Source organism: Scyliorhinus canicula, chromosome 9 (genome assembly GCF_902713615.1).
Source record: "Scyliorhinus canicula chromosome 9, sScyCan1.1, whole genome shotgun sequence".
NCBI lineage: Eukaryota > Metazoa > Chordata > Chondrichthyes > Carcharhiniformes > Scyliorhinidae > Scyliorhinus > Scyliorhinus canicula.
Genome location: NC_052154.1, coordinates 9,970,155 through 10,114,333, shown reverse-complemented (window position 1 = coordinate 10,114,333; position 144,179 = coordinate 9,970,155).

Sequence of the window (144,179 nt, the reverse complement as noted above, 5' to 3'; positions counted from 1 at the left end):
CCGGAATGTGGCGACTAGGGGCTTTTCACAGTAACTTCATTGAAGCCTACTCATGACAATAAGCGATCTTAATTTAATTTTAATCTAATGATGTTTCTGTGAAATCCATGACCCTTTCTTCGCACCTCATCTCTTCCTTTGAACTTTTAACACCTTATTCAAATCCTTTCATTTTCTATTCCCCATTGTAATTCACTTGCTTTTGATAAACATCTGTTTACAGTGTTGCCAAACTCATCAACATCTCAAAGGCACTAGTCCCATTAACATAGCCATGTGATGCCTGCCTTAAGCAACTTAGAGTTTTCCACAGTTTAAAACCAGCAGAATATATTCCAATTTCTTGGATTTTCATGATATTTTCGTATCACCGCTATGTTCCTGACAAGCACTGTTAATTTCTGATCATCAAGCATCTGTCCAACTCGATTTGAAAATGATTCATGGAATCAGCTTTCACCACTTTTTCAGGATCCCAACATCTCTGAGAGGAAACATATCTTCCCATTTCTCCTGGGATATTTCAACAATGATTTTGAATCTATGACCTCTGGTTATTTGGCCCATTCACTGGAGAGGATCTTTTGTTTCCTCTATTTATTCTGTCAAAACATGTTCATCATCTCAAAACTTTTATTGAGCTTCTCTGTTTCAAGGAGAATTGTTCTAATTTTTTGTTCTAATCTCCTCCTAACCATAGTCACGGCTAATATCCTGGTAAACCTCATCTATGCCCTTTTGAGAGCCTTTGAGTCTTTCCTGAAGTGTGGTGCCCAGAAATGTCCACAATACTGCAGTTGAGGCTCAAGAATTGGTTTCTAAAGTTCCAATATAATCTATTTTGCATTTATATTCTCTTTCTCTATTTATAAATCCAAGGATCACAAATGCATTGAATCATCTTATCAAGCGGCCCTGCCACCTTACAGGATTTGTGTACATGCTCATCTACACTTTTCAAAATCCACATATATGCTATTTATAACATATTGTTTTTCCGTATTGGATTTCCCAAAGTTCATCACCTCATACTTTCTTGCATTGAACTCCAGCTAGCATGCTTCTTCTCAACCCACCATCCTCCATGTTGTTTTCATGGACTGCAGAAAGGCATTCAACAAAGTGCCATATAAGAGGCTTCGAAAAAGATGAAACTCTATGGAATTAAGGTTGAAGTGGCAGTATGGATAAAAAATTGATCTAGCGAAACTGTTCTCATTGGCAGAAGGAACAAGAACCTTGCCGGTTTAAGATGAATGGCAAAAGAACAAAAGCAGGGCTGAGGCAATAAGATTTATTTTTTAAATGCAGTGAGCGCTTAGGATCAGGAATGCACTAACTGAGAGTATGGTGGAGGCAGGGACAATTGTGGCTTTCAAAAAGCAATGAGAATCAGGAAAGAAAAATAAGTGCAGGATGACTGCAAAAGGGTGGTGGGCAAGGACTAGCTGAGAGCTGGCACAGAGATGATGGGCCAAATGGTCCCATTCTTTGCTTTAAGTATTCTATTATTCCGTGGTTCATTGACCACACCAATTAGCTGCTGCCTGTACTCTGCCAGCAACTTTCATTACTTTCGCGAGTTAGGCAAGCTCGCACAAATCATTCTAATATTACAGTTGTGATGATTATGGGAAATCAGTCACCAGGTACAGTCAGGGCATAGTCATGAAGAATCACCATATCAGTGAGTTGTTGCAGAATGAGCGAGAGAGTTGGCATCAAGACTGTCAAGAGGACAGGGGCGAGGACAATGCTGTTGGAGGGGGGGGGGGGGGGGGGGGGGGGTTAAGGGACAGGTGATGTGGAAAAGAACATATTTCACTCTTCAGCCTGGAGCTCTACATTTCTCACCTGGACTTCCGACCCAGATCTGAAGAGAAATGTGGAATGTAGTCTCCCCTGGGAGGCACTAATAACATTCCAAAAATACTAAATAATCAAGGGGCAGAAGGGGAAGGGGAAGAAATAAATGCAATAACTATCACTGGAAAAAAAAGCGAAGGAAAATAACGTGGTTCAGTGCCAATTAGTCCCCAGGACCTGATGGATTGCATCCCAGGATATTAAAGGAAGTAGCTACAGAGATAGTGGGTGCATTGGTAGTAATCTTGCTTGATCCTTCAATTCTAGAGAGGTCCCAGTGGATTGGAAAACTACTAATGTTTTTGTTCCATTTATTTGTTCCTTTGCTTTTTCTTCTGTTTTTGATCCATGGATGTTCCTCCGGAGATCTGCCAGTATTCATCCAAATCGACTCATTCCATGTAATATCAAGAAACAGTTGAAGGCCAGGATACTGTAAAAACAATGAACCCTGATAATATTCCATCAATAGTACCAAAGGCTTGTGCTCCAGAACCTGCTGAGCACCCTAGCCAAGCTGCTTCAGTTCATCAGCAATACTGGCATCTACCCAGCAATGTACAAAATTGTCCAGATATGTCCTGTACACAAAAGTGAGGACAAATCCAACTTGGCCAATTAGCCCCCGAACAGTCTATTCTCAATCATCAGTAAAGTGACGTAAAGGGCCATTAACAGTGCTATCAAGCGGCACATGCTTAATAATAAACTGTCCACTGATGCTCAATTCTGTCATGGTCAGTTAGGTCCCGATCTCTTTACAATCTTGGTTCAAACATGGACAAAAGAGCAGGTCACCAGAGGTGAGGTGAGAGTCACTGCCCTTGACATCAAGACTGTGTTTGATTGAGTATGGCATCAAGGAGCCCTAGCCAAAATGGGAATCAAGGAAAAAAACTCCTCACTGGGTGGAGTCATACCTAACATGGTTGTTGGAGGTCAATCATCTCAGCTCCAGGACATCACAGCATGAGTTCCTCAGCGTACTGTCCTCGGCCTAACCATGTTAAGCGGCTTCGTCAATGACCTTCCCTCCATCATAAAGTCAGAAGTGGGGATGTTCGCTGATGATTGCACACTGTTGAACACCATTTGCAACTCCTCAGATACTGAAACAATCCATGTCCAAATGCAGCAAGATCTGGACAATATTCAAGCATGGGTTGACAAGTGCCAAGTGACATTTGTGCCACATAAGTGCCAGGCAATGACCATCTACAACAAGAGAGAATCGAAGTTTCACTTACTGACATTCAAAGACATCACCATCACTGAATCCCCCACTATCAATATTCTGGGGGTTACCATTGATCAGAAACTGAACTGGACTAGACATATAAATACTGTGGTCACAAGAGTAGGTCAGAGGCTGGGAATCCTGCGGTGAGTAATTCACCTCCTGACTCCGCAAATCCTGTTGAAAATCTACAAGTCCCAAGGCAGGAGTGTGATGGAATACTCGCCCTTTGTCTGGATGAATGAAGTTTGCCCATGGACATGCAAGACTATTTTAACCTTATGGGTAAGCTATGCACACCTGGGGAGTGATTTTTAAATTCAGGGATGTCATCATACCAGAATCTTTGCAAGATGATCGTCTTCAATATCTTCATCACTCACGCACGGGTATGGATCAGATGGGAAGGCTCGTAGGTGAGACAGACGATCGGCCCGTATGAACAATTTCATTAAAATCTTCATCAAGAGGTAAGAGGCACATCAAGTCAGCTCAAAGAAAGCAGCACGGCAGAGCATTGGTTAGCATTGCTGCCTCACGGCGCCGAGGTCTCAGCTTCGATCCCGGCTCTGGGTCACAGTCCATGAGGAGTTTGCACATTCTCCCTGTGTTTGCGTGGGTTTCGCCCCCACAACCCAAAGATGCGCAGGGGAGGTGGATTGGCCGCGCTAAATTGCCCCTTAATTGGAAAAAAATGAATTGGGTACTCTAAATTTATAATTTAAAAAAGTCAGCACAAAGAACCACTGAGTTCACACTAAATTCCTACCCATTATTGGTCCAAAATCACAACTGGCCTCTTTCAAGTCCATGGCACTGATTTCATTGTTATCGTCAACTACTTTGCCAAGAACTCCATTGTTCGACAATTGCACAATACATCAAGCACAACTGTTGCACACACTGTAAGTGCTATTTTTAGTCTATTTGGTGTGCCAAGATGGGTAATTGTGGATACTTGTCTGCAATTTATTGGTAAGCCGCTTCAGGATATGTGTGAGAGGTGGGATACTTGATTCTATTACTCCTTCTCCTCATTAAAATAGATCTAATGGATCTAATGTAGACAAATTGAGTAAGGTCAACACAGTGCAATGTATATCCAGGAGCAACGCCTTTAAATACAACTCCAATCACCGGCAGAGCTCGTGATCAGCAGATCAGTGCGTGCTAATTCACCTACTCTTACCTATTCTACTCTCCCAGAAAAGAGCAACTTTTAGAACTGTAAGAGATACTGACTGCTGTACATGCGAAGGCCAGAATTGCCAGTTTGGAATCGAGAGAACAAGTTAACATCCAGGATTCCAAAGAAGGTGGAATTTGGCCGCCAGCCAAGGTGACAGGGATTTGTTCGGGATCAAGGAACTATGAAATCATTGCACACTTAGACACAATGCTGAGGCATAATCGAAAACAAATCCGATTCATTCCAGCTCTTCAAACCCCATCCGGTCCAATTGCATCACGGAAATGATCCCAAATGCAACCAACAACACTATCCAGGAATGACAATCGCTGTGGCATTGTGAGAAATTTAAAGTAACCTCCAGGTCCCATTATCATTACAAGAACAGGTCATAGCAGCAAATTACTTTTACTCTTCAGAGACTTAGATTCTTCAATCCGATACAATGACATAATGGTAACTAAATATTAACATGCATTGTAAATCGTTATACTTCATTGGAAGGGGGCTGAATAATCTTTAAAAAGAAAGGGAGATGTTGTATTATGCCTTTAAGGGATATCAGCCTGACAGCATGAGAATGTAAGTGTATCATGTGATTCAGTCTCAGTTTCACTTTTGCTTTTAAGTAGAACACACACAGACACACGCAGAGCTCTGCTGTTGGTGACTTCCAGGTTTCTATCTCTGTATAATTCTCATGTGCCTAATGTAACTAAATTAAACCACAACGTGTTTACAAAATCCTTTATGTGTGACTGTTGTTTATATTAAAATGACAGCGGCAGTGAAGGTGTTAGGTTTTGAATCGGATTCCAGTCAAGTAGCTGCTTTGTCCTGCATGTTGTTAAGCTTTTGATTGAACCTTTTGAGGAGGTGACAAAAATGATTGACGAGGGAAGGGCTGTGGACGTTGTCCACATGGACTTTAGTAAAGCATTTGATAAGGTCCCTCATGGCAGGCTAATGCAAAAGATTACATCACATGGGGTCAGGGGTGAACTAAGGAATGGATCATGAATTGGCTTGGCCATAGAAGACAGAGGGTCGCTGTGGAAGAGTGTTTTTTCCCCGAATGGAGGTCTGTAATTAGTGGTGTTCTGCAGGGCTCAATACTTGGACCTCTGCTCTTTGTAATATATATAAATGACTTGGAAGAAAACGTAGCGGGTATGATTAGCACGTTTGCAGATGATACTAAGATTGCAGGAGTTGCAAGATTGTCAGGGAATACATAGGCTGCGAAATTGGGCAGAGAAATGGCAGATGGAATTTAACCCGTCAAATGTGAGGTGATGCATTTTGGTCGATCCAATTCAGCTGGGAGCTATAAAATAAATGGCAGAACCATCAGGAGCATAGAGATGCAGAGAGATCTGGGCATGCAGGTCCACAGATCCTTAAAAGTAGCAGCACGGGTGGAAATGGTGGTAAAGGAAGCTTATGGCATGCTTGCCTTCATAGGACGGGATATCGAGTATAAAAGCTCAAAAATTATATTACAATTATAGAGAACATTTGGAATCCTGGGCTGGATTCTCCGACCTCCCGCCGGGCCGCGATGGGCCGAAGTCCCACTGCTGTTATGCCGGTCCCGCCAGTGTGAATTAAACAGGGTATTTACTAGCGGGAACAGGCGGTGCGGGCAGGCTCCGGGGTCCTGGGGGGGGGCGCGGGGCTATCTGGCCCCGGGGGGATCCCCCAGGGTGGCCTGGCCCATGATAGGGGCCCACCAATCCGCAGGCGGGCCTGTGCCGTGGGGGGCACTCTTTTCCTTCTGCGTCGGGCAACAGCCTCCACGATGGCCGTGCGGAGGTGACTTCCCCCGCACTACGCACGTGCGGGGATGATGTCAGCAGCCGCTGGCGCTCCCGCTCATGCGCGGACTTCTGCCGGCAGGCCGAGTCCCTTCGGCCCCAGTTGGTGTGGCGCCAAAGGCCTTTTTCGCCGGCCGAAGGTGCACCAACCACTCCGGTGCGGGCCTAGCCCCCTAAGGTGAGGGCTTGGCCCCTAAAGGTGCGGAGACTTCCGCACCTTTGGGGCGGCCCATCGCCGGAGTGGTTCACACCACTCCATCCCTCCGGGACCCCCCATCCCGCCGGGTAGGGGAGAATCCAACCCACTGAGTCCAATTCTGGTCATCGCACTACCGGCGTGGAGGCTTTGGAGAGAGTACAGAAAAGGTTTACAAGGATGTTACCTGATATGGAGGAGGGTATGAGCAACAAGGAGAGATTAAATGAACTGGGATTATTCTCCCTAGAGAGACGGCGGCTGAGGGCGACCAGATAGAAGTTTATAAAATTATTAGGGGTATAGATAGGGTAAACAGTAGGAGGCTTTTTCCCAGGGCGGAAATGACGATTACAAGGGGGCACAAGTTCAAGGTGAGGGGGGAAAAGTTCAGTGGAGATGTGCGGGATAATTGTTTTACAGAGGGTGGTGGTGGCCTGAAATGCACTACCAAGTAAGGTGTTTGAGGCAAATTAATTTGCGACCTTTAAGACTTATCTGAATGGGCACATGAACAGATGGGGTATAAAAGGATACAGATGGTTGGTCTAGTTAGGACACATAATCGGCGCAAGCTGGGAGGGCCGATGGGCCTGTTCCTGTGCTGTAATCTTCTTTGATACCCAGTCACTGACCTTGTAGCCACAGTATTTATATAACCAGTCCAGTTATGTTTCTGGTCACCACTCACCCCCAGGATGGGGGATTCAGCGAAGCAATGTTGTTCAATGTCAAGGCGAGGTGGTTAAATTCTGTATTTTTGGAGATGGTCATTGCCTGGCACTTAAACCTCCTACTGTGTAGCTGGGAAATACATTCATCCAGAATTCAGCACTGGATTTATGAGTGACTATTGTATACTTAGGGCCACCAGTTTTGGTCTTACCCCCATCTCACCTATCAATCTCTTTTATAATCTTAAACACCTCTAACAGGTCCTGTCACAGTTTCTCTTCTGCGGAGAATACAGCCCCAGCCTGTTCAACCTTTCTGGCATCATCCTTAAGGAAACAGAATCAAGAGATCACTGCGCCACAACTTACAAAGTGCAAAAAGCAACAATTCATTCCCATCAAGTAATCTCAGTCGGTTCCTTACACAGTCCTCGCCAAATGAAACATGAACAGTGTGACAAATGGAAGTGTCAAATCGTTGCAGCAGGTGTTGTTTTTTTTCTGGGAGTGCTGTTGTGAGGCAATTTACTTCAGACCTTTATCTACATCTAATCCACACTGCAGCTGACCCGGGAGAGTTGAGAAAAAAAATGCCTCGCGTCTCCAATGTTGATGGGCTCATCGTGACGAGCACAAAATGAAGCACAATTCAATGGAAGGAATAGAGGATAAGCAGGAGAATGGAAAATGAAAAATTTGAAAAAATTCTCGGATCTCAGTTGTTATGGGAGCGGCGTTTGCAGAACCCCAAAATGTACCATGGAGTTCAACCAACCTCTCCCTTTAATGTATTGTTGCTTTTGAAGCACACGGCTTGGTCTCCAGGTGTGGTATTACAATTATGGACACGTGGGTTTTTAAACACAAAACAATGTTTATTCCATGAATTCAACTTAAAACTTTTTAAATAAACATTGGATCCCTTAACACCCCTCATTTCAAAGATAACCCCGACAATAATACAACACTAAATAATCCCTCAAAATGTTCCTTCAAACCTCCAAAAGACTTAACACCTTTAAGCCGAAACACATCAGGTTAAAGATGTGATGAGTTTAAATCACCCAAATGATTCAGAGAAATTCTTTCATGGCAGAGATCACAACAGATCCAGCTCACTGCAAACACAGACACACCCAAGCTCTTTTCTCAAAACTGGCTTTCTCCTTTCAAAACAGCTCACAGCAAACCAGCCAGGCACTTTTCAGATGCTTTCTCAAACTGAAACCAAACCACAGCAAAATGGCTGAGCTAAAAACCCAGCTCCACCCACACTCTGACATCACTTCAGTAATATGAGCTGCTCCATTTCTTAAAGGTACATTTCTTAAACATCCATTTCTTAAAGGTACTCTCACATGACACAGTGAATTAAAGAGAGACGATGAATGTTCAGCATCTGTGTCCATGTCCTGGCCAACATTCACTCTCTCAAAATAGGCGGTTGCTTTCCCAGAGTTCTTCATTTCATCCCACAGGAGGAATAGGGTTGATTGCAGTGTTGCAAGAGATTAAGAGATTAATATTGAATGAATTGAATGATTTTTTTCTATCCGACGTTGAAGCATCTCAATTTCCAATATTATTGCACCACAAATTATCATGAAATTTGATGTAATATTCTCTGGTCCCTTTTAAAGAAGGAAGTGCTGATGTATGTTTAAAGTTGCATCGTGCATTGCTGATCAACAACAGCAACAGCCTGTGGCTGGAATGTCCTTCTCACCTCAGAAAGATATTATGGAGAGCTTTGCAGATCGAAGAATAGAATGGAAATAAAAGAGTGGAGTGGGAAGCAAGAGGTCCACCGCCAAAACATCATCACCATGACAATCCCGCCAGAAAGCAGGACAAAGCTATGCTCAGAACTGGGAAGGGGCATAAGGCAGGAATGCACTGCTATCTGCTGTGTTTTCAGCAATGCTAGATGGACCAGCAACCTGAAATCCTCCCAGCTTCTTGCTAAAGTCAGGTACATGACATGAAGAGGCTGGTTTAACACAGTGGGCTAAACAGCTGGCTTGTAATGCAGAACAAGGCAGCAGCGCAGGTTCAATTCCCGTACCGGCCTCCCTGAACAGGTTCCAGAATGTGGCGACCAGGGGATTTTCACAGTAACGTCATTGAAGCCTACTTGTGACAATAAGTGATTATTATTATTATTATTAATACATGAGCTGGGAGCACGATCTTGTTGTGCTATCCACCTGCAATAGAACTGGCACAGGCAGACCGTGAATCACAACCCGGCCACAAAGAAATTCAGGCAAATTAACTTCCAGCCCTTGCTACCTCCTCGAAGAACACCTTCCACTAGGTGGACCTGGAGGGCACACATTGGGCGAAATTCTCCGCCCCCCACGACGGGTGGGAGAATAGCGGGAGGGCCTTCCCGACATTTTTCCCGCCCTCCCGCTATTCTCCCACCCCCCCGCCGAAGTCCCGACCCGAATCGCTGCTGCCGTTTTTTTACGGCCGGCAGCGATTCACAGCTGATAGATGGCCCGAAGTCCCAGCCCTTTCCGCCGTTTTCACGAACGGCAAACACCTGGTCTTGCCGTTCGTAAAAACGGCGTCACCAACTCGCTTTTTATAACCATGGCACCGATTGGCACGGCAGTACCACGGCCGTGCCAAGGGTGCCATGGGCCCGCGATCGGTGCCCACCGATCGCGGGCAGCGGGCCCGATGCCCGCGCACTACTTGTCCTTCCGCCGCCCCGCAGTATCCATTCGCGGGGCGGCTGAGGGGCAACCCGGCCCGCGCATGCGCGGGTTTCGCGCAAAAACGCGATGACGTCACCCGCGCATGCGCGGGTTGGAGTCTTCCAAACTGCGCATGCGCGGCTGACGTCATATGACGCGTCAGCCGGCGCTAACTCCGGTAAGCGGGCTTAACGATTTTCGTTAAGCCCGTCTTGCCGGAGCCTACGGCGTCGGGCTGCTAGCCCCGACCGGGGACCAGAATCGGTCCCCCGTCGGGAAGGGGCGCGCTGCCGTAAAACCCGCCCGGGTTTTACGGCAGCTTTACGATTTCTCCCGTTTTGGGAGAATCTCGCCCATTATCTGTGACCGCCAGGGTGACCACAGCTGTAACGTTCTTCACCTTTGTCTGCTTCCAAAGATTTCAGGAGGTATTTGTCGAATCTCACCATCTGCTGCTCACAAGTGAATCTTGCGGCCTAACGAATGCCATGTTTGCCAAGGCCACCAGCTCGGTCCTCTTCACAATTCATGGGACCAAATCGGTCTTGGAGGATTCTTGTGTTTGTTGATCTGGTTCGTGGCCCACAGATACAGGGTCCACAGGTACAGAATGTACAAAAAATGTTCATCAAGATTCCTCCCGAATCAACTAGCTGTACTTATGAACCAAAAGGGTTTTCACTTGTGTATTCACCTTGCCTCCAACCCCTGCCTGTGAAAGGTGTGGCGAATGTAACTTAGTAATTCACACTGTATTTACCAATACCATTGAAGCGCAGTAGCGTTACCCGGCCACTAGGCGGAGTAGCTCTGGGAATGCTCAGGAGTTTGTACAGGGCTCCACCCTTGGCTCCGCCCATGACTCCTCCCCCTGGACTTGCTGTATAAATACCCTTGTCCAGAGTCAGCCTGCAGTTCATCGAAAGTTCAACGGGTAACAGGCTGGCTCTGTAGTAAGTAGATTAAAACCACTGTTCATATCTTAAAGCACGTGTCTAGTGAATTGATGGGTCCATCAAAAGGTACCCAGGAATTTGCCATAATGCCTTCATTGGACTCTTGTCAAGTCTCCAGCAGATTCACTGCAGCAACTCACGAAGGCTCCCTTGAAAGCACCTTGCAAACCCGTGACCTCCCCAAGCTATAAGGACAAGGGTAGCAGCTGCATGGGAACATCACCACTCTGTGTGACTCCTGAGGCTCAGTGTCTATGCTAGATTGAGCAGAGCTTGGAGGGTCCTCTGCGCTCCAACAAGGACTCTCCACTGCTGTCTACGTTTCCAACACCTGCTGCCACTCCCCTTGAGACACTTACCTCATCAAGTGACAACCCGACTACCTTTCTCGGAGTCCCCACAAAGATGTGTGCATCTTAACTAGCTTTCATAGAAAATCATAGAATTTACAGTGCAGAAAGAGGCTATTCGGCCCATCGAGTCTGCACCGGCCCTTGGAAAGAGCACCCTACCCAAGCCCACATGATCACTTTACCCCCGTAACCCAGTAACCCCACCCAACCTTTTTTGGACACTAAGGACAATTTAGCATGGAAAATCCACCTAACCTGCACATCTTTGGACTGTGGGAGGAAACCGGAGCGCCCGGAGGAAACCCACGCAGACACGGGGAGAATGTGAAGACTCCGAACAGACAGTGACCCAAGCCAGGAATCGAACCTGGGACCCTGGCTGTGAAGCAACTGTTCTAACCACTATGCTACTGTGCTGCCCACATGTGTCTTGTGACGGTTCATCCTCTGATTGCACAACTTCCTCTGGGGGTCTCCATCATCCTCCGGCACCAGCACCTGCTTAGGATCATTTGTGGAATAATTTTATTTCTCGTTCTGTCTTGGGATTTAGACATTACTGACAAGACCATCATCTATTGCCCATTCCTAATTGCTCTACTGACTAACTTGCTGGGCTTTTTCAGAGGGCAGTTAAGAGTCTAGCACATTGTGTGGTCTAGAATCACAGGTAGGCCAGACTGGGTAAAGGTGGCTGATTTCCTTCACTAACAGACATTACTGAACCCAGTGGGTTTTGAATGACAATTGATGATAGTTTCATGAGACGAGCTTTCAATTCTAGGTTTAGTAATGGAATTCAAATTTCACCAGCTGCCATGGGATTTGAACCCACATCCCTACAGCATTAAACTGGGCCTCTGGATTATTAATCTCACAACATTATCACTGTGCCACCATCTCCTCATAAATCTGTGGGCGATGAAAGGCATGAATTCGAACCGACAAGGTAACGAGGATTCAGATTCGATTGAAGATCTTCATATTTCAGCAGCTGCTTATTTCACACCTGCAGGAGTGAGTGTTGCTGCCATGAGGCTGCATGATGTTTAATTCTGTCACCAGACAGAATGGAGATCCCCATCTCCATCTTCAACGATCATGCATGCCAAGATCCAACTTATTTCCAGTGCCTCCTCCTTTGTCGCTGTCAACAAGGAGGCAGGACCATTACCAGTTATCTGCCTCTCCCTCGTGTTCTGCACACTCTTCAAAGAAGTATGCAAAGATGAGACCTTGGAATACAAGAAATGCAATGTGTCGGAAGGACAGAAGGACTTGTGGAGGGTGACTGTGAGGGACAGGTGTGACATTGGAGTAAGTTAAGAGCAACATGTCAGTGGCTGTTCAGGTGGGGATGTGAGGAGGCGTCTTGAGGAAGAGAGAGGTTGCTCTGAGGGGTGGTGTGCAGGACAGGGAAGGAAGAGTGGAGGAGCGTGGAATTCCTCTCCCCTTTCCTCCTCGGTCAGATCATTGAGTCTTTTGTGGCACTGTACCCACGAGCAAGGCACCACCCTCACGCTGCTGACCTCCTCTTCCACATCCAGCAATGCTTGCTTGTTGTCTTCCACCCGTCCATGAGGAAATATTCCTGTTGATCTTTGTAGCTTGGAGCATAATGTCTAGGGTCACGTCCGACAACCTGGGTGCAGCATTTGCACATTGAACTCTCTCCCCCAAACCCTCACACACACACACACACACCTCACCCGACCCCTCACACATCTATTCAGTTGTTGGCTCAGTTCTGGCATCTCTGAAATGCCACCAGTATGTCCCGCACAGAGCCCCTGTGAATCATAGAGCTGAAATAGACTGTAGCAACTCACCATTGTGCCGGCTTGTTCCACCGGGTCACAAACCGCAGGGTCAGATATGAAGGCCACTGCTGAGTAAAACTTAGAACCTCCTGACAAAAGCACTGCTTAAACTTCCAGGGTCCCAACATACTGCTGGCTTCCTGTGCTGAGACGGGTCTGTCAGTTAAAATCCAGTCCATGTTACAGGGCAGAAAGAGTTAATGTGTGTACGGAGTAGGACACTTCTAATACAGGCAATGTGGTGAAGGAATCATGAGTGTTGTCCAGACTCCACATCATCGACTGGGATCATGTGATCTTTAATCATAGAATCCCTACAGTGCAGAAGGAGGCCATTCAGCCCATCAAGTCTGCTACCCTCTGAAAGAGCACCCTTACCAGGGATAGAGTGAGGGTTACAGAATTTACAGTGCAGAAGGAGGCCATTCGACCCATCGAGTCTGCACCGGCCCCTGAAAGAGCACCCTGCCTCAGCCCACATTTCCACCCTATCCCCTGAGCGCACCGAGGGGCGTGAAAGCTACAATAAGAACTTTGATGTCAACTCGCAGTAGGAGAGGCCGATTGAACAGGTTAAACGCTGCATTAGAATAACACAGACAGGGATTTAAATCGAGCGTGCTAACTAGACTGTTGAAGATAGGAAATTAAATTTTGGGAGGTGTGTTTGAACAGAGGGCAACCCCCGGGAGTTTCCGCTCCTCTTTTGGGTTCATGTTGCGTTTGCAGAAACCTAGGGCGCGATTCTCTGCAAATGCGGAGAGCCGTAAAGGCTGCCGTGAAACTGGCCGTGTTTCACGGCAGCCTCCGCGCCCCCTCCCGGGACCCGATTCTCCCCACCGGGCGGGGCTAGCAGCGCGGCCCCGTGAAGCACGGCATCGCGGGCTTAGTGACCATCGCTAAGCCCGCGCGCCAAGCATCACGGCGGCTGACGCGCACGATGACGTCAGCCGCGCATCCGTGGCGCGGCCGTGCCAATCGGTGCCATGGTTGTCCGGAACGGCACTTTGCGGCCGTTTTCATGATCGGTGAGAGCAGGTGTGTTTGCGTTCGTGAAAACGGCCGTAAAGGCTTGGGAACTCGGCCCATCGGCCAGGGGAGAATCGCTGTTCGTCGTAAAAAACGGCGAGCAGCGATTCGTGTCGTGGGGCGGCTGTGGGGGGGTGGGGGGGGGGGGGGGTGGGAGAGTAGCGGGAGGTTGGGAAAAATGTCGGGAATGCCCTCCCGCTATTCTCAGACCCGTCGTGGGCAGCGGAGAATCGCGCCCCTAGCATCCGATCCAAAGTCAAATTTTACTCTGGGCCACGTATTGCCAGTCTGTACAAAACTGATCTTAATCTCACCACGAACGACAACAGCACAAAAGGAAAATCGTCCTTTTAAACAAAAGTGAAAGACAAGGAAATCATTTTAACCTCTTTTCCCAAGGCTCCACTCACATTACACTGATGTCTCATTGAATATTTTTGACGTTTGTCATGCCCTAAGGAGTAATTGTTTCAAAGATTAAGCACCATTCAATATTGAAGTAAAATGCTTCTTTTATGCAGAATACAAGGTCATTTACACCCAGTAGCAAGCACACCGTGATTATTATGCCAAAAACATTTATCACAAAACATAGTTTTCATTATTCCACCTCACTTCATTAGTTTGATCTTTTTGCTTAAACCTCAACATCTCCCATGGGTTGTTGAAAGTACATTTATATGCACTTCAGATGATCATAGTTGACCTTTCCATAACCTTTAAGATATCACTGATAGATCCCATTTGGTTGCAGGTTAGTGAGCAGACATTCCCAAAAGACATAAACCCATTAATCGTACTAGTCAGGCATTTAAAAAAAAAAACTTTTTGGGGGTCAGGCTCATTCAAAATGCCTGAGTTTCAGGTCTCAGTTTGGGAAATAAAAAAAGAAAATGGCGGAAATGCTCAGCAGAGCTGACAGCATCTGTGGAGCGAGATAGAGAGTTATCGTTTCAGGTTCCATCAGAACGCACTGACCAAAAAAAGCTTTGAATTATTTAACCACCACAGGGAAGACGCAAAGTCCTTGACAGGCAATTAAGCGTGCTGTTTTAACATGGCACCCAATTTACATCAAAGTGCCAATGGTTAGATAATCCCCTTTTATTTATTGATGTTGCTTGTCAGATCAATATTGGTGACGATACCGGGGGTAACTTATCTGCTCTTCTTTGAAATAGCGCTGTGGGATCCACCTGAAAAAGCAGGCAGTGCCTCAGGTTAATGTTAAATAGCACCTGTGGCAGTGCTGCACATCCTCAGAACTGTACTGAGAGAATTCGCCGACTTGTTCATAATGTTCCAGAGGTGGAGATGGACAATAATTTGGATCTTACGAATAACAAGCTCTAAGTCATAAAATTACTTCAACTGAGAGATGACAAACTTTATTTGTTCCATCAGATTTGAGCTGATCCTATACTCTTTTGAGTAAAACAATTAAACTAAATTAAGAAACTGAGGGGCAAATTAAGAGTGTAGCTCCTTAAAGGGACATTGCGACAAACAAAAACAATTCACAAGGGAAAATGCGCCGGAGTGTGGCGACGAGGGTTCACAGTAACTTCATTGCAATGTTGATGTCAGCCGACTTGCAACAGTAATAAAGATTATTATTACATGTGAAAAAGGGGGTCACTGAAACACCTCAGTCCCTGTCGTCCCCACTGGGCATGGATGGCCTCGACCATTCTGGTGGACACTGCCTGCTCTCTGTCCAGGAACACCCGGCCGTGAATATAGCTATGGCGGAATGAGAGTCAGTCTGACCGGACATCTCCCTCGATTGCTAGCCGTCTGAACCTGCTAATGACCAACTCGGCAAGGCCCAGGGGCAGTTTCACACAGAGGTCCTCTTCCCTCCCTGCTCCCCTCCATACCAGGTGCCCGAAGGTCAGGAGCATGGGGCTGAAGTGCAAATGCAACTGAAGGAAGTGAGCCCATTCTACAGTTGTGTAGTTTGCCTCGCCACAATTCAATAACTAATGAAAGATTTGAAGATGATGATGAGAGTCAGCAAATTCCTGTATTGTGTTCTATCTGTAAGATGCAGCAGTGTGCCAGAGCTCTGTGCCAGCATCTTCCAAACCCGTGGGCTCAGGCACCTAGAAGGACAAGGGCTGCAGGTGCATGGGAACGCCTCCGCCTGTAAATTCTCCTCCAAGCCGCGCACCATCCTGACTTGGAAATATATCTCCATTCCTTCTGTTGGATCAAAATCCCAAAATGCGTTTCCTAAAATCTTGGAGTCTACCTACACCACATGGACTGCGGCTGTTCAAGAAGGCACCTCACCACCACCTTCTCAAGGGCAATTAGGGATGAGAATAAATGGTGGCCCTGTCAGCGGAATTCACATCTCACAAATGTATTTTTTATAAATCGTCCAGCCCGCGCCAGAGTAAATATGAGGGAATGAGCTGGAACAATGAAAGGCTGAAATAACTTTAGTAACATAGAGAAGTGGGCCATTCAACACCAAGAATGTGTTCTGACATTCAATTACATCATGGCTGATCTTTACCTTAGTAACCTTGTCCAACACAAAAAAAAAATGAATTTCACCTTCAACATGTTCCTTTAACTGCCGTCTACCCAGTATGATCAGTATTTTTCTATGTCGAGTTTCACACTGTCCACACTAATTGTATGAAAAATGCTTCTGATCTCAAAGTTTTTTTAGAATCATAGAATCCATGCAGTGCACAAAGAGTCCATTCAGCCCATTGGGTCTGCACCGATCTTCCGAAAGAGCACCGGACTTAGCCCCACTCCCCCACAACTCAGTAACTCCACATAACCTTTAGGCACTAAGGGGAAATTTAGCATAGCCAATTTACCTAACCTGCACACCTTTGGACTATGGGTGGAAACCCGCGTAGGCACAGGGAGAACAGACAAACTTCATACAGTCATCCAAGGACGGAATTGAACCTGGATACCCGGAACTGTGAGGCTGCAGTGCTAACCACTGTGCCATCACTCTTCTACCTTTGAGGGAATCATCACTTAAATTCTCATAATTTAATCTTCTTTTTGAGAGAATGAAAATTCATCACGAATGTCCTTTAGAGAAGGAAGTCTGTCAGCCTTGTCTAGTCTGGTCTACATGTGAGGGCAGACCCACAGCAATGCGGTTGAGTTTTAACTGCCCTCAGTTCACGGATATTCAGGGATGAGCAACAAAAGTTGGGTTTGCAAGCAATGCCCATGCCCCATGAAAGAAAACAAGAAAACCTGGTGACTCTACTCTGTATGCCTGCTGTGCCTGAAACTGAGCACCACACTCTGGAAGACCAGCGGTTGTAGGAGCAGGAAGAGGCCAGTCGGTCCATCGAGTGTGCTTTGCCATTTAATGAGATCATGACTGATCTGATGTGATAATCCTCAACTCCACTTTCCCACATCCCTATAACCCTCGATTCCCTGACTGATTAAAAACCTGCCTATCTCAGCCTGGAGCATACTTAACCACCCAGCCTCTACAGCTATCTGCGGTAAAGAATTCCTCAGATTCTCTACCCTCTGAGAGAAGAAATTCTTCCTCATCTCTGTCTTAGATGGGTGACGCCTCACTCTGAGATTATGCCCTCTGGTCCTGGACTCTCCCACAAGGAGAAAAAACCTCCCAGCATCTGCCCTGCCAAGTCCCTTGAGAATCCTATATGTCTCAATAAGGTCGCTTCTCATTCTTCAAAGCCCAACCTTCTCAACCTCTCCTCATAGGAAAATGCCTCTATACCTGGGATCAACCTGGTGAATCTTCTCGGACTGCGTCCAATGCCAGTGCATCTTTCCTTAGATAAAGGGACCATAGACCAAGGGTGGTCTATTTCGTGCCTTGTATAGTTTTAGCAAGAATTCCCTATTTATATACTCCATCCCCTTTGAAATAAAGGTCCAACCAAAGCTCTGTACAGCTGCAACATAAACTATCCCCCCCCCCCCCAACTTCACATTCCAACTTCATCACCCAAAATATGGCAGAGACATGGAATAATTCATGTGGAGATGTTATTGGACTGGGAAGTTTAAATGAGTTCAGGAAATAGTCAGATGTCGTTCTCAGAAGAGAACAGATTGGGGATATAAATTATGGCTAGGTGGGGTGAGATCTCTGTAAAATGGATCAGCTTGTTAGATACACTGGCCTTCCTTGTGCCGTTTATTTCCTGAGCAGAAAAATTTAAGTAAATCACTTCTCCAGCAGATGGTACGAAAGGATACATATTTTGGACGTTGCAAAATCTCATTAGGCACTCAAAGGATTAAGGAGTGATTGGTGTAATGTAACAGTGAGGATCACACATCTGCACCAACAAAGGGTGGAAGGAACTGAAAGGTAGGCTCCATTTCTTGGCAGTAGCCCCAGCTAACACTCAGCTGAGGGGAGCAAACTGTATCACATGTCATTCGTAAAGTGGGCATTTGAAAACATTTAACCTCAACTGCTTTTAATAGGAACAACCTGTACTTCTGGCAGATCAATAGGACATAACCCAGCAGTGGGTAAATAGCTAGCTGAGAGCCATTTCGCCTTCATCCCGCTTCTAAACAAGCTGGTTAATTATCACACGTTTCTCTCAACAACACGACGATGTGTATAAAAGGAGCTCACAGCCGACATGAGTATCATCCATGTATGAAGGTATAAATCTTCTCAATGCATGCTCTTGATAGGCAGCCAAACCTCAAGGGGGAATGAATTGGTGCCGTACAGTCATCACTATGCTAGGTAAAATACTGATCTCTGAGCACTGCGTAAAAATCCCAGCCAAGTCAATACAATTTATTTAAGCAATTTAATTAATCAATTGGCATTGTTGCTTCACAGTTCCAGGGTCTCAGGTTCGATCCCCGGTTTGGGTCACTGTCTGTGCGGAGTCTGCACGTTCTCCCCGTGTCTGCGTGGGTTTCCTCCGGGGGCTCCGTTTTCCTTCTACAATCCTGAAAGACGTGGTGTTAGGTAATTTGGACATTCTGAATTCTCCCTCCGTGTACCCGAACAGGTGCCGGAATGTGACGACTAGGGGCTTTTCACAGTAACTTCATTGCAGTGTTAATGTAAGCCTACTTGTGACAATAATAAACATTATTACTATTATTATGCCTCACTCGACCTGAACAACTATGTTGTGAGCTTTCCACTTCAGAAGGCAGTTAAACACCAACCATAAATAGAGATGGAAAATGCAAGAAATACTCAGCCAGTCAGACAGCGGCCAGAAAGAGACATAGAACAGTACAGCACAGAACAGGCCCTTCGGCCCTCAATGTTGTGCCGAGCCATGATAAACCCTACTAAAACCCACGTATCCACCCTATACCCGTAACCCAACAACCCCCCCTTAACCTTACTTTTTGTAGGACACTACGGGCAATTTAGCATAGCCAATCCACCTAACCCGCACATCTTTGGACTGTGGGAGGAAACCGGAGCACCCGGAGGAAACCCACGCACACAGGGGGAGGACGTGCAGACTCCACACAGACAGTGACCCAGCCGGGAATCGAACCTGGGACCCTGGAGCTGTGAAGCATTTATGCTAACCACCATGCTACCCTGCTGCCCTGCAGAGAAACAGAAAATAAATACCAGTATTTATGTGGCATATTCAACAACCACTGGACGTCTCCAAGTACTTTGCTGTCAATTAAGTACGTTTTTTGAAGTGTAGTCACTTACCCTGTTTCCTATATTGCATTGCTGTAATGTAGGAAAGACAACCATCAATTTGTTTGCGGTAAATTACACAAACAGCAAAGTGACAATGAAAAGATAATTAGTTTTAATGATGTTGGTCAGGACACAGCCTAATCTTCTTGGAATAGTGCCCTAGGATCTTGTATATCCATCTAAAAGGGTAGACACGTCTCACCTGAAAGACGGCATCCCTGACGGACTGGTAATCCCTCAGACTTGATGAAATTGAAAACACTGAAAATCGCTTATTGTCACAAGTAGGCTTCAAATGAAGTTACTGTGAAAAGCCCCTAGTCACCTGGTACGGGAATTGAACCATGCTGCTGGCCTGCCTTGGTCTGCTTTAAAAGCCAGCGATTTAGCCCTGTGCTAAACCAGCCCCTAATCTTGTGGAGTGGGGCTTAAAGCCAAAGTTTTCTCAGACAGAGTCATGAGTGCTCCCAACTCAGCCACAACTAACACCAAAAGTCAACATTTCGGGTCAATGTCCGACCATGAGAAATTACAGTCACCCACGCAGCACTGGAACTGGAGTCACAAATAGGACAGAACAGGTAAAGATGCTCGGCTTCTTTCTCTATGGGACATCAGTGAACTAGTTGGGTTTTTCAATGATGCAATCACTTAATGGTCACTTTTACTGAAACGCACATTGTATTTCCAGATTCTTAAAATATATTTAAACTCTAAAAGTACACTGGTGAGATTTGAGCTGAGGAACATTTCATTACTAGTCCAGTAACATAACCATTGGACCACATCCAAAAATATGTGGAGTGTCATGATGATGTGACTCATGCATGTTTAATATCAATCTTTAATTTCATCCGCTGGTCAGTTATATATAAAATTCCTTTACAGCATAGACACCAACTTAAGGTGGCTGCCACATGTCACCTGACACATATACAAATTGGTCAAGTCTGGAGGTTTCCTAAACTTTGGACATTCCAAGGCAAACCTCTAATGGAATTGCTCCTAATAAGAATGTCTTCAAAGATGAGCTGAAGCTGTTAACTGGCTTTCCTCATTTGCATTTCTGTAAAGATACCCTTCAAGCAGAGACAAAAAGTCTACCTGGGACAATGGCTATACAGGTGTTCTTCCAAGCTCATCACAGGAACTAATGGTCCATTTAGAAGCGATGGCCATAACCCAATAGCCAAAGTCTGTGCAGACATGAGCTAATCAATTAACTTCTGTGGAATAATCAAATCATGGAGAGGTCAGCTGGCCAGAGGGATTTTTTTGAATTGTCTTTCATTTCAACATATTGGTTGCTTTAGACATTCTGAAGAATTTTGCAAATTGACATTAACAGCATCTCGAACAGAAACAATGTGCGGGGGTATGGGGAAACTCCAGGGGATGGCGGGGGGGGGGGGGGGGGGTGGGGGGGGGTGGGGGGGGGGGGGTGGCGGGGGTTACGATGCTTGTTTAGAGAGCTGGTGCAGACATGATGGACCAAATGGCCTCCTTTTACACGATAATAATTCTGTGATCTCTCTCCCTTCAGTCTCATGTTTGTAGCCCTATCTCTGTTACAGCTTGGAATACATCACAGAGATCATTAAATTGCAATCAAAATGCACGCTGTGAACTTGAATCATACTGAGCTCAAGAGACAGGAAATCTCCGGAGGACATGCCAAAATTCCAAAGCACCATATCCAGGGAGCAACCAGGACCGCTGTTAAACCAAAATTGCCTCAGCCAAGAGTAACAGGAAAGGACTCATCAACAGTGAACTCTCTATTTTTCCCTTTTATAAATGAATCTTAATTTAGCCAGAAGTTAACCTCCTCAACTGCATAGCTTGTAATTTTGCATGCTTTTGGATTTATGTGTGTATGTGTGTGTGTGTGTTGCGAAGATCAGGACGTGGATATACCTTTGTAACCACCTTCATATCTTTGCCTGGACTGACACGTAACACAATAAAAACTAACCCCATTTGGGGTTAAACTCAGAAAAGCCTGCCAGACAAAGTTGCAGTTTCAATCTCTTATCTACCACTTTCGCCATCTCTAAACTGAAATCGTTTTTTATAAAAAAAATTTAGAGGACCCAATTAATTTTTTCCAATTCAGGGGCAATTTAGTGTGGCCAATCCAACTAGCCTGCACATCTTTGGGTTGTGGGGACGAAACCCACGCAAACACGGGGAGAATGCGCAAACCCCACACGGACAGTGACCCAGAGCCGGGATCGAACCTGGGACCTCGGCGCCGTGAGGCAGCAGTGCTAATCCACTGCACCACCGTGCTGCCCTTCAACTGAAATCTTAAGTCAAGATTCTGACTGTCCATGCACATTGATACGAAAGATCAAATTGCACCATTTGAGGATGGGCAGGTAAATAATTACAACAAAAGTAATGAACTGGTGATTCATCTACTTGTTTGAGTTTGTTTTTTTCCGTCCATGGGATGTGGTCACGGCTGGCTGGGCCAACATTTATTGCCCATCCCTGAGGGTATTTAAGAGTTAACCACATTGCTGTGGGCCTGGAGTCACATGTACGCCAGACCAGGTAAGTGTGACTGTGCCCGTCAACATGTTATTGAAAGTAATTAATTTAATGTGAAATGATTAAAGGTGCTCTAAGGGCATAATAAGGTTTTATATAAATGCAAGCTTTTTATCCTTGTCCATGGGAGTCTTGCATTGGACAAGTATGATTTCTGCAGCAATCAGTTTTAACTCTGGTGCATTAGAAATGTGTTAATTCTCAAGGAATCCTGCCATTCTTTCCCTTCATAAACCTTTTTGTTCTTCTGGGGTGAACATAGAGGCTAAAACAAAAACAGAAAATACTTGACAATCTCCACAGGCCTGCCAGCATCTGTGGAGAGAGAAGGGAGCTGATGTTCCGAATCTGGACGATTCTTTCTCACAAGGTTGTTCATTCACAACGTGGGAGGACTGGAACTGACACTGAGAGACAACTGACCAGAAATGAGACTTAAATGTACCGCCTGCACAGATTGATTATGTCCCAGGTTTAGTTCCTGACCTGTGCTCATTAAGGTGATCCAAGCTAGCCATAGCACAGGGCTAAATCGCTGGCTTTGAAAGCACACCAAGGCAGGCCAGCAGCACGGTTCAATTCCCGTACCAGTCTCCCTGAACAGGCGCAGAAATGTGGCGACTAGGGGCTTTTCACAGTAACTTCATTTGAAGCCTACTTCTGACAATAAGCGATTTACATTTTCATGTGCCTTCTTACCATGTGATGGGCACTGGACTCAATCTTATGTTATACCTTTAAGTACCGTGTCCTTCATTTACTTTTCTCCAGTGCCACGTCCCAGTTGCAATGCAGTTTTCCCCCATCGAGAGGCACCACGGATTGCAGAGCACATTCAATAAAAGTGCAAGTAACAGTGTACAGCTGGACGTGGCTTTTTCTGAGCTCCTGAAAGTCTTTGGGCAGGATTTTCCAGCCCCCACCCCCGCCATGGCAAATCTTCTAGGAGGGGCCATTGGCTGCTGACGGGATCTTTCAGTCCTGCTAATGTCCCAGGGACTTTGCGTGCCTCGTCCATCGCGCCTCCAGGGAACCTGCCACCAGAGATCACCTTTGGCAGCAGCGGAAGATCCCACTGGCGGTGAGGACCTGAAAACTCTGGCCTTCGACCGTTAGCCATGATGGGTTACGGCGAATCCTCCTCAAAATTGACTGCCCTCAGAAATTTGGCACCATCTACACTCACTCCATAATGGCATGCAAGCCTTGACCCTCTCCAATGAAACCACCACAAACCCTATCTCAGCGAAGACTGGGGTCGAACAAGGCTTTGTCATTGCACCAACTCTCTTCTCCAATTTCCCCGCTGCAATATTTCACCTCATCTGTAGAAAACTCCCCGCAGGCATAGAGATAATCTACAGAGCAAACTGGAAACTGTTCAGCCTACACCGCCTTCAAACCAAAATCAAAATAACTCCAATCTCCATCACAGAGCTTCAGCATGGAAATTTAACCTGTGTGTGCTCTGACTCAACAACTGAGCTCCAGGTCACTGCCGACTTCTTCTCCGAAGCATATGAGAAAATGGGCCTTCCACTATACACCTAGAAACCTAAGGTCCTCTTCCAACTCACTCACGCAGCACAACCATTCCCTCCCCATTCCCATCAATTATGATCAATGGCAAAATCCAGAGGAACATGGACAATTTTCCTTTTTTTGGGAGTCTCCTCTTGGCAAAAGCAGACATAGACGATGACATTCATCATCACCTCCAATGTGCCATCTCAGCTTTTGACTGACTCGGGAAAGATGTATTTGAGGACTAGGATCTCAAACCCAAGGGTAAGGTCATGGTTTACCATTCAGCAGTGATACGATGCTCCAAAATGCTGGGGATACTTGGAAAACCTATAGCAGGCACCTCAAAGCATTGGAGAAGAACAACCAATGGAGTCTGCGCAAGATCCTCCAAATCCTGTGGGATGGAAGACCAACGTTCCCTCCCAAGCTAAGCTGCTTAGTACTGAGGGACTAATAACTGAAAACCAGCTCTGCAAGACGGGACATGTACGCCAGATGCGTACTCCAAAGCCCTACTCTAAAATAACAACCGAGAATGCTGGAAAAACTCAGCTGGTCTGGCAGCATCTGTGAGGAATCAGAGTTAACATTTGCAGTCCGTATGCCTCTTCAGTGCGGATGGACCCTGCAGATTTGCAGCACACACAGTATTTTGCTTTCACATTATTGCTCTAGTCCAAATTCATTCTTGGAAGAAGACTCCCAGGAGGATGATGCAACTACTTTCATAATGTCGAATAGCACCTCTCAAGTTAACAACCTCTCTGCTGACTCAAGGAGGTTCCTGGCTTGTGGCTGACCAAAACGGAGAACGCTCATCGTGGAAGTCAGTGAAGGCATTGAGAGAACATAGAGAGGCAAGGTCAATGTGTTGCAAACCTCCAAACTACCTATCTACCCAACGCTTCAAACACTATCTGCCCCACATGTGGCCAGGCCTGCAGATCGGGGTTTGGATGCACAAGTCATTTCAAGGCTCATCGAACTGGAATGGAAGCAAGTTATCCTTTATCCTGAGGGACTGCATGAGAAAGAGACACTTTTCGTTTTCAGCATCCTGGGCTGGGAGGCAGGCACCAGGACATAAAAAACATTGCTCCAAAATGATCACTGCGTAAAACTATAGGCATGTACGTAATAAAAACAAATTACTGCAGATGCTGGAGTCTGAAACCAAAGAGAAAATGCTGGAAGATCTCAGCAGGTCTGGCAGCATCTGTAGGGAGAGAAAAGAGCTAACGTTTCGAGTCCAGATTTTCCTTTGTCAAAGCTTTAGCTCTTTTCTCTCCCTAGAGATGCTGCCAGACCTGCAGAGATCTTCCAGCATTTTCTCTTTGATGTAGGCATGGAAGGTTGTTAGGTGAGGACAGAATTTAATATGATGGCCTATGTGGTTAATTAACTTCAAAGCTCTCCCTGTATAAGCACATGCTCGAAGAATGGGAGGTTGGAGGAGTGTGTGGCCAGTAATGCCCTGGGAGCTGCTTTAACTTTTCCAGAATTCCTGTGTGTCTGTTCCGGTGGTCAAGGGGAAACAGCTCCAAGGAATTCCTGGTCCATTTTGAGAGCAAGGAGAGCCATTTGTGTATTTTTTTTAACAAAATAGCAGAAATCATAGCACAAAAAGGAGGCCATTTGGCCCATTGTGGCCGTGCTAAGGCTAATGCTTCAGCGAGAGCTTTTTTCACCAAAAAAAAGAGTAGCACAGTGGTTAGCACCGTTGCTTCACGGCTCCAGGGTCCCAGGTTCGATTCCCGGCTTGGGTCACTGTCTGTGCGGAGTCTGCATGTTCTCCCTGTGTCTGCGTGGGTTTCCTCCGGGTGCTCCTGTTTCCTCCCACAAGTTCCGAAAGGACGAGCTGTTAGGTGAATTGGACATTCTGAATTCTCCCTCCCTGTGCCCGAACAGGAATCGACTAGGGGATTTTCACAGTAACTTCATCGCAGTGTTAATGTAAGCCTACTTGTGACAATAAAGATTATTACTATTATAAAGCACCTTTCACAACAACCTCAGGATGTGCTTTACAGCTATTGAATTAATTTTGAAATTAAGCATTTGCTGTAATCTCAGAAACTCAGCAACCGATTGTGCATGGAAAGCTCCCACATATAATTATGAAATAAATAAACAGGTCACCTGTTTTCAGCTCTTGTTTACCATTGGCCAGGAAACAAGGAGAACATCCGAAGAATACAGTAGGATCCTTAACGAATACCTTACAGATCAATAGTTACCGCAATTGGCACGTTATAACCTTCAAGGCTATGGGCCAAGTGCTAGTAAATGGCAACAGGTCGATAGGTCAGGTGTTTATCACATATTGGTGCAGACTTGATAGGCCGAAGGGCCTCTGCTTCACTGTGGCTCTGTGAATTGAAACTCATTCTTTGCATCTGGGATGCTTCGAACTGAATTGATAAGGTGCTCCAGAAACACAGGCGCTGATTTTCAAAGCTATTTCATATCATTCAGCTTACAGTGGAACATTTCAAAACTGTTTTCTGCAGATAGTTTCACACAGTTTGGTTCGAATAATTTTACGCTCACTAACGCATCTGGTCCAAGAATAGCTGGGAACAATCTTGTGACTTTCAATATAATCTGGTCTACATGGGATTGGTGGCAGAAGGACAACATCACTGTGCCAAGGGTAATGTCCCACGCTGGGAATTTGAAACACGATCGTTTTATTGACGCTGGTTTACTCACTCACAACAAATTAATGCAATTGTTTGAAATAATTGGATCCATTTCAAAACTGCCTTTGATCATCCTTCAGACTGTCCCTGTGAGTAATGAGTTTGAAAGCGATTAATTAAAAACACTTTTGAAATGCACATAATGATTTTCTTTTAATTAATTTAATCCGAGTTGAAATGCAGTCATTGAGATGATCCGCCTTCAACGCACCCCAGTGAAGTTGAGCTAATGTCTTGGAAGGAAGGAGAACTGATGAATCTTAAGGAGTTTTCTCATGGGTGACAGGAACAGCCTCAGTTATGCTCGAAGAAACGGGAGGCTGCCTGATTCTATTCCCTCTCAGCCCAAATTCCCCGGACAACAGAAAACTAATTATGGGCGGGACTCACCGACCAACCCGCCATGTGTTTTTCAGCGGCGGAGGCGGCTCGCCAGCGGGATTTACCGGCACCGCCATTGTCAACGGGATTTCCAGATGACTGCTCCCGTATGCAGGCGTGGAATCGGAATATCCCGCCGGCGTGAAAAGCCGGTCGATCGCGCCCTTTATTCCTGATTTCAATTCAGGCAAGCTGAGGGGGGACTGCTGTGGGGTTCAGGGTACCACCGGAGATCAATGGGTTCCAGCCGGTCTTGTGAGGAAAATGGACGGACTTCGAGATAAGTGTTGTGCAGGGGTGGGGTGGTTTGTGGGTGGAAGCTGTGGATCCATCATCCTGTTCATGTTGGACTAAAACAAAAAGTTAGAAAAGTGGCCAGGCAGATGCCTGATGACATGATTTGTTGGTGGATCCGAAGATCTTGAATCCACTTTCTCACCACATCGTCAAAATGGTGTGCACGCTCCGGTGATTTCATCAGGATTCAAATTCACCATTTAAGTTAGGCCTTTGGGGCCTTTTCTGGGGTGGTGGCCTATGGTCGCCTGATATTTAGGTAATGTGACAAGAGCGTAACATAAACTCTCCATTTTCCCTCTCTGTCTGCAGTTCTCCCTCTGGAAAAATGGCATTAAGACACACATTGCACTGAATCTCCAAGTTCATCAACGAACAAACAAAGAACAAAGAAAAGTACAGCACAGGAACAGGCCCTCCGGCCCTCCAAGCCCGTGCTGACCATGCTGCCCGTCTAAACTAAAATCTTCTACACTTCCTGGGTCCGTATCCCTCTATTCCCATCCTATTCATGTATTTGTCAAGACGCCCCTTAAATGTCACTAGCATCCCTGCTTCCACCACCTCCTCCGGCAGCGAGTTCCAGGCACCCACTGCCTCGTACATCTACTCTAAACCTTGTCCCTCACACCTTAAACCTATGCCCCCTAGTAATTGACCCACCCTGGGAAAAAGCCTCTGACTATCCACTCTGTCTATGCCCCTCATAATTTTGTAGACCTCCTTCAGGTTGCCCCTCAATCTCCTTTGTTCCAGTGAGGACAAACCAAGTTTATTTAACCACTCCTCATAGCTCATGCCCTCCATACCAGGCAACATCCTGGTAAATCTCTTGTGCACCCTCTCTAAAGCCTCCACATCCTTCTGGTAGTGCGGCGACCAGAATTGAACACTATACTCCAAGTGTGGCCCTAACTAAGGTTCTATACAGCTGCAACATGACTTGCCAATTCTTATACTCAATGCCCCGGCCAATGAAGGCAAGCATGCCGTATGCCTTCTTGGCTACCTTCTCCACCTGTATTGCCCATTTCAGTGATGTGTGGACCTGTACACCTAGATCTCTCTGACTGTCAATACTCTTGGGGGTTCTGCCATTCACTGTATATTCCCTACCTGCATTAGATCTTCCAAAATGCATTACCTCACATTTGTCCAGATTAAACTCCATCTGCCATCTCTCTGCCCAAGTCTCCAAACGATCTAAATCCTGCTGTATCCTCTGACAGTCCTCATCGCTATCCGCAATTCCACCAACCTTTGTGTTGTCTGCAAACTTACAAATCAGACCAGTTACATTTTCCTCCAAATCATTTATATATACTATGAACAGCAAAGGTCCCAGCACTGATCTCTGTGGAACACCACTAGTCACAGCCCTCCAATTAAAAAAGCACCCTTCTATTGCTACTCTCTGCCTTCTATGACCTAGCCAGTTCTGTATCCATCTTGCCAGCTCACCCCGATCCCGTATGACTTCACCTTTTGTACCAGTCTACCATGAGGGACCTTGTCAAAGGCCTTACTGAAGTTCATATAGACAACATCCACTGCTCTACCTACATCAATCACCTTTGTGACCTCTTCGAAACACTCTATCAAGTTAGTGAGACACGACCTCCCCTTCACAAAAGCATGCTGCCTCTCGCTAATATGTCCATTTGCTTACAAATGGGAGTAGATCCTGTCTTGAAGAATTCTCTCCAGTAATTTCCCTACCACTGACGTAAGGCTCACCGGCCTGTCGTTCCCAAATAGACCAACACAGTATCTGAGAGTAATCTTTGATTAATAGTTACTTCCTCCATGTTCTGAATGAATTTGTTTCTTGATTCTTGGGAAAGATAATTAACAATCTGTTGACATCAGTTCTTATCAGGAAATAAAGATTGGCATTTATGTAAACCCTTTCATGACCACAGGGCATCCCAAGGTGATTTAGAGCCAATGAAATGCATTTGAAGTGCAATCACTATTGTAAAGTAGAATGTCAAGCAACCAATTGTAACCTTAAATAACAATGAGGTAATGACCAGAGAGATAATGGGCTGGATTCTCCATTGCCCAACGCCGATATTGTATTTTGCGATTGGGTGGAGAATCGACTCCGATGCCCAAGTTGGGGCCGGCACGGGTTTGACACCGGTCAGCTATGCTCCGCCCCCTCGGAAATGGTGTCATCATATCGGAGCCGCGATCCATTGCAACGGTGCTGGTGCATCACCGGCCAACCCGGTGGGCAGAGTTCCCGACGGCGTGGGACACATGTGGTCTCAACCGTGCGGGAACCCAATGTGGCGGCTGCGGACTATGTCCTGCCCCCCCCCCCCCCGATCTGTGCTGCTGGCCGGGAGCTTTCCGCAAGGACTGGGGGGGACTGGTGGAGGTGGCCAGGGGGTGGGCTGTGGGGTTGCGGATGACGGGCCGGGTCCGCGCACGGCCGACGCCATGTTCTACAGCAAGACCGCTGCAGATCGTCAGCCATGCGCATGCGCGGCCAGGGGACCCGGCTATTCTCCAGCTGCTTTCAGCTTGGGAGCCGGGAGTTTCACCCGGCGGCGCTGCTAATCCCTCACCGGTCCCGGAATCAGTGAGGGCTTCACGCAGAAACTTTGGTCGTAAAAGGTTAATCATGCTCCATTGGCACCAACATTTAAGTCGCTGAAACAGAGAATCCAGCCCAATATGTTGTTTATGATGTTGGTTGAGGGATAAAATATTGGCCAGGACACCAGTGAGAACTCTCCTGTCCTTCTTCAAAATAGTGCCTTGAGATCTTTTAGGTCCACCTATTTAGCAATCTACACAGCCTTTCTCCGACAATGCAACAACGTTAGCCTTGACGTGCTTCATGAAGGATTCAGAGGACAAAACAGGTTCCTTAAAACCCCTATATCTGTGCTTCCGAAAAGAAAAAGCACAGGGGGCGCATTGGAACACCATGTCCATGTCAAAGTTGCTCATTCACCTGAGGAAGGAGCTGCGCTCCGAAAGCTCGTGTTTGAAACAAACCTGTTGGACTTTATGGTGTTGTAAGACTTCTTAAGTTGCTCAGAGCACAGACAATTCCGACTTGGAAGCATATCGATGTTCCTTCATCGCCTTTCGGTAAAAATCCTGGAATTTTGTAGCTAACAACACTGTTGTTTTCCCTTCAACACATGCACACACACACACACACACACTGCCATGATTCAAGATGGCTGCTCCACCTCCATGTTAGGGTTGCCAACCTTCTAAAATTACCCTAGAGTCTCCCAAAATGAAAGATTAATCTCCAGACGAATACTCAGGGGAAAAATCATGCCAGTATTTCAAAGACAACATTTTTACACTTTATTCATCATGAAATATTGAACATGTGGAAAATAAGGTTGTTCGACTGAGATCCAAAGATACGGAGCAGTCCGGACTGGCCATGGGGCGGGGTGGGAAACCACAAAGATGGGCGCTTTCGGCAACCCAATGATGTAAGACTGAGCGAGGGGGGAATGAATCCCCAGGAATATGTCCAATAGGGGCTGGCAACTCAGTACCACGTTCACAAGAGCAATCAGGAATGGGCAACAAATGCTCGGCTTGCCAGTGACGCTCACACCTGACAGTGAACAAAAATAAATATCCCGTTACCTGTGCTTTTTAAGCAAAGCGTGTTTGTGTAATGCTTCACTCAAAAAGCCAGATTACTGCATTATGTATGATACAACTAACCCACAAATCCCATTAGGTTATTTATTCTGCAGCTTGTAAGGTACCAGGGGAAGCACAGTGGACATCTGTGACAGTGCAGGAATATTAAGTGAGAACTTAGGAAGAATTTTTTGCTGGGGACAAGAATTCATTTCTGAAAGGTTGGTGTTTGAATTGTTGAATGCTTACCTTTATAGCAATAGTGCAGTTCATCACTACCCTCCAAAATGTAGCAGTCATCTCACTGTATCACTTTTATGGCATGCCAGTACTACTAATATAGTTCAACATGCATTGTTTATACCTCCCTCAAGCAAGCAACAGATAAAACAGTCACTCTATAAGCTACCATTACTATCTTTCGCAGTGCTCAATATCCCAGAAATAAGTCGCTAGAAATTGGTTGATTAAACCACAGTGATTTAGATCTTTGATGCAACCTTTAGCTTTGAGGAGCTGCATCAACTGAAGAACACTAACGTTTTGCATGATGGCACAGTGTTGCGATATGTGTACCGATTACTTAGGACAGAGATTAGGAGAAATGCCTTCCCCACAAAGAGTGGGCACGAAAGTGGCGTTGAACATAGAACATTACAGCCCAGTACAGGCCCTTCGGCCCTCGATGTTGTGCCGTCCTGTGAAACCCTTCTAAAGTCCCTCTACACTATTCCCTTATTGTCCATATGCCTATCCAATGACCATTTGAATGCGTTTAGTGTTGGCGAGTCCACTACTGTTGCAGGCAGGGCATTCCATGCCCTTGCTACTTCCTGAGTAAAGAACCTACCTCTGACATCTGTCCTATATCTATCTCCCCTCAATTTAAAGCTATGTCCCCTCGTGCTGGACATCACCATCAGAGGAAAAAGGCTCTCAATGTCCACCCTATCTAATCCTCTGATCATCTTGTATGCCTCAATTAAGTCACCTCTTAACCTTCTTCTCTCTAATGAAAACAGCCAAGAGTCCCTCAGCCTTTCCTCATAAGATCTTCCCTCCATACCAGGCAACATCCTTGTAAATCTCCTCTGCACCCTTTCCAATGCTTCCACATCCTTCCTATAATGCGGCGACCAGAACTGCATGCAATACTCCAAATGCGGCCGCACCAGAGTTTTGTACAACTGCAACATGACCTCATGGCTCTGAAACTCAATTCCTCTACCAATGAAACCTAATACATCGTACGCCTTCTTAACAACCCTCTCAACCTGGGTGGCAACTTTCAGGGATCTATGTACATGGACACCGAGATCTCTCTGCTCGTCCACACTACAGAGAATCTTACCATTAGCCCAGTACTCTGTCTTCCTGTTATTCCTTCCAAAATGAATCACCTCACACTTTTCTGCATTAAACTCCATTTGCCACCTGTCAGCCCAGCTCTGCAGCCTATCTATGTCCCTCTGTAACTTGCAACATCCATCTGCACTGTCCACAACTCCACCGACTTTAGTGTCATCTGCAAATTTACTCACCCATCCTTCTACGCCCTCCTCCAGGTCATTTATAAAAATGACAAACAGCAGCGGCCCCAAAACAGATCCTTGTGGCACACCGCTAGTAACTGGACACCAGTCAGAACATTTCCCATCAACCACCACCCTTTGTCTTCTTCCAGCTAGCCAATTTCTGATCCAATCTGCTAAATCACCCTGAATCCCATGCCTCTGTATTTTCTGCAATAGCCTACCATGGGGAACCTTATCAAACGCGAGGTGAATGAACAACCACAAACATGCTGAATTATGAAGAAGGCTGAAATGGAGAGATGATCTTCCATATTTTATAATGCTGAAGATTGGCCTGAAAATTGAATTTGAAACTGCTGGGCAGTAGATATAGTTTTAAGCAATTGATATTTGCCATTGTGGGTGTTAAGAATAAGCTATAGATTTAAGTTTAATTTGTATTTCTGTAGGTGTTTATTAAGCACTTCAGTTTTGTATTCACTTTTTAAAAGATTGACTGTAGGTCTGTAGGTTTATTTGGATGCTGGCATTTTGATGAGATTTTTATGACTTTACAGCAAATGCGTGGTATAAAAAAGCTGGATTGTTGCTCAGCAAGCAGGAGCCCACAGAGTTAAAAAAAAAAGAGTTAAGTTGAAAGAATGCAAGCTTGAAGTGTGGAACTTTTCACAGAATCTGCTGGAATAGGGACATTTTGAGAGACTGCAGAGAACATATCCCAAACGAAGAACAAAGAACGGTCCTGAAATTAGTGGGGGCCATAAGCAAGTTCCGAATAGAGCTTGTAGCCAAAGGATCAAAGAACAGGAAAAAATATTCTATTCAGTGAAGTCAAGAGTGAGAAGCAGAGAGAGTTATTCAAAAAGGACAAAATTATAAAAAGCAGATGTTAAAATGAAATTGGCTTGTAGAAGCCATTGATCCAATAAGACCATAAGGTTGGTGACTCTTTACTACTAGTACCAGTGTTCTGTTCGCAGCTGGGTATCTGAAAAATTTGCGTGAAAGGTGAAGCTTAAATGCACGTGGCGGTCCAGGAGAGGAACATTCAAAGGAGAGGTTGAATTCCTGGAGGTGGATCCTTGGTGAAGACATCCATAGAAAGTGTTATTTGGGATAAGATTCTAAGGCTTGTTTCTTGAGAGTGGAGATTATAACCCCTCGTGTGGAAGACAGTGTTGCCGTGAGCCCAGTGTGACAAACATTTGGAGGGAATTAATGAGTAGACCATACAAGTCATTTTGGGTGGCATCTGTCATTTGGGCTGCCCAAACACAGTTTGCCTATTGGTTTGTCTGGACTGTGTGCTGACTGAGAACTTTAGAGAGTAAGATAGATTTTGTAACTTGTATTATCCCTCCAAATCTGTGTAAACCTGGAAAGGTATGATGGGGTGAAGAAATAATGTACTATAGTTCATCTCTTCTTGCTTATTAAATGGTTTATTATTTTGCTATACACTCTTCAGCTGACTCGAGTGACTCTGTTCAGTAGCCACCTACCACATCGTATAGAAGTGCAGTAGTCACTGTAAAACCGAATGGCCCGTAACCTCCCCGGAGAGGCAGTGAGCGATGCCACTCTGGAGCGACTTACCTGCGCTTGAATTATAAAGCGCCTGTCTGGCTTGACTTTCCTGACTTAGGCCAGGTGAGACTGAAGATGTGAAGCCATTCCCCGGCTCCAACAACAAAACGCATAAGATGCAGAGAAAAGAAGGACATCCCCACCCCCACCCCCCGCTTTTACAGCACTAACCACGTCTAAGTACCATTTGACTATTAGGGTCCAGGGTCTCTGGATTACTACTTCAGTGACATTACCATTATCCCATTAGGGGTGGGGGTCTGGAAATTGAGGGTGGGGTGGTTATCCAGGCATTGCCGGGGGTTGCGGGAAGGAGCCTGGGGTGGGGGGGTGGTTTGGTGAGAGAGCCTGGTTGAGGGTGGGGGTCAGGTCATGTTGGGGGGTTCGGGCTGGGGGAGTGACTTGTCGGTGAAGCTGATGGGGCGGGGGCATCATTCAAGACAGGGTGTTAGGGTTTGTGCCGGGGCTGATTTCGGGTGCAGGCCACAATGCGGGTTGTTACATTGGCGGATGTGGCGGGTCAGGGTGTGCCATATAGGTCATGGGGGATTGGGTGAGGGGGGGGGGAGTGGGGATTTTCAGAAGGCTTTCAGATTAACGTGTAAAATTAAACCACGTGGGCTAGTGGGTAGGGTGTTGAGGTGGGTAGAAACAGGAAATGAAGAGCAGGAAGAAACTGGTCTTTTTCCATGCGGCAGGTAGTTACTAGTTGGGTACCGCAGGGATCTGTGCTGGGACTGCAGCTATTCACAGTGAGCGCGATTCAGTGGACAAAAGTTTAAGTCCACTTTTGGGAGCCTTTGGCAGGGTGTTCCTCAGTGTTATTCAAAGGCCCTCTGCTGTTTGTTTTGGCCTCGTGTATTTCTCCCCACCAAGGTCACACTTGGAGAGATCGGCTGTTCGCAGATTGGGCGCCAGTCTCGATCTTTCCCACCCCTTTTCAGGCCCCCCTCCCTCACCTCCTGGCCCCCCTCTCTCCTCCCAACCTTGCTGAGGCCCCTGGGAACTCCCCTTCATCCCCCTCCAATTGGTAAGCAGCCCCCCTCCCTGGAACTGACTCCTGGCAGTATCAAACTGGTACCCTGGGTACGCTGGCATTGCCAGCCTGGCTCAAAGTGCAAAAAGCATCCAAATCTAGCGATCTGTAGCGCTACGTCTGTCACTTTCATGTATTCAAATAGCTAGACAGTGGGTCAGTGGAAATGCCACTGAAGTAGTAATCCAGAGCCCCAGGCTAATACTCAAGTGGGATATAAATTTAATTATTCAAATCTACAATACAAAGGCAGTCTCAGTAATAATGAAGCATGAAGCTTTCATTGATTGTTGCAAACCTCATCTGGTTCACTGATGTACTTCAGAGAAGGAAATCTGCCATCCTTACCTGGTCTGGCCGATATGTAACTGATGATCCACAGCCAAGGGATCAACGGAGACTGCCCTCTGAAATGGCCCAGCAAGCTACTCAGTTCTAGGTCAAGGAAGAAGGAGCAGCGAAGGCTGGCCTTACCAGCGACAACCCCATCCCATAATTACATTTTTAAAATACAGCCACAAGTGACTCGGAGGAAGTTATTTAAAGGCAGGCATTGGGTGGAAATGGTTTCCATCTGAAATTCCTCATGAAAGAGTTCCCTAATCCATTTATGTGAGTGAGGAAATTCCTTGTTCCCTGCGCTAGTGCGCTGTCAATTCCATCCACACGTACCCCGGAATCACAACACAGGTGAATTAACCAATAATTCTAATAAAAAATGCTCAAAGTCCCCGGCCCTTAACTGCCCAATAATTACAGTCACTAGCTTTATAAGTTTAAACACAATTACTGTTTATTTATGCCAAGTACTGTCATGAAATATGCGGTAAATATTGGATATTGACAGGCTAATACCCACCACTCACTATAATTGTCCCACCCTCTACCCACACACACACAACGCAGACTAACATAGAGCGGGGGGAGGTGAAACAATTAATAAGGTTGAAAGCCAAAAGTTAATCGTCTTTGCTTCCAATTGTGGATCTTTTAGTATACTTTCTTCACAACAAGCTTGCGGATTACAGTCTTTGGTTTGCTGCATGTAAGGGTCTTCTTTGTAGAATTGTTCATTCACGTTCGCTGGTGTTGGAAAATTCAGTACTCACAAGCAACAGGCTTCCTGGAGAGATACCTTTTTATCATCGAATTGGGTCTTCAGCTCAAGGTCCTCATTCAGACCTCTATTTTTCTGGAGCGATACTTTATTCCACATCAAGCTTTGCTTTCAGATTATGGTTTGACTTCAGGCCTCTGCAGCACCCAGAGGCTTGCTGGAGAGAGAGAGAGAGAGAGAGAGAGAGAGAGAGAGAGAGAGTTGGCCCTCACAGTGGCCTTTTAAAGAGATTTGGCAGGATCTTTTTGGAGAGAGTTATTTAGGTCCCTTCTCCGGGCTTCCAGAGTCAGAACTGAAACCAAAACTCCAGTTGAATAATATCCAATCATCTCCTGTTACTGGGCAGAGCATAGCCTTTTGGCTCAATTCATTGGCCAGCAGCCAATCAATCAAACCGAGTTCTCACTGATACCGGCCAGTCTGCAATCACCAGTTTGAAAGAGCATTGGCTTCCGAATTCTTCTGTTTGAATTAAAAGGTCCAGGCTGCTTGCCTTAAAGTGAGATGTCCATCTGTCATCTCTCGATCAAAAGTGGAACAGCAAAATAAAAGAAAGGTCAAACAAGGCAATAAACAGGAAGGATCCTTACATCCCTTTGACAACCAATCTTTCTTTCACTTCATCTTTCTTTCTGTGTTATTCTTTCTTCATACTTTTGCTCCTTTGTTCATCTCTTCCTTTGTTGGTAGACAATGGCAGTGTTGAGTGATGCCAAGCATATGGCACTGTGGAATCTCGTCCTCAATTTATTTTCAATGTGGCTGAGGGCATGGACTACGGAACAGTTCTACAAGGGGATTATACCGTACTAATTTGTGGTGAATGGCACCTAAGGGTAAACTGAGTGATACTGAACAATTACAAATTTGGTGATATGTGCATGTAAGTTATTGCCTTGTGTTAGGTCCTTCTCAATGTCACCAATGTCATCTTCCTACACCATAGATAGAAGGATGTATTGTTTGTGGAATTTTCCCCCAGTGAATTGTCTAATTGTCTAACTTATGTGACAATGACTATCTCATGTAGGTTTATTTATTTTTTGTGATGGAGGAAGGAATATTCTGGTTCAACCAGGGTACTGCTGTAGTTTGACATTTTCTTCAGCAGTAATGCCAATGTGGAACAATCCCAGGCCAGGGAGGGCATAGTCCCTTCAGAATTGTCCTTTAATATCATCTACCTCACCTTTCAGAATTTAATTTAGCCAATGTGACCTTCTATTTATTGCATCAACATATTTTCAGTGTGCTTTGTTTTCACTACAACTAGTCAGTCTCAACCAGGAGTAGCATTCGGGTGAAGAGAATCAAAAGACAGGAAATAATTGAAAAATGTTTCAATCAGCATCCAGTTTTCCAGGAGTGGCAAGGGTGGTTTAATGGCCTGGAGGCTGTCATCCAGTGCCAGGGAAGGAGGCAGCGCAGCAGGCAGGAAGAGAGAGGCTCTCCCAGCATATCTGGGTGTGAGAGTAGCCAAAGGCTACTACAGGGTTCTCCTCATGTCCCATTTAACCCCTCCTCCCCTCCCCCCAGTACCCACCTACCACCACCACATCCCCCTGAAGTGGTGGTTTTAAGTATCCGAAAAGTTGCTGAGTGGGTGCCTTTAAGTTGAAGCATCTTTTTGTGTGACTTACCTGCCATCAAAGCCTACTGTTCCTCTCAAGCTAGTAGTCCCGGTTGGCCCCCAGGCCTAGCGAGGCCGTCTATTGCCCTTAATTGGACAGCAAACACATATCCATGCTAATTAAGGAGTCATCTCAGGAAAATCCAAATGAGTAGCTCTCTCCCAACTCGGGGCAGGATCATGACCAAAAAACAGCTTTCCCAGAAGCTGCTACTTTTGACGGGAATGGCCTCTAGAAATGTCACTGTCAGGCTGACATTTAATAAAGGCAGTGGGAAACGAATGTGGGAGCAGAGGCACATTCATCAAATCCTCGCTGCCATTTGCACCTTCAGCAGTGCATGGGCATAGTAGCATAGTGATTAGCACTGTTGCTTCACAGTGCCAGGGTCCCAGGTTCGATTCCCGCCTTGGATCACTGTCTGTTAAATTATTTGTTAGATTATTCACTGTACGATCTGGTTGGAAGCATCGTTCCTAGTGGGTTTTCTTCTCGTACCTCAGCAGTATCGTGTTATTCTCAAACACATGTATTTATTGGGAATAATTCCCTTGCAATGGTTGCGTGAATGGCAACAACAAAATAGAGAGTTGGAAGGAAGGGGGGAAATCAAGGGATGTGACTAAAGAAATGCAGACAGACCCCAGTGATGAAGACATTTCCATCCTCATATATTATTGGTTGTTTCAAAAGTATGAGTATATTAACTTTACTGTGATGTTTGTTGTTTGCAAAACGTTCTGCATCCCGACTACAGTTCATGAGATACATTCGGGACTTAATTTTGTGCACTCACCTTTTATTCATGAAGGCTCTGAAATTACATATTATATAATCTTTATTGTCACAAGTCAGCTTACATTAACACTGCAATGAGATTACTGTGAAAATCCCCTAGTCGCCACATTCCGGCGCCTGTTCGGGTACACGGAGAGAGAATTCAGAATGTCCAATTCACCTAACAGCACGTCTTTCAGGACTTGTGGGAGGAAACCGGAGCACCCGGAGGAAACCCGGGTTTCCTGACACGGGGAGAACATGCAGACTCCGCACAGACAGTGATCCAAGCCGGGAATCGAACCTGGGACCCTGGCACTATGAAGCAACAGTGCTAATCACTATGCTACCATGCCCATGCACTGCTGAAGGTGCAAACGGCAGCGAGGATTTGATGAATGTACCTCTGCTCCCACATTCGTTTCCCACTGTCTTTGCTAAATGTCAGCCTGACAGTGACGTTTCTTGAGGCCATGCCCGTCAAAAGTAGCAGCTTCTGGGAAATCCCCAGTGCCAGTTAAGGGGTGAATGTGGCACTGGCATGGGGCAGCGGAGTACAACATCATTGGAGGTGGAAGCAGCCACCCTTGGCCAGGGTGAATGTCTGGGAATGGAAGCACAGCTCAATGTCGAATATGTAGATTTGCCTGAGAGAGTGGCTAGGTAAGCAAATCACTGGTGAGAGAGTAAGTCATGGTGGATAATTTTTTATCATTGAATGTTTTTTATTCGCCCTTGAGGAAAGCCAAGGGTAACCACATTGCTGCGAAACATAGAAAATGGGAGCAGGAGTAGGCCATTCGGCCCTTCAAGCCTGCTCCGCCATTCATTTTGGTCATGTCTAACTCCATGGAGCCACATGCTGGCCAGACCAGGATGGCAGGTTTCCTACCCTAAAGATCATTAGTGAACCAGATGGGTTGTCCAGAATATCAAGGGCAGTTTCATGGTCACCATTGCGACAATTAGCTTTTAACTCTAGACTTTCTTTTCAATTAATTGAATTTAAATACCAACAGATGTTATGGTGTGATTTGAACTGGTGTCCTCAGAGCATCAGCCTGGGCCTCTGGACTGCCAGCCCATTGTCACTATACCACCGTCTTCCTTGAAGACAATAGATTGAGACTTCCCTGTATTCCAGGGCAATTAGGTTCTTGCCTACATTGAGCAAGGACCTCACAGATAGCAGCACAGTGGGTAGCAATGTTGCATCACAGCGCCAAGGTCCCAGGTTTCATTCCCGGCTTGGGTCACTGTGCGGAGTCTGCACGTTCTCCACGTGTCTGGATTGGATTTGTTTATTGTCCCATGTACCGAGGTACAGTGAAAAGTATTTTTCTGCAAACAGCTCAACAGATCATTAAGTACATGATAAGAAAAGGAAAGAAAATACATAACAGGGCAACACAAGGTACACAATGTAACTACATAACACCAGCATCGGGTGAAGCATACAGGGGTGTAGTGTTAATGATGTCAGTCAATAAGAGGGTTGTTTAGGAGTCTGGTAACAGCGGGGAAGAAGCTGTTTTTGAGTCTGTTCATGCGTGTTCACAGACTTTTGTATCTTCTGCCCGATGGAAGAAGTTGGAAGAGTGAGGAAGCCGGGTGGGAGGGGTCTTTGATGATGCTGCCTGCTTTCCCAAAGGCAGCGGGAGGTGTTGATGGAGTCAATGGATGAGAGGCAGGTTCATGTGATGGTCTGGGCTGCGTTCATGACTCTCTGAAGTTTCTTGCGGTCCTGGGCCGAGCAGTTGCCATACCAGGCTGTGATGCAGCCAGATAGAATGCTTTCTACGGTGCATCTGTAAAAGTTGGTAAGAGTTAATGTGGACATGCCGAATTTCCTTAGTTTCCTGAGGAAGTACAGGCACTGCTGTGCTTTCTTGGTGGTAGCGTCTACGGGGGTGGACCAGGGCAGATTTTTGGAGATGTGTACCGCTAGGAATTTTAAACTGCTAACAATCTCCACCTCAGCCCCATTGCTGCTGACAGGGGTGTGTACAGTACTTTGCTTTCTGAAGTCAATGACCAGCTCTTTAGTTTTGTTGGCATTGAGGGATAGATTGTTGTCGCTTCGCTGCGCCATTGTGTGGGTTTCCTCCGGGTGCTCCACTTTCCTCCCACAAGTCCCGAAAGGACGTGCTTGTTAGGTGAATTGGACATTCTGAATTCTCCCTCTGTGAACCCGAACAAGCGCCGAAATGTGGCGACTAGGGGCTTTTCACAATAACTTCATTGCAGTGTTAATGTAAGCCGACTTGTGACAATAAAGATTATTATTATTAAATATACTTGTTAAAAATGGGTGAGATGTCAGTGAGTTGTGCACAGTCACTATTTTAACCTCCCGTGCTCCATTCTAACCTGGTGTTTTATAAATAAAATGGGGGTTAAGATGTTTCCAAATGTTTATGCGCTGAAGCATTTCAAGGGGGAGTAAGCCATACCATTTATCACTGACTGATGACTGATCCAGTGGCTGTAATTCTTGATCAAGAGATATGAGAATAAATGGGTAACAGCGAACAACAATAGAATCCATTGCGGTGTTATCTGGGGATGAAAATATCAGTGAAGTCAATGGCATGTTTTCTTACTATCACCCATTATCACCATGACCCAACGATATTTGGGATAGATGAACAGACACAGAAATTGATTCTCTATTTTGTGGGAAAGGCAAAAGAAGATTTATATTATATGGAGCCTTATCACATCTTCCAGAAATATCCTGGTGTCTCACAATGAATCACCGGGAAACACGATGACTGCCATTGTGTGGCCAAGTCGAGGAGCCCTTTTGAACAAAGTAAGATCTCTCAAGATCTACTCCTGGTTGCGAAAGAGGTTCAGCCATGTAAATTACTGTACGTTTTATCAGGTCGGGTCCCACAGTCTTAGTGTTTTACCTAAGCAGCCAGTTAGATTCCTGGTTAAAAAATAAATGCAATGTTTCCCTGTATTGAGGTTGAACATCAATGTCAACCAAGAGCTCCCACTGTGACTCGTATCTCACTTTTCCCTTGTAGAATAGTGGCAGGATTCTCAAAGCTAGCTGGCAGTCAGTGATATGCATGCTCCTTCAATGGCCAAACCATCTTTATACCCAGTTGACGGTGAGGCATTGGCTCTATATCATGGGAGAATTGTGTGGGTCTTCAGACAATGAAGGAGGGGCCACACACAACCTTCGGTTAGAAGCATCCCACTGCAGGTCAACACATAATTCTGAAGTGCACGAGCAGACTCTGCTCACCAGGGCTGTCTGAAATTGGTTCAAACCCTCATGAAAGCAAATTACAGTGGATGCTGGAATCTGAAACAAAAAGAGCAAATACTGGACAATCTCAGCAGGTCTGGCAGCATCTGTGAGAAGGGAGCTCACTTTTAGAGTCTCAATAAATCTTTTTCAAAGCTTCAGTCTTTAATTTTCTTCCAAGATTTATCCCTCCCCCCTCCTGCTTTGTATCTACATGCTGTCCCTTAACAATATCACCTGAATATACAGTGTCCGAATCCACATGTATGCTGACAATGTTCAGCACTATCTAATCGCCACTTCTTTATTGTTGCCTGTTCCAGCCCCACTCCAGACTTCACTCCCCCAACTCTGAATGTGATTGATCTGTACCTTAACTCTGCTACATGTTATGTTCTGTGTTGTGGTTGTGGTAAAAATCTACACAGAATATTGAGTTCTTTGACTAGTAAGATGGTTTATTAACAAGATGAACACGTGGAATGATGACTCACAAACTATAATACAAATGGTAACTAATAATTGAATTTAGTGAATTCTCCTGGAGCTACTTCCAGTGCGACTGTTCTCTAATGCGACTTACTACCACTGCCAAACCTCTCCAGTCAAATGATGGATTTCTATCGCCACCTTCTAGTCGGAGGGCGTACCGATAGTTATATACATTGATAGATAACTATATACATCGGTGTGCACATGTATATCACCACACTACGCACCCCAGTCTCTGTAACTCTTTGCACCCTTGCCTGACGGTGTCATGGTGGCACAGTAGTTAGCACTGCTACCACACAGCGGTAGGCACCCAGATTCGATTCCGGCCTTGGGTGACTGTGTGGAGTTTGTACATTTTCCTCGTGTCTGCATGGATTTCCTGCAGGTGTTCTGGTTTTCTCTCACAGTCCAAAGATGTGCGGATTACGGGATAGATGGGGGGGGGGGGGGGGGCTCGGGCTTCTGAGGATCAGTGCAGACTCAATAATCCTTCTCCACCTCTATAGTCCTAAAAAAAACATAAAACTCAGTTTTGACATTTTTTGGTGGGGATAGTTCAATCTTTCTGTAGGAGCGGTTTCAAGACCTGTGTATTGAGTCAGCTTCCATGTGAGGTTATTCCCCGTGGCTCAACTAAGTACAGAGAGGGAAAAAACACAATGACAACCTGGACAAGATGGCTAGTTAATCAAGCTTGTTCCGTGTACACGGAGAACAGACAGGATATCTGCCAAGATCTGTTCTGCCAAACAAAGCCAAGAACACATTACTTATACAACGTTCAAAAATCAATAGCCCACTCCAGTTGGATGCGATCCAATCCCTAAAGCTGCTACATTTAAACTTATCAAATAGAATTGCAAGCAGTGTTTAAACTTCGCCCAATAGAATTGTCAGCAGTGCATGATTGATCCTCATCCTGACAGCTATGCTTATTAGTAATTTGCTGTGCATTCATTGTCTGTGAAAAGCAGGACACCAAAACCAGCTTCCTGGATTGTTTCACAAAGACCATATCGGAAGTGATGTCCTTCCGGACAAGTTAGCTATCCTAAATCCCAAAGGATTACTTATTACTGCTATGTCTGAAAAATACATGTTTAATGGTTAATAATGATTACTCAGTCCTTGAATTCATCTCAATCCTTAATAAAGTAACTTTTGTAAAACTACTCTAGTGGCATGCTAACTATTCAGTTTTAAGAGGTATCATCGCTGAACCCTCCCTTCATTTTCCATGACCCTTTGCCCAAAGAAATGCTCCCTTACATCCCAGTGAAAGGCCGGACTCAAATTTTAAAGTTATAAGTTATTGTTCTCTCATCTCCATCCAGAGAAGATGTTTATTTCTGTCAAATCGTCTTATCTGCAGTGGACCCAAAAGGAGAAGTGGTTGAGGGAAGTGATGAGAAGCTGGGTAGCTGGTGTTGGAGACTAATCTGCCAAATCATTCTCCTAATAATTGCCTCATTAGGAAAAGCATTGAAAAAATTGTAAATTTAATAAACTCAGGCTGTAATAGCATTAGAACCTGGAGCCAGTTCTGAAATGACCTCAATGAAAAGCCTTAACTCTTTTATCCCTGTTACTATTCTACTGAATCTGCACTGTGTCCCTTTGAAAGCCAATATGCACCATGGAGTGGCATTCTCCCGTCTCCCAGGCGGGTGTATCTCAGAGGGGGGAGGCGGCGAGCTATTCGCTGATGGCGGGATGACCAGAGAATCCTGCTGGCGTGAATGGTTGAAGAATTCCAGCTCGCATCTTTCACATCACATTGTCTGTTTAACAACTCACCTGTTTTCAATAGGTTTTTCTCTTCACTGTGGTTTACGCCTCTTGTCACCTCCAGTCACTACTTCTGCTTACTCAGATACACTACTGCAATTGTGTAAAAACTGTGCAAAGAAATTAAAAGCTTACCGATTTGCTTCCTGGTACCATTTGTTCTCGAGTTGCATTTATACATGTTTAAGCGGAAAACGACAAATGTTGAGGATGGGGGCAGTGTAACATTCGGTGCTCAGAATGGCAATGAAGTTAAAATTTCACTGATTTGTTTGGCGTGTTTTGCTAAGATTGCCGTAATACTGTAATACTAGCCTAAGGCTGATAGCTGCATTGTGTGGTTGTTAAGACATAGGCTTTGGTCTAACAGCCCCGTTGATAGTAGGCGCAAACCTCGTGATGGCCACTAAATCTCGCAAGAGGCCTAAAACAGGATTTGCGCCGCCAATATTTCAGTTTCATATCGTCCTTGCTCTCCTCTCATAATGCAATTAGGTTCATCCCTAGGAAGAGCACAAGCCTGATTACCACATGTTACTAACAGATTTTCGGGCCTAACACAACTCCTTCCGCCCTCTCCGCATCGCCCCACCTGATGGCAAAATTCACTAATGGTTTTCAAAAATTAAAACCAGTCATGGTGATCATGCTGGGGACACTCAGGTTAATAGAACCCTTGGGTGGCGAGGGATATGGCCGGGCAGGGACCTGACACTACCCCCAGCACCCTTGCACTTTCAGGGGCAGGCCCTCCGGAGAACCCTACTGGGAGGATTATCCTCAATGTTGTGTGCGTCCTGATGCTTTTGAGTGGCTAGGACTGCTACCTGGCTTAATCATAGATCATAGAATTTACAGTGCAGAAGGAGGCCATTCGGCCCATCGAGTCTGCACCGGCTCTTGGAAAGAGCACCCTACCCAAGGTCAACACCTCCACCCTATCCCCATAACCCAGTAACCCCACCCAACACTAAGGGCAATTTTGGACACTAAGGGCAATTTATCATGGCCAATCCACCTAACCTGTGAGGGGAATGCTTCGATAACAGTGTGATGGAGTGCGTGACCCCAATGCTTGTGGGGGGGGGGGGGGGGGGGGGCCTCAGTGTCGTTCGGGTGCGGTGGGGGCAAGCTTACTTTTAGCAAGCAGAAGGGTGCCCTTAACAGGTGGCACCCCAATCTCTGTGCCTTGCCAGCTCCATCAGCCCCGACCCTCCAGAATGACGGTGCACACTACACCCCCAGTGCTGCGTGCACTGAGTGCCAGGAAATCTATGTGCAAACTCGGCTATGTATCTGGATAGACATCCGCTGGTCTTCAGTCAGAACCTGACACGGTGCCAGATTTTGGAAAAATTCAGTCCAGAGAGTTGGATTTTTGCCCTCAAGGCAGAAAGCTTGAGTTGGGAAATTTTCCAGCTTGGAAGACACTTTTTAAAATGATCCCCACCTGCCAGCTTCTCATTCCAGGGAGGCTGGGATAGGTTGGAGCCGGGCATGCCAAATCCGGAGGCAGTTCGAATGTTGCTATTATAGTATCAATAATACTTCACTTCAGACATCTTCATTTTGTCCAAAACAGACATGGAAAGAAAGATTTTAACTTGATTTGATTTATTATTGTCACATGTATTAGTGCACAGTGAAAAGTATTGTTTCTTGCATGCTGTACAAACAATGCATCCCGTACATAGGGAAGAAAGGAGAGACTGCAGAATATAATGTTACAGTTATAGCTAGGGTGTAGAGAAGAGTTCAAAGAAAGAATGATTTATAATCCTAGAAAGAGGTCAATTAGTCAAAACAAGCACTCCATTTCCACCTGCGAAAACAGACCCCCATGCTAAACTAATCCTTTAGAGCTCAGCCAAACATTCATAATAGGGTTACCTGGAGAAACAAGGGGGCCGGGTTAGCTCAGTTGGCTGGGCAGCTGGTTGAAGATGCAGAGCGAGGCCAGCATCTCGGGTTCAATTCCCGTACAGGCTGAGGTTATTCACGAAAGCCCCGCCTTCTAAACCTTGCCCTTTGTCTGAGGTGTGATCATCCTCAAGTTAAGTTGCCACCCGTCTTTGAGTGGGAAAGCAGCCTCTGGTCACCTGGGACTCTGGCGGCTTTACTTTACCTGGAAAAACAGATATCTGTCCATCTGTTTCCGTTGATACAGTTAACAGATAACCTCCATCAGAATGGGGTGAGTGGGGTATTGGTATGAGATGCCTACCCCCACAGTAGAACCAGCCAGGTTGGGAGTGTAAGGTGAGGGGCTCACCAACCGCATCCTTATCCTGTATCAGTAAAAGTTGGCATCATTGGGAATGAGGGCAGGAATCCCAGAAATCCAGCCCTGAAGAGTCATACAGTAGAGTACTGTTGACTGTAAATCAAGTACCAGCTGTCCAGCTGTTATTCAGTTGGCACCATTCTTGATTCTGAGTCGAATGGTTGTGAAATTAAATGAAATGAAAAGAAAATCGGTTATTGTCACAAGTAGGCTTCAAATTAAGTTACTGGAAAAAGTCCCTAGTCACCACATTCTGGCATCTGTTTGGGGAGGCCGGTACGGGAATTGAACCCCCGCTGCTGGCAGGCAATGGTCTGCTTTAAAAGCCAGCTATTTAGCCCTGTGCTAGTGGGTTAATTTCTTACTGCAAAGACACAAGCAGAGAATTCAGGCGGAAATTCCAATGTTGAACCGGGTGGGGGTGGAGTGCCACAATGTCAGAGATGCTGGGTTGGACTCTCCGGTACTGCCAGCATCATTAGCTGCCAGTGGGATTCTATCTCCCGCCCATTGGAGCCACCCCACTCCGCCGGGAAACCCGCTGGCGGGGGTGCACTCCAGCGGGAAAAGTGAATCCCAACGGCCAGAGAATTCCGACGGCTGTCTTTTCGATGTGACCTTAAACTGAGGTCCACTCAGATGAATGCGAATGATCACTGGGAAAATATTTCAAAGAATTCTCCACCGAACATTGGTTTATATTCAGCTCCCAATAACAACACTAAAGAATCCAGATTAGCTGATTCTTGCTGTTCGTGGAACTTGGCAGTGTGTAAATTGACTGATATGTTTGCTGCATTACAGTGGTGACATTTTAGGATATCTTAAGGTTGTGAAAGGTGTCGTATAAATGCAAGGTCTTTTTTCAACTTTAAAATGCAAAGCACTGTTGACAAAACATAAGTATAATGCTGCAGAAAATATATCTGGATTCTTGATGCTATCAGTTGAAAGAGTAACTTTGCAGGCAATCTCATTACATTGTGCGTTCTGCATATACAGCACCGCTGTCCTTTCAAATAAATCTGCTATCGGAAGATATGGGGATTTGTAATTCTAATTGATTTCAATGCTGGCCTGATAAACTTAGGTGACAAAGTGCTGGCAATTATCCCCTTAGCAATCACTTAACACTGTGCATAATGAAGAAAATTGTGAGGGTGTTCAACACATTAGCACTTTATAATGCATTTGGTCTAATACAGACTCATGAAATTAAATTAAAAAGGCTATTTACCTTAATGCGGCACTTAGTCAACTTGCATCTGTGGTTTATGGATTTCAGTTTGCCTCGTTTCTTTGCTTCATTTAGTTTCCACGCCTAGATGGACAAGGGTTGCAAAATTGTTTCAGAATTTTTTTGATTTTCCCTTTTGCAGGATGTATGAATTTGAACCAATGCTGAAAAATACTAAATTGAACAAAGTGACCATCAATGTAGGTGAAAATAAATCGGAAACTAATAGCCGAGCAGTTTCTAACTAAAGGCTAGATAAATGAACGAGATCGTATCAATCACATTTAAGACCATCAAACCCACATGAATTGGTTCAACTGCATTAAGTATGGAGCATCCAAGATAATGTTTGATGGGCCCTCAGATCTCGAAGAGCCAGTGAGGCTGTTCCCATTGCTGCCTCCTCTTGGTTCTCTTCCTCTCGAGTCTTGCACACACCAGGACTTACTGTCAGAATATCTGGTAGATTATTTGCTTCTTTAGCGAGTAATTGATACAGGAGTCAGATGAAAATATGTGGATTATTCATTATAACTTGAACTGAAACACGTCTACACCTGCAACTCCCTGGTCAAACGGGATCACTTCCTTCAGTGACTATCCACTGTCTCTTGAAGTGATCCCAAAACAGAATTGATTTTCTGCTGTTTCCCAGATTGTAAACAATTCCAGGGAGGATCTGAGATGGCTGATGGGGATGGGAACCCAGGCAGGGGAACCTGGAATTTTGCACTGCTGGCTGGTGCGCACATGCTCTTGAGTTTTTTTTAAGATGGCTGGGTTATGGACAGAACTGTGACCTGCGTGCAAGAGGTGGGCAGCCATTTGTGGTGCTCAAGAGGCCAATAACACCCGTTTCAGAGGCTGACTGAAATTTCCCAGTTGGCAGGTAAGCTGAGTCATGGTCAGTAAGAGGGGGTGGGAGATAGGTGTTGGGGTGAGGGATTCATCCCAGTAGAGCTCTCCCTCTCTCCCTTCTGGTCAAAGCTGCATTGTTGACTGCTGAGTGGGGGGAGTTTTCCCCTCCATGATCACAGGCAGGCAACTGCGGCCATTTTTAAATCAAATTATTTTACCTGGCTTCCAAACAACACCACCTTCATTTTAAGATCTCTCTCTCTCTATCATTGAGTCATTGCTGGAGGGCTTCCTACTTACGTTCCAGTCTCAGGTTCCACCGGCCTTCAATGATTGGCCAGCTCACCAAAACTCAGGCCAGATGGCTTCACCACAAAGCGTGACGTCAGAACCCACGTTTAATCCTGATATCGGGGTCCTGATGTCAAACATAAAATCCGCCTGACTCTCATGTCTCCCCCTGTTCTTCCTCCTATTACCTCCTGCATCAGTGATCCATCACACTGTGCAGCCTGTTCTTACCTCCATACAATAACCCACTGACAAGATAGATCCTACTGACCCGCCGTTACATGCTCACCCAACATAATGCCAGCAAAAAACTTAGGTACAGTCTATAACAAACACAGAAAATGTTGTCTCTCTTTTGAGAGAGAGACAAAGTAAATGTTTGAAGTCGAGGACATTTTATTAGAATTAGCATAGAACATAGAACAGTACAGCACAGAACAGGCCCTTCGGCCCTCGATGTTGTGCCGAGCAATGATCACCCTACTCAAACCCACGTATCCACCCTATACCCGTAACCCAACAACCCCCCCTTAACCTTACATTTTAGGACACTACGGGCAATTTAGCATGGCCAATCCACCTAACCCGCACATCTTTGGACTGTGGGAGGAAACCGGAGCACCGGGAGGAAACCCACGCACACACGGGGAGGACGTGCAGACTCCGCACAGACAGTGACCCAGCCGGGAATCGAACCTGGGACCCTGGAGCTGTGAAGCATTTATGCTAACCACCATGCTACCGTGCTGCCCCAACCACCACTCTCCTTCACCCATCGCTCAGCCAACTTTGTAACCGAGCCACTACTGACCCTTGTATTCCATGGGTTTCAACTTTGCTGGCAAGCCCGTTATGTGCATTTCATCCACCACCCCACACCCTGTATATAGGACACATATCAACTTTAAATATAACCCAGCCCATCTAATGCCTTCTCTTTGTCAATTTGAGTTCACTCAATATCTCAACTATATCATCCTTCACTGTAACTTTGGCAGCATATTCTTTCATTGAAAACAGTGCCCTAAAGTACTCATTTAGTACCTCGGCCATGCCCTCTGGCTCGATGCATCAATATCCTTTTTGCTACCCTCCACTTATTGCCCATTTACTATTTATATGCTTGCTGAAGAGGTTTGTATCCTATTTTCTGTTGGCTGACAATCTCTTCTCATACTTACTGTTGCCTATTTCACTTCCTTTTTCACTCCCCCTCTGAACTTTGTTGTCCATCTAACATCTGTCACACATACATCTTTTTCCTGCTTCATCTTATTTTCTAGCTCTTTTCTGGTCCAAGGCGATCTGGATTTCTTTACCCTGGGCGCGATTTTCCGCCCCCCACACTGGGTGGGAGAATAGCAGGAGGGCCTCCCGACATTTTTCACGCCCTCCTGCTATTCTCCCACCCCCCACGCCCGACCCACGCCACGAATTGGCGCTCGCCGATTTTTACGGCGAGCGACGATTCTCCGAGGCCGATGGGCCGAGCGGCCGGGCCTTCACGCCCGTTTCACCACGGCAGCAAACACACCTTCTCACTGCCATCGTGAAACGGGCGCCATATTCCCGTTTGGGGCATCTAGAGGTCCGTTTGGCACGGGAGCACCGCGACTGTGCTCGGGAGGGGACAGGCCCGCGATCGGTGCCCACCGATCGTCGGGCCAGCGTCCAAAACAGACGCACACTTTCCCCTCCGCCGCCCGGCAAGATCAAGGCGCCACGTCTTGCCGGGCGGCTGAGGAGAAAGACGGCAACTGCACATCCGCGGGTTGGCGTTGTCCAACCTGCGCATGCGTGGTTGACGTCATCGGCCGCGTCAGCCGCCGTGACGCTTGATGTGCGGCCTTGACAACCGTCGTCAAGGCCCTGCCGCCGTGACGCATGGGGCCGCGCTCCTAGCCCCGCCCGGGGGGTGGGGGGGGGGGGGGAGAATCAGCCTCGGAAGTGGCCGTGAAGGCTGCCGTGGAGCTTCGCGCCCCCTACCTTTCTCCCTTCTGAGAATGTACCTCGATTATGCATGAACCATCTCCTCTCTAAAAGCAGTCGACTGTTTGGTTTCAATCTAATTTATCCACGATAGATCCTTTTGCTGACCACTGAAATCAGCCTTCCTCCAATTAAGTATTTTTGGTTTACATTGCTCCTTCTGCTTTGCCACAGATTATTTAAACTTTGTGATATTATGATCACTCTTTCCCAAAGGTTCCACTCCTGAAACTTCATCTATTTGACCAACCCCATTCACCAAAACCACATCCAGCAATGCGTCCTTCCCCTGTGGTATGATTCCCTGTATTTCCAGCACCGTACTTAATTCAAGGTCGTTATTCTCTGAATTTTGTTTCAGAGATTAGTTTACCAAGGGTGAAAGGCGGATTATGTGTGGACTCACCAGTGGAATGCCAATAGTGTGTAATCTGTATATCATCCACCAGTTTTTAAATCTTTCCAATGAAATCATTAATTCTCCGGCCCTGGGGATTTGGCTGGGGCGGGAATCACGCCATGTCGGTCGGTGGCCATTGGCAGCAGCCCCCCTCGGTGATTCTCCAGTCTACAATCCCGCCGGCATAAATCGGAGTAGGTACTTACCGGCGGGACCTGGGAGGTGCCCCCATGGTGGCCTGGTCCGTGGTCGGGGCACACTGATCTGTGGGGGCACTCTATTCGGCGGGACATCCATGATGGCCGACGCCGAGATGAACCTCCTCCTGCTGCGCATGCACTGGGATGACGCCAGCACATGATGGTGCTCCCGTGCATGCGCCAACTTGCGCCGGCTGGCAGAGGCCCTTCGGCACCGGTTGGCGTGTCGCCAAGACCCTTCCCCGCCAGCCTGCACAGCGCAAACCACTCTGGCGCCGGCCTAGCCCCTGAAGGTGCGGAGTTCACGCCACTCCTTCGCGCCGGAGTTGCCCGCCCTGCCGATTCCCGCAGAATCCCGCCCTACAAGTTTCAATGAGATCCCCTCTCACTCTTCTAAACTCCAATGAATATAATCCAAACCAATTTAGTGGGCGCACCAGTATCTTGGACGAAAAGATGGGTGTTAAGGACTCTTAAAGGAGAAAACGAGTTGGAGAGGTAGTGAGGTGTCCAAGCAATGGTGTAGCAATTAAAATCAATGATGCTCAGGATGACAGGATTGGAGGAGCACAAATACATTGGAGGGTTGTGCGGCTGAAGGAGATGACAACGATATGGCATGGCTGTGGCAATGCAGGATTAGAAAACAAGGAGAAATTTAAAATGAAGACATTACGTGACCGGGGTGAGTGCAGCTCACTAAGCTCGGGGGTGATAAGTGAATGTGACTTACTGCGAATTGTCACAATGATGGAGAAAAATCATGAAATTACAAGCGGACATATTGAACTTTTAAATAAGACATGTGCTTTTAAAGCTGGACACACAAAGGTGGCTGAGAACATAATTTCATTCACTGTATGAATTGCTGCAATTGTGGGCAATACGAAGAGAGACTATGGGATGTTCACAGCCCCTCAGACAAACATTTGAAAGGAAGAAGTAAAAGTAATGCAAATGTGAACTGACGTCTCCTGTGGAGATAATGGAAGCTAATTATCATCTCAGCAGGAATGATATCCTGTAACTCATGTCCTCGAATGGTGTGTGGAATTTTTTTCCCCCCCCTTCCAGGAATATACAAGAGGCTGGGATAAAAAGCCAGCTGCAAAACCTGGTCAATGTGAAGTAGTGCTGAGTGTGTCAGAGCGTGTGAGTAGCACCCCCCCTCCCCTCCACCCCCCCCCCCCCCCCGGCTCTGGCAAGTAAAAATCCAGGTCTCACTACCTCCCTGATTTCGGAGACAGGCCAAGTCAGCAAAGCAACAGCTGAAGTGGAAGCTGGAAAATTTCTCAGCTAAGCTGCAGGACCCTGGAATCTTGAAACCAACTATTCATCTGCAGAATTCAATGCTACTGGAACCATGAATCACGGATGGCTGCGGCATTTCACCTTTTGCTCCTCAGGGCAAGTCATACATTATTCTTTAAATTATTTTCTGGACTCCTTTCTCATTTCTAATCTGTGTGAATGCATTTGCAGGTGTTTGGCTGTTTTCCTGCTGTTTCATAGCTGGAGTATAGTGTTCAATTCTGGTCGCCACACTACCAGAAGGATGTGGAGGCTTTAGAGAGGGCGCAGAAGAGATTTACCAAGCAGCTGCCTGGTATGGAGGGCATTAGCTATGAGGAGAGGTTGAATAAACTTGGTTTGTTCTGACTGGAACAAAGGAGATTGAGGGGCGACCTGATAGAGGCCTACAAAATTATGAGGGGCATAGACAGAGCGGATAGTCAAAGGCTTTTTTCCAGGGTAGAATGGTCAATTATGAGGGAGCATACTTCAAACCCTCCTACACCCTCCTTTAATGGGCATTGAGGGGCAAGGTTTAGAGGAGATGTACGAGGCAAGATTTTTACACAGAGGGTACTGGGTGCCTGGAACTCGCTGATGAGGAAGGTGGTGGAAACAGGGACGATAGTGACGTTTAAGGGGCATTTTGACAAATACATGAATAGGATGGGAATAGAGGGATACGGACCCCGGAAGTGTTGAAGATTTTAGTTTCGACTGGCCGCATGTCGGCACAGGCTTGGAGGGCCGAAGGGCCTGTTCCTGTGCTGTCCATTTCTTTGTTCTTTGTAATTAACTCAGGAAAGCCGGGTTAAATTGGATTGGATTGGATTTGTTTCTTGTCATGTTGTCTGTGGTACAGTGAGCAGCTCAAACAGATAATTTAGTACATAAAAATAAATGAAAATAAACAATAGGGCACACAAGGTACACAATTTAACGACATAACACCGGCATCGGGTGAAGCACACAGGGGTGTAGTGTTAATCAGGTCAGTCCATAAGAGGGTCATTTAGCAGTCTGGTAACAGCGGGGAAGAAGCTGTTTTTAAGTATGTTAATGCGTGTTCTCAGACTTTTGTACCTCCTGCCCGATGGAAGAAGTTGGAAGAGTGAGTAAGCCGGGTGGGAGGGGTCTCATTATGCTGCCCGCTTTCCCCAGGCAGTGGGAGATGTAAATGGAGTTAATGGATGGGAGGCAGGTTCGTGCGATGGACTGGGCTGTGCCCACGACTCTGATGTTTCTTGTGGTTTTGGGCCGAGCAGTTGCCATACCAGGCTGTGATGCAAAGTTGGGGCTTGTACCAAGATATCTCTCACAGAGGGGCCGGAGGGTAACAAACACGAGGACCTTGACCAGACCAGGCATAACAGAGTTAAGACATGGGCAGCAGAGTTTTAGATGACCTCAAGTCTATGATGGTTAAAATATGGGATACCAGGAAAACCGAGTTAAGAGGAATGCCAGAATCCCAAGTGGGATACCAGAAAAACCGGGGTGGCACGGTGGCACATGGGGCAGCACGGTGGCACAGTGCTTAGCACTGCTGCCTCACAGCATCTGGGACCCAGGTTCGATTCCGGTCTTGGGTGACTCTGTGTGGAGTTTACACTTTCTCCCTGGGTCTACATGGGTTTCCTCTGGGTGCTCCTGTCTCCTCCCTCAGTCCAAAGATCTGCAGGTTAGGTGGATTGGTCATGGTAGATTGCCCCGAGGTGGGATTATGGGGATAGTGTGGGGAATTGGACCTCAGTAGGATGCTCTTTCAGAGGGTTGGTGCAGACTCGATGGGTCGAATGGCCTCTTTCTGCACTGAAGGGATCGTGTGAAAGCCATGTTGGAGGGTGACAGAGGCATGTGAGCAGAAGTGACGACGTGGAAGTGGAAATAGGTGCATTAAGCGATGGCACAAATAAGAGGTCATCAGCTCAATTTGGGGTCAAATGTGGCGCCAAATGGTTGCAAATAAAAATCGATTAGCTCACGGGTTGTTTTGTATTTGTACTGCCTTTTATTCAAAGAGCATATTTTAAAAAGAAAGACTTGCATTGATACAGCTCTTTTCATGCCCACCTTTTCTGTGCCAGCTGTGGCATCTTGGTTTAAGACCTCCTCTGAAAAACGGCACCAGTGTGTGCATTGCACGCCTTCAACACTGCCCTGAAAGCGTTGGCCTCATGTGCTTCAGCCTTCCGAGTGGGACTTGAACCCGCGACATTGTAACTCAGTATTTTGCTGCTCTTGTTTTATTGATCTGTGTCAGGCATAAGCCCGGCACGTGATCCAACAATATCCCATATCATTAATAGCCATGCAATCTTTCGGGTTTATCTTTTCTTTTCAAACCCGTGCAGAAAGCAGTAGTGGCAAAACATGAGGCCCATCAGCCAACACGTATGATCCGTTGCAGTGGCCTTTCTTTACATATTGAGTTTACCTTCATTTATTTTTTTTCTACCTCTGTCTAAACAGCGACTGCCGGAGATGTCGCTGGGTGGCGCAGCCAAGATCATTGACTGCGGCTCACGGTGTGGAGGAGGCTGCATTAGGATCAGTAACGAGACAATCATTAGCCATGTGGATGCTCCAGTGAGCATTGTCATTTCAATGTGTCTCTCACCTTGTTTAAACTCAGAATCCCCGCTGAACTGCCAATCTGAAAACTCTCCTTGGAATGTATTTTCAGGGAATGGTTTGTGCTTGGAAATAACACGGCTACTGAGGACACAAAACATCTGCCTCCAGCCTTCGGCCTGTTCAAGCCCTCGACTTTCCGTGTTCGCCGATTTAGTGCAATTTGACTTGAATCTTCTCTTTGCTGCAACGCTCGGAGAAAGGTGAGATAAAAATAGAAGCCACTTTTTTGAAGGCAATTGCAATAGAGCTCAGTGTCTATAAACCCATCCAATGCAAGTGAATTATTGATTTTGTACTTTTTGTTTTAATCTGTGTGATTCACTGAAATGAAAAAGAAAAGAAAGCGCGACGAGAACAATTGTCTCTGTCTCTTTATTTCTCTATCTCGCCTTGGCTTAAATCTGCAGCCTCCCACCTTATATTCACACATACCAGTAGAGATCACTGAGCTACTGTTATGGGCCAGGGTTTAGAGAACCCCAAAATGTATCATGGAGCTCACCTGACCCACAACTTTTAATAGATTGTGGTTATGGGGAGCACACAGCACACTCCTCTACAGGGGTGGTGCATCAGACATATAACAGTATTTGTTAAAGCAAAACAATGTTTATTCATGAAACCAGTTAACACTTTATAAACCCACAGTAAACATCTTAGCAACCATCAATTCAAATACAACCCCCAAAGAATACAACAGTCTAAGTAATTCTTAAACGTTCCTTTTAACATCCATAAGACAACAGAAAAACCTTTTAACAGAAGCACATCAGGTTTAAATTCACCACTGAGAACTGTAATCTCTCTGAATTCACCAAATGATCAGGAGATAGTCTTTACGTGGCAGAGAGAACAACATTACACCTTCTTTGGTGGCTGCAGTTCCAACACTAAAACGGAACCAAAAACCCAGACACACCTAAGCTTTTCTCAAAGTGAAACTAAAAGCTGACAGGCAGCCCAGCTCCACCCACACTCTGACATCACTGCAGTAATAAACACCCATTTCTTAAAGGCACTCTCACATGACACTACTTAGCATACATCCTTACATACCTGTACGAATCAGTGCGCTAGTATACTTGCACACCTATATGGAGCACTGGGCTAGTATTCTTGCACACCTATATGGAGCACCGGGCTAGTATTCTTCCACACCTATATGGAGCACTGGGCTAGTATTCTTACACACCTATATGGAGCACTGGGCTAGTATTCTTACACACCTATATGGAGCACTGGGCTAGTATTCTTGCACACCTATTTGGAGCACTGGGCTAGTATTCTTACACACCTATATGGAGCACTGGGCTAGTATTCTTGCACACCTATTTGGAGCACTGGGCTAGTATTCTTGCACACCTATATGGAGCACTGGGCTAGTATTCTTGCATATCTATATGGAGCACTGGGCTAGTATTCTTGCACACCTATATGGAGCACTGGGCTAATATTCTTGCACACCTATATGGAGCACTGGACTGGTATTCGTGCACACCTATATAGAGCATCGGGCTAGTATTCTTGCACACCTATATGGAGCACTGGGCAAGTATTCTTCCACACCTATATGGACCACCGGGCTAGCATTATTCCACACCTATATGCAGCACCGGGATAGTATTCTTGCACACCTATATGGAACACCAAGCTTGTAATCTTTCACACCTATATGGAGCACCGGGGTCGTATTCTTGCACATCTATATGGAGCACCAAGCTTTTATTCTTCCACACCTATATAGAGCACTGGGCTAGTAATCTTCCACACCTATATGCAGCACCAGGCTAGTACTCTTGCACACCTATATGGAGCACCAAGCTCGTATTCTTCCACACCTATATAGAGCACTGGGGTAGTATTCTTGCACACCTATATTGCCAAGGGCCCTCTTATAGTTGAGTTGGGGAGTGGGTCGGGTGTTCGGGTTGCGTTGGGATGGTCGGAGATCGGGCGTGATTTAAAAATGGTGCTCCAAACTCTCCCTGTACTGAGGAGTTCCTCGTTGCAGAGAATGGGACTAAGTGTGGCCTTGATCGCGCGTTCCCTGTTTAGGACCCCAATGTACATGAATGGCTATTCGATTGGGAGATGTTTCTTGCCGCTCTGAGTGCCTGAATCACCCCACATCCTCCCAAGTGATGACACCCAACTGTGGGGTCGCTGAGGGCCCCTTTCCTTTTCAGGTGTTATTGTGCACCCGTTCCGGGGTCCCATCGTGCCTGCCCTGCATGGCCCAACCCTTCAAACCCTCCTACACCCTCCTTTAATGGGCATATCACACTGGCCCCTGGGCATCCTTGCCCTGGCACTCTGGCAGTATTCCTGCTGGCTTTGCAGTGCCATCTGTGTCAGGGTGGCAATGCCAAGGTGTTAGCCTGGTAGTGCCATGGTGCTCGCATTCCAGGGGAAGAGCCAAGGGCCCTTCGATCGCTCGAGAGATTGTTTGTGTGGACCAGTAATGAACGGTGCCCAGCTGCGGTCTCCCTAGGGAGAAATTAGAGCCGGGAGTCTAGTAAATCCCAGGTGAATACACCTTTGTGGGTTTAAAACTGGATTAGGTGCGCAAGGTTTGGTCATGCGCATTGTGGGCAGGATCCTGATCGCGACTCCTCTCGAGGTCTGGGTAGATCTCGAGAGGCGTACTGGCTGCCACGAAGCCCACAGAAGGCTTCCCCCAGTACGGTAGCACAAAGGTTAGCACTGTCAATTCACAGTGCCGGGGTCCCAGGTTCGATTCCCGGCTTGGGAACTGTCCACACATTCTCCCCGTGTGTGCGTGGGTTTCCTCCGGCTGCTCCGGTTTCCTCCCACAGTCCAAAGACGTGCAGGTTAGGTGGATTGGCCATGCTAAATTGCCCTTCGTGTCCAAAAAGGTTAGGAGGGGTTATTGGGTTAGGGGACATGGTGGAAGCGAGGGCTTAAGTGGGTTGATGCAGACACAATCGGCTGAATGGCCTCCTTCTGTACTGTATGTTCTCTGAAGCTTAGTGACCCTGGTGGAACTCAAACTGAGCACCAGTGAGCAGTTTAATGTCACTTGATAGCACTGCTGATGACCCCTTCCATCACTTTATTGATGACTGAGAGTAGACTAATGGGGGGTAATTGGCTGGTTGGATTAGTCCAGCTTTTTGTGGACAGAACATGGAAACATGGCCTGGCGTGGCAACTGCTCGGCCCAGAACCGCAAGAAACTTCAGTCCACCACACAAACTTGCCTTCCATCCATTGACTCCATCTACACCTCCTGGGGAAAGCGGGCAGCATAATCAAAGACTCCTCCCACCAGGCTTACTCACTCTTCCAACATCTTCCATCGGGCAGGAGATTCAGAAGTCTGAGAACACGCACGAACAGACTCAAAAACAGCTTCTTCCCCACTGTCACCAGACTCCTAAATTACCCTCTTATGGACTGACCTCATTAACACTACACCCTGTATGCTTCATCCGATGCCGGTGCTTATGTAGTTACATTGTATATCTTGTGTTACCCTATTATGTATTTTCTTTTATTCCCTTTTCTTCCCATGTACTTAATGATCTGTTGAGCTGCTCGCAGAGAAATACTTTTCACTGTACCTCGGTACACGTGACAATAAACAAATCCAATCCAATGGGTATGCCATTCGACCCCCAAGACTGTTCCACAATTTGGTGAGATCTTGGGCGAAATTCTCCGACCCCCCGCAGGGTCAGAGAATCGCCCGGGGCCGCCGAAAATCCCACCCCCACCGTGGCAGAAATTCTCAGCCACCCGGGAATTGGCAGGGGTGGGAAACACCATCCGCCGATCGGAGAGCTCCCTGCGGCGATTCTCCGGCCCGTGATGGGCCGAAGTCCCGCCGCTGGGACGCCTCTCCCGCCGCCGTGGTTTGAACCACCTCTGGTGGCGGCGGGATCGGCGACGCGAACGGGCCCCCGGGGTCCTGGGGGGGCGTGGGGCGATCGGACCCGGGGGTGCCCCACGGTGGCCAGGCCCACGATCGGGGCCCACTGATCGGCGGGCGGGCCAGTGCTGTGGGGGCACTCTTTTTCTTCCGCCGAGGCGCATGCGTGAACCGGCGAAGGCCTTTCGGCCAGCCCCGGCGCCAGGCGCCGGGCGTCAAAGGCTGCTGGAGCCGGTTTGGGCGCCAGTCGGTGTGGTGCCAACCGCTCCGGCGTGGGCCCAGCCCCTCAATGTGAGGGCTTGGCCCCTAAAGGTGGGAGGCCCGACGCCGGAGTGTTTGGCGCTACTCCGCTATGCCGGGACCCCCCGCCCCGCCGGGTAGGGCAGAATCCCGCCTCTGTTATCTCTACAGACAATAATCATCTTCATTATTAAAAGTCTATCAACCTCAGATTTAAAGCTATTGAGCTTGCATCAACTGCTTTTTGTGGGCGAGATTTCCATGCTTCTACCGTCATTTGCATGGAGAAGTGTTTTGTAAATGCTCTCCTGAAATTGATTCTTTGCCTTTTCCTATTCCTAGAGAAAAAGAAAATAAGCTTTAATTTTTCTGGCGCCTTTCATGATCCTAGAGTATTCCAAAATGCTTTACAGCTAATGAAGCATTATTGAAATGTCGTCACTGTTATAATGGAGGTGATTGTGCTGCCATTGAATATCACAGGTAGTTTAAAAAAAAATAGATTTGGAGTACCCAATTATTTTCTTTTCCAATTAAGGGGAAATTTAGCGTGGGCCAATCCACCTACCCTGCACATCTTTTGGGTTGTGGGGGCTAAACCCACGCAGACATGGGGAGAATGTGCAAACTCTGCACGGTCAGTGACCCGGGGCTGGGTTTCGAACCCGGGTCCTCAGCGCCGCAGTCCCAGTGCTAACCACTGCGCCACGTGCCACCCTTACAGGGAGTTAATTAGACTACTCAATCTCCCCCACGAGGTGAAATAGTTTCTCTCCATCTACCCTATCAGTTCTTTTCAAAATGCAAAAAGCTACAATCAATTAACCTCTTCACCCTCTATATTAATTATAATAATAATAATAACTTATTGTCACAAGTAGGCTTCAAACGAAGTTACTGTGAAAAGCCCCTGGTCACCATATTCCGGTGCCTGTTCTGGGAGGCCGGTGCGGGAATTGAACCCGCGCTGCTGGCATTGTTCTGCATCACAAGCCAGCTGTTTAGCCCACTGTGCTAAACCAGTCCCTATTCCAGGCCGGGTTTAAGGAATCTCTCCTTATAATTAAGTCTTTGCAACCTTTCTAACACACTGGTTCATTCCTTACAAAACTAATGCACCCGTTCTAAAGTAAAGTGACAAGAACAGGATACAGTCCTCCAGATGTGGTACATACAGGGCGTCAGGGAAAAACATCCTTCTTGCATATTCTAGCCCTCAAAATATAAAGGCTAACATTCCATTTGTCAGCTTGGTTATTTTTTGGACCTACTTCTTTTTAGTGAAGTGTGTGAATGTTGCCCTATATCTCTTTGAAACTGGAGCCTTCCCAGCTTTTCATCATTTCTGCCTCATGAGTACCAGGCAATGATCATCTCCAACAGGGCAGAATCTAACCATATCTCTTTGAAGCTCAATGGAATTGTCAATGCTGAATCTCTCACCATCAATAACATGGCGGGTGGGAGGCGGGGGGTGGGGGGGGGGGGGGGGGGGGGGGGGGGGTCGGAAAATCGCCCGGGGCCGGCGTCAATCCCGCTCTCGCCGTGTCCCAAATTCTCCGCCACCAGAGATTATCCGCGATGGGTCGAAGTCCCGCCGCTGTCAAGCCTCTCGCGCCGGTGGGAATCAAAACACCTACCTGACCAGTGGGATTGGCGGCGCGTGCAGGCGCTGGGGTCCTGGAGGGGGGGGGGGGGATGTGGGGCGATCTGACCCCGGGGGGTTCCCCTACGGTGGCCTGGCCCACGATCGGGGCCCACCGATCGGCCGGCCGGCCTGTGCTGTAGGGGCACTCTTTTTCTTCCGCCTATAGGGTGGATACGTGGGTTTGAGTGGGGTGATCATGGCTCGGCACAACATTGAGGGCCGAAGGGCCTGTTCTGTGCTGTACTGTTCTATGTTCTATGTTCTATGTTCTCCATAGTCTTCACCATGGCGGAGGCGGAAGAGATCCCCTCCCCTGCTCATGCACCGGGATGATGTCAGCAGCCGCTTACGCTCCGGCGCATGCGCGGACGTACGCCGGCCGGCGAAGTCCTTTCGCCCTGGCTGGCATGGCGCCAAAGGCCGTCCACGCCAGCCAGCGGAGCACCAACCACTCCGGCGTGGGCCTAGCCCCTCAATGTGAGGGCTTGGCCCCCGAAAGGTGCAGAGACTTCTGCACCTTTGGGGTGGCCCAACGCCGGAGTGGTTCACACCACTCCAACACGCCGGGTACCCCCGCCCCGCCACGTAGCGGAGAATCCCGGCCAAGACAGAGGTAGAATGAGCCAACTAATGCAGGAACATAATAAATGGAATGAGTAATGCAGTTGAACACTAAGGATGAGACATATTTAAGAACATCCTGTCACATTGCAGATGACATAGGTTAGCTGGGATACAGCAGGTACAGCACACTCACTGCTGAATCAAGTCCTGCCTGCAGTGATATCATGGTTATGTTGCAATTCACCGACTAACCACTAGGGCTCTCATTAGTATATAATGAATGTTAGAGTCAGCTGACCTCAGACTGGCTGGAGGAAGCTGAAGAGAGAGGTCGCTTGTGCATGATTTTACTGTTATTCATCTGTTGTTTCGAATATTGTTTACCTACAGTTAATTTTAATAAATCATTTATAGCTTTAGCTACAAGTGTTCTTGTAACATAAATCAGGCCATCCGACAAGAACATTACGTTCCCATTGAGATTTGAGCGGACTGGCACTCTAGCGCAGTCGGGAGGAAGTGCCGCAACTCGGGTATCGTCTTCTGGGTGAGGCATTAAACTGAGGCTCCATCTTCCCTCTTGGGTGTGATTAAAACATCAGTGAGGGAAAAACAACTCCGCTAGCACCCTGGCTGATATTTATCCCTCAACCAGTATCACTACTGGAGGATGACATTATCACTGCTGTCTGAGAGCATTGCTGTATGCAAAGGCAAAAGTTCTGCAGGTGCCGTAAATCTGAAATAAAAACAGAAAATATTGGAAATACTCAGCAGGCCAGTCTGCACCCGTGGACAGAGCAACAGAAGTTAACTTTTCAAGTTGACGATAAAAGGGACCTGGAACATTAATTCTGCTTCGCTCTCCACAGATGCAGCCTGACCTGCTGAATGTTTCCGAATGTTTATTGCTGTGTACAGAATGTCTGGCCCATTTTCGACATTGCAGCAGTGATTGTACTTGCGAGTTATTTCAATTGCTGGGCAAATCCTTTGGAACATCCTGGCAAAAGTCACTCGCCAGTGTTGGTTCTTGCATTACAGGCTGGTCAAAGTTAAAATGGTCCGCCTGCTTTCTTTCATTCCTTTCCACTTCTCTCTCCTCATGGACCAAAATAATTAGGATTACATTTCATTAAAAGAGAATTAAATCAAATATAAGTTATTACGCTTATGAAATGGCTGTGACTTAATTGCTGACAGAATAGGAACTGACAGTACTTCTGCGTCCCTTGCCTGCGAACATGAGAGAGAGACAGTGCCTGGGAACCTGGCTCTGATTAAGTCTCAGTGTACTGAGGAAAACTCAGCTCCACAATAGATTCCCATCACATTCTCTTGCATCGAGTGTTACAAACTTCAATTGATTTTTTTTTTGTATATATCTCAAAAAAGGATTGAAATGTCTATGGGACCAATAGTTTTATTCAAGCCACCCACATCGGATTTATCCTCTTATGTTCCTTCATTTTCTGGATCTGATACAAAACGCTGCAGATTAAATAATCCATTGCTGCGTGACGGGGAAATTGTCGAACTGGTGGCAGCCAAAATAGATAACTTTTTAAAGTCTAATGAGAATTCAGTCAAGTCAGCTATGACTGTCTGGGAAGCGAGGGATCATCATTAGTTACGCTAGGCTGACTGAGGAGAAAAGTGCTCACAGAATGGATGTTCCTAAAGCCAGCTTTTAAAACTGTGAAGCAAATACACGGGCCGCGAAATTGTGATTGGCGGCGCCTTTTTTCTTTTTGCGTGGGTGTTACGGGTATCCTTCAGGCCTCCAAGATTAAAAGGCCGCCTGCAACGCCCCCCATACGTTTGCAAAGTGGCACGTGCCAGATGCAGGTGTAAGCGCGTGCAGGGTGAAATGAAAATCGCTTATTGTCACAAGTAGGCTTCAAATGAAGTTACTGTGAAAAGCCCCTAGCCTGCTCGGGGAGGCTGATACGGGAATCGAACCGTGCTGCTGGCCTGCCTTGGTCTGTTCTCCAAAGCCAGCGATTTAGCCCTGTGCTAAACAGCCCCTAATGAAATGAAATGAAAATCGCTTATTGTCACAAGTAGGCTTCAATGAAGTTACTGTGAAAAGCCCCTAGTCGCCACATTCCGGCGCCTGTTCGGGGAGGCTGGTACGGGAATTGAACCGTGCTGCTGGCCTGCTTGGTCGGCTTTCAAAAGCCAGCGATTTAGCCCAGTGTGCTAAATCAGCGGGTGAATGCCCGCCAGAATTTGCTGAGCAGAAAATTTGCGAGATCTATCAGCTTGCAATGCTGATTTAAAGTCAGCACTGCCCGTTTTGGAGTTCAGCGCTGCAACGCACTGTGTCTTTTAACCCCACACAGTGAACTTGCGTTAAGCAGCAGAAAGGAAGATGCCATTTCCAGCCCCATCTACGGAGATGATCAACAGCTAGCAGGTTGGTTGAGGTTTGATTTCTTTTGGCTTTTGTTAACAGTTTGACAAGTTCCTGGTGCTTCATGTTTCAGACGCCTACAGGGCTGAATAGTGGCAGCTGCCCAAGTATTTTTGTTTCTGAAGAGCCGCACATCCAGACACAGGAATAGCTTCTTCCCCACAGCTACACACTCCTCAACGACTCCCCTTCGGCCTGATCTGTTACCTGTAAGAACACTATTCACAATGCCCTATGCTGCTCTTGTTCATGTATTTGCTTTGTTTGACCCCTTGTTCCGCACTGTAACCAATCACTGTTTGTCGATGTACCATTTGTCAATGCACTCTGTTGATTATTCTTTTTTGTCTGCTATGTACGTACTGTGTATGTTCCCTTGGCCGCAGAAAAATACGTGACACTCTACTTCAGTACATGTGACAATAAAAATCAAAACCAAATCAAATCAATTTATTGGTGCATGAGGGAACCTTCCTCTTGGACTCAAGCATGGCTGAGAGACAGCAGAAGTGACAGGGTACGAAAAGCTGGGGAAGAGAGGGAGAAGAATGAGGGGGCCATATCAATGTAGGGTAACGGAGAAGCAATTCCCCTATCGAATCTCTATGTCTAACAATGTATGAGACATCTGCGCTTCACCAAGGAGATTCTCACTGACTTCTATCCACTGCTGTAGCCACAACTACAACCTTAGAGCAGGGTAAGGCTTAGAGCAGGGTAAGGACCATATTGCCTGTGAAGGTGATTGTGGCAAGAAACCTTCAGCATTTCGGCTCCTTCCAGGCTGAATATGAAGATATTAACAACATCTCACAGTTTGCTGACAATTTTGCTTGAGGCAGGTCACTGGAGCTCTGTATTCAGTGCGAGTTAACTGCGCTAGATTCTTTACGTCAGAGACAACATCCAGCTCGCTGCTGCTTACTTCAGTTACCTTCTCCTGTAAGAGGGAGGCAAATATGTCAGTGAATTCCATGCACTGTGTTGGCGATGTGACTGCTGTCCGTGGATAGCTGGCAGTATGTGCAAGTTATCAGATGTGACTGGCAACAGTGCCAAATTTGTGATCTGGTATGAGTTGCATTTATTAGCGATAACTGATATGTGAGTGACGGGGGTGCGATCATTTGAACAATGCAAAAGGCTTGTGTGCCTTGACCTCCTAAATTTCTTCCAGCACCGAGTCCAAAATCGTCACATGGCATTGACCTCTTATGATTATCTGTTACCAGTTGCATTTTCCCTGTGAAATTGGAGAATTCCCTGTTTCCGTTTGGATACAGGAGGCTGGATCCTCTGGTACCCCCGCCGCATATTTCTCGGCGGCGCACCGTTTGCTGGTGGCGGGGTTCTCTCCCCCTGCCACTCATCAATGGGATTCCCCGTTGAAACCACCCCCACGCAGCCGGGAAACCCATGAGCGGGAGTGCCCTGCCGGCGGAAACTGGGAATCCCAATGGCCAGAGATTTCCAGTCCAGATATTTCTGTCATAACATACACCAGTATATCATGGTGCAGGCACCCACTGATGGACACACACTGGGACCAATCAACATGTACAAACACCAACAACCAGTCACTGGGACCAATCAACATGCACAAACACCAACAACCAGTCACTGGGACCAATCAACATGCACCAACACCGCAGCCAATCATCAGTTAGAATACACACACTATAAACACAGAGGGCACCATGGTTCCCCCTCATTCTGGATGCTGCATCTCAGTAGAACAAGAACTCATCAAGTCTAGCACAGACTCACACCACATGCTGAGAGATTCAACTGGTTTGGACAGGCTTAGGTCTCTAGTTTAAACTAGCATCGTTTAAACCCGCAGTTCTCGTATGTCGATTAGTTAATAGTTAGTTAATAAAATAGAGTTGAACCTTCCTCATGGTTGGTGGTATATGGTCACCTCGCAAGCCTACACTGTCCAACACTTCAATTCCTTCTCCTTAAAGACCTCCAGTGCAATATCCGAAAGCCTGGTTGTCCGCACTGTCCCATATTCAGCCATTCTTCCACCTTTCCCGGTCCCGTGTTTCATTGTTAGTCTGATATCTGATCTGCACCCCGTGAGCTTGATGGGTGGAGCTGAGTGTGGCCGCAGAGCAGAGTAAGCAGACACCACAGAGAAGCTGAACAAAGAGAAGTACGAGTGCAGACATTTGTGATTGCAGATATTTAAAAAAATATATTTCTATTGGTGTTTTCCAGTTTTTACAGAGTAACAGCTCAAGTCTATCTGATATTTACAAACATGTTTGTGTCTTATTTACAACGGTTTTTACATGAGCTCCCGCCCTCACTCCCCCGCCATCTTGTTCCCTCGTTGGTAGCTTAGTTTCCATCTTAGTGTTGCTGTCTGCCCTGGGCTCCATTTCTTTCTGCTGCTGCTTTTAGTTTTTATTGTTGGGGGTGGGTATGCGTAGCCCTTGCCCTCCTCCCCTTGTCCTTGTGCTTCATTTTCATAGATTATCATAGAATTTACAGTGCAGAAGGAGGCCATTCGGCCCATCGAGTCTGCACCGGCTCTTGGAAAGAGCACCCTCCCCAAGGTCAACACCTCCACCTATCCCCATAACCCAGTAACCCCACCCAACACTAAGGACAATTTTGGACACGAAGGGCAATTTATCATGGCCAATCCACCTAACCTGCACATCTGTGGACTGTGGGAGGAAACCGGAGCACCCGGAGGAAACCCACACACACACGGGGAGGATGTGCAGACTCCGCACAGACAGTGACCCAAGCCGGAATCGAACCTGGGACACTGAAGCTGTGAAGCAATTGTGCTATCCACAATGCTACCGTGCTTTGCTTGGGTTCCCTTCCTTCACCTCTCCTTCCCAGCCACTGTTGGCCTGGAACATTGTAATTAAACCTGTTGCAGGCTGAGAAACTAGTGTCATCTTTTCGTGCTCGAGCTCTGAAGAAGAGTTAACTCTGTTTCTCTCTCCACAGATGCTGCCAGACCGGCTAAGCTTTTCCAGCATTTTCAGCTGTTATTCAATCCCTTCATTGCTCTGACACAAATGAGACCAGCTTTTTAATTCCAGATTATTAGTTGAATTCAATTTCAACAAGTTGCTGTGATGGGACCTGAACTCTTTCCCCAGAACATTGGACCTATCCTCTGGATTACCAGTCCCCAGTGACATTGCCCCTTCACCTTCCCACCCTCAAGATATACAAAATAAACAACAAACCAGACGATACACAAAATGGCCCAGGTTGAGTTCCACATGACTCCCAGCATCTGTTCTAGCCAAAAATACCTTCCTTTTACAAGGTGCAAGCCAGCTTTAAACAGTGCAGGCCAGTTTTGTACCATGCAGGCCAGTGTTGGCCGGCTTTAAACAATGTAGGCCAGTTTTAAACAGTATAGGTAATACACCATCAATAATACACAATAAGTTGATAAAGTTAACGAAGGCTTCAATACATTAAACAGCAAGCCTCCAGCCTCTGGATCCGAACTGGGGCTGGAGGCGGAGACTTGCTACTTTTATACAAAAGCCCCAAGGGGAGGAGCCACAGGCGGAGCCAACCTGGACAATCCCAGTCATGTATGATACAGTACAGTCCAGACAATACAATCACATGGTTTAGCACATTCACCCCCTGTTTAAAAAAAGTCCGATGGGGGTGAAGTGGTCTTAAAGGTCCAATCTGTCGGGGGCTTTGACTGTCCGCCGTGATCGCCTCAGTCCCGGCTGTGGTGTTGGTGCTGGCGTCGAGGCCTGCGCGTCCGGGAGCGCGTTGTCATCAGCTTCTTCACCCAGATGTTGAGTTGGCGAAGGAGGGGGCGTGTATGGGCGGAGGTAGTGGTATTTGTCGCTGGTGGGCCTGCGGGTGTCAGTTCGCGAGGGAGGTGGTGGGCAGGGCTGGTGGAAGATGGTGTAGAATCGGGGATGGTGGTGGTGCTGATGGTCTCCGGGGAGCCTGCAGGAGCCAAATCCAAAAGGGAGACTGTGTCCTGCCGCTCGTCCTGGTGTGCCACTTAGGCATATTGGGGGTTTGCATGGAGCAGCTGGACCTTCTCGATGAGGGGGTCAGTTTTATGGCTCCACGCATGCTGCCAGAGAAGGATGGGCCCTGAGACTGTCAGCCAGGATGGGAGCGAGACCCTGGAGGTGGAATTCCTGGGGAAAGCAAACAGGCATTCATGTGGGTTCACATTAGTAGCCGTACATAGGAGCAACCGGATGGAGTGGAGCGCATCGGGGAGGACCTCCTACCTACAGGAGACTGGGAGATCCTTTGACCGTAGGGCCAGAAGGATGAACTTCCAGACCATCGCGTTCTCCCTTTCCACCTGTCCGTTTCCCTGGGGGTTGTAGCTGGTCATCCTGATGGAGGCGATGCCTTTGCTGAGCAGGAACTGATGTAACTTGTTGCTCACAAAGGAGGAACCCAGATCGCTGTGGTTATAGGTGGGAACCCAAACAGGGTGAAAAGGCTGTGCAGGGCCTTGATGACCGTAGCAGAGGTCATGTTAGAGCAGGGGATGGTGAAGGGGAATCTGGAGTACTCGCCAATGATGTTGAGGAAGTACACGTTATGGTCAGTGGAGGGGAGGGGCCCTTTGAAGTCCATGCTGGCACTCAAAGGGGCAGGAGGCCTTTACCAGCAGTGCTCTGTCTGGCCGATAGAAATGTGGTTTGCACTCCGCGCAGACCTGGCAGTCCCTCGTCACGGACCTGATCTCCTCGACAGAGTAAGGCAGGTTGCGAGCCTTGATGAAATGGAAAAAGTGGGTGAACCCTCGGGTGACGGAGGTTGTTGTGGAGGGCCTGGAGTTGGTCTACTTGTGCACTAGTACCGCGGGAGAGGATATCTGGGGGCACATTGAACTTCCCAGGATGATACAGGATATCATAATTGTAAGTGGAGAGCTAGATCCTCCATCTCAGAATCTTGTCATTCTTAATCTTGCCCTGCTGTGCGTTATTGAACATGAAGGCAACCGACCGTTGGTTAGGGAGGAGAGTGAATCGCCTGCCGGGCAGGTAAAGCCTCCAGTGTCTCACAGCTTCTACGATGGCCTGGGTCTCCTTTTCGACAGAGGAGTGTCGAGTTTTTAGAGGCATGGCGGGTACGTGAGAACAAAGCCACGGGCCTGCCCGCCTGGTTGAGCGTGGCGGCCAGAGCAAAGTCCAACGCATCGCTTTCCACTTGAAACGGGGTGGACTCATCCACAGCGTGCATCGCTGCTTTGGCAATGTCTGCTTTAATGAGGTTCAAGGCCAGTCGGGCCTCAGCTGTTGGGGGAAAGTGGTAGATTTGACCAGTGGGCAGGCCTTGCCCGCATAGCTGGGGACCCACTGTTTTAAACAGCACAGCCAGTTCTAAACAGTACAGGCCGGTTCTAAACAGTGCGGGCCGGTTCTAACTAGTGCGGGCCGGTTCTAACCAGTGCGGGCCGGTTCTAAACAGAGCGGGCCGGTTCTAAACAGCGCGGGCCGGTTCTAAACAGCGCGGGCCGGTTCTAAACAGCGCGGGCCGGTTCTAAACAGCGCGGGCCGGTTCTAAACAGTGCGGGCTAGTTCTAAACAGCGTGGGACAGTTTTAAATACAGCAGGCCAGGTTTATAGCGTGCAGGCCAGTTTTGAACAGCGCGGGACAGTTTTAAACACTGCAGGACAGTTTTAAACACTGCAGGCCAGTTTTAAACAGTGCAGGCCAGTTTTAAACAGTGCGGGCCAGTTTTAAACAGTGCGGGCCAGTTTTAAACAGTGCAGGCCAGTTTTAAACAGTGCGGGCCAGTTTTAAACAGTGCGGGCCAGTTTTAAACAGTGCGGTCCAGTTTTAAACAGTGCGGGCCAGTTTTAAACAGTGCGGGCCAGTTTTAAACACGGGAGGCCGGTTTTATACCTTGCAGGCCAGTTTTAAACAGCACGGGCCGGATTTAAACAGCGCGGGCCGGCTTTAAACAGCACGGGTCGGTTTTAAACAGCGCGGGCCGGCTTTAAACAGCGCGGGCCGGCTTTAAACAGCGCGGGCCGGTTTTAAACAGCGCGGGCCGGCTTTAAACAGCGCGGGCCTGTTTTAAACAGGAGTGGGCCGATTTTAAACAGCGTGGGCCGGATTTAAACAGAGCGGGCCGGATTTAAACAGAGCGGGCCGGTTTTAAACAGCGCAGGCCGGTTTTGAACAGTGCAGGCCAGTTTTAAACACTGGAGGCCAGTTTTAAACACTGGAGGCCAGTTTTATACCGTGCAGGCCAGTTTTAAACACTGGAGGCCGGTTTTATACCGTGCAGGCCAGTTTTAAACAGTGCGTGCCGGTTTTAAACACTGGAGGCCAGTTTTATACCGTGCAGGCCAGTTTTAAACAGTGCGGGCCGGTTTTAAACAGTGCGGGTCGGTTTTAAACAGTGCGGGCCGGTTTTAAACAGTGCGGGCCGGTTTTAAACAGTGCGGGCCGGTTTTAAACAGTGCGGGCCGGTTTTAAACGGTGCAGGCCGGTTTGAAAAACTGCTGGCTGGCTTTAAACAGTGGGAGCCAGTTTTAAACAGTGCGGGCCAGTTTTAAACGGTGCGGGCCGGCTTTAAACGGTGAGGGCCGGCTTTAAACAGTGCGGGCCGGCTTTAAACATTGCGGGCCGACTATAAACACTGCGGGCCAGTTTTAAACAGCATGGGCCCATTTTAAACACTGGAGGCCGTTTGTATACCGTGCCGGCAAGTTTAAACAGTGCAGCCTGTTTTAAACAGCGCGGGCCGACTTTAAACAGCGCGGGCCGGTTTTAAACTGTGTGGGCCAGTTTTAAACAGTGCAGACCGGTTTTATACCATGCAGTCCAGCTTAAAACAGTGCAGGCCCATTTTAAACAGTGCAGGCCGGTTTTATACCATGCAGATCTGCTTTAAACAGTGCAGGCCCATTTTAAACACCGCGGGCCTGTTTTAAACAGTGTAAAGTAATGTCACCATCGGCTGCTTTCCCTTTTGCTGGGGAGAGCTGACTGGTGGCGATTTAACCTGGGGATCACCACACCACAGGTGAGGGGAGAGGTTGGAGCCTTCATGCATAACCTCAGCCAGAACAGGAATTGAACCCACACTGTTAGCCTTGCTGTCCGGCCAATTGAACTAAACCTGCAGCACAGCTTTAAGCTATAAGAATTGATTCTGGGCCCCCTGCTAATTTGTACAGCCAATCAAGAGAACACTTAATGCTGGCTGTGCACTCAAATCATGTAAATTAGTAGGTATCAAGGGCTTGGAATCTATTACGTCGAATGAGCACAGGTTAATCATGCTTTTTCAATAATAATCCTTTTTCAAAGTCTGTCAAACTTTTCCCCTGTGCAACTCTTTCAACAGTCTCATGTGACAAGGTGAAAATAAAATAATTTGTTCTTCTTCTCAGTATAGTTATTTTACTGTTGTACTGGGGGTTTAGGAGACTATCGGGGAGATGGTGGTGTAGTGGTATTGTCCAGATTATGAGTCCAGTGACCCACAGTAATGCTCTGGGGTCCCAGGTTCAATTCCCACCATGTCAGAAAAAAAAATTTGAATTAATTAAAGAAACAATCTGGAAGTACAATCATGTCCATAAAACCATTAACAATTTTCATTAAAAACCCATCTGGTTCATTAATGTCCTTCACGGAAGGAAATCTGCCATCCTTACTGGGTCTGGCCTGTGTGTGATTCCAAACCCACACAGCGATGCAATTGTCTCTTAACTGCCCCCCTCTGAAATGGCTTAGTAAGCTACTCAGTTTGAGGGCAATTAGGGACACCCAAATGAATTAATAAAAAAAAACTTGAATGCATAAAAATCAAGGCTGCCCCACCAGTGTTGTGCTTTTAAAATAATTTGCATCATTCATATATCAGTGTTGGGAATCCATTACATTTATCCAATTCACATGGCCATCTGTTTCTGACTAGCCGGAGCTGCATTAGTCTCAAATAACATCGTATCATAAAATCCCTAGTGTCGAAGGAGGCCATTCAGCCCATCTTGGCCCATCTCCTGAAGTTAATCGCCGTTTGATGAGATCCTTTGCCCTCTACAGAGATTAATGTTGCTGGTGGGATTATGTAAAATTCTACAGGTTTACTGCTGATTAAGGAATTGATTCAGGCACACTCTGGCTGGCATTGAAGAATTAAGTAAAAAGAAAGAGCAAAGATCTCGGCACAATCTATCGGCCGTATCGCGTTCCGACTCGGGACGCGGCGAGGCCAGTGAGATTTACAACCCTCGTCATGTCTTACGAGATCTAATGTGGTATCACGAGGCATCGCAATCTGGTTGCTGCCCATTGAGGTCGGGACCCATATTTGCATATTGAAGGGAGCAGTTAGTCTCACATGAATATGTCTATGCTGGATCAATCCAGCGCCTGGGACCTAATGACCTTGTCTCGGAGACCCCCGCCTGCACTATTTGGCACTCGTTTCCAAAAACATACTGCCAATTAGGGGGTCTCTCAGGTAATCAGGGGCTCTGGGTGATCGAGCTTTGGGAAGGGTGGTAACCTGGCACCTAGATGCCACCAGGCACTGTGGCACTGCCAGACTGGCATATTGACCATGTCACCCAGCACCCTGGCTGTGCCAACTGGGTGCCACCAAACCATGGCCATGCCAGGATGCCCAGGTGTCACTGCCAGGCTGGCAGGGTCAGTGTCAGTGTGCCAGGCTGGCAGTGCCAAGGTGCCTAGATGGCACCTGACCTGTGCTGGGAATCAGGCCTAATGAAGCCCTGCCCTTATGAGCTGGGGTGCAGGGGGACTCAATGACCCCCTAATTGTCGAGTTGGGGTGTTGGGGGTCCGGACGCCATGGTGGAGAGTCCAGAGATCGGGACACCATTTAGAAATATCACCTGATCTCTTCCTGCACTGGAAATGGGACGAAGTGTGGCCTTAACGGAGCGTTCCTTTCCAAGGCCCAAAAACAAAGCAGAGTCCCATTGAGTAGTGAGGTCATTCTCCGCGATACCACTGCTGGGAAACACCTGGCTAAATGCTCCCGACATGGTATTCTGTTTCATTTCCATTCCATAAAGCCCATTAGATAAATGTGAATGTCACTGATATTAATGCATATTCATAGCCTCAGATCTGTCCCTTGTAAAACTGTCAAATCCTCCTTCACTCAGAATGCATCACGACAGGGGCTGGGGCATACTGCTGATTGACAAACACTGTGACTAATCAGAAAGTGATTCTTGCTAAAGCTGACCAATCGGGGTGTCGTGGGCAGTGCATCCTCCAGCATCATTCTGTCTTCCACATTGCTCCCTGGCCTGGCTCCAGGCAACCTGAGGGCTTCTGCAGTGTCTTTATCCTGCTCCCCTACAGTGGCCGCCTCTCACCCGCCTGCCAGGAATGGCCTGCTCCTGCCCTCCCCCGTTCTGAATGCTCCCTGAATGTATTTGAATTGATGGTTGCTAAGATGTTCACGGAATGTTTTAAAAAAGTTAACTGAGTTCACAGAATAAATGTTGTTTTGCTTTAAAAATGACTTTAAAATTTCTGCTGTACCACACCTGTAGAGTGGGCCGTGTGCTCCCCATACCACAATCTAGTAAAAGTCGTGGGTCAGATGAACTTCATAATATACTTTGGGGTTCTCTAAACCCTGGCCCTTCTCTCCTTCTGCTTCCTGTCCTCCCAGCAGGAATGGCAACAGGGAATGTGAAGGAGGCAGTCAATAATGGGGAGTGTCATGTGAGAAATGGGTCTTTATAAATGAGTGTGTATATAAATATCTGTAGTGAGAGTACCTTTAAGAAATGGGTGTTTATTACTGCAGTGATGTCAGAGAGGTGGGTGGAGCTGGGCTATCTCTCAGCATTTTACTTTTGTTTTAGGCTGTTTGCTGCAGAGTGTATTTTCGTTTCATTTTCAGTGTTGGAGCTGAAGCCACACAGAGCAGGTATACTGTTGATCTCTCTGCCATGAAAAGGCCATCTCTTGATCTATGCTATGTTCTCCCGCTGGAGATGAGTCCTCACTGACTTGCACTCACGCTGGGAGAGATTCAGTATGCCTCACCATGCAAACTTATGTATGGAGGGGATTGCGAGGGATTTCCTCACAAATCCAGCCATCGCATAAGAGAGACCCCCACCAGAGACGCCTTGATAAGGCAGACCCCCACCAGAGACTCCCCACAAGTAAGACCTACCAAAGACCCCCGTATGAGAGACGCCACCAGAGACCCCCCATATGGGCGACCCCCACCAGGAATCCCCATGAAAGAGATCCCTGCATGAAAGCCGCCCATTGCAGAGAGCCCCACCAGCAGCTCTCCATTTTGGAGACCCCTGCCTGGAAGCCCCCCATTACAGAGACCCCTGCCTAGAAGCCCCCCATTATACAGACCCCTGCCTGGAAGCCCCCCATTATACAGACCCCTGCCTGGAAGCCCCCCATTACAGAGACCCCTGCCCTGTAGCTGGAGAGCAGTTCAGACAGCGTCAGTAAAATAAATCACTGCTTTAAAACTCACCTGCACAATACACCTGCTGGCTCAGGCGAGGAACCTTCACCTGGCATTTCCGAGAAAGAGGAAATCACATCAGTTGGGTTTAAACCTCCTCAGATCTTCGATCTGCGAGGCTTTCATTTATATCAATGTGATTGACAGCTTCCATTTGGATCACGGCCAGTGATCCACATCATGCCGGGCACAGCGTGTCAGCTGATTCGCGTACGTTTAAGTGCCTGGGTCGAAGCCTGTTTTCGGCCATTCTTGCGATGTTCTGGGCGTAACTGGATCTACACCGAGCGCAATACGGTGGGAAAATCATGTCCCACACCTTTTTCTTCCCTCTAGACACTTCTTAAAACTTACTCATTTGAGAATACATTTGGTCACCTGACTTAGTATCTACTTCTTTAACTCAGAATCATTTTTTTGTCTGACTGGGTCCCAGTGATATAATATTTATGACCATTTTACTGCATTAAAAGTGCAATAACAACAGCAATAGCTTGCATTTATAATGAATCCAATGCTTTGCTCTACTTCTGTGGCCAATGTCCATCCTGCCACATCTCATTCAGCAAGGCATTAACCCGTGAATGCCAGCAGACTATTTCCCGTGGTGGAATATTGGATGTCCGCAATCACCTGATTCCACCTTTGCATTTAACAAAATCTTCCAAGAAAAGTACAGATCACCAAGGCAGCAAGTCCCATTCACTTCGATCTGCAAATGGTCAAAGCAGAGAGAGATCATATCAAAAAACCGTGCGGTGGCACAGTGGTTAGCACTGCTGCCTCACAGAGCCTGGACCAGGGTTTGATTGCAGCTTTGGGTGACTGTCTGTGTGGAGCTTTTACTCTCTCCCCGGATGGGATTCTTCTCCGACCCCCCCGCCGGGTCAACGCCGTGAATCCCGCCCGCCCCCATTGGCTGCCGAATTCTCTGGCACCGAGGATTTGGCGGGGGGGGGAGGGGATCGTGCCGTGCGGTCGGCGCCCCCCCCGCCCCGGCGATTCTCCGGCCCGTGATGGGCCGAGTGGCCGCCGGGGTCTTTTTTGACGGTCCCGCAGGGTAAATTAGAGTAGGTCCTTACCGGCGGGACCTGGAGGCACGGGCAGCCTCCGGGGTTCTCAGTGGACGTGGGGGGAACTGGCCCCGGGAGGTCCCTCACGGTGGCTTGGCCCGCGGTCGGGGCCCCCTGATCCGTGGCCATGGGGGGCACTCTATTCTTCCACACCAGCGGCTGTAGCGGTCCGCCATTGCCGGTGCGGAGATGAAGCCCTCTGCGCATGCGTTGGGATGATGCCAGCACACGCTGGCACTCCCGCGCATGTGCCAAATCACGCCGGCCGACAGAGGCCCTTCAGCGCCAGTTGGCATGGCGCCAAGTCCCTTCCCTGCCGGCCAGCGTGGCGCAAACCACTCTGGGGCCGGTCTAGCCCCTGAAGGTGCAGGGGATTCTGCACCTTTGGGGCAGCCCGACGCAGGAGTGGTGGTTCATGCCACTCCTTCCCGCCGGAGTTGCCCACCCCGCCGATTACGGAAGAATCCCCCCCCCCCCCCCCCCCCCCCCCCCCCCCGTGTCTACACGGGTTTCCTCCAGGTGCTGCGATTTCCTCCCTCAGTCCAAAGATGTGCAGGCGAGGTGACATACTGCCACCTAGGAATATATAAGCATAGCAACACGAGTAGGCTATTTGGCCCCCTCAAGCCTCTTCCATGATTCAGTTAGACCATGGCTGATTTGTGCCTTGAGCTTGGTTCAATATAGCTTAATACTTGCCTTACATTCTCACTTTTGAAATTTTCAATCAAATCCACACCAGCCTCAGCAGCTCTTTGGAGAGAAAGTTCCACATTTCTACTGCCCTTTCTGTGAAGGAGTGCTTCTTGACATCACGGATGAACAGCCCCAGCTTTAAGTTTATGAAATTATAGAATCATAGAATTTACAGTGCAGAAGGAGGCCATTTGGCCCATCGAGTCTGCACCGGCCCTTGGGAAGGGCACCATATTTAAGCCCACGCCTCCACCCTATCTTCGTAACCGAGTAACCGCACCGAACCGTTTGGACACAAAGGGCCAATTTATCATGGCCAATCCACCGAACCCACACATCTTTGGACCGTGGGAGGAAACCGGAGCACGCGAAGGAAACCCACGCAGACACGGGGAAAAAGTGCAGACTCCACACAGTCACCCGACGCCGGAACCGAACCCAAATTAGCTGCAGCTATGAGGCAGCAGTGCTAACCACTGCCCAATGCAGTCTTGTTTTGGACTCCATTACCCGATGAAATTACTTCCCTCCATCTGCACCCCAATGGCTTCAATAATCTTAAACACCTCAATTAGTTCACTCCTTAATTTGCTCCACTCAATGGAATGCAACCTTGTCCATGAAACCTATGGCTCACAATGGAATTTTTTTCACCTGGTATCATTCTGGTGAATCTGTGCCATGCCTTCTCCAAGATCCAATATCACCTTCCTGAGGCACAGTGCCCTCCGGAGCAGAACACGGTTATGCCAGATACTACCAAGCCAAAGCTTTGTACAACTATGACATAACTTCAACCCCTGTGCAATACAGTGCCGTTAAAATAAGTGTTAGAATAAATAAATAAATAATCCCTGCCATTATGTTAGCCATTTGGAAAATATCCTGGTCCATCTTTAGATCCATTGTGGTTGACCTCACACCACTTCACATTGATTTGGAGATGTTGACGTTGGGCTGAGGTGAACACAGTAAGAAGTCTTACAACACCAAGATTAAAGTCCAACAGGTTTTCTGGAATCACTAGCTTTCGGAGCGCAACTCCTTCATCAGGTGTTGTAAGACTTCTTAGCGCACTTCACATTCAACAGTGTCTGCAAAAGTTTTGCCCAACGCACTGATCGATCAGTCTCCACTTTACCATTTCCCTTCTCCCAACGGTATTACTTACTGAGTCACTTGGTGAGTTATACACTTGTCTCGCTGCAGGTCGGTGTGCACACTGTTTTATTTATAATGCCCATTCTTCAATAACAAATAATGGCAACTCACTTTGAATTCAGATAGCTCCCCCTCAGAACAAGATCCAACACCAAATGAAAAAAGGAAAAGCACAAAAGGAAATGTACATTCACGTCTCTTCAATGCAAGTGTCGGTGTCAGTCTTTCAAATCACTTGAGTGTGGTGTATTCCCAGATGTCTACTCCACGTAAATAATTAAATACAAAAAAAATCTCTGATCGTTTCTCACATGTTTGACATTGCTTAATTGCATGTTGCTAATTTTAAAAAGAGTCATGGCCCGGGATGCTTAGACATTCGAAGATATTTGGTCCTGTTAGCCTATCATGCACTTAATTTGCTGCAGTTTGTTAATTTGTGCCTGACTTTGCAGCAGCAACTTAAATTTATATATCTCTTTTCATGTAACAATAGGTCCCGCGGCGCTTTACCGCAGCATTGCAAACCATTATGTGACACCGAGACAACTAAGGCTACATTACGGCAGATAACCACAAGGTTGGCCAAAGGGGTAAAGTTTAATATGTCTCCTAAAGGAGGAAATTGACTAGTGAGGGAGAGAAGCGTGGCGAGGTTATTCCAGAGCTTTGGGGCGAGGCGACGGAAGATAATGTGAGAGATGCATTCATTGATCGACCTTTGGAACATTTAGATTCGAGAAGGCTTTGAACGATAGGGAATGGTCATTTTTCCCAAAAGCATCTTTGAGCAAACGTGGAGACAAGTGTCAGGGACAGGAAAGTAGAGTCAAACTGCACTGATTTCCTCTTGCCAGTTGTCTGGCACGGTCGCACGGCGGGCACGGTAGCACAGTGGTTAGCCCTGCTGCTTCACAGCTCCAGGGTCCCAGGTTCGACTCCCAGCTTGGGTCACTGTCTGTGCGGAGTTTGCACTTTCTCCCCGTGTGTGCGTGGGTTTCCCCCGGGTGCTCCGGTTTCCTCCCACAGTCCAAAGATGTGCAAGTTAGGTGGATTGGCCATGCTAAATTATCCTTAGTGTCCAAAAAGGTTTGGTGGGGTTGCTGGGTTACGAGGATGGGGTGAAGGTTTGGACTCAGGGAGGGTTCTCTTCCAAGGGGCGGTGCAGACTCAGTGGGCCGAATGGCCTCCTTCTGCACTGTAAATTCTATGATCTATGAAGAGGTGTTTTCAGTTACTTTTTTTCTTTAAAATACACGGTGGCATTTTTTCCCAATCTTCAGTGTTTTATTTTTGTAGGACCAGAAGACTTTAAGACATTGGAGCAGAAAGTAGGCCATTCAGCCCATCGGGCCTGCTCTGCTATTCAATGAGATCATGACTGATCTGATAGGGCAATCCTCATCTCCTATTTAACACCTTGGAAGTGTAATCCTACACCAAGGACATTCTGATTGGAAGCAACCAAATACCGGTCCAAGGAATCCTTATGTGTACGCAGAGATGGAAAGGGAAATCTCCAGATATAATACACTCAGGTCGCACCAAGCAAAATCACTGTCCCATCTCCACGCGGTCCTGTTGCCGGACCTCCCAGGGGCAATCCAGCAGCTGACATCTTTAAATGGAATGGTAAACAACATTTAGTCTGAGTTGATTTCTATTCCAGGTGGTTTGACTACCTGTCAAACATGCTGCGTAACACAGCCATCATTAAGCTCAAGAGACACTTCACCATACATAACATCCCACAGAGGCTCATGACAGACAACCCTTCCAATTAGTCTCCACTGAATTCCAGGGCTTTGCACACACATGCGACTTTCAGCGTATCAAGAGCAACCACTTATATCCACAGTCAAACGGTTTGACAGAACAGGCCGTTTGCTCAGCCAAACATCTTCTGGAGGAATGAACAATCCTTAGCCTGTAAAATTGCTCCTTTGTCAGCACAATAACCTTTGTCCAGGTGCCCCAGGACTCTGATTCCCACTGCCAGGAATCTGCTGCAGCCCACACTTGAAAGCGACGTGAATGAGTCTATCCTGCAATGCAGATTGGGAAGAGAAATGCACTATGATCAAGATGCCCACAGACCCGACCCTCTAACACCAGCTCAAACAGCCGAGATTCGACTGCGAGTGGCCATGACCAGCTGGCAGTGCTGCACAGTAATGCCCCACAACCAAACAGCTACATGGTAGCCTCAGGTGGTACCACTCTGTACGCCATTGCCATCACCTTCTGCAAGTAGCAGAACCAGCACCAACAGGTAACACAGCAGCACGGTAGCATTGTGGATAGCGCAATTGCTTCACAGCTCCAGGGTCCCAGGTCCGATTCCCACTTGGGTCACTGTCTGTGCGGAGTCTGCACATCCTCCCCGTGTGTGCGTGTGTTTCCTCCGGGTGCTCCGGTTTCCTCCCACAGTCCAAAGATGTGTATGTTAGGTGGATTGGCCATGATAAATTGCCCTTAGTGTCCAAAATTGTCCTTAGTGTTGGGTGGAGTTACTGGGTTATGGGGATAGGGTGGTGGTGTGGATCTTGGGTAGGGTGCTCTTTCCAAGAGCCAGTGCAGACTTGATGGGCCGAATGGCCTCCTTCTGCTCTGTAAATTCTATAATCCAGTCACCTGGCAGGCGCCACCAACTGACTTCACCAACACACGCGCAATCTCCTCCAGAGGGCAACGCAATTACTCCTGCACGCGACGAACATGCTGATGGAATGTCCAGTGTTTCTACCAATGAGGGACTCTGGACACAGATAGACTACAACACCATATACCTGTGTAATCACACGCTCAGGGCGCCTGAGCAGGCTGGGCACCATATTCCAGGAATTTATTACCACTTAGCCATTAACTGACTTTTGACGTTCAACTTCCTTTCCAGTAAGGGGAGAGGGAGACGCGATAGTCTAGGCACCAGTTGCTACTGTGCCTCAATATGTATATGTAAATAGTTTGCATTGTCGGTTTGTTTGATTGTATGTTACGTATTGGTCTGTACATATTTTGCTGTGATGCACACTGTTACATTTCACACCGCCAGCTGTCCCATCTAAGCGGGATAGATGCAGACCGAGTGGTCACATGAGATCAGGATGACACGGCCACATAAGAGGCCATGTGGCCGCAGAACGGGAGTTATCCCCGGGATCTCAGGCAGAGCACAAGAGCTGTATGTAGCTGTTGAGTTTAGGAATTACACAATGGCTGCTAGTTCAATGTTCTCCCACAAGAGAAAACACCCTTTCCACATCTACCCTGTCAAGACCACTCAGGATCTTAAAAGTTTCAATCAAGTCGCCTCTTATGCTTGTTGATGCAAGCTGAAATTATCCTACCTTTCTTCATAAGGTGATCTGCCCATTTCAGATGTTTGTTGAGCAAACCTTCTCTAAACTGCTTCCAATACTTCTACATCTTTCCTCCAAAGGCCTGTAAACCTGAACACAACCTCCTTAACATTGTATTCAATTCACCGAGCATTAAATTATAATGTTCCATCCCCTTTCCTAATTACTTGCTGTATCTGCACACTAAGCTTTTGCGATTCATAAACTAGAACACCCAGATCCCTCTGCATCTGTTACGACCAAGTGAAATTCCCCAAATTTGTTAATTCTGGTGAGATCCCTGCGATGAATGTAGGAATTTCAGATTGTGGGCATTTTGTTTAGGAAGGGTGAGAGTGTGTTTGACTGCTGCAGTAGTGTATTAAAGAATCCTGGTTTGAGCGGTCCCTGTGATTCTGTGGCCTAGATGTTCTCAGGCAGTCCCTTAGGATCGAGGATGACTTGCTTTCACTCCGGGAAGGTGGGTTCTGCGGTAGCTGAATAGTCCGATCCTGGATCCGCAGACTCTGCCAGAAGTTTGGCAGGTGGTGCTTGATGAGATGGGGTGGGTGGGACACTCTGGATTCTGCTACAAAACAAACACAGTGTTTTGATAGTATTTGTTCAGTCATTTATTCCAGAGGATGTTTTAAAAATGTGAAATCTTGTTGGGTCATTCAGCTAATAACTGGAAGCTCAGATCTCTTTTTAAAAGTTGTCAGTCTCGACAGAAATTGTAACATGCTCGATCACTTATCTCAACAGCAAAGTTGATTTAATTGACAGTTTTAAGAGGTTATTAAAGGATTATCTATCTTTGAAGTGCGAAATAAATAACTTTTTTACAGCAAATTTGAGGGTTTTTTTGAGACGACTTTTACAGATGATATTTGTTTCAATATGAAGTTTGATTGAATGGTAACTCTATTGGAATGTTAGAAGTTTTTTTAAATAAATTTAGATTACCCAATTATTTTTTCCAATTAAGGGGCAATTTAGCGTGGCCAATCCACCTACTCTGCACATTTTTGGGTTGTGGGGGCGAAACCCACACAGACACGGGGAGAATGTGCAAACTCCACGCGGACAGTGACCCAGACCCGGGATCGAACCTGGGACCTCAGCGCCGTGAGGCAGTTGTGCTAACCACTAGGCCACCGTGCTGCCTAGAAGTTTTTTGATATCCATTTCAAAGATGTTGTGAGGTAGGCCCAGTTACTATGGAAAATACATTAGGCCATGGGGAGTGTGAGAGTGAATGGAGGGGGAAAGAGGAATATCAGGGGGTGTAGGGCTAATGACAGGGGCATGGTGAATTGAGGGGGCATGGAAGAGACACGGTGAGTTTGGAGGGAGTGGAGGGGCGTGCGGGATATAAATGGTGCATAAGGGGCATGATGGATATGGGTGGGCATGCGGGGTGTGCGAGATTTAGGGGACAGTGTTTTTTGGGCTGTTGTCCCTGAGCACTGAAGCAGGCCTTCAAACCGTCTTGACTCCACACACGTGGGCACGATTCTCCGCAAATGCGGCGAGTCGTAAAGGCTGCCGTGAAACTGGCCGTATTTCACGGCAGCCTCCGCACCCCCTCCCAGGACCCGATTCTCCCCCCCGGGCGGGGCTAGCAGCGGGGCCCCGTGAACCACGGCATCGCGGCCTTAGCGACCGTCGCTAAGTCCGCGCGCCAAGCGTCACGCCGGCTGACGCGCACGATGACGTCAGCCGCGCATGTGTGGATTAGACGGCTCCAACCCGCGCATGCGCGGGGCCGTCATCTCCCTCGGCCGCCCCCGCGGACTGATCCTGCGGGACGGCGGAGGGAGAAAGAGTGCGACCGTTACGGACGCACTGCCCGCGATCCGTGGGCACCGATCGCGGGCCCATGCCCCCCTTGGCAGCCAATTGGGGCCCTGGATACCCAGAACGGGTATGTTGCGGCCGCTTTTACGACGGCAGCAAGCAGGTGTGTTTGCTGCCATAAAAACGGCCGTAAAGGCCAGGAAACCCGGCCCATCGGCCTGGGGAGAATCGCTGTTCGCCGTAAAAAACGGCGAGCAGCGATTCGTGTCGTGGGGCGGCCATGGGGGGGGGGGGGGGGCTGGAGAATAGCGGGAGGGCGTGAAAAATGTCGGGGACGCCCTCCCGCTATTCTCCGACCCGTCGTGGGCAGCGGAGATTTGCGCCCCCACTCTCCTCCTGCACTGCACCATGGCATGAAAACCTGAGATAAATTTCTCCAAGGAAAGAAAAGTAAGCCAAGATTGTGGTACTGAGAATATAAAAGGTCCCATTTTCTTGTCCATGAACAAAACCCCAGCCCAGAAGCTCTGTTTATCCCTCTACAGGTGCTGCTGACCGCTAATTATTTTGAGCAATGATTCATTCACTTTAGTTTCTCTGCCCATCCTTCAGGCAGGATTCTATTTTACCTTGTCCACCTCCATTTCTTTCTCATTTCTCTTCTTGTGTCAGGCTTCTACCAAAACCTCAGCCACATCTCCTGCCCCAACAACTGTCTCTGACTCCAACTTATTCCACATTGATTCCAACTTAAATTCCACCCATGATGACAGGTATGTCCTGGATGTTCAGAGTTCCACTATCTGCTGCTCTCACTGCATCACGATATCCATGCGTCACTGAACGGACACCCTCAACTCCTTACGACAGCTGCACTGGCTTGTTCTACCTCAAAGCTGTCGTGGCCGACTGTCGTACTTTATCCTTCGCCTCAAGCACGCCTTTCTCCTGTTTGTGGTGTGAAGGATCACAGCACAGGGAACCTGTGGAAAGGTAATAATACCGTTCAAACGCTGGCTGTTAAACTATGGGGGCAGTCAGTTAGGGATAGCGTCCATTCACCTCAAAACTGTTCCAGGCAGGGGGAGTGATTTTGATTCTTCAGAATAAACGAGAATTGGACTGAATTTGTTTTATTGTCACATGTACCGAGGTACAGTGAAAAGAATGGTCCTGCGGATAGACCAGTCAGATCATTCCAGACATGAAAAAACATAGGACAGTCGATAAATACACAATGTAAATACATAGACACAGACATTGGGTGAAGCATACGGATAGTGTAGTACTACTCAGTACAGAAGATGTGTGAAGAGATCAGTTCAGATCAGTAAGAGGGTCATTCAGAAGTCTGGTAACAGCGGGGAAGAAGTTGTTTTTGAACCTGTTCGTGAGTGCTCTCAGACTTCTGTACCTCCTGCCCGACGGAAGAGGCTTGAAGAGAGAATAACCCCGGTAGGAAGGGATCTTTGATTCTGCTGCCCGCTTTCCCAAGGCAGCAGGAGGTGTAGACAGTCAATGGATGGGAGGTAGGTTCGTGTGATGGACTGGGCTGTGTTTACGACTCTCTATAGTTTCTTACGGTCTGAGGCCGAGCAGTTGCCATACCAGGCTGTGATGCAGCCAGATAAAATGCTTTCCATGGTGCATCTGTAAAAATTGGTAAGAGTCAATATGGACATACTGAATCTCCTTTGTTTCCCGAGGAAGTATAGGCGCTGTTGCGCTTTCTTACAGCGTCGATATGGGTCAGGTTGTTGGTGGTGTGAACACATAGTAATTTAGCGATCGAGGCTGCGTTGCATTGAGGAAGCTCCATCAGCACGGCTGCAATACCATGTTTAGAGATGGGGACCTTATTGCGGAAGTCGAGAGCAGGTTATGTCCAACAGTTTTTTGCAAGTTGTATGACGAGTAAACCATAATATTTCAGTATTGTATTCAGACAATGGAAGTAGAGAGAAATGTCAATGCTCACAATGAACAGAGCAGTGTTGCAGAATGTTGGATAATTTGTATTCCACTGAGTGTTTGGATACTCAGATTGTTTGATTTACAGGGTACAGCTTTGAGGGACTAAGTAAATTTGCATAACTTTGCATATTCTGCCTTTGATTGAAATCGTTTGCTGTAGCATAACTGTAACACTATATTTTGCAGAGTCCTTGGGTAATATTCTTTTTAGAACTGTACTTTTGGGATGTATAGGAAAGAAGATTCTCGTGTTTTATTTATTCCGAGTTAAAGGGGTAATGCTCACCTTTCCCATGCAAGATCTTTTCAGACGCGTATGACAATTTTTAGTGGAGAATCTTCAGTTTTATTAGGCTTGACAGGAAGTAGTATTGTGTGGTTTTCTTTCTGGAGTCGGACTTTTCATTGGAGGTCAGCTTTGTTTATTTGTGCCTTCCTGTTATTTATGGTGAATAGAATGATATTCTATTTTACGACGACAGAAAGGTTGCATCGATTAATTTGCAACGCATTATCCTGCTGTTAAGATGGGCATTAGATGCCTCTTTAAGATTGCGAGGCATAATTGTTGTTCAGTAAGCGGATCCTCAGATCAGTTAGAGTTTAATTGTTTGGTAAGGGACCAGATCACTTGGAAAATATTTGCAAGCTGCAGGATGCAGTTCAAGAACATTCAACCCTAAGACAGTCTGTGCGTTTGAGATTGGTTTACACGTGTCTATTAGCATCTGAAAAGAGAAGGGTTAGGTTTTATTATTGGCTGGAGATCTTTCATTAAAGCTAATAGATAAGAAAACGTCTTGCTGGGACTTATCTTTCAGTTTTCAGTTGTGACAAAGAGCCTTCACAAAACCACATTAATCCACCTTTTCAGCTTTTTAATGCTAACAGAGCTGCTGTGTATTTGCAATACCTTCAATCTTTACAACATTGAGGAATCTATTGTCTGGGTGTGTTTTGCTTGCTTTAACCAGTCAAAGGGTACAAGGAGTCAAACATTATCCCTCTCCGGGCATTTAATATAATACTCACATGCTCTCAAAAGAGGCACACCATCTTCCATTCCATGTTCCATTTACAGCAACACCACCACCCCACTGCACCCACTCATGGGGATGAGCCATGGATCTGCAGACTGTGTCCACCTGATTTTTCGATCAAAAAGAACAGGCAGAGACAGTCTGAAGCATTATCCCTCATCCAGGGGATGGGTTTACCGCAGATAGAGGGAATGATTAGAAGACAGAGAAGGGAGGGCCATTTTAAATTGGGCTGATGAAATATAATATCAGACCATTATAGCCCTGCTTGATATTTTCTTTTCATTGAGTTGAGTAGAAGGGGAAAGTTCAACAAAGCGAACAATGAATAACAAATTTGATAACGGCCATTTTATAATGGTTCTCTCACCCAATCTTTCTTCCTTCGCATCCATGACCCTTAAAAAAGGAAATAAGAACAGAAAATACTGGACAATCTCAGCCGGTCAGATAGCATATGGCAAAGTTTTTCAAAGAGTCATCCAGACTCGAAACATCAGCTCCCTTCTCTCTCCACAGATGTTGACAGACCTGCTGAGATTGTCCAGCATTTTCTGTTTTGTCTCAGATGCCAGCATCCTCAGTAATTTGCTTTTACCCTGAAAAAAAGGTGAACTGACCATCTATTTAAGTTGGGGATAAATCTGGTCACCTGGATAAGAAGAGTGACCATTAATCAAAAGTAATTCAGCTGTTCTTAAAGATATTAGGGTGTCGAAAGATGTCACATAAAGGCATTGGCTTTCTTTAATGAGTGTTATTGGCTCACCTGTTGCCACCTGAGTTGATAAAAACCTCTTGGAACCCATCCTGCAATGTGGCTGGTGTTCGGATTACTGCTTTTATGTTCCCACCAGGGAGAAGGGGAAGGCCTTAGAGAGGGTACAGAAGAGATTTACTGGAATAATTCTGTTGTCGAGTGGCCCCTTTAAGGGCGATCAATCACGGGGCATGCGTCCCACCCAGGGCCCATGATGTGGGAGCTTGCGAACTCTAGCCAATGGGGAGATAGTGTGGGCCCCGCAGTCAGTGTGGACTGAAGAGTCAAGGAGTGAAGACCTGGGAAGGGATTCTCTGTTGTGATTTCGCCCCACTACCGCTGCTTGCGAGGACGGTGAATTTGAAGCATAGCCAAATCTCCCATTCACCGTGTGCCAGACCGGAGAATCCCGCTGCCGTGAATGGATGGAGAATTCCGCCCCTGTTTTCCAACTGCTGCTCCTGTACATAGTTTAGCTCTATTACTTCCGACAAATCACCTGTTGCTGTTCAAGAAGGCTCCTGGCTGATAGCTCGCGCTATTACATTGGCGACGAGAATAAATTCACAACCGTCGCGACCTGTAAATTTATGAAGGGGAAAGGGTTGACCATCGAAGACCTCCAAAGAAGAGGGGAGAAGCTGCCTTCACAGTCTCTGAGGGAGAAACATGGCACGAAAAGGGAAATGTGATTATTTTTACAAACTGGGGCTAAAACATTGAGAGGCTTCGGTACGTTTTCACAGCGAATGAGATTACTGAGGAAGGCAAGCAAAGGTTCATCTGACTGATGAAATGCAGACCCCAGACTTACAACCTCATTAGAAATTTAACATCCCCAGAAGCCCCAGATACCAAGTCACAAGAGTGACTGAGCATTACAACCTCAGACCCTCCATCATACTGCAACGGTATAAATTTAATTCAGCCACCAGGGCCCCGGGAGGGTCAATTTCTGCATGTGTAGTCAGGATTCGTGAAATGATAAAACACTATTTCGCAGTGGCTCATCATCTTGCATCTATGCAATCATCTTTTTTGTGTCATTAACAACCTCAATATCTAAAGAAATTTATTAGCTGAAACAAAGCTTTTCCTGGGCAAAGTGATAGAGATAGCTGAAGCTACAGAATGTGTCAAAAAGGGTCCTTCGGAGTTCCAGTGCGTTCAGGAAGGCGAGGTGAATCAGATTCAGACTGGAGCGAATGTTAGTTGTCAACATCCTGGGGGTTACCATAGATCAGAAACTGAATTGGGCTAGTTATATTAATGTTGTGGCTACCAGGGCAGGTCAAAGGCTAGGAATCCTATGGCGAGTAACTCACCTCCTGACCCCACAAAGCCTGTCCATCATCTGCAAGGCACAAGTCAGGAGTGTAATGGAATATGCTCCACTTACCTGGATGAGTGCAGCTCCAACAACACTCAAGAAGCGCGACACCATCCAGGAAAAAGCAGCCCGCTTGATTGCTCTCCCTTCCACAAACATTCAAATCCTCCACCACCAACGAACAGTGGCAGCCGTGTGCACCATCTGCAAGATGCACTGCAGGAACTCACCGAGGTCCTGTGGACAGCACCTTCCAAACCCCCAAATGCTAACATCAAGAAGGGCAAAACAGTGGACACCTGGCAAACCCACCACCTCGAGGTTCCCATCCAAGTTACTCACCACCCTGTCTTGGAAATATATCACCGCTCCTTCACTGTCGCTGGGGCAACATTCTGGAATTCCCTCCCTAACAGCACTTAGGCAGAGTGAGAGAAGAGAAACTATTGCCAGTGGCTGGGTCAAAAACCAGACGGCACAGATTTAACGTGATGGGGAAGAAATCCAGAGTGAACACGGATAGATAATTCTGTGCTGTGAGTATTCAGGATTTGGAATGCACTGTCTGATAGGGTTGGTGGGTACAGCTAACTTTCGAAAGGAAATTGGACAGATCCTTGAAAGAGAAAAAAAAATGAAAGGAACGAAGGGAAAGAGTGGGAGATTGCAACTTCAAAAGAGTCGTTCAGAATCTGTGTTGAATGACCTCTTTCTGTCCTTTGCTGTTCTTTGATTTTAAACTCATGTAGCACAGCATTACAATAAAACATGCCTTTTAAATTAATAATACAACATGTTTTTGTATTCCATTTGGTGTGTTGAGAGGAGCTTGATGTTTAACTGACAAAAATCTTAATTTCCATACTTCGGTGCCTAATAATGAAGTGACAGTAATCCTGTAATTTTCTATCCTCTGACATCATTTTCACTCACTTTTCAACAATTATAAATTCTATCAACAGCTGCCACACTGTGTCGACTTCTCATTTGTGCAGTATCTTAATTACAAACCATTCACAAACCATATTCAGTAAACCATCAGATTTAATAAAAACACTAAGCTGTGCATACTTTTCTATAAAGTACCAGATGGCTGTGTCGCATTAGAACGATGTTTATAGTCCCTCATCGGGTTGAAGATGACTCAACCCATTATTGCATCGATATGTATAGTGTTAGGAACATAAAAATGTTCAGGAAAAAGGCCATTAAGCTCAATTGCGAGTCTATCTTTGATAGATCAACTTAAACTAGTTGCCTCCTCGTTGTCACCCTTCGCCTCTTCTCACTCTCTCTCCCGACTCCGCCTCTCCTTCGACCCCTACTCCGATACTCAAGCCAGAGTCACAACATTTTCGGGAGCACACCAACGCTTAAAAAGCAGTTCGAGGAATTTTGTAGAAGTCATGCATTTATTTTTTTCAATCCAAGTCATTTTGAGATGTGAAAGAAAATAGCCCGCTCAGTTAAGGTTTAAGGTTGAGCAAAAGCCATTGGTTTGATGGTTACACGCTCTGTCATCAGTTAGGTCAGTTGGCAGCATGGTGGCACAGTGATTAGTACTGTGGCTTCACAGCACCAGAGTCCCAGGTTCGATTCCCAGCTGGGTTGCTGTCTGTATGCAGTCTGTACGTTCTCCCTGTGTCTGTGTGAGTTTTCTCCGGGTGCTCCGGTTTCCTCCCACTCGTTCCGAAAGACGTGCTGTTAGGTGATTTGGACATTCTGAATTCTCCCTCTGTGTACCCGAACAGGTGCCGGAATGTGGCAACTAGGGGCTTTTCCCAGTAATTTAATTGCAATGTAAGCCTACTTGTAACAATAAAGATTATTATTGTAGCTCAGTTGGCTGGAAGGCTGGTTTGCGATGCCAATTCCCGTACCGGCTGATGTAATCCATGAAGGCCCTGCTTTCTCAACCGTGCCTGTCACCTGAGGTGTGGTGACCTTTAGGTTAAATCACTTCCGGTGTCAGCTCCCTCTCAAAAGGGGAAAGCAGCCTATGATACTCTGGGACGATGGCAATCTTCATTTCCTTTTCAATCAGACCAATAGGAATCCAAGTTAGGTCCTTTTGTTTCATTAGGAGCTGAGGTGCTTCAGTGCTATAATAGATTTCAGTGGCTGGGATGGCACAGTGGTTAGCTCCGATGCATCACGGAGTCAGGCACACAGGTTCAATTCCGACCTCGGGTGTCTGTCTGTGTAGACTAGTGGCTTTTCACAGTAACTTCATTGAAGCCTACTTGTGACAATAAGTGATTATTATTATTAGTATTATTATTATTATTATAGTTTGCACATTCTCCCCGTGTCTGCGTGGGTTTCCTCCGGGTGCTCTGGTTTCCTTTCACAGTCCAAAGATGTGCAGGTTAGGTGTGGATTGGCTATTCTAAAACATTTCCCCTTAGTGTCCAAAGATGTGCAGGTTAGATGGGGTTACTGGGAAAGGGCAGGGGGCGTGACCTATGTCTAGCGCTCTGTCAGAATTTCGGTACAGACCCGGTTGGCCTCCTTCAGCTCAGTAGGAATCTTATTGATCTATGGAGGCAGTGGTATAGGACTAGCTCGGATAATGACTCCTGATTGTGGCCAATGATCACTAGAACAAAGAACAAAGAAAGGTACAGGACAGGAACAGGCCCTTCAGCCCTCCATGCCTGCGCCGACCATGCTGCCCGTCGAAACTAAAATCCTCTACACTTCTGGGCTCCGTATCCCTCTATTCCCATCCTATTCATGTATTTGTCAAGATGCCCCTTAAATACCACTGTCGTCCCTGCTTCCACCACCCTCTCCAGCAACAGGTTCCAGGCACCCACCACCCTCTGTGTAAAAAAAACTTGACTCGTACATCTCCTCTAAACCTTGCCCCTCGCACCTTAAACCTATGCCCCCTAGTAATTGACCCCTCTACCCTGGGAAAAAGTCTCCGACTATCCACTCTGTCTATGCCCTTCATAATTTTGTAGACCTCTATCAGGTCGCACCTCAACCTCTTTCATTCCAGTGAGACCAAAGCAAGTTTATTCAACCTCTTCTCATAGCTAATGCCCTCCATACCAGTCAACATCCTGGTAAATCTCTTCTGCACCCTCTCTACAGCCTCCACATTCTTCTGGTAGTGTGGCAACCAGAATTGAACACTATACTCCAAGTGTGGCCTGACTAAGGTTCTATACAGCTGCAACATGACTTGCCAATTTTTATACTCAATGCCTCATCCAATGAAGGCAAGAAATGCTCGGAGATGTAGTTATATGGCTGTTTGACAAGGAAGGGCGAGGGGATAGCCAGTGATCATTGATAAATAGCAGGGTGTTCAATGCCTCACTTGATCTTTGAGGATTGGCTGTTTCTGAGAGCTATTGGAAGGTCAGGGGCATTGCGACCCAATGCTGCCATTGTCTGGGGATAGGACAGGTGAACATTGAATGAATGGCAAATTCTCACACATGACAATACATACACACTGGACTTATCAAGAAGACATTTGTTGCATTAAATTTAACTTGATACATTTCAGAATAAAATAACTTGCAAATCCTGAGTTGACTGAAGATTAATAACCTTACAGAGTGCACTGAGCAACTTACTTTTGTTTCGACAGATGATTAACAGCCCACCTACTTGGTCACCGAGCAAATAAATTAGTTGTCAAGAGTACACATGTAGCCTGGTGGAATGCTTGTCTTGATATATGGGAAGAGGACTGTGAGGAGAGGAGCCCGACAGCAGAACTATTCCGGAATCACGGCATACTGGGCAAAACTGGCTCGAGTCGCACGTTGCTTTTTGGAAGCCTTTGTGACCTGTCAGTTGATCTGGGCAGTGATGGAAGTTTAATTGGGTTCAACTTGTCGCTTGGAGAAGAATTCTAATAATCTCAGATGTCGCTTACTGGGATTGCAAAAGCCTCTTTCTTGGACCCAGGGGGGCTTCTTCTCGGGGAAGAAATTAAGAAAGGAGGTTGTTTGGGTTTTATAGGTTGGCATGACAAGATACCGGAGAAATTGGAATTCAGAATTCGCAGAACCACAGATTTGTGGCAGGACTATTTGGCCCATCGGGTCTGCCCCATCTCTCCAAGCGGGCATTATGGCTGAGTGCCATCCCCCTGCCCTCAGTCCTTTTTATGGTTTAAAAAAAAAATGAACGGAGGAGTAACTTGATTTCGGGGTGACCAACTGAATTGGAATTTGCAATTTTTCAGTCGGGCTTTCATGGAGCCTACTAACAAGTCTCATTTATATAGCATACGTCAGACCATCCTGCAGCACTTTGAACTAATGATGCACTGTTTTGCGGTAAGAAACAGAGCGACCAAAAAGCATACAGCAAACTCACACAAACAGTAATGTGTTAATGACCAGTTACTTTGCAGGTATGAGGCGAGGGAGGAATATTGGGCAGGACTCCAGGGAGAGCTCAAAAAATACCTTCTCCTTCCACATCATCATAATAATAATAATCGTTATTATTGTCACAAGTAGGCTTACATTAACACTGCAATGAAGTTACTGTGAAAAGCCCCTAGTCGCCACATTCCTCCGCCTGTTCGGGTACACAGAGGGAGAATTCAGAATGTCCAAATTACCTAACAGCACGTCTTTCGGGACTTGTGGGGGGAAACTGGAGCACCCGGAGGAAACCCACACAGACATGGAGAGACCGTGCAGACTCCGCACAGACAGTGACCCAAGCCGGGAATCGAACCTGGGACCCTGGCGTTGTGAAGTAACAGTGCTAACCACTGTGCTACCGTGCATTCAACTGAGAGAAAGAAAGTCCTGAATTTATATTGTGCCGTTCTTCTGATTGGCCCCAAGTACTTGACAGTGAATGAAACGCTTTTGAAGTGTACTCACTGTTGTAATGTGAGAAATATAGGGCGCGATTCTCCGCAACCACGATGGGGGGGAGAATAGCGGGAGGTCCGCTCCCGCACCTCCCGCTATTCTCCCACCCCCCCACCCCCAAAATGGCGTGTTCGGTTTTGCGAAATGCCGCTCGGAGAAACGTGGGCCGCCGTTTTTCACGACGGCCCGCGATTCTCCGGCCCGTATGGGCCGAGCGGTCTGCCTGTTCACGATGGCGGCAACCACACCTGATCGCTGCCATCGTGAACATGGCGCAGCAGGCAAGTGTGGGGCCTGTGGGGGGCGGATCGGGGATCGAGCACCACGGCCGTGCACGGGAGGGGACGGGCCCGTGATCGGTGCCCACCGAACATCGGGCCAGCGTCTCAAGAAGACGCACTCTTTCCCCTTCACCGTCCCACAAGATCAAGCTGCCACGTCTAGCGGGGCGGCTGAGGGGAAAGACAGCAACCACGCATGCGCGGGTTTGAGCTGTCCAACCCGCACATGCGCGGCTGACGTCATTAGGCGCTACGGCAGCGTCATTCTTGGCGCGCCAGGCCTTGAAGCCAGTGACAAGGCCCAGCGGCCGAGTTTCCCGGTACGGCCCTTCTATCCCCCCAGGGAGGGGAGAATAGGGGGCCAGGGGAGGCTTCCGACGCCGTCGTGAACCTCTCTGGGTTTCACGACGGCGTCGGGCCTTGCGGAGAATTCCGCCCATAGTGTTGGACGAAATTCTCCAGGTGTCGTTAGAACTGAATTGCGCATGGCTCGCGTTCCCATTGAGGACCCTATTTTTGGAGCAATTCAGGACATGCTAATGAGCGGGGAATCGAGAAGCAAATATGTAAGGAGATTACAGATAGCTGCTGGGAAAATACGGTGGTAATGGTAAGGGATTTTAACTTCCCACCATTAACTAGGACAGCCATAGCACTGGGGGTTTGGATGAAGAGAAATTTGTCGAGTGTATTTAGGAATAATTCCTCATTCAATATGTGGATGGCCCGACCAGAGATGGAACAAAGCTTGACCTCCTCTTGGGGATATTGATGCCATGGTCAAAAGTAAGAAGGAGGGGCAGCACGGTGGCACAGTGGTTAGCATTGCTGTTTACACCACTGAGGACCCGGGATCGAATCCCGGCCCTGGGTCACTGTCTGTGTGGAGTTTGCACGTTCGCCCTGTGTCTGCGTGGGTTTCACCCCCACAACCCAAAGATGTGCAGGATAGGTGGATTGGCCTCGCTAAATTGCCCATTAATTGGAAAAATAATTGGGTTCTCTAAATTTATTTTAAAAAAGGAAGAAGGAAACATATGACATGCATAGGCCACTGGGATCAAGTGGATCCCTTGAAGAGTATAGGGCTTGTCGGAGTAGAGTTAAGAGAGAAATTGGGAGGGCAAAAGGGACATGAGATTGTCTTGGCAGGTAAAGCAAAGGAAAACTCAAAGAGCTTTTACAGATACATAAAGGGCAAAAGAGTGACTCGGGAGAGGGTAGGGTCTCTTAAGGATAAACAAGATCATCTTTGTGCAGATTTACAAGGGATGGGAGAGGTCCTTAATGAATATTTCTCATCAGTATTTACTGTTGAGAAAGGCAGGAATGTTTGGGAAATTGGGGAAATAAAAAGTGATGCCTTGAGGAGTGTACATATTACAGAGAAGGAGGTGCTGGTGATATTAAAGTGCGTTAAGATAGATAAATCCTCGGGACCTGATGAAATCTATCCCAGGACATTGTGGGATGCTAGGGAGGAAATTGCTGGCCCCCTAGCTGAGATATTTGAATCATCGACAGCCATAGGAGAGGTGTCTGAAGATTGGAGGGTAACAAATGTGCCCTTGTTTAAGAAGGGTTCTAGGGATAAGCCTGGGAACTACAGAACGGTGAGCCTTACTTCTGTAGTGGGTAAGTTGTTGTTACAAGGTATTCTGAGGGATAGAATCTACAGGCATGTAGACAGGCAAGGGCTAATTAGGGAAAGTCAGCACGGCTTTGTAAGGTGAAAGTCATGTCTCACGAATTTGATTGAATTTTTTGAAGTGGTAACCAAGAAAGTAGATGAGGGCAGTGAGGTCGAGTTTGTCTACATGGACTTTAGCAAGGCCTTTGACAAGGTATCGCATGGTAGGTTGTTGCAGAAGGTTAAATCTCACGGAATCCAGGGTGAGGTAGCCAATTGAAACCAAAATTGGCGATTGAAGCAAAAGGGTGGTTATGAAGGGTTGTTTTTCAATCTGGAGGCTTGTGACCAGCGGTGTGCCTCAGGGATCGGTGCTGGGTCCACTGTTATTTGTTATATACATAAATGATTTGGATGAGAATGCAGGAGGCACGGTTAGTAAGTTTTCAGACGACACTAAGATTGGTGACATAGTGGATAGTTAAGAAGGTTATCGAGGATTGCAATGGGATCTTGATCAATTGGGCCAGTGTGCCGATGAATGGCAGATGGCGTTTAATTTAGATAAATGTGAGGTGATGCATTCATCCTCTATGATATTGTTACTAAATTGATTTGCCCAATCAATATGCAGACTTACGTCTCCCATAATGGGCAGCACGGTAGCCTTGTGGATAGCACAATTGCTTCACAGCTCCAGGGTCCCAGGTTCGATCCCGGCTTGGGTCACTGTCTGTGTGGAGTCTGCACATCCTCCCCGTGTGTGTGTGGGTTTCCTCCGGGTGCTCCGGTTTCCACCCACAGTCCAAAATTGTGCAGGTTAGGTGGATTGGCCATGATAAATTGCCCTTAGTGTCCAAGATTACCCTTAGTGTTGGGTGGGGTTACTGGGTTATGGGGATAAGGTGGAGGTGTTGACCTTGGGTAGGGTGCTCTTTCCAAGTTCCGGTGCAGATTCGATGGGCCGAATGGCCTCCTTCTGCACTGTAAATTCTATGAAATTCTATGAAATAATTACAGATGTTCCTTTATCTCGCGTGTCTCTAATTCCATGCTTAATAACATCCCCAACATCACCACTACAGTTTGAGGGCACTTATAGAACTCCCAATAATGTTTTCTGCCCCTTCTTGTTTCTCAGCTCTACCCATACAGATTCCACACAGTTGGAGGTAATATCCTTCCTTAATATTGCATTACTTTCCTCTTTACCCAGCAATGTAAACCTTCCTCAATACGGAATGTCCCTCGACGTTCAGTTTCCACCCCTGGTTATTGTACAGACATGCCTCCGCAATCCCGACTAATTGAAGCCTATGCGTGACAATAAGCGATTTTCATTTCATTTCATATCATATCCGTTTACAAGTATTTGAGTGACTAATTCATCCACTTTATTGCAAATGCTCTGCGCATTAAGAAAAAGCCTAAAGGCTTGTCTTTTTAACACTCCTTGTCCTGCTCTCAATATTTTTTGCTCAGACCCTGTTTGATTCTGGCCACTGATTTCTCTGCCCATCACCTTTCTTATTCCCCTTTCTGTCTTCTCGTCTTGTCCGTCTGTCGAGAGTATTCGTTGCTGCTCTTCATGTGAGCTGATGATCCGTTAGCTGGGATTTTCCAGCCCATTTTGTCGGCAGGATCTTCTGGTCCCACTGGAGCCCCCCCCCCCTGGTATCCGGATCACCAGCGGCACGGCCTGCGATCAATGCAATGGCCATTGACTTCGGCGGACGAAAGCTTCCGGCCATTTTTACTCGCTCCTGCACTCCAGACGTGCTAATATGTGATACCCCTGGCTGTCTATTCCTGTAACAATTAGCTCTTAACTCTTTACGAATAACATAACACTAGATGTGGAAGCTGATTTGGACACAGTAAGCTCCCACACAAATCGATATGATAACTTCCAGGTGACCTGTTTTTTTTTGTGGTGCTGATTGCAATGGTGAAGGTGCTGGGAATAACTTGTTGCTCCAATTCAAAATAAAGTCCCCTGAGAGGGCAGGAAACAAATCCAAACATCTCCAACATTGTCGCACCACTTTATCAGCCTTAATTGTTCCTTATGTCATGACAGTAGGTATCTGACCTCAGAAATGGGCAGTGACAGGGTGAGGAATGGACCGAGAGGATAAGGAATGAAGCACATTGCATTCTTTCCAAGAGCAGTTGTAATGGACCGCAGTTAAATTTAACTTGTTTTTGTGTATTCCTCTTTCTGCTAATTTTGTCTGACAATTGAATTAAAATCAGTAATGATGCATTCATTAGCCCAGCGGGCTTCAGTAATCATATCATTTCAATGGTGTCTGCGTGCGTTGATTCAGGTCCTTTGCTGCATGGTGCTCGCTAACTCCAAGCCAGTTTCCCCAATTATCATCTTTCTTGATTTAATATATATATAGCAAATGTGTTTTGCGAGCCTGGCTGCATAAATGCGGCTGTGGCAGGAAAATAAAATTTGTATTGCTCCAGTGTTGCAGAAACTTGTAACGCACACTGTTCCGATGTTCATTTTCAATCCCGAATCTGTTTGAAATTTCCAATCTCGCTGCATAGCACATGCTCAAACTGCAAATCACTGAGGTTGATCCTCAGTCTGGAAGACAGGAGAAAGCAAGTGATATCGAGTCAGAAGTCTATTTTGCATTCCTCCCGATAATTGCTTCCAGTGAAGCCAATCGGGAACAAAAGGATTGCAGGCTAACTTGATTCATACTTTTGCAAAAGGTCGCTAGCTAATCCACCCTGTGCAACATCACATCAGAAAACATGTGCGTGAATGTGGTCTGTGCCAGCCTGTCTCTGGCACAATTTTGATTTTCTCCACCCCTCCATTGCCGAATTCTCCACGCCTCATTGACTTCAGTTATCTCGGCCGCAATTCCCTCTCGAACCTGCTCTCTCCTCCTGTTAAGGTGCTCTTTAAAACTTGTCTTTTTGATCAAGCTTTTGGTGAACTATTAACTCCTCCCATGGCTTGGCATCCAATTGCTAATCATCTTGGGAAGCATCTTGGGCAGCTTTATCACATTGAAGGCAATGCATATATGGTTGCAGTGTAATTTGCTTTATTCGTTCATGAGACATGGAAGACAGGAGAAAGCAAGTGATAGGCTGTGCCAGCATTTTTTGCCCATCCCTAATAGCCCTTGAAAGGCAGTTAAGAGTCAACCAGATTTCTGTGGGTCTGGAGACACATCTCAGCCAGGGCAGGTAAGTGTAGAGGATTTCCTTCCCTCAAGGAGATTAGTGAACCAGATGTGTTTTTGCGACAGTGGTCATCATTAGAATTTTAATTCAAGATTTGTTTTCTATTGAATTCAAATTTCACCATCTGCAGTGGTGGGATTTGAACCTGGAACCAGAGCAGTACTAGTCCACTGACAATACCACTATGCCACCGCCTCCCCGCTGATGTGTGTGTTGTAAATACACAGCAAATCAGCCACCAAGGCACCTTTGACAGCACCTTCCAAACCCATTGACCTTTACTGCCTCAATGAACGTGGGCAGCAGGAACACTGGAATATTGCCACCTGCAGGTTCACCTCCAAATCACACACAAGCCTGACCTCAAATGATCTCGCGGTCTCTTCACTGTCGCCGGTCAAAATCATGGAACAACTTCCTCATTGCATTGTGGCTCCACCTACAACACACGCACTGCAGAGGTTCATGAAATTGACTTGAACACTACCTTGCCAGGAGTGAGTAAGGGTGGGCAGCAAATGCCAGTGATGCCCACATCCCTTGAAATAATTAAACATCATATTGGCCTCTGCTTTTGCGATGTTTGGTGAACAAGTCGAACACTTTGCAGTGCTTCTTTACATTTAGCCGAACTAAATTTCAAAAATAAGATTGGACGCGATTTACCGGGAAGGAAACAGATTGCTGTTGTGAACGGGATTAGCGGGGTGTTTCCCGGTTCTCCAAGGAATGGCTCTGGGATTGACCCCGCCAAGGCCACACTTACCTTCATTTCCTGCACTGGGAGGGGGATTCTCCGGTCCCCCAGCTGCGCGGTGACGCGCCTTTCTCCGGTGGCGGGATTCTCCACTCCTGCCGCCTGTCACTGATATCCCATTGAAGCCACCCCACTCCGCCGGTAAACCCGCAGGAAAAGAGAATTTGGTCGCCGACTACGCTCAGCTCTTAATCTGAGCACAAGGCTTGAGCTGGGTTTCTATGGAAATGCGTACTGTTACAACCGTTTACAGTGGATTTAGCTAACTTTCCTCTTTCTTCCAACCTCCTTGGCTAGTCACAACAGAGGTTTCTTTCCCAATCCAAATTAATGTACTTTTTAATAAGCAGCCAATCCAACCAGGTTTGCTTGAGAAACAAAATAAGTTTATTAGTTGCTAAAACCCAAGGAAAAATAATAAAAGCCATGAAATGCACACACACACAGATAAAAAAGTTAAGTCCAAATAAAAGTTAAAAAGAATACATGAATCAGTCCCTGGCTTGGCAATGAGGAATAGATGTTGGTACATTGCGGCCATTCGTTCGGTGATTTCAGTTGAATTCTGGAGTTAATTTTGGCAGATTCGCAGACTGTTGGGGACACTTGATGGCTTGGTTTACTTTTGCAATGTGTTGGAGAAGACACCCTGTTATAACATAAAAGAAAACTACTGCGGGTGTGGGAATCTGAAACAAAAACAGAAAATGCTGGACAATCTCAGCAGGTCTGATAGCCCCAAGTGGATAGAGAAGGGGGTTCATGTTTCGAATCAGGGTGACTCCAGACTCTTTGACAGTCATCCAGACACAAAACATCACCTCTGTCCTCTCACCGCAGACGCTGTCGGACCTGCTGAGATTGCCCAGCATTTTCTGACTCTTGGGGCTGGTTTAGCACAGTGGGAAAATAGCTGGCTTGCAATGCAGAACAATGCCAGCAGCGCAGGTTCAATTCCCGTACCGGCCTCCCCGAACAGGCGCCAGAATGCGGCGACTAGGGACTTTTCACAATAACTTCATTGAAGCCTACTTGTGACAATAAGCGATTGTTATCACATAATACGTGTCTCAGTGAGAGACAGAGAGAAATCCTGCTTTTCCAGCAGGATTCTGAGAACTCTGCCCTGTTTCTTGTTTCTCAAAGGCACTCTCTTTTCAATGTTTCCTTTGCTCTGCCACTGTCTCACACTGGTCTTCAGACACAGTTTTAACTCATTTCCCGTATTCTTGGGAGTGGGGAAATGCATGTCTTACACCCAAGAAGCATCTTACTTGCATCTCAGAATTTGCTTGTACGGAACACACTCCCGCTCTCCCTCGCAGGGAGAGTTCAGACGATCAAAATGAACGTACTGCCCAGGTTCCTCTTCCTGTTTAGATCCATTCCGATCTACATCCCCAAGGCCTTTTTCAAAGCGCTGGACAAACTCATCATGGCGTTCGTATGGGGGGGTAAAAATGCTAGGATCCCAAAGAAGGTCTTACAAAAAACAAAAACCAGGGGAGGGTTAGCCCTCCCGAATCTACAATTCTACCACTGGGCAGCAACAGCCGAGCGAGTAAGGGGATGGATCCAGGAGCCAGAAGCTGAGTGGGTGCGTGCGGAGGAGGCCTCCTGCATGGGAACCTCCCTCCGGGCCCTCGCCACGGCAGCACTCCCATCCCTACCCAAAAAACACTCCAGCAGCCCAGTGGTGACAGCCACCCTCCAATCCTGGAACCAACTGCGGCAGCAACTTGGCCTGACCAAAATGTCGAACAGGGCTCCCATCTGCAACAACCATAGGTTCAAACCAGCACTGACCGACGCCACCTTCAAAAGGTGGAGGCAGGACGGGGGAACATTGACAGTCAGGGACCTATACACGGACGACAGGATCGCAACACTGGACGAACTGACAGAGAAATTTCAGCTAGCTGGGGGGAACGAGCTACGGTACCTGCAGCTCAAAAACTTCCTACGAAAGGAGACAAGGACGTACCCACAACCGCCACGACAGACACTACTGGAAGACCTACTGGACGCAAGTATCCTAGAGAAAGGGAACTGTAGTGACATGTATGACCGACTGGTAGATAGGGACGACACCGTACTGGACGCAACAAGGAGGAAATGGGAGGACGACCTGGGGATGGAGATAGGGTGGGGACTCTGGAGCGAAGCACTGCATAGGGTCAACTCCACCTCCACGTGCGCAAGGCTCAGCCTGACGCAACTAAAAGTGGTACATAGAGCCCACCTAACAAGAACCCGTATGAGTAGGTTCTTCCCGGAGGTGGAAGACAGATGTGAGCGGTGCCAAAGAGGCCCGGCCAACCACGCCCACATGTTCTGGTCTTGCCCCAGACTTGTGGAGTACTGGACAGCCTTCTTCGAGGCTATGTCCAAAGTGGTGGGAGTGAGGGTGGAGCCATGCCCGATAGTGGCGGTCTTCGGGGTTTCAGACCAGCCAGATCTATTCCTGGGGAGGAGGGCGGACGCCCTTGCCTTTGCCTCCCTGATCGCCCGCCGTAGAATCCTGTTTGGCTGGCGGTCAGCAGCACCGCCCAGAGCTGCGGACTGGCTGTCCGACCTCTCGGAATCTCTCCAAATGGAGAAAATCAAATTTGCCATCCGAGGGTCGGACGACGGCTTCCACAGAACGTGGGAGCCATTCATGCAACTGTTCCGGGACCTATTTGTGGCCAATGTACAAGAGGAAGAATAGTCGGGGGAAGGTAGCGGGAGGGGGGGGGGGGCTACAGGTTCGTTACGGGGGTTCGATGGCTAGCTAAGGCCCAAAACCAAGCTAAATAAACATGTTGAGGGGGGGGGGGGGGGGGGGGGGGGGGCGCAGTTACTACTACGAAGATGCTTACCTGTAAATATGTATGTTAATTTTTGCGTGTTTGTTTTTGTTTGTTTTTTTTTGTTTCTCTCTCCTAACAATTTGTAATTTGTTCAATATAAAATACGAAAACTGAATAAAAACATTTATAAAAAAAAAAGAATTTGCTTGTACATTCTAAGATATAAATCAACAGGAGAGGGGTTTTTGGATGTCGTTGAGACGTAGGAAATAGTGGGCTGGATTATCCGCACTATGATGCCGGCAATGCGGACTGCAGTCGCACGGAAAATCGGGTGTTCGGCTGAGAATGGGGTTCGCGCCAGGGCCTCGACCAGGTGTTGTTTAGCACTGGTTCACACAAATGTGCATCAGGCATAAAGGCAGCTGTAGGGGATTGGAGGGGGTTCCCAGGCCAATAGAGACCCCTGTGTGGTCGGGGACAGGGTGGCCGCCTGGCTCTACCTCTAACATCCGGGCACCTTGACACTGGCAGCCTGGCACCATGGCACCACATCCAGGGTGGCACTGCCAGGTTGGAAGGGGCCTTACAGGTTGATAGGGTGGCAGTGCCAGGTTGCCCATGCACCAGGGTGGTACTGCCAAGGGTCAGGACCTGAGGGGCCTCATGCCTATGAAGGGTGGACAGTGAAGGGCCCACTGGTCATTGACCCGTTCAGCCATTCCCACCAACACTTGTACTCATTCATCCACTGGGTCTGGATATGTTTTCAGGATCCCTTTCCTATCGGGATTACCTGTGTTGGGAATATTTGGAATCATTAACGGGAGAATTCAAACTCCATGTGAAATGCTCCAGGATTGAACCATTGAATCACACAGGGCCGGTGTTAGGAATTGCGGGCCCAATTAGAAAAGTGATGGCGGGGCCCCTACTCTACAAAAGTAAAAATTTATGTATGTTTATATTTCGTGTAGTATGCTCGTCTTTAACCAAAAAAAACATTAAATGCTTGATATACTAAAATTTTGAAACTTACTTACCCGGGCGGAAGGATTTGGCGTCGCAGGGCTGAAGGATTTGTCAACGGTAATGCGGTGCGTGCCCCAAAAGTAAAAACTACCCTATAGTTCCTCTTAGAATACAGAAAAGGCTTCAAACGGTAACTCTGTCGCCGCTGGTGCGGGGCCCCCTTAAGGTGCGGGGCCCAATTTGATGAAATTGGTCAAATAGGCTTAAAACCGGCCCTGGGATCACAGGAACCCTGTAATCTCTCCAGAGTATTCTGCACATGTGGAAATGACTATCTGTATGTATTCCTCGTCTGCCATTATGAATCCCTAGAATTTTCACCAGGGATTTCAAATCTATGACTATGACAGGAGACCAGGAAACATTGACCCCTTGCCCCAACTCATAGAATCCCTATCATGCACAAGGAGGCCATTCAGCCCATCAAGTCAGCACCGACCCTCCGAAAGAGCACCCGAGCTCGACCCAATCCCCCGCCCCATCCCCAAACCCACCTCACCTTTGGACACTAAGAGGCAATTTAGCATGGCCAATCCACCTAACCTGCGCATCTCTGGACCGTGGGTGTGTTATAATATACACCAGTATATCATGGTGCAGACACACAAACTGATTGACACACAGCAAGACCAATCAACACACACAACACCGCAGCCAATCACCAGCTAGAGCACACTAACTATAAAGACTGAGGGCATCAGTTTTCCCGCTCATTCTGGATGCAGCCTCTCAGAAGGACAGAGCTCACAGCTTGCAGCACAGATCTTCACCATGTGCTGAGTGCATAGACTGGTTAGGATAGGCATAGGTCTTTAGTTTAATCTCACATAGTGTCGACCCACAGTGAAAGTATGTTCAACAGTTTCTAGCTTAATAAAATTGTGTTGTACTATTTCAAGTGTTGGTAGCCTGTGTTACTGCTGAGGTAAACGCAGTCTCTACGGATCCAGAGTACCCAACATATCAGGGTGGAAACCAGAGCACCCGTAGGAAACCCACGCAGACACAGGAAAAATGCGCAAACTCCACATAGGCAGCCACTCGAAGTCGGAATCAAACCCGGCTTCCTGGTGCTACGAGACAGCAGTGCTAACCACTGTGCCACCGTGCCACCCACTCACTCCTTAGCATTCAACACCAGGTATACTATTTCGGTAAGGTGGGGTGGGTCAGTGGATAATTCAAGCAGAGCCACAGAAATAATTCAGAAAACCATTTTGTAAAGACACACATCTTTTAATTGACCCAGCTTTTGCTGAGGCAGGGTAATTCAACGCCATTGCAGGAAACATAAGGACCCTTTCAACGATGAGGTCTAAGTGCTCGCCCTAAATGTCTGCCGTGGTTTTAATTTGTATGCCTTGAAACCCATGGGTAGGTTGAGTGCGACTCACAGTTTTAGACGAGGATTACAAAAGTGGACAATTTGTGTGTGATGACTCGCACCTTGCCACCAAGTGCTGCATGCTTTCCACATTAATAACAACAAGTGCTATTAAATGTACTGTGAAATTCTCATCACATCCTGGACCATTAGCTTGTATATCCTGTGATTGAAAAGCAAAACTTAGAGAAATTTAGGTCGGTTGGAACAATGCGTGTTCCTGAGGACAGGCTTGACACAAAACTAAGGCAGCACCAGGAGAAGGGTATAATTACAGCTTGGCAAGTTCATTTCATGAGAAAAGTGGACGCAGTAATTGATAATGGATAAAATAATGACACAGAAATGTGACAACAGCAACTAAGATTCTATGGACTCGAAAATGCTTACCTCCCCCACAAACTGTTACCATAGCAACAATCACAACTGTATAGCTTCAGATCGGAATCATAACTCTCTGTGTAACACAACCAAGCATGTTGTTTGTAAGTCTTCATTCCCAAATGGGTGATGCACAATTGTATCACTCGATGTTGTGTATATCAGAAAACATATGCAATGTGCTGTGGGGTGACAACACAAAGCAACTTCAGTAATAAATTTTGTGTCACTTGAGGTATGAACAAAGAACACTTGTCAGATAGAGGGCAGTAATTGAGTTGACAGAAGTTCCAACAATGTTGATATTGATTGAGTCACTGCCTTGTAGTTTATTGCTAGCTGTCTGTTATTCTACATATAATATAGACATTTCCTTCTGATCTTCTGCTTCAATACACATAACCTTCTCACCACGTCTCGTTACTGTCGTGGCTGAATTATAGCATTTTGAGATTTCCCTTACGACTGTGCTATTGAATACATTCCCCTCCCCCACCCTCCTAAAATCTTTGGATTTTACACTCCCCCACTGGCAGGCAACTCCTAAAATGCAGAACATGGCCAAACCTGCCTTAGTACCTGTTCCAGATCTGTCTCCCATTTTACAGAGGGGGAGAGGGAGGCGTAAGGTGGCCCACCTGCCCTATTAAGGACGTTAAGTGGCCAATTAGTGGCCAATCATGCGTTTATCCCACCCCTGCCACTAATGTACTCATGGCAGAGGAAGGCCCACACCATGTGGGTAGCCCAGCTGCTTTTACTGGGCTAGCTAATCTCAGGCAAACTTGGGACGGCAGGGTCCTTTGGGGTGCCCTGTGCCCATTGAGGGCACACGCCCACAAGGTAATTTCCCCCTCAGCCTTAACCATCACCCTGACCCCTCACACCCAGCCCCCCCACTCCCTTCACCTCCACAGATTCTCTCCCTATCAGTGAGTGTAAAATGGCGATGGGGCAGCCAGCTATTTCACGGGGGAGGGTTGACGGTCTGGCCAGGACGGGGGTGGGGGGGGGGAGCACCCCATAAAATCCAATCCATAGTTTCTTCTGAGCCTCAGTATCCTTATGGAGAATCATACATAGATTATAACCGGACATTTAGTTGGCTACACCGCTTGGAGGTATTATTGAAGGTTTGACCATGTGATATTTGGACCACATTGTATTTACACTTTTATAAATATTTGATTCCCTGTAGTTGAGCATTATTTTGCTTGTGGTTTTCCACCTGCTGCTGCTGTTATGCAAGAAGAGTTAAGAAGCTGTCTAAACTGAGGAAATGAGAAAAGCAAGGATGGAGAAGAGAGGAACCATTGAATGGGAACAATTCTTAGTCATTGTAGGAACTTTCCTTCAACTCTATGAAATTGTAGTCCAACTAATAATCCTACCAATAACACTCAGCCTCCCTATGTATAGAATCATAGAATTCCTACGGTGTACAAGGAGGCCATTCGGTCCATCAAGTCTACACCAACCCTCCGAAGGAGCACCCGACCCAGGCTGAAGCCCTCGCCCTGCCCCCATAACCCCACCTGACCTTTTTGGACACTTAGTATGGCCAATCCATATAATCTGCACATTTTTGGACTGTGGGAGGAAACCGGAGCACCCAGAAGAAACCCCCACAGACACGTGGAGAACATACAAACTCCACACAGTCACCCAAGGTTGGAATTGAATCAGGGTCCCTGGTGCCGCGAGGTCACAGTGCTAACCACTGTGCCACCTTGTTACTGCCCCACAGTAATATAATAACTCACCAATAGTTCGATATGTAACTGATTGTTAGTACAGTTTTAATGCCCTCATGAACAAACGTTGTATGTCATCATCAGAGTGAGGCGGCACAATGATTTACCCCACAGCCCCAGAAAATACTAACTGGATGCAGAACACACAGGATTCGGGCAATTCAAAGCATAATTCAAAAAGGAGTTTGTGAGGTGTGCAGACTGCGGACGTTCTGCCCTGTTGGAAAGTTGGAGAGACTGAAACAGAAAAATAGATTAAGAAAGAACCCAGAGTTGAGGCAGGAGGACAGCAATCTGGTTAGTGAGGATGAATTGAAGGTCAATTGGAGGAATTAAGGTTAAAAGGTTATTTGAAGATTCTAGGGTCAGATGAAGAAATTAACACTGAAAAACGACGCTTTGTTACATTAGAAGACTTGAGAGAAGCCAATTCGAGATTGATGGTCAAATACAACTATAGTAGAGAATACAGCAAGCCAACAGCAGGAAATCCAATATCTCTGAGAGCTATTGATACCCTTTGTTGAGATGCACCAAACTGGGATTTAATGGAGATGGCCAGAATGTATGGAGAAATATCGATATTTGACATTCTGAGTCCAATTTCATTATTTACGAGTATCGGGCAGCACGGTGGCACAGTGGTTAGCATCGCTGCCTACGGCGCTGAGGACCCGGGTTTGAATCCCGGCCCTGGGTCACTGTCCATGTGGAGTTTGCACATTCTCCCCGTGTCTGCGTGGGTTTCACCCCCACAACCCAAAGATGTGCAGGATAGGTAGATTGAACACTCTAAATTGCCCCTTAATTGGAAAAAATAATTGGGTACTCTAAATTTAAAAAAAAAAAAAAAAAAATTATTTACGAGTATCATACAATCAAGAAAATTACAAATAATGCATTGGAATAAAGTCAGGGTCTACCTCTGCACCCCCCCCCCCCCCTCCCGTCCCCGTCCCTGTCCCCAGAGAAGGTGGGCATCGGAAGTGAATGAGTGCCTGGTGCTACAGAACGATAAAATTAATGCAATCTCAAAATGAGCTTTGCAAAGCATGGCAAGGTCCTGGGATTATTTAGCAAAATTTAGAATCTTCAGTGTACCTCAAGCAGCCACGTTTCCCACAGCACCAACACAGTACAAGAACACCTTCCTTCTCCACCTTTAATGTATTAAAATGGCCCCTGGCGATTCGCAGGGGCATTATCGAACAAAATTTGGCATCGAGTCACATCAAGGCATTGGGGCCAGATAACGAAAAGTTTAATTAAAGATTTTGAGGAATGTCTTAAAGGCGGAAAGAGATGTAAATCGACAAAGAACTTCAGGGAGAGAGTTCCGAGGTTGGGGTCCAGGTGGCTGAAGGTATTGCCACCAGTGATAAAGCAAATACAATTGTCGATGCCCGAGACCCCAGAGTCCAGAATTAAAGGGGCGCAGTTACCTTAGAGTTGCAGGATTGGGGACATTGGAGAGATGGAGAGAGGCGAGGCCATGGAGGAATTGGAAAAAAAGGATGAGAATTTTAACACTGAGGCATTCCTTCCCAGTGAGTACAGTTGCGATGAATGAATGGGATTTGGTGTGAGTTAGGACATTGGCGCAGAGCCTGTTTTGCAGGAGAGTGAAATTGTTGATCTGGACATTGCTGGCTAGCTCAATACTTATTGCCCACCCCTAATTGCCCTTGAGAAGATGGTGGTGAACCCCTCGTTTTGAACTGCTGCGCTCGTGTTGTGACACCCACAGTACTGTTATGAAGGGAATTCTGGGTTTTTGACCCAGTGACGATGAAGGGACAATTCCAAATCAGAATGGTGAGTGGCGTGGAAGGAAACGTGCAGGCGATGGCGTCCCAATGTGTCTGTTGCTCTGGTCTTTCTGTGTGGTGGTGGTGGTCACGGGTTTGGAAGGCACCTTTGAAGGAGCCTTAGTGTTCAAAATCACAAAATGTTTCAAGAGAGGAAATATGGGGGAACTATTTCTATTGGCAGAAGGGTTGGTAATGAAAGGATTTAGATTTAACAAAGATAATAATTTTAATGCGATGCATTGTTATGGTATGGAATGCACTGACTGAAAGGGAATTGAATAAATACCTGAAGGGGTAAGATTTGCGGGACTGTGGGGAAAGGGCAGGGGGGTGGGACCCATTTGGTTAGCTGTCCAAACGGGCTGGCACAGGCAAAATGGCCATATGGCCTTGTTCTGGGCTCTGTCCTTTCTATGATTCCATCTGTAATAATCCAAGGAAGTCCCAAGGTTACTGCCATCCTGCTGATTAATCACACGGAATTTCCTATGGCACTGAGTTGAAATTGCTCACAAAGAAGAGTTTCCTCACGCCAGTCCCAATTTGCCTTTCAGAACTTTCTTCCTTGGTTTGTCAGAAGCTCTTACAAAGCTGGAAAAAATTAATGTGGGTAATTTCAACAACTGCTGACCGTGTAAAGCTGACAAAGTTGGTTCAGCTCGTTCCATAAACAGTGGGGTTTGGAACCAACAACCAGAGAGGTGTACAAGAGACGGCTGATCCAATGTCTCCCTTGCACACTATATTTATTCATTCCCAGAATGCACGTGCCAATGGCAAGGTCAGCACTTATTACCCAATCCCTATTTACCTTTAAGAAGGTGGTGACGGATCACCGACTTTGACTGCTGCAGCCTGTGAGGTAAAGGTGCTGCCGTTAGGAATGGAGTTCCAGGATTTTGACCCTGTGCATTTACAGTCTGTGACATCTCCTCACTGTCACTTAGTGTTCCTGCAGCCTGCTGGAAATGTGCATGTGGATGTCGCATGAGGCAAGGAATGGGCCATTTCACCTTTAATGTGTTAAAATGGCCCACGGCGATTCACAAGAGAATTATAGAACAACGTTTGACATTGAGTCACATCGAGGTGTTCGGGCAGATAACAAAACGTTTAATCGTAGATTTTGGGACATGTCTTAAAGGAGGAAAGAGATGTAAATAGACAAAGAGCTTCAGGGTGGGTTCGCGTTGCAGGACTGGGGACATTGCAGAGATGGAGATGGGTGAGGTGATGGAGGAATTTGAAAATGAGGATGAGAATTTCAAAATTGAGGCATTCCATCATGGTAAGTACAGTTGTGATGAATGAATGGGACTTGGTGTGAGCTAGAACACAGTAAAACAGCCATCATCCAGGTTTCTGGAGCCCAATCTAGGTCCATATGTGACTTTTGTAATGGATCTTTGGAGTACATAGAACAGTACAGCACAGAACAGGCCCTTCGGCCCTCAATGTTGTGCCGAGCCATGATCACCCTACTCAAACCCACGTATCCACCCTATACCCGTAACCCAACAACCCCCCCTTAACCTTACTTTTATTAGGACACTACGGGCAATTTAGCCTGGCCAATCCACCTAACCCGCACATCTTTGGACTGTGGGAGGAAACCGGAGCACCCGGAGGAAACCCACGCACACAGGGGGAGGACGTGCAGACTCCACACAGACAGTGACCCAGCCGGGAATCGAACCTGGGACCCTGGAGCTGTGAAGCATTTATGCTAACCACCATGCTACCCTGCTGTAACTCAGAGTTATTAATTCTTAAATTTCTTGTTCTTTGGTTCGCCCTGGTTGAAGTTAATAAAGGTAGAGGTTTGAAAAGAACTGTACTTGATACAGCTAGGGGCAGCAGGGTAGCATGGTGGTTAGCATAAATGCTTCACAGCTCCAGGGACCCAGGTTCGATTCCCGGCTGGGTCACTGTCTGTGTGGAGTCTGCACGTCCTCCCCCTGTGTGCGTGGGTTTCCTCCGGGTGCTCCGGTTTCCTCCCACAGTCCAAAGATGTGCGGGTTAGGTGGATTGGCCATGCTAAATTGCCCGTAGTGTCCTAATAAAAAAGTAAGGTTAAGGGGGGGTTGTTGGGTTACGGGTATAGGGTGGATACGTGGGTTTGAGTAGGGTGATCATGGCTCGGCACAACATTGAGGGCCGAAGGGCCTGTTCTGTGCTGTACTGTTCTATGTTCTATGATACTTTTCTTGTTGATTGATGTTACATTCTTCTATTCATTGTAAGAATACTAATCACAGAACAAGGATTGGTAAAACAATGGTGTGAGTTCTTTATTTAAAGATAAGGCTAGATGCAGACAGTGTTAACGGGGAGGTTTAGGACATCTGTCTTGTAGTGTAATTGCTAGATACTGAGTGTGGAGTCATGGGGTTACACAGCACATCCTGTGGAGATGCGGGTAATGAATGACAATAGTTTAAGATACCATCTATAAACAGGGGCAGTCATTCTCCGTGTACTCAGGGGTTGTCATTCTCCATCATATATACAGGAGGCGGGATTCTCTGTTTCTGAGACTAAGTGCTGACGCCAACACAGAATTCGTGGACTTTCACGCCAGCAAAACTGGCACCAAACCTGGACCAATTCAGCGACTGTGGAGGGGCTAGTACTGGCGCCACGTGGAACACAAGCGATTTCAATGAAAAACGGTGCGGGATTCGCCGGGTCCGTGATTGACACTCGTGATTGATGCTCCCTTAAAGGTACATGTAAGTCATACCATAACATGAAAAATGAAATGAAAATCGCTTATTGTCACGAGTAGGCTTCAATGAAGTTACTGTGAAAAGCCCCTAGTCGCCACATTCCGGCGCCTGTCCGGGGAGGCTGGTACGGGAATCGAACCGTGCTGCTGGCCTGCTTGGTCTGCTTTAAAAGCCAGCGATTTAGCCCAGTGAGCTAAACCAGCCCCTGAGTGTCAAAATAATTAGGATCAGCAACTGGAAGAAATTACGAGTTAATGGATACCTGGATTGAATTATTTTACACATGGTTCCATGCATAACAGTCCCACAAAAAACAAAAGCTTGAACATCTCTATTCTACGTATACGCAACAGTGTAGCCGCTTAGGCAGAGTTCTTGGAGTTGACTGCAACCGTGGGCCCCAAAAATGACTACACTCATGAGAAGGCAAGACAACAGAGCAAAAGTGTACAATGTATAGAGGTAACAAGACTACTTTTATCAATTATCCTAATTTGTTTCAGAGGAGATTCAATTGCTTCATCCATGGACCAAAGATGCCATCACCATGGGAGAAATGTACCTCTGAGTAGAGTAAAGGGAGCTTGCTGAACTCTTTTGCACTCAAGTGCTTTGAGTGGAACATACAATATTGTTAAATTAATCGAAACAGGAATATCTGTTATTTTGTAGTCAAAAACATTTAGAGGGAGATTGGGTAAGAGTAGTAAGACTCGTAGGGAACCAAAAAGAAATTATGAAAAATATCAGCAGGTCTGGCAGCATCTGTAGGGAGAGAAAGAGCTAACGTGTCGAGTCCAGATGACCCTTTGTCCAGATGACACTTTAATCCCAGCATCCGTAGTAATTTGTGTTTAGCCTAAGACGAGTAGGGAGATGCACTGATCCGGTGCGAAACAATCTTTGCCCCATTGTTGGACCCCAGGTACTGTTGGAGAACAAGAGGTAAAAATAATCAACTGTTCGGCTTGTGGTGGAGTTGAAGCCTCTGAGACAAAGGGAGGGACTTTTTAGACTTCACGCTGGCAGAATATTCCACACGTTCCCCGGTGGCGTAGCCGGTGAGCAACGCGAATGGCCATTGACTTCACTGGGACCGGAAGACAATGCGGGCTCAGTTGGACTCACTGATTACCCGACTTTGATTCTAGCCTATGCCCCCGAAGCAGGAATGCATTGAGGAGCTGTACCAACTCTATTGCCCAACATCCCAGCCCCCTCACCCCCATCCCCCGCTCCCCTTCCCCTCAGCCCCACCCCTTCCAATCCTTGTTGGGAAAAATCGGGCCACCGTGCAATGATAGCTTTGACAAAGGAGAGAAATTCACTTCAGAACATTTAAACTGAACTGCAGTTTATTCATCATCACAGGGAGTAAAATTTTTTTGGGGGTTAACAGGATCTTGCCTTCCATCTCCTACAATAACTGGAATCGTTCTTTAAAAAGAAATCTTCACCTCACCAAATGAGATTTCCTTCAGCAATTACTTTTTATTCTTTGTCCCAGATGGATACTGATGACAAAACCTGTGATTTTAGGGCTGATCTCGCAAAAGAGGTTGATAGCTTTCCTAATGCAGAGGTGATACCAATCAAGCCACTCTGATACCAACATTGTGTCTGAGGCAGCAGTTTAAAAAGCAGTAGGTAAGAGATAAGATTGGCAAGTAAATTCTGTGTTTTACAGCTCTGTGTTTGAGTGACATTGATTAGTGAACTCCCATTTCTTTTATTTTCACAGATGTTTTGAAAAGGCAAAAGTTTCTGGAGTTAGATCATAAGACCAGAAAGACATTAAATAAATAAATAATATTTATTTGTGTCGCAAATAGGCTTACATTAAACCTATTTGACCTGCTATGGTAATGCTCGACTTCACTTTCCCTCCTTATCTCCATGACCCTTACTGAGTTACTGTGAAAAGCCCCTCGTCTCCACATTCCGGCGCCTGTTCATGCACACTGAGGGAGAATTCAGAATGTCCAATTCACCGAACAAGCACGCCTTTCAGGACTTGTGGGAGGAAACCGGAGCACCCGGAGGAAACCCACGCAGGGATGGGGAGAATGTGCCGACTCTGCACAGGCAGTGACCCAAGCCGGGAATCGAACCTGGGACCCTGGCGCTGTGAAGCAATAGTGCTAACCACTGTGCTACCACGCTGCCCATTAGGAGCAGAATTATTCAGCCCATTAGTCCGCTCCACATTTCAGTGAGATCACGACTGACCTGCTATGATAATGCTCGACTTCACTTTCCCTCCTTATCCCCCTGACCTTTACTGAGTTCACTTAGTGGCAACGCATGATCTCTGTTTTTACTTGTGGTGTTAATATTCTCGCTCTCATTTTGAAACTATCCATGGCCTCACTCCTCCCCAACTCTGTAACCTGCTCCAGCCCTGCAAGCCTCCTACATCCCTCCAATTCTGCTAATTTGCACTCCCCCCTTCAATTTTAATCGCTCCGCCAACCACCTCACCTCTTTCCATCTTTCTCCTCCTTTAAGATGCTTCTTAAGATCGACCCCATTGACTGAGCTTTTGGTTGGTCACTTGTCCTAATATCTCTTCACATAATTCAGTGTCAAATTTTGATAATGCTTCCATGAAGCACTTTGGGGTGTTTCACATTGTTAAAGATTCTAGGTAAATACAAGTTGTTATGATCGCAAATTAAATAATATGAACTTTGTCATGGCTATATGAATTCCTGCCGGGAGATTGGAGTATCTCTCACCCACATCTATCAATCAGTACTTATTTCTCAGATGGTATAAGTGGCTAACTTGAGGAATTAACTTTTTTCACCAATTTCTGTGGAACTGTTCAAATGATTCGACATGTATATAATCACTTGCAGTTGTTGCCTTCTCTTCTCTGTCAGTAGGCTGGGAGCCCCATCAATTTAGCTGGAGATCCGAACAACACGGATTTCTTCCTTAGAGCAAGACTTAGAGGCATTAGGAAGATGCGAACTGCATGTTGACCAGCGCAGCTTCCAATAATCATCTCACAACCAACATCACTAAAAGACCGACTATCTGGTCATTGTCACATTATTGACTGTGAGAGCCTGCTGTACACAAATTGGACACCACATTTCCGAAATAACAACAGCAAGTACACTTCAAAATTACTTAATTGTCCGTAAAGTCCTTTGGGACGTCCTGATGCCATGAAAGGTGCTCAAAGATCTTTCTTTCCTTACCTTTCCATTCCATTTCACCTTTGTAATAAAATAGCATATGATCTGTTCTACCACTCGCAATATCACAAGGGTCTGCAGGAATCATAAAACAATCATCTCTCTCGAAGAGCCAAGGCTAAATTAAATTGTCATGTGATGACACCGGCTGCTTAAAGACTCACGTGACAGAAGCGCGGGAGATTTCCCTGGAATGTGGACAGTGTGGAGCGCGTGAGAGCTGCTCAGAGTACTGAATAAACTATTACCTGCTACAAATCCTTGGTCACCAGTGATTGGAGCCCCGCACTTCTACAAAGAGAATCTCTCGCTTTGCCTGGGTGCTTTAACTGCGTGCAGTGGGAAAACTTACGAATTAATTCGGGCAGAACAGGAGCACAAGTGGATAGCGCTGTGGCTTCACAGTTCGATTCCCCGCTGGGTCACTGTCTGTTCGGAGTCTGCACGTTTTCCCCGTGTCTCCGTGGGTTTCCTCCGGGTGCTCCAGTTTCCTCCCACAGTCCAAAGACGTGCAGGTTAGGTGGATTGGCAATGCTAAATTGCCCTTGGTGTCCAAAAAGGTTAGGAGGAGTTATTGGGTTACGGGGATAGGGTGGAAGTGAGGGCTTAATGTCCGTCGGTGCAGATTTGAATGGCTGAATGGCCTCCTTCTGCACTGTTTGTTCTCTGCTCTATGTTCTAATTCTACTGCAGCAGTGGTTCTGGTTGAGTGGGATATTGGGTGCAGGGGGCAACAGATCCTTCACACCCTTGCTGCAGGGAATTGTGTGTCAGACCCATTGATTCCTGAATCCTAGACAATAGAGTTAAACATACCCGATCCACAGAGAAGGACAGGTTAGGCGCAGATTTGATTGAAGTGTTTGAATTCATGAAGGGTGTCGAAAAGAGTAAATAAGGAGAAAGCGTTTCCGGTGGCAGAAGCAGATTCCAGAGGCAGACTTAAAGTAAGTAGTGAAAGAACCAGTGAGAAACATGATTTTTTGTGAAATGCAGCAGGGTGTTAAGATCTGGAATGAATGGTTAGAAAGTGGCGTGATTGCAGATTCAATCATAAATTTCAGAAAGAAAATTGGCAGATATACAAAGAACAATGAACAAAGAAAAGTACAGCACAGGAACAGGCCCTTCGGCCCTTCAAGCCTGCACTGACCACGCTGCCCGTCTAACATAAAATATGACACTTCCGGGGTCCGTACCCCTCTATTCCCAGCCTATTCATGTATTTGTCAAGATGCCCCTTAAACATCACTGTCGTCCCTGCTTCCACCACCTCCTCCGGCAGCGAGTTCCAGGCACCCACTACCCTCTGTGTAAAAATCTTGCCTCGTACATCTCCTCTAAATCTTGCCCCTCGCACCTTAAAACTATGCCCCCAAGTAATGGACCCCTCTACCCTGGAACAAAGTCTCTGACTGTCCACTCTATCTATGCCCCTCATAATTTTGTAGACCTCTATCAGGTCGCCCCTCAACCTCCTTCGTTCCAGTGAGAACAAACCAAGTTTCTTCAACCTCTCCTCATAACTAATGCCCTCCGTACCAGGCAACTTCCTGATAAATCTCTTCTGCACCCTCTCTAAAGCCTCCACATCCTACTGGTAGTGTGGCGACCAGAATTGAACACTATCCTCCAAGTGTGGCCCAACTAAGGTTCTATGTATGAAGGGGAAGAAAATTCTAACACTAAGGGGGAAGAGCAGGGGTCTGGAACTAATTGATAAGCTCTTCCAAATAACCAGCATAGGATCAGTAGACTGAATGGGCTTCCTGTGTGATATATCACCCTCTGATTAGCCAACACATGTATTGTTGGACTTGTATGCCTTTATATATGGACCATTTATCTCCATATTTCATGTAGGTTACTGCTAGGTTGGGATTTGTTTGACAGTTGTTAAAAGCTATTACTTTTTTTTATGTCAAGCCCAGTGTTGAACTGAATAACTATTCATGCTCCTGAAGTTGATGGATGTGTAGCCTTCTCCATGGTACACCCATTATATTGTTTTGAAAACAGGACTTGTACTGTTTTTGACCATCCCAACGCTGTGCAAGACTGATGACATGTATTCGCGCCGAACACAAGTGCAATTTGTGGGTGTAAAATCTAGCTGTCGTTGTTAAATTTCACTGTTCCTTTTCAGCTGGGATCCAAGTTCGAAATAAGCTACTCAGGGACTGTGATTGGCATCCAGCTCACTTCTCTCAAATAGCCTGGCAGCCTTCAGTTGATTTGAATTGTGTGGGCCCTCTGGGGATTTAGTCAATTACATTCACACTGTGCCCATAATTCTGAGCACCAGGTTTATGAATATATCCTGGTGTTGCAATTGGGAGTTTGTATCCATTGGGTGGTTGAGAGCATAAAGGTCACATCAGCATTGGACACGGTTACAATTGCCAGCCTTGTTTACAGGGACTCTTATCCAACACTTGCTCCTTCTGCTGGAGTGGAACTTCCTTTCACTTTTATTCAGCACTCTTGTTTTGTGGCAGTGCTACAGTCTCCGTAGGGGCCCATAACTTTGCAAGAGAAATGTAAATTTCCAGTTAACAGCTGAAATAACGACACACCGAGATTTTAGATTTCAAAACTTTTACTGCAAGCAATGACTAAAAGCACTATTGACTAAACACATTGGGTTCGGGGGGAGAGGTCAAAAATGTGATTTGCGCCAATGGGACTTCTGATCTCCATATTCTCGGACCCTCCCTGATGAAGGGATAAGATTCATGCCCAGGAAGGGCGCGAAGCTGATTTGCATGAATTTGAATGTATTATAATGGCTGGAAGTTTCTGGTCATTGCGATTCACTTTTCCCGCCGGCAAAGCACGCCTGCGCATGATGTTCATTGTGACATTTGGTGGCTGCAATGGGAAATCCCATTGGCAAATGGTGGGAAGAAATAATTGGCGCGCCGAGCCACACGTGGCCAGGGGACCGCAAAGTTTTTCACAGCATACAAAGCATGGTTAAAGTTGCATCTTCAGCCCTCATTGATTCTCCCCACCCAGCAGGATTGATCTCACTCATGCTGGTGCGGATCACTACCACTTTGTAAAAATGGGAACCAGGCTTCATGACCTGCGGGGCGGAGGAAAGAGATGAGCACCAGAGTCTCCAATGAGCAGCTGGGAGTTGTAGGGGATGGAGGCTGCTGGCCGACACCGGAGAGTGGGGGAGGAGGGTTGGGTGGGTCAGGAGTTTCTGCGATGGGCTCATGATTGATGTGGGTGGTGCTGAAAACTACTGTCTGTGTTGTTTAAAAGTGCTTCCACTGCTATATCAGTCTGTGGCATCGGGGTGTGGGGCAGTTGCTGCTGCAGGTCACATAGGGTGGGGGATGAGTTGTGATGAAAATAAAGGAGGCAAGCCCCTAATGGGCTATGTGGATGGGACACCAAGAGAGGAGGCAACATGGTGACCAGCCTGGAGGTAGAGGATAGGGGGCGGGCTCAAACCCTGGAGTACCTGGCCAGGAGTCCATAGTGTGGAGGCATGACAGCAATGAGATCCCTGAATGATGCAGCCTGAGTAAGAAGGCTGCCTATTAGCTCTGCCCATCCCTGAAGCATAAAGCAAACATTCCTTGGGCTCACCCTTGTCAAATTAATTAGCCTTCGGGAGTTAACTCTTCACAGTGTCAGCTTCCCACAGTCTCAATTTCTAGGAAAGCGCAGTGCGGAGAGGGGAGCGGATGGAGGAGGAGCTTCTCATGAACGTGCTTCTGGCGGAACTCACTATCAACCAGATCCAGGCAGCGGCCGATCGAGGGGGTCATCCAACCTGACTGTCTGACCTCTTCTATGGCTTCATTCATGGCCGAGTGGCCTTGGAGAGGGAGCAAGCGTCATCCACGGACACCATTGAGGCCTTTCGTGCCTGGTGGGCACCGCAGTGACTGAGGTGTTTTACCAACCCCTTTAATCACACTTTAATTTGATGTTCTTAAATTTGAGTTGATCCCGGAGATGCCCAGTTTATTATCGTATCCATTTGCCTTCCTTCCGACTCTCATTTCCCTGCCTCCCCCCCACCTCCCTGGTTCTCCTCTCTTGTTCCCTATCTCTTCCCTTTCCCCCCCCACCCCTCCCTCCCATGGTTCGCCTTTCTTTCCTCTTAGGTTTAGCTGTTGTCCCCCCCCTCCCCCCTCCGCCCCCCCCCCTCCTCCCGGTCTGCCTCTCCCTCTCATGCTTTGGCTACTTTACCCTGATTCTTGGCTACCTGGCCATTCTTCCGCTTGTTCGTTGGCCACAAACAGGTCCCGGAACAATCCGGTGAGTGGCTCCCACATTCTGTGGAAGCCGTCGTCTGACCCTCGGAACGAGGAGAATAAAGACGAAACACGGGAGAAACGGCAGAAGCGGAGGTGAGCACGAGATGGCAGCGCGATCCGTCCAGGAGAAGCAAGCGACAAAAACACCGAACCCATTCGAGTATTGCCCACTGTAATAGTTTCTCCGGCACCCAAATGTATATTTACCTCCCCAGCCTCCATTCCCCCCCCCCCCCCCCCCCCCCCCGCAAACAGTCACCTACTTATGTGTTGCAAATAATTTTGTCATTTGTACAGAGTTGCTGCTGTTGAGCTGGTGCACAATACCCTACCAGCTATTCTATTTTATTTTTTATTGTATTTTTCTTTTACTATTTACTATTTTCTTTTCTTTGGTATGTTTGGGTGTGCCCTTCTCTTCTATATATGTGTATATATATATATATATGTTTCTTATCCTGTGTACATAACGGTAAACATACTTTGTTCAAAAAACATTTATATAAAAAAAAAGACTTTGAGTTGATCTTGAGGCACTGGGTCTGCTTCTGAGCCACACCGCAATGCCTGTCAGTCAGGATCCATCAGATCCATCGGGTGGCCAATTCATTTTCCGCCAGCCAGCCAATCGAAACAAACCCCTCCAATCTTGTGGGTGCCATAAAGTCTGAGTTCCTCTGCTCAAAATATATACAAAAGTATATAACCCAGTGTACTATTTTGACATTTTGAGCTCCTTACTTCCTCTTCTGGGCTTAAAGATCCCCTTTGAGAATTGGACGGCATTGGGTATTTTCCGAGCAGTGTGGAAATAGGTCTGAACCTTTGAAGAATGGAAGAATTGTAGGTGGCTCACAGATCCCATATACCAGCTCTGACAGTCACCCTTCCTAACCTCCTCCACCAACTCTCATCTCCATAAGCAGGACAGTGATTCCCTCAGAAACAAATCACCACTGGGTTTCAATATAAGGGTAAAAACAAAACCAAGGAAATATACATCGTTCAGCATTGGGGAGTACAAAAAACAACACCTACTCCTGCTCCTAATTTCGATGTTTCTATGTCTATCTGTCTATCTTTCGATATTGATTTTACCTTCCATTACACACCTTCCATTCCTTTTCAACTCTGTTGGCAGAATTGTAAAAGTTACTGATGTCGCTAACAGTCCAAAGATAAAATGACCCTTTTGGCAGGGAACTGGGTTCGATCCTGGCCTCGGGTGGCTGTCTGTGTGGAGTTCGCACTTTCTCCCTGTGTCTACGTGGGTTTCCTCCGGGTGCTCCAGTTTCCTCCTACAGTCCAAAGATGTGCAGGTTAGGTGGATTGGCCATGCTAAATTGCCTCTTGGTGTCCAAAGATGTGCAGGATAGGTGGGGTTATGGGTAGGGGGCGGGTGAGTGGGTTGAATTAGGGTGCTCTTTCAGAGGGTTAGACTCGATGGGCCGAATTGTTTCCTTCTGCTTATGTATCCTCAGTTTGGGAGGATGTAGAAGTTACTAATGAGAACATAGACCACATAGTGTTAAGGGCTTCACAGCCTGCAAGATGATACTGCATGTTCAAAAATCTGATGATGTAAATTTTCGATAGAACCAGACTTTCACTTTGACAGTTGGCAGTCCCAGAGAATGATAAATGGGTAGTTTTGCATTGAAACAGTTCAACAATGCGCAGTCATAAAAGTGCTTAAATGTCAAGGTTTGCTTTATTACTGTAATATTAACTTGACACTTACAAGCATTTGCAGATATAATTCAGATCCAATTTTAACTCGCCCATTATTTCTTAAATTCCTGTTGTAAATTCCCATGCCCACGTTTATAATTAAAACTCTCTGTGTAAACTTGCCAGACAGTCGATACGACCCCACCACTCCCTTCTCAATCAGTGGTGACATTGCAGAACCACCTTCCCTCCACCCTCCACCACACCTTCACTGCAGGAAAGGTGTAATTATGACATTTCCGATTTGCATGCATGTTTTCCATTTTAAATGTTGATATCGTCAGACTGTGTTAACAGAGGTAAAAAATTTAATATAATAAAGGTATAAACAATTAAGTTTCTCTTCCTGTTTTATCCTTCTCCATTTCGGTTCCTCCTTACCATCAATCTTTCTACTTCATAGAATCCCAACAGTGCAAAAGTCCATCGAGTCTGCTCCAACCCTTCAAATGACCACTCTACCCTTGTCCACTCCCCCATCCACCCTGCCCTATCTCCGTAACCCCATGGCCTAACCTGCACATCCCTGGAAACTAAGGGGCAATTTAGCATGGCCAATCCACCTAACCCGCACACCTTAGGACTGTGGGAGGAAACCGGAGGATACCCACACAGACATGGGGAGAACTTACAAACTCCACATAGACAGTGATCCGAGGTCGGAATTGAACCCGGGTCCTTCTTGCTGTGAGGCAGTAGTGCTAACCACCATGCCACCATGACATTGATCTTTCATCCCAATCTCTCGATATCTTGTTTTTCCTCAAAGAAAAAAATCTTCATATCAATGATTTTGTCATTTTGATTTGTTGTAAGAACATACAAAATAGGCACAGGAGTCAGATCTTCAGCCCCTTGAACCTTCTCCATCATCCAGTAACATCATGGCTGATCTGATTGAACATCACTTCCCTGTCTGCATTCCATAACCGTTAATTCCCTTGTCAATCACAAACCTGCCCAAATCAGTCCTTAGTATATTCAATATCCCATTGTTTGGAGAATTCCAAACACCAACAATCATCGGAAATTCTGTCTTATCTCCACCTTAAAAGACAGACCCATTATTTTGAAACTGCACCCCTCGTGCTGAATTTCCCCCAAGGGAGGAGGGTCTTCTCAGCATCAACCCCATTGAGAATCCCTCAAAATCCTAGCCAGGACTCTCCGAGCCTCTCCGCCAAAATTGCGCTCGGCGTCAGACCCGCGACAACTTTGTGCAATTCTGCAGCGACTGGAGAACCGCTGCCGGTCGCATGCACGCAGTCAACGCGGTGCCGGTTGGGGGGAGCCATTAAAAGAGGCCCCCACGGCGATTCTCACGGTCGACTGACCGAGTTCCCACCAGCGTGGCTCTCGGTGGTACCACCCGGCGGGATATCGGCATCGCAGCTGGGGTGGCCGTCGTGGTGGGGGGTGGGGAGATCTGTCTCCGGGGGTCGGTACGGGCCTCCAGGATGACTAGGGCCATGATTGGGGGCCGTCGATCGGTGGGCGCATGTGATCTGGGGGGGCCTACCTTCTTCGCCGCCGGCCGGCTGTGTGGACAGCCATGTCGCACCGGGCCTGCGCATGCGTGGACCCGTGAGCGGACGTGCAGGGCCTCATATCCACAGCAGGAGCTGCTTGGCACACGTCGGGGCCCTACTGGCCCTCTTAAAGTTGGAGAACCACTCCAGGTTTTTTAGAAAAAAGTCTGGAGTGATTCGCACCCATTTTCAGCGGGCGTGAGGACATAGCCCCGTTATTAGAGAATCCCAGCCCCTATCTTTCAATAATATCACCTCTTATTCTTCAAAATTCCAATGAGTATTGGCCCAGACCTGCTTGCTCAACCCTTCCTCATTAGACAAAGCCCTCATCCCACTAATCAGCCAAGTGAACCTTCTTTGGAATGCTTCCAACTCTAGTCATGGAGCTGTACAGCAGAAAGAAATCGCACGTGCATTGGCCATTAAGCACCCATCTATTCTGATCCCATTTTCCAACACTTGGTCTGGAGTCTTGTATGCTATGGCGTTCCAAGTGCTCATCTAAATTTTTCTTAAATATTGTGAGGGTTGCCGGCTCTACCACCCTTTCTGGCAGTGAACTTGAGATTCCCACCACCCTCTGGGTGAAAAGGTTACCAGGCGCGTTGAGAGGAGTGGGGGAGGGCTAAGGGTGTGTGGGGGGGAATGGGGAATGAGTGAGCTCCAAGACAGGCTGGGGTTAGGAGCCCCACGTCAGTCCTATGGGACTTCATCCAAGTTGTCGTAACCTACTCACTCCCCATAGATCCTCGCTCTCGCCATGCCAACTTAATGACAACTCATGCCCCCTGCTACTCCCCATGACCCCTCACATTTGCGGTGCAAACACAATATGATCTCTCGCCCCTTCCATGCCCATTCACCCAGAATTCACTGGCATGCAACTTCAAAGGTACTTTATTGGCTATGAAGTGCTTTGGGGCATGCTGAATTCATGAAAAGCCCCTTTTAACTTTGATTTATTTTTTTCAATAAGCTTGCCGCTCATATCCACTCGACAAGGCAGTTACCATTATTCCAGGGCTTACAGGAGTACTTCATGCATTGGCTGAGAAATTGACTTTTTAACCATTGCAGCAAAGGTTCAGATCTCTTTGAGACTGATGGGATGAGCATTTCTCTCTGATAGCTGTAATGTTCCTATGAGTTCAGAGACTTGATCCATTTCCTCGTAGAATCGAAGATTCATAGAGTCAGAAAGTACAGAAACAAGCCACCATCTCTGATCCGACCATCAAATATATAATTGATCCCATTTGCCAGTTCATGGCCCACAGCCTACTATGCCTTGCTGATTGAAGTGCTTGTCCAGATGCATTTTTAAAAAATTTAGAGTACCCAATTCATTTTTTCCAATTAAGGGGCAATTTAGTGTGGCCAATCCACCTACCCTTGCACATCTTTGAGTTGAGGGGGCGAAACCCACGCAAACACGGGGAGAATGTGCAAACTCCATACGGACAGTGACCCAGAGCCGGGATCGAACCTGGGACCTCAGCGCCGTGAGGCAGCAGGGCTAACCCACTGCGCCACCGTGCCGCCCACTCCGGATGCTTCTTAAATGACCCCCCCCCCCCCGCTAAACCTCTTACTCCCCATCTTAAACCTATACCCTCTGGCCTTAGACATCCCTGCCATGGGGAAAAGATTCTCACGATCTATCCTATCTATGCCTCTCATAATTTTGTGGACTTCCATCAGCAACCCCCCCCCCCCCCCCCCCCCCCCCCCCCCCAGCTCCTCAACCTCCTGTCTTCCAAGCTCCTCAACCTCCTGTCTTCCATTGGGCTTGAGGCTCCTGCAGATAGCTGGCAGAGTGACAGACCGATGAAGCAGGAGGTGCTCTTTTGGAATTGGTCTGGAACAGGATTAGAAGCAGAAGGAATTGGTGAGGTGGGCGGGGGTTCTGGGCCTTGAATTTAGCTGCGCTTTATATGACCTGGGGAGTGATAGCTACTGATGCTGGCTGCATGAAAAGAAACATATTTTCTCCCCCAGCATTAGAACCCCTTCCCTTAATGGGCACAAGAGGAATCAAGCCTCTATTAAAGCTTAGTTTTTCCTCGTCGATTATCATTATTTGCTGAATGTTCTGCAGTCGCTAGCATTATAGGTTCTGCTCAGCATTCCTCACATTCTCTTGCTCCCCAAGTAAAGAGTTAAGCCAAAGCAGGCTTCTTTTGAATTCAACGGTTGAACCTGAAAATTATACTTCCATGCTGTTAAAAGACAACAGTCAAGGATAAATTATTCTGTGGCATTGGATGAGTGCCCTGGAAGGCCCTGCAGCAAGAGATAGAACCATACTTCATCTAGCAGCAAACACAGCAGAAGCCCCCTCTAATCATTGGCTTTAAAATGAAGTGACTGCTCTGTGAACCATGACATATTTGGATTTCTCACTTTGTTCCATTTAAAATCAGACAGAAAAGTCCCAGGGAAAGGAGTTATTTCAGGGTCAGTTGACAGCTTAAAAGAGAACGGGACTGATATCTGTCGAGTAAGTGGGTTGGAGGTCACACGGATTGAAGCGTGCAAGTTTTCAGAACAAAATGGGGTGGGGGGGAGGGGCCGTTTGGCTCATCATGTCTCGCCTGCAGCAATTGAAAACTAATCTTCTTATCCCTTGAATTATCCCCTCCTTCAAATATCTGTCTATTTCTCCTTTAAAAGATGTGATGGCATCTTCCACAGTTATTCTCTGTGGTAAACCCTTGCAACTTCACTGTCTTGGTGTTCACTGTTGCATACGGGCCTGACTCACATAGGATTAGTGTCGGATTGAATACAGGACACGGTAATCTAACAGGGCACATGACCCGGACCCAAGCTCAGTCTAGTCTTGGGCAGAGCTGTGTGCACCAGCAAGCACGGAGACAGCTCCGAGCTTGTACTCTTTACTGTATAGATGTAAATAGTTATGAGAGTCAATAAAGACTTCCAGTTAACCTATGTATGACCACAAGGCTTCATCAGACAGAGCAAACTGCATCCAACACCCAAAAACATGGTGGCGGCCTGTGCATAAACTGGCAGAAAATGCAGAGAGAAACTTAAATGCTGGAAAACTGAGGAAGAAATCAACAAAGCAGCCTGACCTGAAAAGGAGCTCAAAAGTAGAGGTGCAGAGGAAAAAAATAACAGTGATAATGCTCCAAAGAAAGACTTGGAAGCTGGAGGCAGAAATTCCTTACTGCAGCAGAAGACTCGATTGAATTTCATATGTAAGTCCAACTTCTAGTCCCAGAGTGCAGATTCGGCACCTGGAAAGGGTGAGCTAAATCTTTTAAACTTCCAGGCCAAAGCAAGCCTTGAGAAATATTTAAATAATTCTGAGTCAGAAGTGCCGTTTGAAAGAACCCACTGCTCAAACAATAACAAAACCGTGGAATCCGAGCAAGCTCTGGAATGGAATAAAATAATTAATAAATAATCCGAGGGAAGCGTGATTTCTAAACCCATCTGAGAGAAAATAAAATCCAGGATTCAACAAATCTGTGACTTTAAAGTAAAAAGCTGAGCAAGAGATCTCTGCAGGCAGTTGATCTAGGCAGCCATTGTTGAAAATTGTATTATTTTCAAGCTGGGCACAATTGCCATTGTAGTGGCACCCATGAGAACTTAACTGAGGATTAAAGTCTGCAGACAGGACTTCCACTCCTCACAGGGGGGGGGATGACCTGCCTCAGCGAGCTGATGGACGATCTGATTGGCCAGCAGCTCTCCAGTCTTTGCAGTGGCAAGAGTTGTCGTGGGCTGAAGAGAAATTGCATGAAGACACCAGAGATTAAATTTGGCCAGGGTACATTCAGAGGGTCCCAGAGGCAGGAAGGGTTGAGAAGACCTGGAGGGATGCAAAGGGTATGAGTGGCATCTTGAGTGAGAGTCCGAGTGGAGGAGCGGAATGTGGTGGGCGGGGTGGGAAGGTGGAAGGAAGGTTAAGAGGCCACCTGACCTTAGGGTGAGCATCTGATGGAGACGCCCTCCACCCTTCCTGTCTGAAATCTAAGTCTGTTGATTTTGGGGCATCCCCCATGCAACGCCAATACTCATGCCAGGCTAAAAAGTGAGGTGGCCAGGAAACGGCCCCACCTAAAAGCCCGATGGTGGAGGAGTGTGAAATTCTGGCCTCCATTTCCAAAGGTTTATGCAAAGAGATGAAAATTAAGAACTCAGAATGGCAAGAGAAAGTAGAACTTCTCACAAAAAGGCGTGAAGATTCTCAGAATCATTTGCCAAAATTGCAATTACAGAATGTGAGCTTGAAGGACGGCGTAGAGCAATTATATTCTTCTAAAGAACAACCGATCAGTGTGGAGAACCAACTTTTTAAAGGAAATATGAGAACCGATGGGAGCATTGAAATGTTGCTCACAGGAACGAGAACACTTGGAAGCTAACTTGAAATTCCGAAATAACAAACGTGTCAAAGTACATTCAGCAACGATAGATCCTCAATTAAAACTTAATGAACTTCAAGCATCAGAAGTCTCCAGTGCGCATCCAGTAAAAATGCCTGGAACATGAGAAAGAATTGCTGATGTATCAGAATAGTTGTTTGTAAGCAGAATTAACAACCAAAACTGATTAACTTCTTGAATTTCATTTCAATCTCAACAACGCGGAGGTTGAGATACGCCATTTGGAAGAGCCAATCCAGACTTTGAAAGCAGATAAAAGAAATTCTACCAAACAGATTGACAATCTAATGAGTGAATTGAAAGTCAGTGACCATGGAGGAAAGATTCTGAGCAGAATTGAAGGTCCAGATGAAGTTGTCAAACTTCTCTAAGAGTTCCGCAGGTAACTCTGAAACAAAGGCAAACGCTGTCCTTAACCATACTGAACTGCAAATACTCAAAGACAAAAAGAGTGTCCTGACTGGGACATTACCTCTGAACTGTCTTCTCTCTTTCTGGAGGAAGTTCGTTCATTTTCAATGCAGGTGCTGGAAATTCTTTGCAAGCCATCTAGGATATAACCATGAAACTTCCAGTGGAGAATGTTAAAACAGGGCGACCAGCAGTCCAATGAACCTCAACCTCCGGCTCCGATGACGGTACAGCAGGTCAACACTGCAACCACCGAACATAGGCTGCAGTTCCCAGCCAGCATGCCAAAGTCATCCATTGCCGACTGTGAAATGTCGAGGGAAGTGTGCCATTGAACCTCATTCTATCCTCCACCATGGAGGACCGTGCCGCGAATCGCATGATGAAAAAAGAAGTGGAAGGAAATGACAAGGAGAAGGATACAATATTCATGCACCACATATCAAACAAGTGAGGGTGGCAGCCACTGACCAACGCAACAGCCAAACCAACAAAGCGAGGTTCAACATGAGAGAATGGCAGAAAAGGATGAAAACATACCCAGGTGCCAGAACAATCTCAAACTTACAGGGTGAACCAACTGTGACAAAGCCTACCATTCCTCCGGCAGTAGTGTAAATGAGATATGGAAGGGTTGAAAGACCTTGAACCAGCCTGAACCTTTGAATTTAAGGACTTGAAGGAGGAAGAGGGATAGTGATAATGTAGTAATGACAATATAAGTGCAATACAGTAACAGCTATGCCAGATATAAGGGGCTGGATTCTCCGCAGGCGGGATTCTCCGTGCGCTGGCAGCACAAGTCCGAGGATTTCCGGAGGTGTGGGGCGGCCCATAATGGGAAAACCAATTGGCCGGCTTGTAGGAAGGAGAATCACGCTGGCGGTGGTGGCGCACCGCACCAGAAAACTGGTGCAGCGGGACAGAGAATTCCGCCCAAGGTAAACTATTTTCACTTAAAGTACATTGGGATAAAGACTTAGGGCGTGATTCTCTGCTCCCCACGCCGGGTGGGAGAATCGCGGGAGGGCCCCCCGACAAGTTTCACGCCCCCCTGGCACCCCCTGCGATTCTCCCCCTCCCCCTCGGCAGAATCGGCGCTCGCCGTTTTTCACGGCGAACGGCGATTCTCCGACCCGGATGGGCCGAGCGGCCTGCCGTTCGCGGCCGTTTCACGATGGTGGCAAACACACCTGGTCGCTACCATCGTGAAACGGGAGTGAGAAGCACGTTTGGGGCTTGTAGATGGCCTAGCAAGGAAAGAGCACCACGACTGTGCTTGGGAGTGGACAGGCCCGCGATCGGTGCCCATCGATCGTCGGGTCGGCGTCCAAATCGGACGCACTATTTCCCCTCCACCGCCCCGCAAGATTAAGCCGCCACGTCTTGCGGGGCGGCTGAGAGGAAAGACGGCCACCGCGCATGCGCGGGTTCGTGCCGTCAGCATCATGACGTCAGACGCGCATGCGCGGTTTGGAGCCGGCCAACCTGTGCATGCACGGCTGACGTCATTAGGTGCGCCGGCCGCGTCATTCTTGGCACGACGCCCCTGCGGCCAAGAGTTACGGAGCACCGCTCCTAGCCCCGCCGGGAGGGGAGAATAGGGGGCGAGGAGCGGCCTGCGAGGCCGTCGTGAAACTCGGCCGAGTTCCGGCCCTCACGATTTTTCCCGGGAGCGGAGAATTCCACCCTTAGGTCTGGCACATATTGAGTTCATATGAGACTGAGTATAGTACTGCCCACACAGTGATGTAAGCGATCACATGGCCCACACACACAGGGCCAGTCTAGTGTTAGACAGAGCAGTGTGTACCAGCAAGCATGGAGACAGTCACTGAAGACTTAGAGCTAACCTATGTATGGCTTCTTCAGACCTCCCAAACTGTAACAAACATTCTACAGCAATCACCTCCCAGCATTGGCTTCTCTACAACAACAACTTTCATTCATATTGCACCATTAAATGCAGTAAAACATCCCAATGCGCTTCGCAGGGGCATAATTAGACAACATTTGACACAGAGCCACAAAAGCAAATAATGAGACAGGCGATCAAAAGATTGGTCAGGGAGGTAGCATTTAGGGAATGTCTTGAAGAAAGAGGATGGGATTTTGGTAGGAAATTCAAGATCTTGGTGCCGAAGCATCTGACGGCACTTTTGCCAATGGTCGGGTGGCAGAATTTGGGGATGTGCAAGAGGCCAGAGCTGGAAGGGTGCAAAAATAATTCCATTCACTCCAACAAAACTCTTCATAAATTCCATACTGCTCCACTAAATCTCCTCTGAGCTCCTGCACAGTGAATGTAGTCCCAAGGTTTCAATTCCCTCCTCAAAACTCTCAGCACTTCCTGAGTGGCCTCCCATGTTCTGGGATCCCTAAGCGTGACCGCAGCCAAATCTCTGCTGCCCATATCTTCACTTTCACCAAATCCTGCTCATGCTTCACCCCTGCACTCACTGATTCACATTGGTTGCTGGTTCAGTAGCAACAGGATTTAAGAATTCTCAAACTCAATTTCAAATCCCTCCATTCCCCTGCCCTTACCTATTGTTAATCTCCTCCAACAATACAACTTGTAAAATGTCTTCTCCAAAATTCCCCCCGATATCTCTCACTCTCTACCTCTATCTCTCCTTAATAGCTACCCATTTGAACAGGTTTTTTGTCACCTGTCAGAATATGGTTTGGTGCCAAATCTTCCTTCAAGTGCCTGGGGATAAAAGTGCCTTTTATTATGTCAAAGGTGCTATTTAAATGCAAGCTATTGTAGTTGCTGCTGTAGCAGCAGCAGCAATCATTCTGGTGAATATAAACTTTCTCCCACCCTCTCTCAATGATGATTGGTCCAGTCTAATCACTGCGTCTAACCTAACATTGTTTCAAATTGCCCAGCTATGCCCTGTCCATATACAGCAGGACAAATCAAATGTATTATACATACCAAACCTCTTCAATCCACCTCGAAACTCTGTCACCCAGGCCCCAACCAAGCAGTCTCTGAGGAGAGGCATAAAAATCCTCAGGCCAACCTCTGAAAATTAACCCCTCTATTCCTGACAAGGCCCAACCAAGGTTTTGTACAAAGGAAAAAGTACTGCAGGTGATGGAGCTCTGTTACCAGCAGCGTCTGTTTTTATCTGATTCAGCAGGTTAGGCAGCATTTGTGGAACGAGTAACAATCCTGATGAATAACCAGTGTTAACGCGGTTTCTCTCTCCACATCTGACTGACTTGCTGAGTGTTTCCTGAAATCCCTATTTTAGAGTGACTATATGAGCGGCACGGTAGCACAGTGGTTAGCACTGTTGCTTCGCAGCGCCAGGGACGCGAGTTCGACTCACGGCTTCGGTCACTGTCTGTGCGGAGTTTAAGCGTTCTCCCCGTGTCTGTGTGGGTTTCCCCCGGGTGCTCCAGTTTCCTCCCACAAGTCCCAAAAGACATGCTTGTTAGATGAATTGGACATTCTGAACTCTCCCTCCATGTACCCTAGTTCCCGTACCAGCCTCCCCGAACAGGCGCCAAAATGTGGCGACGAGGGGCTTTTCACAGTAAGTTCATTTGAAGCCTACTTGTGACAATAAGCAATTTTATTTTCATTTTCATTTTCATTTTCAACTGGCGCCAGAGTGTGGCGACTAGGGGCTTTTCACAGTAACTTAATTGCAGTGTTAATGTAAACCTACTTGTGACACTGATAAAGATTTTATTATTAAATGGTTTCATTCATATCAGCCCAGCTGGGGATAGTTTCCAGGGAAGATTGCATGAGAGACTCCTGATCCCATTAATATCTGGGGTCTGGACGCTACCTGGGAGCGTTACATTCACAAACATAATCCATTCACATCCAGAATTCTCTGACAATGATCACAGACCAAGACTTTAGGAGTTTAGACATCGGGTCATGGAGATTTGCAGCACAGAAAGAGGCCCTTCGGCCCACCATGTCTGTGCTGGCCATCAAGCACCTATCCATTCTGATCCCGTTTTCCAGCACTTGATCCATATCCTTGTAAGCTATGATGTTTCAAGTGCTCGTTCAAATGCTTCTTAGACATTACTATTCTGCTAACCTTTCAGGTACTGAGTCGCAGATTCCCACCACTCTCTGGGTGGAAATATTTTTCTTCAAATCCCCTCTACATATCCTGTCCTGACCTTAAATCTATGCCTCCCGGTTATTGATCCCGCTTCCAAGCGAAAAGTTGCTTCCCGTTCGCGTTCTCTATGTTCCTCATAATGTTATCCACCTCAATCAGGTCCCTCCTCAGCCTTCTCTGCTCTAAGGAAAGCAACATCAGCCTAACCAGCCTCTCGTCAGAGCTGAAACGCTCCAGCCAAGGCAACAGCCTGATGAATATCCTCTGCACTCTCTCTCTCTTGTGCAATCACGTCCTCCCAGTAGCATGGTGCACTCCATGGCCTAGCAAGCATTTTATACAGCTCTGTCATAACCTCCCTGCTCTTACACTCTGTTCCTTGGCTAATAAAGGCAAATATCCCACAGGTCTTCTTCACCACCTTATCCAACTGTCCTGCTGCCCAGTTGTTTGATGTGCTCAGGAAATTGCACCTGGAGATTGCCATATCTTTTGAAATATCACGTCAGTCTGTCCCATGGCTGCATCTGGCGGCAACTGAATAGTTCAACAGGACATTTGTGACTTGGACAATGCAGAGTCTCTGGAAGAATCCAGTGTGTCCACTGTCACGACGAGAGTAGCATTGTGAAGAAATTGCAAATTATTTATGTTACTAAATAAATTGAAAGTACCCAATTCCTTGTTTCCGATTAAGGGGTAATTTAACGTGGCCAATACACCTATTCTACACATCTTTGGGTTGTGGGGAGGGAGACCCATGCAAACACAGGGAGAATGTGAAATTTCAAATTATTGCACCATTTGAATTTATTCCCTTCCTTGGTGAGGAGTGTGGGCCTTGCATATTGCTCCTCACGAGGGAACCGTGGTTTACTAAAGTAGTTGAATCACTTGTCAAGAGGAAGTAGGAGGCTTATGTAAAGATGAGTCGTGAAGGTTCAGTTAGGGCGCTCGAGAGTTACAAGTTAGCTAGGAGGGTCCTAAAGAAAGAGCTAAGAAGAACCAGGAGGGGACATGAGAAGTCTTTGGCAGGTAGGATCAAGGATAACCCGAAAGCTTTCTACAGATATGTCAGGAATAAAAGAATGACTAGGGTAAGAGTAGGGCCAGTCAAGGACAGTAGTGGGAAGTTGTGCGTAGAGTCCGAGGAGATAGGAGAGGTGCTAAATGAATATTTTTGATCAGTATTCACACAGGAAAAAGACAATGTTGTCAAGGAGAATACTGAGATACAGGCTACTAGACTACAAGAGCGTAAGGTTCACATGTAGGAGGTGTTAGCAGTTGTGGAAAGTGTGAAAATAGATAAGCCCCCTGGGCCGGATGGGATTTATCCTAGGATTCTCTGGGAAGCTAGGGAGGAGATTGCTGAGCCTTTGGCTTTGATCTTTATGTCGTCATTGTCCACAGGAATAGTGCCAGAAGACTGGAGGATAGCAAATGTTGTCCCCTTGTTCAAGAAGGGAAGTAGGGACAACCCCGGCAACTATAGGCCAGTGAGCCTTAATTCTGTTGTGGGCAAAGTCTTGGAAAGATTTATAAGAGATAGGATTTATAATCATCTGGAAAGGAATAATTTGATTAGGGATAGTCAACACGGTTTTGGGAAGGGTAGGTCATGCCTCACAAACCTTATTGAGTTCTTTGAGAAGGTGACCAAACAGGTGGATGAGGGTAAAGCAGTTGATGTGCTGTATATGGATTTCAGTAAACCGTTTGATAAGGTTCCCCACGGTAGGCTATTGCAGAAAATACGGAGGAATGGGATTCAGGGTGATTTAGCAGTTTGGATCAGAAATTGGCTCGCAGTAAGAAGACAGAGGGTGGTGGTTGATGGAAATGTTTAGCCTAGAGTTCAGTTACTAGTGGTGTACCACAAGGATCTGCTTTGGGGCCATTGCTGTTCGTAATTTTTATAAATGACCTGGAGGAGGGGGGTAGAAGGATGGGTGAGTAAATTTGCAGATGACACTAAAGTCGGTGAAGTTGTGGACAGTGTGGAAGGATGTTGCAGATTACAGAGGGACATAGATAAGCTGCAGAGCTGGGCTGAGAGGTGGCAAATGGAGTTTAATGCAAAAAAATGTGAGGTGATTCATTTTAGAAGGAGTAACAGGAAGACAGAGTACTGGGCTAATGGTAAGATTCTTGGTAGTGTGGATGAGCAGAGAGATCTCGGTTTCCATGTACATAGATCCCTGAAAGTTGCCACCCAAGTTGATAGGGTTGTTAAGAAGGTGTATGGTGTTAATTTCTATTGGTAGAGGGATTGCGTTTCGGAGCCATGAGGTCATGTTGCAGCTGTACAAAACTCTGGTGCAGCAGCATTTGGAGTATTGCATGCAGTTCTGTTCGCCACATTATAGGAAGGATGTGGAAGCATTGGAGAGGGTGCAGAGGAGATTTACCAGGATGTTGCCTGGTATGGAGGAAAGATCTTATGAGGAAAGGCTGAGGGACTTAAGGCTGTTTTCGTTAGAGAGAAGAAGGTTAAGAGGTGACTTAATTGAGGCATACAAGATGATCAGAGAATTAGATAGGGTGAACAGTGAGAGCCTTTTTCCTCGGATGGTGATGACTAGCAGGAGGGAATATATCTTTAAATTGAGGGGAGATAGATGTCAGAGGTAGTTCTTTACTCAGAGAGTAATAAGGGCGTGGAATGCCCTGCCGGCAACAGTAGTGGACTCGCCAACATTAAGGGCATTTAAATGGTCATTGGGTAAACATATGGATGATAAGGGAATAGTGTAGATGGGCTTTAGAGTGGTTTCACAGGTCAGCGCAACATCGAGGGCTGAAGGGCCTGTACTGCGCTGTAATGTTCTATTGTTCTATGTTCTCAGTCAGGCCAAGGTAACCCTTCAACTGCTGGTAGAGACACTGATGGCGAAGATTGCAAATCCTTTTAAACTTCCTCTGGTAGGCTATCAAATTTTTGAATTGATGTGACCATCAATTCACACGAGATGATTATGAGAAGTGAACAGTGGTTTTATTAAGCTAGATGTGTGCCTGCCTGCGACTGCTCTGTACTGAGTGCCGCCTACAGGCTGCAGGTTTATTTATATACCACCACCGAGAGGGCGGAGCCACAGGCAGAGCCCACAGGGGCATCAACATAATACAATACAATACAGTGGTGAATTGCAGTAGCAATACGTTCACCACATGAATACTTGCTCATCTTCTTGCTCTAGGTTATTTTGGTTTCTTGCATCCTGGATCACCCTCATGGGTTAATCCTAAACCTTACACCTGCAGGAAAATCGAGAGATAATCATAATATTTCAGTAATGTACCAAGGGAACAAATGGCAAACACTGTGTGATTGCTTTTTCCCTTCCAGAATTACGCCTCCAGATATTCAGTTTGGGCTTCATTTTGTTTAAAGTTTAAAATATCAAGTGAATTTATTCAACAAAAGATGAACGTGCATACAGAATGATAGGATCATACAGCACAGAAAGAAGCCATTCAGTCCACTGCGCTTGGACTAGCTATTGGAAACAGCTATCGAATTAGACCCTGCTCTTTCCCCCTGGCCCTTGATTTTTCTCCCCCCCCCTTTTCAATTTTGCATCCGCTTGTACACCGAATGTGAACATTGACTCTACTTCCAATAACAGTTCAGACAGTGTGTTGTAGATCATTGCAACAACTCGCTGCACAGAGAGATTTCTCCTCAATCATCCATCTTCCCTCCCTTCCCCCCATCCCCCAGCACCACCACCCTTCACCTTTTTACCAATTATCTTGAACCTGGGTGCTGTTCCTGTCTCACTGTTCTTTTGTGGAGAAGTGTTTTCAGAATAGCTTGCATTAATAGGGAAGATTTAATGTAAAATAATACCCCAAGGCACTTTGCAGGAGTGTTCTCAATCAAATTTGGAACCAAGCCACAATGTTAAATATCAGGACAGATTAACAAAACCTTCATCAAAGAAGGGATTTTAAGGAATGTCTTGAAGGAGGCAAGAGAGGTGGAGAGGTAGAAGGAGGTTACCCCCACTCCTTTTGGCGAAATTATGTCATTTAGTTTTACCATTGCAAAAAAACAACCTTCCATCTAATAAGATTCCAACTCTAAAAATAAAATTATTAATTTTCAAATTACCTTGAAGTTGCACGGGACGGATTTAGGCGGAATGGCATGGTGTGTGACAACAGCGAAGCACGCCATTCTGTCCTCCTGGTCCATATCAATTATAATGCTCCACATAGGCATCCTGCAATTCTCTTTACTTCATTGAACCCTATCATGATAACCTTCTATTTCTTTCTCCCTCATGTATCTATCTGGCTGTCTCTGAAATGCATTTTATGCTGTTCACCTTGACTGCTCCCTGTGGTAGCGAGTTCCACATTCTCACATCTCTTTGAGTAAAGAAGTTTTTCCTGAATTCCCAATTGGATTTATTATCAGTGGCTATCTTCCTTTTTGGAAATAAAAGATCAGTCAAGGTGTAAAAAAAGGGCCGCTGAATCGCTATCGCACATTTCATACTGTCGCCCAGTCGAGGTCTACCCCTGGGCATTTTTATTTTCATTCTTTAAGGACTATTAAACTGATTAGCACTGACTGGTTGCATCTCTGACATTTCGAGCTGGCATGTCCCATGGATTGTTCACACTGCCTTGGTTTAATCAGAACTGGGTTTTTGGAACAGGGATTTCCTGCATTTTGAATACCTGACCTTTGAATTTTTTTTTATTTAAGAAAGGGAAGCAACTGGCAGTGAAACACAAACTTGACAATCAAACAACATGGCGTTATACTTAAACTTTGCATTCTTTAACCCCCCCTTTCTGACCGCTCTCTCTTTCCCTCACCTGTAAATCGCAGAAGCTGCAGTGTTGTATATAGGATGGCCAGGGCACAAGCCTTTAGCTTCAGTTGCCGACAGACAACTCTGAATTCAAAGGAGGCAGCGACTCGACCGCACAAGGTAAAAATCATTCATTTATTTTGGCACTCGCAAGCTCTCCTGTCCGCCTCATTCTGTGATTCTGTTTGGATTGAAACGCATTTGAGTTCACAATAGTTCCTGCTCTAGTCTATTCTCCAGTGACCTTGCCTCTGCTACCTTGATACCATCTCGATTGTGAATGCGATTCATACAAAGTGGGCTGGAACGTGGGCCATTCAGCCCCGCAACCTGTGCCATCATTCAATTATATAATTGATTACCTGTGCCTAGACTCCACCTGCCCACCTTCAGGTCCACAGCAGATGCCATCTCCATGGCCCTGAACTCTACCTGGAACACCTAGATAACAAAGACACCTATGTCAGACTCCAATTTATCGACTACAGCTCAGCCTTCAACACCATCATTCCTACAAAACTCATCTCCAAACTCCATGGCCTTGGCCTTGGCTCCTCCCTCTGTGACTGGATCCTGAACTTTCTAACCCACAGGCCACAATCAGTAAAGATAGGGAACAACACCTCCTCCACGATCATCCTCAACACCGGTGCCCCACAAGGCTGGGTCCTCAGCCCCCTACTATACTCCTTATACACCTATGACTGTGTGGCCAAATTCCACTCCAACTCGATTTTCAAATTTGCTGATGACACCACCATAATGGGTCGGATTTCAAACAATGACGAGACAGAGTACAGGAATGAGATAGAGAATCCGGTGAACTGGTGCGGCGACAATAATCTCCCTCAATGTCAACAAAATGAAGGAGATTGTCATTGACTTCAGGAGGCGCAGTGGAGAACATGCTCCTGTCTACATCAATGGGAATTAAGTAGAAAAGGTCGAGATCTTCACGTTTTTAGGTGTACAGATGACCAACAGCCTGTCCTGGTCCCCCCCATGCCGACACTATAGTTAAGAAAGCCCACCAACCACTCTACTTTCTCAGAAGACTGAGGAAATTTGGCCTGTCAGCTACGACCCTCACCAACTTCTACAGATGCACCAGAGAAATCATTCCTTCTGGTTGTATCACAGCTTGACATGGAGCCTGCTCTGCCCAAGACCGCAGGAAACTACAAAATGTCGTGAATGTAGCCCAATCCATCACACAAACCAGCCTCCCATCCATTGACTCTGTCTACAATTCCCGCTGCCTCAGAAAGGCTGCCAGCATAATTAAGGACCCCATGTACCCCGGAATACTCTCTTCCACCTTCTTCCATCAGGAAAAAAGATACCAAAGTTTAAGGTCACCTACCAACCGACTCAAGAACAGCTTCTTCCCTACTGCCATCGGACCTTTGAATGGACCTACCTCGTATTAAGTTGATATTTTCTCTACACCTTGCTATAACTGTAACATTATATTCTGCAGTCTCTCCTTCCTTCCCTATGTATGGTATGCATTGTTTGTACAGCATGCAAGAAACAATACTTTTCACTGTATACTAATACATGTGACAATAATAAATCAAATCAAATCAAATTCAGTTCCCTTAAATTGATAGCTGCACCGAATAGAAATCTATCAGTTTTGGAAATGATCAATGCATTGATGTGGAGAGGGTTGCATGGTTTTACTGTTCTTTTGTGGAGAAGTGTTTTAAGAATAGCTTGCATTAATATGGAAGATTTAATGTAAAATAATACCCCAAGGCACTTTGCAGGAGTGTTCTCAATCAAATTTGGAACCAAGCCACAATGTTAAATATCAGGACAGATTAACAAAATCTTCATCAAAGAAGGGATTTTAGGAATGTCTTGAAGGAGGCGAGAGAGGTGGAGAGGTAGAAGGAGGTCGGGGAGGGAATTCCAAAGTTTAACCTAGATAACTGGCCACCGATGGTGGGGCATTTGTAATCGGGGATGGTCAATAATGCAGAATTGGAGGCGAGCAGAGTTCCCAGAGAGTGGTCGCATTGAATTACACAGATAGGGCGGGATTTGAAATCAAGGTTCAGAATGTTAACATTGAGACATTGGTTGGCTGGGGGCCAATGCAGGTCAGTGAACATTGGGGCTGAGGGGGTATGGACAAGATTTCCACTTATGAGGCAGGTCGCTCGAGTTGGGAAATAATAATAATCGCTTATTGTCACAAGTCGGCTTCAATGAAGTTACTGAGTGCCAACTCATGCCCCTTCCATGCCTACTCACTCAGTACACACTGTGTATATACATAACCAAGGAGCATAGCAAGTGTAGAACTGTTAAAATGCCCATTCAAAAAGATTCTTTAAAAGTAAAATCTGCTGCTCCTACAACCCTATAAAAAGTAGACCATTAGAATATCAATAAGAGAAGCTTCACGCACTTCCTATCTGTTAATACAGTCAAAATAAATATTCAGACATTGGCAAAGATGTGATGCAGAGAACAACTTATTATAACCACTTAAATATGTCAATCAATACAATTTACAATTCACTTCACTTGTCAAAACATATTTCTTGCTGACCTAATGTTTTTTTTACTGGTCTTGGCTCTCAATCAGGCGTGCAAAAGAAGGACAGGTGTCCACAACAGACAAGAAGGCTCAACAGTAGGAACTGTCAGCCAATCGGAGGGCCGACTGTTCTCTTGAGTGGTGGCCACTGCTGGAATTGCAGGAATTCCTGAAGAATAGGAGCCATGGAACTCTGAAGGTAAATGTGTAGGTTCTCACCAGGTCAGGCTGAGACGCTCTGGGGGTGGGTGACCAGGATCATAAGGGTGGGAGGGAGGGGACCCCATGCCATACCTGTTCCATGCTCAGGGAGCTATAACATTTCATAGCTTCATTCGTTGGAACATGGCTTTAACTGCTGTATTTATTCCACATGGGTCCACATAATGCAACTACATAGCTCAACAAGACTAATATTTGAACATTCCTCCCTTAATGGTTGTTCAACTTGATAATTCCCAAGAGGAATTTTGGGAACCCAATAAAAGTTACATTAACGAACTATAAAGCAACAACATGCTAATTATGCACATCTCGTGTACGTATCCGCTATAACGCAGTGTAACTTAACACCCCGCCCCCAGGTATTTCTGAATTAATTATCAAACATATTTTTTAATATGCTCTGAAAATTCACAATTTGAAAACTCATTAACTTAATCGGGTTAGCATTTTAGCAGGCGCAACATGTGTGTGAAAGGTAAATTGGATGAATTTTAATAATTATCTATAATATGCAATAAATTACCCATAATATGTGATAAAATGTATTGCGAAAGTATACTTGACTTTTCATCAAACATCTGGCATTAAATTGGAAGGCAATTAATCTCCTCATGACCTCACTAAAAGAGTTCTTTGCCTTCTTTATCAGATGAGAGAATAATTAATAGCTCACAATCTGGCCATTTAAACTTTTTAGTGATTAATTGCATTGCTGATTATTTTTCAACTGGTAGATTGATTTTATTTTTGAGTTTTTTGGAGGATTCTTATGAATAACAATTATTTGGCTGGCAAATTTGTATTTTAATAGTAATGTCACGGTTCAGTGGTAGCACTCATGTCTACCAGACAGAAAACTTGTGAGTCGAACTCTTGCTCATTTGAGCTGAAAGTTCTTGGGTGTGATACAACTGCAGTGCTGAGAGAGGGGCAATGTCCCCACGCCGTCGTAAAAACTATGGCCTTTCACAAGAGAAAATCTGGCGTGAAAGGGCCATATGTTCATAGCCCTGCAGGGGGCTAGCAGTGACCCATCGGGAAGCACGCAGCTTTAGCTGCAGATACGGACCACCACACCTCCAGGTCAGAGGCAGCGCATGCGCATGGCGGCTGTCTCTAGCGGCCGTGCCATGTTCCATGGAGGACTCAGATGGCAGAACTGGACTTCCCAAATAGTGCCCTTGATTGGCTGTGCGCCCGACCCAGACAGCCCGCCCAAAAATACCCCAGGTCCATATGAAGCCACCCCTGCCCTCCAATCGGCCCGCCCCCGACCATGACTGAGTCCGCAGCCACTGGGCTACCGTGCCGTCTACAATAGTCCAGGTTTGCAGATAAAATAAGGAACGAGACAAGGAGGACAGATTGCTTTACTTATCAAGAAACACACAGAGATTTTTTTTATTGATGTTAGCACCCAGGTGGAGTCAGTTTGGGGAGAGTTGATAATGAGCAAATGATGTTCGACCAAATTAAAAGCATGTCATAGACATCTGCATAGATAGAGCAAAAATGATTTATAAGGGGAGTTTTCATTTGGAGAGGCTTGTCATGGTGCTACAGTTACACCTATGGCATATTTGAAATAAAAGTTAGTGGGTTCAATAGTCAGGGATCCTTCAAAATCATTCAGCCCTGCATCATTAATCAGCATATTGTGGAAAGAATTTGGTATTGATTCTAGTTTTGAGTAATGGGACTGCACAAGTTAGTAGACCTGAGGGTAGGAGAGAGACAATGCCTCGTGCTTCAAATTTAGAAAAAAAAGATAAAGGTGTCCATTGAACATAGGAACAGTCTATTCGGCAACTTCAACCTGTTTTTCAACAGGTACACTTTACCCTAATGCCATCCACCCCACTTGTCTCCATTTATCCAAATACCCCACTCCTGAAACCAGCACATCTCAAGGGCAGCGGGCAGACCAGAGTGGCACATCAAAGCCAGTGATACTGGTAGGTTAGCTGGTGCCCTCCACTCCAGGCCCTCCACAGAATGTGCACCAAGGGCATCAAACGGAGGGTGTGGAAAGCAGCAGGTTGCCTCCACCACTGATGTGCATCCTGGGGACACACCTGGACGTAGCAGTAGACCACAAAATATCAAGAAGAGTGAGGATCACTGATTGGGCACTGGGGTGGTGGGGGTTGTGGCATGGGGGTGCACTCTCTGTAGCTAAGGTAATGGAAATGTCAAATGTTCACAATTAAAACATGTCACACCTGATACATGTGCAGCTTCTGTCACGTTAATCTTCACAGCGGGTTTGCTTGCTCCCCACCCCCTGTTGATCTCCGCACCTCCTAGGCGCAATAGTCCAAGGCCAACCCCCCCCCCCCCCCAATGCAGACCCCAGAAAGAGGATGGGTGTGAGCGCACTGTCAGCAGAAAGACAGGCATCAGCCATTGGCGTATATGATGGGCACCAGAGTTTACCTCACAGCAAGTGGTCATCACTCTCCTGCCTTGTTTATTGACCCGCTGATGGTGCCAACATAGGAAGATTACCCGGGGGTGATGTTACGCAGACCCTGGCAAGGTGGAACCGGATAGTTAGGGGTGGGGGTGATGGTGGAAGTGAGATGCATTGAGCATTCAGGAAGTGCAACCCCTTTTTGTTAATGAAGTACACTCCCTGATGCCCCGATGCAATGCAATGCTATAACCATCTTCTGAGCCATGGCACGTGCACCCACGAGAAGCCACTTGAAAATAATTTGTTTAATAAATGGTCAACAATAACTAAGATTTGAAAATCAACTATGTAACTTCCCACATATCACACTGACCATTAAACAACAAGGAAACATCACCGTTCCATATTGGTACCAGTACAAAGCTACATCAGCTCATTTTCACAAAAGAAACCACATGGTTTTACGCTTCGCAGGATCCGCAACAGAAATGGAGGAGAAGTATGAGAATGTGTTATGTCCAGCACTTTGTCGTAGAAGTGATCTGTCCGTCGAGGTGTGACATTTTCCACGTATCAGTGCTATTCTCCGTCACAACCGCAGCTGTGCAGCCCCTCCCACACGGCCCAATCTCACCAGAACCATATCCTCCATCCACATTTTACACGGGGGCTCAAGGTGCAGTTGAATATCCTTGACGTCCAGCGTGTTTAACCCGCGGTGATGTGCCAGTTACACGCAGCACTCATCACACCAGCAACAAAAACATTAGCAATCTGTGACAGCATTTTTCAAAGGCATCATCAGGTGGCCCATTTGGATCAATGTTGAGCATCAGGTCCCGCAGGCGTCTTCTTGCTTCAAACCAAATTGCCTTCTAGGCTCATACGTCCCTCTCATCCTGGTGTTCCAAGACCCAGGAATCTTTGAAAAAATTGTCCTTTCTGTCTGCAGAAAAGGAACAAAACAGCAGCAGCAGTCTCCAGGCATTTGCAGCCAGCAGCAGGTGCAAACATCAAATATAGCCTGTCGCTGTGAAGCGCTCTCACAACTAACAAGTCCGATTCCTCATTATCAATAGCCTGCAGCTGTGAAGATAGAGGCTGCTCACAGTCAAAGGGAGTTAAAGTGACTTTCAGCACCGTGCCCAAGAGCAGGGCACCATTCTGGAAGTGTTTGGTGGGACAGACAGGCGGCAGCTGCAGTTGTCCCTGTTCTGGATCTCCACAATATTTAAAGACGGCTTGAAGGCCTCACAGACAAAGAAACCCTCACTCCCCCTCCACTCCAGCCCAGAGGCGACCCCCCAACCCGGAACACTTCAGCCCTCTGATCAAGCCGACCCACCCCGAGTGGCTGACTGGGTTATTTCACCCCCCCCCCCCCCGCCCCCCAACCCCCTCTCTGCCCCGAGCAATGGGGCAGCAGCTCCAGTGCCTTTGAGCTGCATGCTGGAAAATGGAAATATCTACTCACCTCCTCAGTCCCCCACAGCAGCCACCGTGCCAGCTTCAAGTTTTTTAAAAAGGAGTGCTAAACGACGCTTGCGTGATTTTCGCAGGGGAGACAGTTAATTCCCGGGAGGCCAATACACTTGACGTCAATCCTATTAATGGGATTGAAATTGGTGCAATTTGGTGTCGGTGATATGCTGGTCACATTTGGACGGGATCCCAAACTTGCCATCGGGAGCGGGCTGGTCAGATAGCAAACTGATTCACGCCTGCCACGATCTCTAATTTGGCCTTTCCCGCAGTTTAACCGGCACGCCCAGATCTACGTCGGATGCAATGCGGTGGTTAAACCGCGCGGCCCCATCTAACCAAGGTTTTGTCAGGCTGTTGCTAAACTTTCTCCTTTTCATATTCTAGTCGCCTATTCCATTTGCTGCTCCGTTTTCTCTCTCTTTGCTACATTTTAGTGAACCGTGTCAATGGACCCCCATGTCTTGAGGGAACTCCACTGCTCCTGGATTTTTACCATTTAAATAATACTCAGAACCGTCTTCTTTGATCCAAAATTGATGACTACACACTTAACTGCACTGAAATCCACCTGCCACAGTCTTACCCAGTCACTTAATCTATCAACGCCTCTCTGTAATTTCATGTTCCTGTCTACGCGACTGATTATTCCACCAATCTATGTGGTGTCAGTCTTCAAATTAGCTAACTTAAGAGGAATGGAATAGAACTAAGATAAAGTGGTTGGAAATAGATTGTCAGATCAACCAGCAGTGCAGTAGGAGAAATTATTTAAGTTGAAATGTGCTGGGTACAGGTTTTAAAAAAAAACTAACTTGGGAAGGAGGGATGACATCAGAGTCCAGGGGTTAATTGATAATTGCAGAAGTTAGAGGAAATATGGAATTTGAATGAGGAGGTTGATATTTCGTGGACATGTTGCCTGCGAATTTGCTCAGTTGGGATTACACATTCTTAAAACGGACCCAAGCATCTGTAAGAGCCCCACCAAGGTTTGAAGTTAGGATTGGGAGGTCGGGTAGAAAGGAAATCAGCTACGATTGCACCTCTTGGTCACTCTTCTTTCCTACACCTCCCCTCTCTCTTCCCCAATGCCACCAGGAAGGGATGTCCTGTATGAGTGACTGGACAGCTGTCAATCACTCCCCGGGCTGTCATATAAAGCACGGGAATGCATATGAAGATATTCCTAACATCAGCTCAGCTGTACCCTAATGCAAATGGGAGGAATTCAATCCTTTGAAAACAGGAAAGAAAATGCTCTCCATTTTTGTTTTACAAATTTAAAGTACCCAATTCTTTTTTTTCCACTAAAGTGGAAATTTGGTATGGCCAATCCTCCTACCCTGCACATTTTTGGGTTGTGGGGGTGAGACCCACGCAGACACGGTTAGAATGTGCAGACTCCACTCGGACAGTGACACGGGGTCGGGATCGAATCTCCCAGCACTTTTTGTAAGACATGTTTTATACCTGTGCTTGGCTGCACATGTAGCGATGCCTCTGATACCTTTCCTTTCCTTTAAAACTTTACTGGAGAGTTGTCTCCAAAGCCTCCACCTGGCTCTGCTTTGCATCGAGGCTCACATAGAACAGCTGATTGAATCTGGTTCTCAGTAATTACACCAAACTTCCTTATCCCCACCTTTTCTGGGCCTAAAATGCTACTGGAATTAGAAAGCAAGGCTTGTTAGCACTATGGAGCCTCCGGCAGCTCACCACAGGGCCGAGATGGCTCAAGGCAAGTCAGTCTAAGAGCTCTATCTCATCCTGTCCACGTCCTTTAGGACTCGGCTTAACATCTACTTCTGACCACACTGTCGGTTATTTGACTGAATGTTTCCTTCCGCGATTTGGTATCGATCCTTAATATTCCCGTTTCATGTTCTTTGTGGTTCCGATCTTGAGGATGGTTGGCGTCGTGTTCACAAAGACCACAACTAGCTTTTGTATGAAACAAAGCAAAAGATTTGTTTACACGACTTAATTGAATTCAACCTCTTACTTCTATTTTATAAACAATTGATTGACAATAAATATACAATCTACACTCATCCACCACTAATCTCTACACTAATACAATAACTGTGATCTGCTCTCACTCACACTAGCTTTCCAACAGTCTTTCTCCTAGCCTTCTCCTCAACACTTACCCATTGATGTTTTACATAGTTCTGCATCTAGATCCCTCTAGTGGTTGATTCGAATATAACATTAACCCTTATAGTTCTGTACATTTTTCATAATGTCACACCCTTGAATTATTTGCGATGTTTTACAACATTAAAGATGCTGTTAAAGTGTAAGTTGTTATTTTTATGGTGTGCAGTCAAAGGAGGGACAAGAATGAGATAAGGATCGACTCGGATTGAGGAGACAGGCGCCTCGATTTTCTAACTGATGCAACCCACAGCATCATTTGGGAAATCCAAGGTACAATAATTACAATTCCACCGACGACACCTAGCAGTGTCCTAAATGTTGCAAAACATGAGCCCTTCATAGTAGTTTTCTCAGACAAAAAAAATAACACCAAGCCACATAAGTTGATGTTGGAGCAGGCTCGGTTAAAAAGATAGGCTCCAAGGAGGGTCCTAGAGGAGGAAATAGAGGCAGAGAGATGGAGGGGTTCATGGGGAGAATTTCAGAGCGCAGGGCCTCGACATGTGAAAGCAGATCAATGATAGAGCGATGGAAACCAGGGAGATGCGAGAGGCCAGATTTAACTAGGTTTTTTTCTATCTCTGTTTAATGAAAAATAATTAGTTTTTCTTTTAATGGATGGTTTAGCAGGCAGGCTGGTAAGTGAGAGCCCATAGCCAGAGCTGCTTGTATTGATTGGACTGATGAAAGAATAAGCTCGGCTTGGAGCCCCTTGGAATTTGACTGAACTTGGTGCATGAGAGATTCCTCGGCTGCT